The sequence below is a fragment of the Impatiens glandulifera genome, chromosome 3, assembly GCF_907164915.1.
Source record: "Impatiens glandulifera chromosome 3, dImpGla2.1, whole genome shotgun sequence".
Taxonomy (NCBI): Eukaryota; Viridiplantae; Streptophyta; class Magnoliopsida; order Ericales; family Balsaminaceae; genus Impatiens; species Impatiens glandulifera.
This window is the reverse complement of record NC_061864.1, coordinates 51,382,601-51,526,779: the sequence shown is the minus strand read 5'-3', so window position 1 is coordinate 51,526,779 and position 144,179 is coordinate 51,382,601. Positions and strand designations below refer to the sequence as shown.

The following is a 144,179-nucleotide window of genomic DNA, read 5'->3' as shown; positions in this document are numbered from 1 at the left end:
GGATTGCCGGGTCGATAGCTGTGGTTAATTTGGATATTTATGTGAGAGTAAATGGATACTTGGGTTAGATTGTGGGTTGACCCGCCCATAAATTTAAAATGGTTAAAAATAAATTTAAAAATGTTATTTGTAGGTTTTGAACTTGCAACCCAACAAAACAAGTACAACCTTTTAACCAACTAGACTAACAACACTTTTATTTAAGATTCAACACCAAATTTGATGAACGCGAGACATTTTAACAATAAAAGTTCAAATTTTTAACTAACTAATCTATATATATATAATGATGCTTAATTTTTAAAGTGTCCGGATTGTCGGATCGAGAGCTGTGGTTAATTTGGATATTTATGTGAGAGTAAATGGATACTTGGGTCGAATTGTGGGTTGACCCGCCCATAAACTTAAAACGGTTAAAAATAAATTTAAAATTGTTATTTGTAGGTTTCGAACTTGCAACATAACAAAACAAGTACAACCCCTTAACCAATTAGACTAACAACACTTTTTATTTAAGATTCAACACCAAATTTGATGAACGCGAGACATTTTAACAATAAAAGTTCAAATTTTTAACTAACTAATATATATATATAATGATGCTTAATTTTTAAAGTGTCCGGATTGTCGGGTCGAGAGCTGTGGTTAATTTGGATATTTATGTGAGAGTAAATGGATACCTGTGTTGGATTGTGGGTTGACCCGCCCATAAACTTAAAACGGTTAAAAATAAATTTAAAAAATGTTATTTGTAGGTTTCGAACTTGCAACCTAACAAAACAAGTACAACCTTTAAACAAATGTGATTGATATGTGATTTGTCGAGGGATAATAGACCATAGTGTGAGGTCACGGTGCTAATTATTAAAAATATGAATCAAATATTTGATTGACAAAGTGAAAGTGTAAAGTCACGAAATGAGAGATTCATTGGGAAAAAATATGTGATGAAAATTGTGAAAAAATAAGTTGATTTATCAAAGTGAATAAAATGTAAAATGAGAGCGTTATATTTTTTATTTTAATACTTTTAAACATTGAATAAATATTATTATAATTTTTTAAATTTATTTTATTTTTATCTTTATCCGTGTGCATCGCACGGAAATTTTCCTAGTTCTTATAATGAATCTATATTTACTGTGAGTTTTCAATGTGGGACATCACAATCGCTCAAACTTATTCACGCAATGTTCTTGTCACGATTAATTCGTAGTCCCAATCTCTCATAATAAAAACTTTATAAGTGATTCACATTACACTTTATTACCCATGATTTAAGAGGCGCTCTTTCGTGATAATTTATTCATATCACCGAGTTGATTCTAATATCAACTGTAACGCTCCAAATCTATGAGAAATATCCTATAATTACATCGAACAAACTATTGAGTCACTATAATATAATCTCAAAAACATTCATGAAGATATTTATAATTTATTCTCACTTTGAATTTATATTTATTTTGAATTCCTATGTGGGACTAGGGGTGTAAACGAGCCGAAACGAGCCGAACCGAACTCGAACTAGCCCTGACTCGAGTTCGGCTCGACTCGTTTTTTATTGGCTCGGCTTGAGCTCAAGCTCGATCGAGCTTTTAATATTAAGCTCGAACTCGGCTCGATCATATAACCATATGCTCGAGTTCGGCTCGATAAGCTCGATAGCTCGAATTTAAATATATTTATATATTAATTTCTTATATTAAAAAAATACAAATTAATATATTTATTTCCTTATAAGTATTATATAATATATATTTTTTAATTTATAATATTATTCTAGTATATCTTAATATACCAAAATATTGAAAATCTCATACCTTTTATGTACTAATAATTTTGGTATCGGTGTCATAAACAATAAGCCTATAAATAGTCTTATGGGTGTTTCAAATTTTGATTAAAAATTAAAATATAATTAAAAAAAAATATATGATTAGGCTCGAAAAAGCTCGACGAGCCATCAAACGAGTCTTATTTAAGCTCGAATTCGGCTCGAATCTTAAACGAGCTGGCTCGAGCTCGGCTCGAATTCGATTTTGACCGAACTCGAATCGAGATTTAACCGAGCTGCTCAAGAGTAGCTCACGAGCGGCTCGACTCATTTACACCCTTAGGTGGGAGATCACAAAAATTAGTATTATAATTTTATTATTATGAATTTTTAATGCATTAATCCAAGAAGGGAATATATATGTAATTGGTTTAAGAACAAAATTAATAATGAGAATTCAAGAAGGCTAATTAAGATGAGACTGATTCGACTAACAAACTATATTCTTATTACTCAATGACTAAAATGAAAAATATATATACTTTGTAACAACTGTAAAATAAAGGAGTAAATTGCAATACTAATAAAACTTTAAGGGCTGATTAGTATTTTTGATAGAAACTAAACAGGCCATGACAAATCATCATAGGGCCAATGTCATGGGAAATAATTTTAATTATAATTTACAATTATTATTTTTACTATCATCTTTGTAATTATGTAAGTTTCGAGATTCCTTAAAACTAATATAATTAAAATAATTTATAGTATAAATAGTTATAAATATACATATATATATTTAGTTGTACATAAGAGATTTTTAAACTTTTCTTTTTGGAATAGTGTAGTATTGGGTATAAATGCATGACATATCTATATAATGTAAATATCACATGTTTTTCAATTACAACCATAGATAAAACAGGTAAAAACTGTATAGTTCAGTTTTTAATTTGGCTAGAATTTACTTGGTTTAGATCAAAATTGACATCTACTTATTAATCATTATTCCTATAATTATTTTATATCCAATTTAGTCCATATGAATATTGGATAAACTATGAGATAGATGCCAAGATTGTGACCTAATTTTCCAACTGATTTGTTGAGTGATTCTTTGATACTTGTTCCTCTCATGACCTAATTAAGATTTTTAATTTAATATTTTGAAATTTTGATTGTTAAATAAAATAAATTTATAGAATAATACTATTTTCGTCCTTACAAAAAAAGAATAATATGATTTTGTTAAATTAAATAAATCTTAATTATTTATTTATTTCACATTTTAATATTTTTATTTTAATAACATAATTTTCAATCTATCTTTATATGTCCTTTTTAAAAACAGTTATAGTGAATTATATAGGTAAAATGGTTAATTAATTTTAAAAATTAAATAAAGAGTATATAGTAAATTAATATTTATTTAATAAAAAAATAATTGGGTAAAAAGCAACATAAATAATAAAATCAATTGCCATTTATTCTATTAAATTTGTCACTTATGTTATAAAGATATATAATTATCAATTAAAATATCAATATATATATATATATATATATATATATTATTATTTAGAATATTTTTTTATGTAAGGAGACATTTAAGCAAAACAAAAAAAAATTATAATAAAATAAATAAACTATTTTAATTAGTTAATAAAAATAAAAACTTCTTCTCATCAAATAATATTAGCAAAATTTCCAAGAAAAAAATAATAATATTTTAATAGCATCATATGAACTCTTAAACCTTATGTGATGTGAAATTTGGGATGAGTGTTCAAAATTATTTTCAATCTCATCATTCAATTCATAAATGAAAATGCTTATTTATTTTTAAATATGAAGAATAATTTAGTTATCTTATTTCTTTTCCTACAATTATACTATCCAAATATTTTAAATAAATCAATTTTACATAAAATAAATATTTTTTTTCAATAATTCAGAAAAGAACAAAAGTATATCCTATAAAAACAAACTCTAGTTGTTAAAAACTAGACAAAAACATGTGGCTAAGATTTATAAATTTTCAACCACTCAACTTTCAAAAATTAATTTTATCCACAAAAATAAATAAGGGATTGTGCTAGTTTAATAATTATTTATTTTTCTCTTTTTCTTCTCTCAAGCTATTTTGATGATTTTTTTGGTATAAAAATATATTTAGATAAATTGAATAGAAGATTCTTATTATTTAATATTTTGAAATTTTATAAAATAAAATACATTTTAATTGATGATTAAAGTAATTAATAATATTTTAAAAATGATGATAGGTGAAACCTTAGATTCCAAATAATCCACAATCAAACAAGCCCTAATAAAATTCTGACCTTTATATTTATATTTATATTTATATTTATATTTATATTTATATTTATATTTATATTTACATTTACATTTACATTTATATTTATATTTATATTTATATTTATATTTATATTTATATTTATATTTATATTTATATTTATATTTATATTTATATTTATATTTATATTTATATTTATACTTATATTTATATGTGATGTTGTCATTACCAAGAAGATGAGCTATAATTTTTCAACTATTAAGATCGTGAACCGATTTTGTATAACCAATAAGGAGGAAGAATGACATCATTCATGCATATTTTTTAATCAATCTAACCTAATATTATAACAAATGTGTTATTTTGTCAATAAATTTGAAAAACTTATAATAGAATGCTCTTGATAACAAATACCAAATTGCAATTAAATGCGATTCAGTTTAACAATTTTTTAACTTTATTACATCACAAATGTCGTTACAATCACAATTACTTTTAAAAATGACCAGAACAAAAAATACAAATATCATAATCTTTTATAATTTTTTTGATAAATTTTCAGATTATTCTATATTGAATTTTCTTGATAATATTTTTCATTATCTCATAACACTTTTGATTAAAAAAAGTAAAAATTAGATTCCAAAATAGTGCAATGTGCACCCTATATTCAACATTAAGTACAAAAGGTTTTATCCTCAACCTAAATAGCAAATATAATTAGCATACTAATTTCATTCTTGACCTATATATAAAAATATTGTGAATAGTAAGAGACAACTAAGTATTCAAACATTCAAAAGGTTAAATAGATTACAAAACATTGAAGTCATTATCGACTTTCACATTCACCGATTTATGAGTTTCTCGGGGGCTAGAAATGATTTATGTGGTTGAGTTTTTTTTTATCTATTTATTATAAATATTTATGTTGATTGAGTAGATTTCTTATAATTTATGTTATAACTTAAATTATTATTGATTAATTTTTAAGGTTATGTTGGGATTTCATAATTTAATTAATAGATTAATAAAAATATGTTTTAAAATTTTAAAATATTATCTAAACAAAGTGAACCAAGTTCCAAATAAAATAAGTTTTATATTTAAAATTGTTTTATCCAATTTATTTGAACTTTTTCAAATAATGGACCCACTATAAGCAAAGACCTAATTTCCACTTTGTCATCAATCATAACTGATTCCCAAAAAATATATAATGCAATGTATATTCTTTTGATGCAATTCCACTCACTCATATGCCTCTTCATTTTTTTTAAATAAATATTTTAAATCTTATCATAATAGTCTTTCCATTTCTTTTAATTATCTTTTACGTCATCTTCACCTTTTTAACAAAAAGAAATCAAATTTAAAATAATATAATTGTTTATTTATAACATATAACCCAACAAAGGGGGCATCTAGATGTTTGAAATTTTCCACACCCATAGAATGTGCCATCGAAGATCCCGTCAATTTGATGTTTTTTTCTCAGTCAATTTGTTTTTTTAAATGATATTTATACACTAGGTTTAATTAAAATGGAAAAAATAGATAAAAGAAATTAGAATATGACTATTTATATAGGATTCCTAAGCTTTTTGGGTGATTACACAAATATGAGATTGCAAATATTTAATGATATATTTAATTATAATTTTGGTTTAATATTATACTGTTACATGTTTGTTTTTTTTTCCGTATAAGTTGTTTTGAGAAAATGATAAATGTCATACAAAAAATTGATAAAAACAAAGAAATGAACAAAAACACTAAAACATTATAGATAATTTTTTTTAATGTACGAGTCCAGATTATTACCTTCACTCTAAGGTATTCGAGGTGAAAATACTCTTATCATTTGAGCTACTTTAGTGTATTATTTAAAGTTCAAGGTAAATGAAGTATCAAATCCTCGTAGATCTCTAATGATGCTTGGTAAAATGAAAAAGGATAAATGTTCTATGATTCTTTTTGAGTAGATTCATTTTTTTTTAAATATAAGATACTAGTAAACATAATATATATACAATTAAATTTAAGGCGTTTTAATTGTGAATCGAACTAATAAACTTTGGTCTTTTAAAAACCATTATTGTCATACAAGTTATTTTAGTGAAATTTCTTTTTGAGTAGATTCATGATAAAACTAATTTGTTGATTTAAACCTTAAGTTGTCATAAAATATATCTTATGTACACTAAAATCTCAATAATTCTTATTGTTTCTCCTATCATTATTATAATTATAATATATATATATATATATATATATATATATATATATATATATATATATATATATATATATTTAAATAGGGAAAGTATTGTCTAAATGTTGAAATTTGAAGCCAATATAAATTCAATAATTTTTTCAAACATAGTTATATATATTTTTATATCAAAAGTATTTTTTCATGTTGGTCAATACATAAAATATGATAGTTATGATTAGTCTTAACTTATAAGATATACTATTGATTAAAAATTCAATTTTTATAATTTTTATTTTTTTTTAAACGAGCCACTCCAACTTTCAAGACAGTCAACCCGCAAACCAATAACCTAACCTGTTTACACTCAAATAACGGATGTGCCATGTGCTGCGAAGACTCAGTGATGCGTAGTTAATTGTTATTATATATATATATATATATATATATATATATATATATATATATATATATATATGTGATTCAAATGAATTTTCTTTGAATCAAGATATAAGGTCAAACTGGTACCAAAAAGAATTTAGAAATAAAGGGAGTTAAAAATCTCCTTGTTTTTTAGCCAACAATGCTTAATTTTGAACTTGAAACCTTTTTTTTATGCTTAGCCTACTCGTTCCAAGCCATTCAATGTATATGTTTAGAATTATTGTGATTTCATAAATAAAATTACACACATTTGAGTTTACAGGAATCACACTTTTAATTAATATTTCTTTCATTTTTAACTTCCAACCCAATTTTTGTACCCATTCCTTAAAAAAAAAATTCTCATTCCAAATAAGTGGGAGCCCAAGATACCTCCCATCCCTAATAAGAAAGTATGTTTGTCAATAGAATTTTGGTATCAAGAGGGGCATTGGCCAAAAAGAAAATAGAAGGTTTATTGAAATTCATTTATTGACAAAATATATAATATTATTAATTTGTTTAACTTATCAAAGATTTCTTAAGGTATAAAAATGTTATATTTAATTTGTCTTCATCTATATTGAATATTTGAACATTTTAAGCAAATGTTAAGCCCTTTGATGGTTATTTTAGAAAAGAAAATTTGAAACACCGTTCATATTGAATATTGGGCTTGAATGTTTGGACCACTTTTAAGCTTAAGTCCAATATTAGGGTGGGCATAAACCCTTTATTTTAATAGACCAAGGCAGAAATGCACAGCAGGCCCCAAAACAATAAAAAAAACATTTTCGTTTATATATAATAATAATAAAATATAATTTCTCTTTTATTAGATTTAAATCTATTTACGTGTTGTTATTACATGATTCCTGACACAATTCATTACAACAATTCTCACTCTATGTTATTATTCTAATATTTAAACTAACTTTTAACCTAAATAACACCAATCTTATATTATATTTTGGTTATTAATACAAATATTAGTTTTCAACTAAGCAAAATAACATGAGTAACCGTGATCTTATTAAAAATTTAAAGATTTCAAATTTGATTGTTAGTATGACCGATTTAATTTTAAACAAGACCGTGTTAACAATTCCTACATATATTTGAGTTAATATATTGGGTAGTTAATTACTCTACCTTGTAAAATACTATTAAAAATATTTACCCCTCAATATGGAGGGGATCTAGTTAAGATGGTCTAACTCAGAATTTTTCTTACACTTAAAAGATATGACCTAATTTATTTTTATTTTTTCAATTCTAAAAAATAAGTAAAACCCTACCCTAATCTACAAATTTATTCATAATTTTTTCAAAACAATTTCATACCCACCCAATTTTTTTTTATAAGCCCACACTCAAACTTGTAGTGTTTATTCGTAAAGGTTGATTGGTCCTTCATTTTTTGAAAGTATTTATTTTATACCCTTTTTTATTGAAACATTACCGTTTACCTTGGGTGAGATGGACAACATCTGGGAATTTCTCCATTTAATTATTCTGACCAGATTAGGGCAAGACACGTCCAAAATAATCTTATGATCGATCAAATTCTCTTCTTTTGTGTTTCAGCTTAATCATGTTGAAAATGGATGAATGATTAGAAATGTTAGTGGACAATCGACGTATTCATTTACAAACTCAATACAAACTCAAGATAGGATTAAAAAGAAAGGGAAAAAAATGTTATTTTAGTTCATATATTTTTTTCTACAAACATAGATACTCTATAAACATAGATACTCTATTTATACTAAGACAAAAAAACTCTTAAACGTTCATAATTAATACTTATTAAGACCCCTATTAAACAAAAGATAATAACGTATAATATTAACTTATTTTTAATTCTAATTAAGACACATATTAAACAAAAAGATAAAAACGTCTAATTTTCAATTAATTAATTTTATTTTCAACACTACCTGTAAAATTAAATCTTCTTCGTGATTCTAAGCATACTCCTCATTCTGCTAAAAATTTCCACTTCAAGAGATTTTATAAAAATATCTGCAATTTGATCAACAAATTTCACATATTCAAGTCTGATATCTTTTTTCGTAATACTCTCTCGAATGAAGTGATATCGCATATCGATGTGAGATGTGTTTACTTCGATCATGAAAAACATGATTCCTTGCTAGAGCTTAAGTAACTTGTTGTCGATAAAAATTGTGGTCGCTTCATTCTCTAACAAACCTATATATCTCTTTGTCGTAGTGCATACCCATTGACGACTAATCTCGCTTTATATTTTTCGATAACACCTTTGGTATTCTTTTTCGAATAACCACTTGACACCAATGGACTTCTGACCCACTGAAAGAGAAGTGATTTCTCATGTATCATTTCTTTCAATGGATCGAATCTCCTATTCAATGGTTTGTCTCCATTTCTTCTTCTTGTTAGCCTCTTCAAACTCAAAGGCGTTGTTTCGGCTAAAAGACAGAACATAGAGACATCATTCATTACCTTTATATTCTCATAAAGTTCTTAGATAGTTCTCATCCTTCGTGATCCTTCATTAGGGATTCCCCTTGATGAAGATGCACTAGAAGATGTGTTCGCTATCATCGTAGGAACTACAGGCTGCCATGTTTTTTCTCTTGTTTGTCCTCAATAAAGAATGGGAAGAATTCGTTGATGAATCTTCATTAACTTCCCAATTCCAAGAAGCATCTTCATCAAACTTCACATCACGACTCACAACTCACAACCATCTTTCCGTTGACAGTATTGTAGATCTTGTACCCTTTTGATTTTTCGTCATAGTCGATGAACACAATCTTCTCGCTTCTATCATCAAGTTTGGTTCTCTCTTGCTCTGTCACATGTTTATAGACAATACTCCTAAAAATCCTTAGTTGAGATACATTTGGCTTCTTTCCGCTCCAAGCTTCAGTTGGTGTTACATATTTCACACTTTTGGTCGGATAACGATTTAGGAGATACACTTCACAAGCCACTACTTCCGCCCAAAATTCTTTTGGCATTTTCTTATGTTTCATAATGCTCTGAGCCATGTTGAGGATAAACTGATTCTTCCTTTCAACCACTCCATTTTGTTGTGGGGATCTTGGAATTCTGAGAAAATGTCTAATGCTATTTTTTCTCACAAAAAAGGTTAAAAACATTAGAAGTAAATTCTCCACCTCTATCAGTTCTCAACGTCCAAATCATATAGCTAGAGTCTTTCTCCACCAAAGTTTTGAAAGTATCAAAACTCTTAGATTTTTATTTCAAGAAATAATTACTTTTACCATAAGACGATGATTTGATTGGTCCACACACATCGGCATGAATTAATTCGAGCGACTTCGTTGTTCTTGACATTGCTTCCTTCGGAAAAATTTCTCTAGCATGTTTGCCTAGAAGACACGCTTCACAAAGTTGATTTGAATGTTTGATTAAAGGCATCCCCTTCCCCATTTTCTTTTCGGACATCATTTTTAGGCCACCGAAATTTAGATGTCCCATCCTCATGTGCCAACACCACGCTGGATCCGTCACGAATAATTGCAAGCAGTTTGGCCATTCGATTTGAATAGGGAGTGAAAGTATATTATTCTTCGACATCGTCACCTTTGCAATTAGGTTAACATTTTCTTCTCATAACCAAAGATTACGATCCTTCATTAAAATCTGGTAGCCTCTTTCCTTGAGTTTCCCCAAACTCAAAATATTACTTTTTAATTTAGGGACATAATACACATCGAAAATAAATTTGTGTGTACCATCCTTCAACCGAATCAAAATGGTACCTTTGCCTTCAATTTGGTTCGAAGCATCTTTGAATGTGATATTTCCGGTTTCCTTTTCTCAATCTCATCGAATTTCGACTTGTCGCCACACATGTGGTTACTCGCACCGTTATCAAGATATTATTGACTTTCTCCTCCAAATTATTGATTTAGCGCCAACAACAATGTCGAGTTCTCTATTTATTTCTCTTATGTTAGATTGTCTTCTAATTTTCCATCTTCGGCATACCAGCATTCACGAGCATAATAATCCAATTTGTGACAATTATAACACTCAACACGTGACTTTTTGTATCCTTTCTCGTATCTGTCACTTCCTTGTTCTCGTTCACGTTCTCTTTCTCTTCCTCTACCTCTTGGATTTCTTCGAGGCTTTTCATCATTTTCTCTCTCGACATTTACATTTCTACCACATCCTCGACTGCCACCACGAGAATAACCTCGACATCGAACACATCCTCAATGAACTACTCTTCCATTTTCGCCAAACGAATGCTTGACTAGAAGGGCTTGCTCCAAAGGCTCCTTCTTGTGTTTGTTCATTCGTTCCTCATGCACCTATAACGATCTATTTAATATGTCGATTGAGAATTTCTCCAAATCTCTGTTCTCTTCGATTGCAACCACTACATGATCAAATCTTTAATGTAGAGAACGTAAAATTTTCTCGATTATTCGAACGTCTTCTATGCTTTCGCCATTTTGCTTTATCTAGTTGATGATGGATAAGATCCACATAAAATAGTCTGAAACAGACTCCAATGCTTCCTGATGAAGAGCTTCAAACTCTCCTTGCAAAATCTAAAGCCGCACCTTTTTTTACCTTGACAACTCCTTTGAGGGAATTTTTTAGAATTTCCTATGCCTCTTTCGACATTGAGGCATTTACTTCTTTCTCAAAAGCAGCATCATCCAGACATTGATGGATGATAGAAAGGGCATGTTGATCCTTCTTTTTATTATTCTTGAACGCTTGAATCAAAGTCAACTTCGCATCCTCATCAGGTTTGACAATCCCACTGTTTACGATTTCCCACGCACCTTGGGAACCGAGTAACGTCTTTACTCGGATAAACCAACTTATAGTTGTCCTTCGTAAGACGCTGATATTAGAACATCAAATAAATTCTTTCTCTGATACCACTTTATTGGAAATGTTAGTGGACAATCGACGTATTCACTCACAAACTCAAGATAAGATTAAAAAGAAAGGGGAAGAGATTTTATTTCAATTCATCTTCTTTCTGCAAATACAGATACTCTATTTATACTAGGACAAAAAAATCTTAAACATTCAGAATTAATGCTAATTAAGACCCCTATTAAACAAAAGATAATAACGTCTAATATTAACTAGACCCATAATTCTAATTAAGACACCTATTAAACCAAAGATAATAACGTATAATTTTCAATTAATTAATTTTATTTTCAACATGAACAACTGAAAAATCAAGTGAAGGAGTTTAATCATGGAAAGTCGTATGGATAAAAATCAAGAGAATCATTTAGTTGGTTATGACAAAGGAAAAAAAGGGAGTTCCTTACCATTTCCTTCGCATTTTGTTAGTCACAACTCACAACAGTAACCATAGCAAAATACTCATTTATCGACTCTGATATCTTCAATTCTAGAATCTTGAAATACCTATTTCAAAAGAATTCAAAAGGTATATTTTCACTTTTTCATTACCTCCATATTTTCACTTCAATGAGTCCCAAACAATTTTTGAGGTATTTCTATAAAAAAATATAGAAAATTTGCTCAAATGTTTGTTTGTTTGTCAATTGCCTGATAGAAGTAATTATTTACATTATGGTCCTTCATTTTGAAGATAAGGTGCCCAAATCTTGATACCCCATCTCCATTAGGTGTCATAAACCCTTGGATCTCAACAAACTTTCTATTAATTGACTCCAACGGTCATAATGACAACCATCAACAATGAGGAATTCGTGGAACACTATCGTCACCTATTTCTAACTAAAGCTCACATGTCTCACTTCTCTCGTGTTTCACTCAAACTCACAAACTGATACTCGTATTTGAGTGTCTCTTCTCTTTAAATCTCTTAGATTGTGTCGCTATCAAACACACCGCTTGTTTTCCTTAATACCCTTCACTTAAGTATGGAAGATTTTTTTATAACACCAATTATGAAATCACAATGGTATAAAAACCCACAAAATAATATTATTCATCAACGAGTCCTTAAATAATCTTTCAAACATATATATATTTTAAAATAACTAACTTAACATTATGAAGAAAATAAAAGACTAACTAAATTACACGTGCATCAAATCTATACAAAAACTTGTATTACTTAATTGAACTTGTTATACTGAAATAAGAGGGATGATGTAAACAATAAAAATGACACGGATTTAACGTGATTCACCAAGATAAAATTTTGCTACGTCTATCAGAAAGGGAGAATATTATTGAGGAGATCAAAATAAAGGTTAAATAATGACAAAGTAGGGTTATGACACAAGTTTATATAACACTCAGTCCTCTAAAATCTTAATAGATACATAACTAGGAATGTAAACGATTCTCTCAAGTCAAAGACTTCAATTTTCTAAACTACCCGACTACACCTTTAAATAAGCTTCAACTAGGTCAACACCAATATCTTGGCAAAAAGTCTCCAAAATATGGTCACAATATTTTCTTAGTTATCTAAACATAACAAAAGATCATATATTTTTTTGTGTTAATCTTATTTCCTTATATAAAGATTATAAAGAAAAATATATAATTTTTCTTTTGTTCAATATTCTATTTCCTTATAATAAACAAATCAAGTCTACTCAACAAATCTTCACCTTTATTTGAATTCTCTTAAATACTCCACATGCATTATTCAATGCTCATATGTTTTACCTCCTCTCCTTTTGATCTAGAGTTACCCTAAGACAACTTAACATATATACATGGCTCATATGCATTAATCAATATCAGATGACACATATATATCAGTCAATATCACATGACACATTTACATTAGTCAATGTTAGATGACACACATGCATTAATCAATTTCTAGATGACCTAGATGTATTACTTAATGTCACATGTCCCAAATGCTCATATATCCCAAATGCATTATTCAATGATAGATGATGGAAATACTATTTTGATATAATCGGAAAAATAAACAATTGAATTTAACATCACTTTGTAGCTAGTTTATTGTAATGGAAATACGAGAGATAATGCAAACAATAAAAAATACACAAATTTAATGTGATTTGCCAAGATAAAATTTGGTTACGTCCACCATAAAGAGAGAATATTATTTAGGAGATCAGAATAAAGATTATATCTTGATAGCCTAGAGTTATGACACAAGTTTATAGAACACTCGGTCCCTAAAAACCCTAACAAATATATAACTAGTAATGAAAATGATGCTCTCAAGGAAAAAACTTCAGATTTCTGAAGTGCATTAGTCAATGCTAGGTGACTCAAATGCATTAGTCAATGCTAGATGATCCATATGCATTAGTCAATGCAAAATGGCTCAAATGTTATATTGTCTATTTCTTCTAGATCAAGAGTTGTCTCCACGACAACTTAACTTCTTCTTTATTAATCAAAATATTCAATTCTACTTAACAAATTTCTATTTGACTTGAATACTCTAAGATGTTCAAGATGTATTAGTCTTCACTTTTGAGACCTCGATGATGTCATTATCTACCAGACACAATAGAATTGTTGAATGTGTCTTCTCCTCCAAAATGACCATCTCTGTTATTGTTTCTACATCTACTGACAACTTCAACGACCCCCATACATCATTTTGTTTTAATAGAGCCCGTATCATGATCTCTTATTATATTCCTCTAGAATTACCATCTCAATAGTTATTTATACTCCTACTTACAACTCTAATGACCTTATAAACTGTGTTATTTCATTAGAACACGCATCTTAATTTGTCATGCTCCTTTTAAAAAATGACTATATCAACGGTTATATCTACTTCTATCGACAACTTCAGCGACCCTTTAAGCCTTGTTATTTTAGTAGAGCCCGCATCTTAATCTGTCATACTGCTCCTCGAGAATGATCATCTCAACAATTATTTATTCTCATTCTGACATATTCAACGACCCCATAAGACTTGTTATTTACGTAGAGCCTGCATCTTGATTTTTCATATTATTCCTCAAGAATGATCATCTTAACGACTATTTATGCTCCTATCGACAACTTCAATGACCCCATAAGTCATGTTGTTTCAGTAAAGCCGCATCTTAATCTATAATAAAATGAAATTGTTTATACCCATGAACATGTCAATCTTAATTCTTACTATTATCATCTCAATTTGAAAAACAAACAATCGAATTTAACATTGCTCTAATACCAGTTTGTTATAACAAAAATTCGAGTGATGACCTAAATAATAAAAAATTACGAATTTAACGTGGTTCATAAAGATAAAATTTGACTACATCCACTAGAAAGAGTGAATATTATTGAGGAGATTAGAATAAAGATAATATCATGACATATTAGGGTTATGTCACGAGTTTATATATTATTCGGTCCCTAAAACTCTAACTGATACAAAACTAGGATTGAGAGACTTCAATAAGAATTTAAAACGAATAGAAAGTTGCCATTAGAATTCCCTAGAACAGAATAAAAAGGAAAAAAGCAAGTAGAATATAAAAAAACAATTATCCAAAAATTTAAGTATCTTTAATAAGATTTTCAAACAATATACTCACCTAACTAATTAAAATTTATATTACAATAATACAACATTGATTTGTTATTGAAATATATTAAAGTATATAAATAAATATATTCATATGTATCTACTAAATTATTTAGAGAGCCTCACTTTGGGACATAATTTAGTCATAATTTAGTTGATTATATTTTTACACATATAATATTTGGTTTCAGATGAGTTCAACACCTATATTTAATATTTTTAATCTTATAATTTTATAATTAACTATTTTAAGTTTAAAAGATGAACAACATGCAAACAAACAACCTCATCTCATCTGTTTACTCTCACAAAATGGATCAATGTGTTGTGTTGAAAAATGATTATTATTATATGTATATATAATCAAAAAAAAAAATATTAATTTTGATTTTTTTTAATGATAACAAGGATTCAAACTTATCACTACACTCATTTCTTATTGCAAACACCCACAATTTATTATTAAATTAAATTAAATATACTAATTTCACATTTAATCATAATACAACAAAGAAATCCAATAGTTTCACTATACCGAATACGACAAAAAAAATTTAAGGGTTTCACATTTATTTAGGTTTGACATTTCAAATAAACTTATAAAGAAACAATTGATTTAAAACCCCTTATGTCCCAAACTAAATTATTCTAATTAAATATTTAAGTATAATTAAAATACAAAATGACATTCACCATTTAGATAGGCATTAATGTAATAAAATGATTAAATATATAATCAAATACTAAGAACATTTCATTCCAAAATAAAAAAGATATGTCACTTTTTCATTTATCTTAATTAATTTAGTATGTTTTTATAGTATTAAATATTTTAATTTTACTTAGTATAATATTTTGAAATTTATGTTTATTATATGAAAATATCTTTAAAGAGATATATATGAAAATAAATCAAAAATATTAAATATATTTCTATCTAAACACAAATTTATGTTCTTTTTAATAAATTAAGTATTTGTTTTTTATATTACACACAAATAAAATTTATTTCTAAAATCCAAGTATGATTACAATAAGATATATATGGAAATGAATCAAAATATTAAATATATCTTTATCCAAGCACAAATTTATGTTTTTAATTACTCAAATCTATTTTTATATTACAAATAAAAAATTTTATTTTTAAAATTCAAGTATGATTACAACAAGATTAATATAATTTAATTGTTAATTTATTATTTTATTGTATGTAAATTCAAATATTTTATAGAATACTTCATAGAGATATATAAATAAAGAAGTCATTTTAACATTCTTCTCCACTCACTCAAATCTTCTATAATTCCTTTCTCTATGAATTATTTTCATTTTTTATTATTTTTTTAATCAATATTTTGATGTCCATTAATGTTATATGTAGATGTACATAAAATGAAAGAAATATTGTATATTAATTATTAAAATTGTCTTTTTGCAGTATGAAGTAGAAGTTAATGGAAAATTTTCTCATTTTCTAGAATCAACATTCAGAAGCCAAGATCAATCCCCGACAAATATATTCAAGGAGTCTCTCACTGTTCATCTTGTCAACTTGTTTTTGTCAATTAATTTATCTTCTTTCATTAACATGAAAAGAATACGATAAAGCATATATATATATGTTTCAAAGTTTAGGATATGTTGAAAGTATCAATAATAAGGTACATGTTTATGGTGAATTATATAGACTAATTACAAGTTAGTAAGATTTCTCTATATTTGTGTATGATGTTTGCCAACATCAAACCCTTGTATATCTTAATCACACTAACTTGTGATATCTCTATATAAAAACCATTATAGACATATAACATCATATTACAAACTTTAAAATCTTTTATTTTTTTTATTATATTTCATGTTTGTTTTAAGTGCAAAATTATTACATTTTTATTTCTTAATAATAACATCATTGTCTGAATTTGTATTCTCAGGGTACTTTAAATCTAAATAAGACTCTTAAATATAAGTGAGTGTGTCGTTCACGAAGACACGTTGATTGACCAACCTACTATTACCTACTATTTTCTTGTGATTGAAAGGAGTGTAGACTTGAAAAATGATTTGCAGATTAATTGAAGCTTGATATAAAATAATTGAGGATGAGAAGTTTAGGGAGCCACATGAGGCGAAAAATGCTCGTTCCTAAAGTTTTGGTGTAGTACTTCGAGGCTATTCTTAATTACAAGAATTTTGTTTATTTTTTATATGTATTATATCATTTAGAATATAAAAAAATGTGGGCACAAGAAGGTTAAACACATAGCCCGCAAATACACTTAGGCGCAGAATTTGCCGTCTGACGGGCTCGAAACCAAGACCTCTTAGAGAGGTTGGGATATCCACATCTTTGTTGCTGCTAGGCCAATAAAGGAGATATCATTTAGAATATACATGTTATGTTAGAAAAATGATTCATTTATTAAGATATTTATCAATCCTCTATGTTAATTTGCAAACATGGTTTATAGTTGTAAAATACAGATGAATGACAGTTCTCTTTAAATATTATTAGATTAATACTAATTTTTTTTTAAATATTATTAGATTAATGCTAAATTATTATATGTATGAGTTCAGATAAAATAAATTTTTAATTTTATATAAATGTTAATTTTGAGCTTGTACTTTGAATATGAATGCAAAAATGGTATAATGTTTTGTTACAATTCAAAAATATAAAAATAAATCAAGAAGAGATTCCACGTTTCGTCCATTAAATAAAATTTAAATTAAATCTTACAAAATTTGTAAAAACTAGCTATTGATGACCATGTGAATTAATCACCTAATTTTTTCCAAAAATAATAATTAATTAACTATTAATAATGAGATTGTAATATATAAATGTTAAAAAATAAATGATTATGGGTATAAAGTGGTAAAAATAAGTTTTCTAACTCTTTTCTAAATTTTAATTTTAATTTGTGTTTATAAAATCTTTAGAAATAGTTTATTATTTCAAACTCACAAATAAGGAAAATAATTTGAAAAAAAATTAAAAATGATGTAATAACTTGGTGATAATTAATGCATACATTAAAAAAATTACATCAAATAAAACATTTGAAAAGATTTAAGATGAACAATGTGAAGTTAACCAAACTTAATGTGGTCTCAACTATTTGAGTACATAAATGGAATTCCCAAGTCGAAGGCACGTAAATCAAACATTTCGAATTCTTTTTTCATCTAATTAAAAATTTATAAAATTATTTATTTGGAGATCAGAAGTCTATAAAAAGATCAAATTATTTTAGTTTAAATTAATTTGTACACATAATCTATATATACAATGATGCTTAATTTTTAAAGTGTCTGGATTGTCGGGTCGAGAGTTATGGTTAATTTGGATATATGTGAGAGTAAATGGATACTTTGGTCGGATTGTGGGTTGACCCGCCCATAAACTTAAAACGACTAAAAATAAAATTAAAAATGCTATAGGTAGGTTCAATCTTGCAACTTAACAAAACAAGTACAACATTTTAACCAACTAGGCTAATAACACTTTATATTTTAAATTTAAACCGAAATTTGATAAACGCGTGACATTTTAACAATATAAGTTCAACTTTGTAACTAACTAATCTGTATATATATATAATGATGCTTAATTTTTAAAGTGTCCGGATTGCCGAGTCGAGAGTTGTGGTTAATTTGGATATATGTGAGACTAAATTGATACTTGGGTCGGATTGTGGGTTGACCCGCCCATAAACTTAAAACGGTTAAAAATAAAATTAAAAATGCTATAGGTATGGTTCGAACTTACAACCTAACAAAATAAGTACAACCTTTTAACTAACTAGGCTAATAACACTTTATATTTTAAATTCAACCCAAAATTTGATAAATGCGTGACATTTTAACAATAAAAGTTCAACTTTTTAACTAACTAATCTACATATATATAATGATGCTTAATTTTTAAAGTGTCCGGATTGCCGGGTCGAGAGCTGTGGTTAATTTGGATATATGTGAGAGTAAATGGATATTTGGGTCGGATTGTGGGTTGACCCGCCCATAAACTTAAAACGGTTAAAAATAAAATTAAAAATGCTATAGGTATGGTTCAAACTTGCAACCTAACAAAACAAGTACAACCTTTTAACCAACTAGGCTAATAACACTTTATATTTTAAATTCAACCCAAAATTTGATAAACGCGTTGCATTTTAACAATATAAGTTCAACTTTTTAACTAACTAATATATATATATATATATATATATATAATGATGCTTAATTTTTAAAGTGTCCAGATTGTCAGGTCGAGAGCTGTGGTTAATTTGGATATATGTGAAAGTAAATGGATACTTGAGTCGGATTGTGGGTTGACCCGGCCATAAAAATTTTATGGTAATATTTTTTCACGTTTTTTTATATTACGCTAGTATTTCTAAAGATTTTACGAGTTTTTATTTTTATATTATAAAAATAATCAATCAATCACTTTTTTCATAGTTTTTACATTTTGAGTTATTAAATATAATATTTTTTTTGAGTAATATAAAATTTCAAATTCATGTTAGAATTAAAACCACACAAAATATTTCTCCGTTAATAAGAAATATTGTTGGAGAATAAATAAATGTACCTAACTATCCAAATATTTAAGTATCTTTAATAAGAATTTTAAAAAATATACTCACCTAACTAATTAAAATTTATATTACAATACAATAATAAAACATTGATTTATTATTGAAATATATTAAAATATATAAATAAATATATTTATATGAACAATATCATCTAAAATGTTTAGAGAGCCCTCCTCAGACTTTATATTTATTTATTTTTGCAAATAGTTTAGTTGATTATATTGTTACATATAATATTTGGTTTCAAGTAAGTTGAACATGTTGAAGGACTGATAACCTTGCTTTAAACTTTAATATATATATATATATATATATATATATATATATATATATATATATAATTCAATAAAAATATTAACCTTTTTTAATAATAATAAGGGTTCAAACTTATCACTACACTATTTCTTTATCGCAAAGACTCGTGATTTATTAATAAATTAAATAAAATATATTAATTTCACACTTAAAAATAATACGACAAAAAAATTCAAGAGTTTTACACATACTGAATACGACAAAATATTTAAGGGTTTCACATTTATACAGAATACGACAAAAAATTAAGCGTTTATGGTTTAAGATATTTTGGAAGCCTAATTTTAGGTATATAGTCTAATATATTGTTGATTAAATTTTACTATATTTGTATTTGACGTTTTTAAAAATATTTTTTAACCTTTAACAAGTTTCGCTATTGACCTATATAAATATATATATTAATTTAGCTAAATTTTGATTGTTTTATATAAATTATAATAAAAATATGTCTAACTTTTAAAATTTATAATCTAAAACTTTAATGGTATTTTCTCATTATATTTCAGATTTCTTTTAGTGCAATATTATTCTATTCACATTATTATCTTTTGTTTTAATGAAGGTGAGAAACTACCATTACCTCCATAATTATTACATTCATTTTCATTGGTGTTTTAAGTGAGAATCTAACACATAACTCTTATCTCTTAGAAACCATTCTAGACACTTGAAATACCTTTGTGTGTAAAAAGATAAGCAAATTCAGGTTCTTTCAAACTAGTGACCTAAAAGTCATTGAATTTTAATTATTTTTATAAAATAAAATTCTAATATTCACCAAGTTCACCAAGATTCTATATTACGATAATATTATTGTTAAATATGAATTAAAAAAAATATATTCAATTAAAATTTTAAATATAATTTATAATATTAAGATATGTATTTCGAAGGGTGTATTATTTAGGTTTGACATTTCAAATAAAATTTAAAAAGAAATCATTGATGTAAAACTCTTTATGTCCCTAACTAAATTTATGGACTAAATTTATTGTGATTAAATATTTCAGTATAATTAAAATATAGACATCACAATTTAGATAGCCATTAATATATGTAATAAAAAAGATTAAATATATAATCAAATATTAAGAATATTATATTTCCAAAATGAGAAGATATGTCACTTTTTCATTTATGTTATTAATTTAGTGTATTTTATAGTATTAAATATGTTATTTTTACTTAGTATAATATTTTGAAATTTATGTTTATGGTATAAAAATATCATTAAAGAGATATATATGGAAATGAATAAAAAATATTAAATATATCTCTATCTAATTACAAATTTATGTTTTTTAAATAAATTATGTAAATTCATTTATATATTATTATTTTTATTGTATATAAACTCAAGTAGTATCTAGAATATTCAATGATATATAAATAAAGAAATTGTTTTAACATTCTTCCTCATTGTAACCCTTGGAAATCCCGTAGCTTATTAAGTGTAATATTTGACACATACAATATAATTCGACGATTTTAACATTGATTTGCGTGCCAAACATTATTTTAAAAAATTTTGATAACACCCGACAGCATTGAAATCAATTATATAAAAATAATTAATTTTATTCAAATTTTAATAATTTGGGGATTTTTGGTAAAACAAATGACGATTTGATTGTTATAAAATCTTATTTAAATTAATTAAAAATAATTAATTTAATAAAAGATTAATTATTTAAAAATAGAGTTAGCAATTGATTTTATGAAAATCAATAAAAATGGTGTATGTGTATAAACGTATTTAGGGCTGTGCAAAAAAACTGGAAAATCGGTAACCCAACCGAACCGATAGTTAACCGATTTTATTTTAACGGTTTATTGGCTAACCAGTTCTAACGGTTTCGGTTTACTGGTTTTTTACCAGTTAAACGATTCGGTTTCGGTTTACCTATTTTTCTAACGGTTTAACCGGTAATAATTTAATTATATATTTTTATATTTTATAATTTGTATTAGTTATTTTATAAATAATATTTAATAATTTATAAATAATTTTTATTTTTAAATTTTAAATTATAATTTTTATAGAATTATTTTTTAAAAACACTATAATTTATATAAAATTTTACAAAAATAAATTAAAGACAAACGAAAATAATTTCATTAAAATATGTAAAATTATTTTTATAAAGAATTATAAGTTTACAAAATCAAAATAGTTAAACAAAATAACTATAAAATATATTATATTGTAACAATAAAATAATATATTATAATATATTTTTAAATATATCAATAAATTATATTATAACACTAATATAATATATTATAATATAAATAAGAAAGGATTGAGAATAATATAATAGGAAAGTGCAAACAATAATTTAAAAAAATTATTTCATAATTTATTATTTAATTTAAAAAATTGAATTATCGGTTCTTGGTTAAATTCGGTTAACCGACCGGAACCGATTTATTTCAAATCCAATTCCAATTCGGATATCAATTCTAATCTAACAATTCCGCCTACCAAACATCACCTAAGAGTTTATAAGAGATGGACCTGACCACTTGATGACTATATCAAAGTTAATTGTGATGCATCAATTGATAACACAAAAAGAGAAGTTTTTGATGCTTTTGTGGTTTATGATCATAATGGAAGGTTGATATGAGGTGGTTGTAATAATGTGGATCAATTTCAAACAATTCAAGTTAAAGGGGAGCCATTCTAGAGGTTGTTACCTTCTTTTTTTTAACTTGGGAGTCGAGAACAGTATTATCGAATCGAATTCGAAGGTGTTGATTGATCATTTTTCTTCATAATGTAAGAGATTACCGTGGATTATGAGAAAGATATTAAAGAATGTTAGGTGGTGTATGGCAAACCAAAATCTAAGTTCTCTCTTACAAAGCTTGTGAAGATACCAAATTAGTAAATGGGGTTGCAATCATGCTAAATTTGGGTTATAGTTAAAAATTATAGTATGAATTTAAAAAAATAAATAAAGAAAAATTTATATGATGAGATAAATATGATATTTTTTTATTAGAAAAATAAATAATAAATTAAAAATAATTAAGAAATTGAATAATCATGTTACATGTTACATATTACCTAAAAAAAAAAGTTTTGAATTGTGTAGAAGCTCATTTAATAGCCACATTTGTCTACCTAAAGATTAAATTAAAAAAAAAAAAAGATAATTTATGTGAAAATAGTTATGATAAAACAAGGAGATAAATATAATTTTTTTAATTAAAAAATAAATATTAAATTAAATTAAAATTAATTAGGAAATTGAGGAATCACATTTCATATTAAATTTGTTGGGTTGTGCTAAAACCACTTAAGAGTCACATTTGTGTTCCTATTAAGATTAAATTTTTAAAAAATAGATAATTTATGTGGGCTAAATTTGTATGAGAACAATTTATTAAAATTGGAGTGTCCTAAATAAATATATATATAAAAAAAAAGTATTTTTTATATTAGATTCGTAGGTATAAATATGGACGGCAAAATATATAAAATATCGAATATTTGAAATAAAAATAAAATAAAAAAATAAGAGTAAGATAGAATATTCATTATTTTGTTATAAAAAAATAAAATAAATAACAATCAAGGGCAATTTATAACAGCTGTAAACGATAGAATAGAACTTAAGTTCTCATTCTCTCTCCTCTTTCTTGTTCTTGTTCTTCATCTTCTTCTCTCTCTGCCCATGGCCGCGTTAACCTATAGCCGCTTCATGGATCACTCTCTGTTCTAGTTCACAATCTCTCATCACAAACTACCTAATCGTTCACTTCTGTAAGTCTTCTTAAACTTTTTCATTAAATTTTCCATTTTTCATGTCTCACCTCTTCGATCGCTTTAAAGAACTTGCTGAATATGTTCTTATGCTTATGTTTTCTTTAATGTTCTGTACGAACTTTTCTATTAAACGTGTAATGTTGATAGATCCTCAAATTTTGACTCTTTCAACCAACCCAGTTCGAAACCCTAGCTTGTCTGACATTCAAAGAGATAGCTTATTATTCTAATTAGTACCTTTTGTATGTTTGCGAATCCTTTATGAGTCTATCACGCTGTTCATTTTTATCTGGATCTGTGATTATAATTCTTTATTTGTCACAAGGTTTAGGGGTTTATTTTTCGATACTGAGGTTTGGAAATCTTTTTTTGTAATTGTTTTATCATTGATACTTGAATGGGATTGTTTGAAATTCAGGGATTATTGTTCACTGTATTATGGCCTGCATGTTCATGTAAACAGGAAGGTTTAAGTTTTATAAGTGAGAAGTAATGAGAGTCTAATAGGTGTCTTGTATTGTTGGATATGAATCTGAGGACACTGTTTGTAATATTTTGGAACTACAATCTGGATTCCTAGGATTTTTCTTGCATTTTCTTCATTCTATTATCACTATTGAAGTGCTAAGTTTCAGATTGAACCACTCGAAAGATTGATGCCATTTATTGTTGAGATTTGAAGAATACTCGACATATCGAATTTCACTTTATTACTACTGATGTCCTGAACCATATATAGTCATCTTTTCAAAAACGATTTGTTTGTTGCAACAAAGAAAAGAGAGTTGATTATGGGTTATTTCATTTGTCACTTCTTCATTTATCTCTCCCATATACTCGTGTACTCAATGGCTTGATACATGAGACAGTTAGGTAGGGTTATCAAAATGAAAATTAAGTGTTGAATGCTGGATTTTAAGCGCTGTTAAGTCTCTAAAAAAATTGCTTAATTAAGTTGTTTTTTTGACGCTTTTATTATATTATCCAGTTAAGTTATTCATAGCTTATCAAATTAAGTCAGGTTTTTAACTTAATTTAAGATGTATGTAACTAATTAAGGGCTTTTAAATAACTGTTTTCAAAGGAACTTAATTCCAATAAACACTTGATCATTTAGATTAAGTGATAATAAGATGTGTTATGTATCAAGCCAGTTTTGCATCTAGTGATTGTGTTTTTCTTTGTAACAGGCTTGACAGCATGGAGTAACATTTGTATGGTTTTGTTTTCTGTCTTCAACATATGAGAGTATTTTCTGACTTAAAAGAGTATTCATCGCTGGAAAGGAGGATGTATCATGAATAATAATACTGTAAATGCTTTGAAGCGTTGTTTCTTGTAATTCTTTTGCTTGATTTGAAATCACGTTTCTAAGAAATGGACAACAATGGACAACGTGAGAATGGCATGTATAGAATGGACTACTACAAAGGGATGCACGTTCAGGTAATTTCATTTTTGAGCAATTAATGTTATATAAGTGAGCCCATTTGGAAACACTTTCTAGATCCTGATGAGAAGCTATTAATAAGTTTCTCAATTTGTGTTTGACTAAGTTATGTTTCTAATTTGACAAAAAAAGGTAAACTACCTAAGAACACTTTGTTGCAAGTTGGGGGGGCCATGGTTGTGGGGGTGGTCATGTTTTCCAAAATTTATTAACTGTTTCTCGTCTGGATGCGGATCAGATCCAAATGGTTATATTAATGGCGTAGTTTTTAACTTGTCTTCTGGATTCAATGTAGCAATGGAATATGATGCCTCAGTTTCAGGCGAAGGAGCAAAATGCTCTCGTGATGAACAAAAAGATCATGCAAATCCTTTCCGAGAAGGATTCTGCCATCGAAGAACTAAACCGAGCGATTTCGGAAAAGAACTCAGCCTTAGACGAGCGAAACGAGGCCATCAAGCAGCGCGATTCAGCCGTGGCCACACGCGATTCAGCCATAAGGGAACGCGACAGCGCAATGGCAGCCCTCCGTTTCCACGAAAGCACATTGGGCAATGGAAACCCTAGAGGAACAAAACGCGCACACCCCATGTCAGAAGTCAGTTACAGAAATGCTACGAAACATCCGAAGAAGGAGGAGGAGGATAAGGAAAAGACAATTCTATCCAAGTCAACATCATCGAAGAAGGTGAAGAAAGTTGGGGAGGATTTGAACTCGAAAGCTGAGTTGGACGGTCAGGATCTAGGTTTGATTCATGAGGTCAGTTTTGACGAGTCAACCATGCCTTCTCCTGTTTGCTCTTGTACTGGAATTCCTCGACAGTGTTATAAAGGAGGGAATGGAGGTTGGCAGTCGGCTTGTTGCACGACCCACATGTCAGTTTATCCTTTACCACAAAGACCTAACAGGCGACATGCCCGAGTGGGGGGCAGGAAAATGAGTAGAAGTGTTTTTAACAGATTGCTTAGCCGCTTATCAGCTGAGGGACAAGACTTGTCTTTGGCTGTCGATCTGAAGGATTATTGGGCTAAACACGGTATTAATCTCTAAATTCTTTCAGGGAAACAAAAAAAATTTGTTATTTTTGAACTGTGAATCTAATCTTCGTGCATTTTTCGTTGTAACCAGGACATGCGGTTAACATATATCGGTAGGATTGATGTGGGATTGCTTGAACGAGTTTCTTTGACAACTATTTCGAGTCTAAACACAGTAGAAAGTGATGAAGTTTGTTCTACTTTGGTTCTACTGTTTTTTTTAAAACTATTTTACCAGCTGCCTCTATCGGATTTGTAAGGAATGACTAGTTTGTTGAAATTGGTAAGAATGCTTTTGTTATGATTCTTATTTTCATTTTTATGTGAAGTGTTGTATCAACCTTCATAACAAATTATTGTTCCAACTTTATAGTCTGAAAGCTGTCTTAATGTTTTATGTGAAATTTATATTTTGTGTTTTCTATTTTATGGTATACTTATTAATAGTAATTTTAGTTTATTGGTGAAATTTATTTGGCTTTTATTTATCAAGATTTAGTAGTGGCTTTAGGGAAACTCATATGTAGCCATTTGGAAACATTTTAGAAAATGTCAAAGGTTTTTTTTAAGTAGGGGAGAATGCCATGTTTTCTCCCTTTTATCCAATTTTTAGTACTCAGACATCTAGTTTGTTTCATACCCTCTTTTGATTGTGTTCATGATTTTTTTTTTTATTGTATGTGTCCATCTACTTTTTTATTTTATTTTATTTATTTTTTTCCGTTCATTAACTTTGGATAATTTAACCGTCGCTTAAATTATTTAGTAAGATCTTTTTCATATCGTTTTATTAGTTCGTTATATACTATTTTTCTCGTTATATTTTGTTTTTTTAGTTTTGCTAAACTATTAGGTTATGTTTGAATATTTTATTTAGAATTTTACTTTTTTAATTTTACATACAATTTGACATTTAATCATTAATTATTTATTTTATTTTTATAAATATTACTTTGTATTACTTACTCATTAATTGTGCATAGATAATTCCTCAATTAAATTTAATGAGAATTATATTTTTTATAAAAAATATAATGATTATTTTTATTTATGAAAAAAAAATATTTTTTAAATCTTGTATTAGCTTGATTAAAGAATAAACCAATGATTTTATTTATTTCTTAGATAATATATTAAATGTTACTAGCATTTATCCCGTGTTTGCACGAATAATAATATAAAAAACCGTGAAAAAATATTATGAAAATGCGATAGAATTTTTAACTTTATTTTTAACCGTTTTAAGTTTATGGGTGGGTCAACCAACAATCCAACTCAAGTATCCATTTACTCTCACATTGCAGAACGATCTCTAAAACAATTGATACAGTTTGATTCTTCAACTCAATTAGTTTTACATTTAGAGTCCTCTTCTTCCTCATATTACGAATGAAAAGAAAAATGTAAATGTACTTGTTATGTTATGTTGAAAGTTTGAATCATACTTATAGCATTTTTAATTTTATTTTTAACCGTTTGAAGTTTATGGGCGGGTCAACCCACTAGGTTGCAAATTCGAACCATACCTATAGCATTTTTAATTTTATTTTTAACCGTTTTAAATTTATGGGTGGGTCAACCCACAATCCGATCCAAGTATCCATTTACTCTCACATGTATATCCAAATTAACCACAGTTCTCAACTCGGCATATTAATTAGTTAAAAAGTTGAACTTATATTATTAAAATGTTCCGCGTTCATTAAATTTAGTGTTGAATTTAAAATATAAAGCGTTATTAGGTTAGTTGGTTAACGGGTTGAACTTGTTTTCTTATGTTGCAAGTTTAAACCATACCTACAACATTTTTAACCGTTTTAAGTTTATGGGTGGATCAACCCACAATCCGACCCAAGTATTCATTTACTCTCACATATATATTCAAATTAACCACAACTCTCGACTTATATATATATATATATATATTAGTTAGTTAAAAAGTTAAACTTATATTATTAAAATGTCTTGCGTTCATCAAATTTGGTGTTGAATTTAAAATATAAAGTGTTATTAGTCTAGTTGGTTAAAGAGTTATACTTATTTTGTTAGATTGCAAGTTTGAACCATACTTGTAGCATTTTTAATTTTATTTTTAACCGTTTTAAATTTATGGGCGGGTCAACCTACGATCCGACCCAAATATTCATTTATTTTCACATATATATTCAAATTAACCACAGCTCTCGTCTTGACAATCCGGACACTTTAAAAATTAAGCATCATTATATATATTTTTTAAACATTTTAAGTTTAAAGGCGGGTCAACCCACTATGTTGCAAGTTTGAACCATACCTATAACATTTTTAATTTTATTTTTAACCGTTTTAAGTTTATGGGCGGGTCAACCCACAATTTGTCCAAAGTATCCATTTATTCTCACATATATATCCAAATTAACCACAATTCTCAACCTAACAATCCGAACACTTTAAAAATTAAGTATCAATGTATTTATATATATATATATATCTAGATTAGTGATGAAAATTTAAATGGCTAATTTGAATCTAAAAATAACTTGAAAGCACTTTGAGTTCTCCTTTAATTCAAAATAAAAATATGAATTATTTTATTTATTTTTTGAATAAACTAGTCTGAGTAATGTTTTTTCCAATCTTGATTTGATTTTGTTTACAAGTTCTAGGTATAATTTGATATTATTTAGAAGTTCAATGCCTATTTGTTATTATATCCTCTCTCTTTCTATCTCTCTATACATTTCAATCCTTGTCTAGCGCTTAAAAACCCTAGGTCCATGTCGGCGGTTAAGTAGTGTGTATCAGCTGATAAACGAATCTTAAGCTCCGATGGACGATTCTCATAAGGAAGTCGTCGTCGTCGTTGAGACCGAAACTGTTTCACAAGCGATGCCTGAACGGACACCAGAAGAGCTTGTAGCAAAAGCCATTGCTCCAGTTAAGAAAGACTTCATTCGCCCTCCGCCTATTCGAAACAAGGATACCGATACCGATAACGTCAATGATCTTGATACTAAGCCTTCCGCCCCTTCAAAAATTATCATCGAGAAAAAATCCAAAAGGCAACTTAAGAGAGAACGCAACCAGGTCCTTATTTCTCTATATATTCCGTCTCATTATCATGATAAACACTAATTATATCTCATTTAGCTCGAATTGGTTATGTATAGTTAGTTTATACTAGTTAAGTGTAATTTCTTTTGTTTAATCTCAACTATGCTGTACTATGATTATCAGGAAAAGGCATCTACAAAAAAGCTTTGTCCTGAGGTGGCAAGAACTGGAGATGTTAATTTGTGCCCTTATAAGGATAATTGTCGCCACAGCCATGATATTGAAGCATTTAAGTCTCAGAAACTAGCTGATATAGATGGAGATTGTCCTTTCCTGGCTGATGAAAAGGCATGTCCTTATGGATTGGGTTGTAGGTTTTCGGGTACTCATAAATATGTTTTTTCGGCTGATGAGGTCAGGCAAAAGGAGAGGTCTGAAACGAATACATTGAGTAAAGAGGTTCAAAGGCTTCTATGGAAAAACAAGATGGAGTTCCCTAAGGCTGATGCTCAACTTACAATGCTTGGTCTTATGGTATGTGCAGGAGCAAAAGTTACTTTATTGACATTTACTGTTTTCTAACTAGACGATTGAATGCAATTCTATGCCAGATGAATGTGAATATTCAGAAAAAGAAAAGATTAACTGAAGTGTTATTCTTAGAATTTGAATGGGTGGTGATTGCAGGGAAACAAAAATTCAATAAGCAAATTGCTTCCACATGCGGAAGAAGATAGTAAAGGGAAACCTAATGGTTCTGCAGCTGATATACCTCTCGAAGAGAATGATGAATCAGTTGAAGGAGAACTCAGACCCGTGAAGAAAGTTAAAGCTTCAGATGAAAATGGTTCGGATATTTTTGTAACATATATATTACTGATATCTGTTGATATTTTATGAATCCTAATTCAAATAATATAGGCATTGATTTAATGTGGGTTATTTGGATTATCTAATCAACAATTTATTCATCAATCACATCATTCAAATCATCAAACAAATTACCTTCTACTAAAAAAGTATATTTATTCATTTTATAGTTATACCGATGTAACTCCAAATAACCTGTTTTTCTTTAACCTACATCAAACAAGGCCTCAGTTTCATTCTATTTCCTTTTTTGTTGGCAATCTAAAGAGCTTTATTCTATAGATGAAAATGTCACAATGAATGACGTTGAGAAGTGCCAACCACAAAGTGATGAGGGGACTACTGCTGAAAGAGACAGTTGCTTAAAACTGCATCCACGTGAGAAGAAACTCATCGACTTTAGAGACAAGCTGTACCTTGCGCCTCTAACAACTGTTGGAAATCTTCCTTTCAGAAGGATTTGCAAGGTGTTAGGTGCCGATGTAACATGTGGAGAGATGGCGATGTGCACTAATCTATTGCAGGTTTGTATGTCTTGCTAATACTATTTCTTTGCACTTTAGGCTCTAGTCAATGAATATCAAAAGAAAATTATGTGAGGGAGTTCTTATGGAGTACCAATGGAAAGCCATATAGACAATCAAGTAGGCTTACTTGATAAAACTTGTGTTATCTTCTCCAACAGTAAGCTTAGTGTGCATTTCATAAAACTGAAAATTAAGTGTTGAATATTAAATTTGAAGTAACGAATGATAAATACTAAATAATTCAAATGAAAATATATAGGTTTTAAGTATTGGGTATGTAAGTTGATTTGATAAAATGTGGAACTAATGTTGTGAAAACACATAAAGACTATTTTACCCTTACAATGAAATTTGATTAACTTTTAAGGGTTAAAGATGTCTTTTAGACAACTCTTATTAAATTACCAAGTAAAGTCATTTATAGCTTACTGAAATAAGCCATGTTTTTAGCTTAGTTTGAGTTGAATCTACATAATTTGATGATTTTAAATAATAGTTATAAAATCCTGCACCCTTGTCAAATGAACACAACCTTAAATCTCTTGTACACGTTGTTGGGATTCAGTTTCTTTGATTTGCTTGGCTGCTTCTCCTCCATGATATGTTTGTTTTGTGCATATTCCTCATGATGTTTCCTTTCTAAATGCTATGGTAATTCTACTGTTTGATGATGATAATATGTGATTAAATAATGAGCAGGGCCAGGCTTCAGAATGGGCTCTATTGAGACGTCATTCTTCTGAAGATTTATTTGGAGTTCAGATATGTGGTTCACATCCTGACACAGTTGCTAGAACAGTTGAACTTATAGATCAAGAATGTGAAGTGGACTTTATTGACATCAATATGGGTTGCCCTATTGATATTGTTGTCGATAAGGGTGCAGGTTCATCTCTGCTTACAAAACCAATGAGGATGAAGAACATTATACAAACAACTTCTTCAATAGTGGATAAACCCATAGTTGTTAAGGTAATAATTGACCAGTTTCTTAAATATTTTATGATTCAATAACCAGACTATTTGAATATTTCCATCTCTAATATCCAAAATAATCCAACATCTCAATTAACCCTTCACTTTTTTTTCTATTTGGATTAAACTATGGATATTTTGGTCACTTGACTTAAATAATCAACTTGTTTGATATTATTCCTCAAATAAAACAAGCCCTTCATTTGTTTCAGCAAAGGATCCACTTATGTCCAGATTCAATTATACTATATTATTTTCACTTATATTACATTTTGATGTCTTATCTATCCTATCCTATTGTGTAGGTGAGAACAGGTTATCTGGAGGGAAGAAATCGAATTGACTCACTAATTGCAGATATCGGACAGTGGGGTGCTAGTGCATTAACAATTCATGGAAGATCAAGACAGCAACGTTATAGCAAACTAGCTGATTGGGAATATATCTATACGTGCACAAGGAAGGCACCCGATTCTTTGCAAGTACTTGGTAATGGTGATATTTTTTCATATGTTGACTACAATATTCACAAGTCAGATTGCCCTGAGCTTTCTACATGCATGATTGCTCGAGGAGCTTTGATTAAGGTAGTATTTGAATTTGTCACTAGTTATTATTATTATTACCCAAATATTGAAAACCGTTTGTAACATGGTTATCGATGTTCTGCACTTTTTTTCCCACAGCCTTGGATATTCACTGAAATCAAGGAACAAAGACACTGGGATATAAGTTCTTCAGAACGGCTCGATATTTTTAAAAGTTATGTTCGTTTCGGGCTTCAACATTGGGGGTCCGACACTAAAGGTATTATGTTCTACAGATTTATAGACACGTGTGTTAATTTTCTGAAATTATGTTGCTTGAAATTTCGATTACTCCTTTAAATCATTCAAATCATCAACTAAAATATTAAAATAATAACTCAAATAATCCACTCTTTTATCAAACATGTTTTCTCCTAAAAAATCTAATTTATTTATTTAAAAAAAGATCAATCAAGTCCTTGTACATTTTAGGAAAGTTTTATTCATATTGTCCCACCATATATTATCTTAGTCGTTTGGTAATTAGTATTTTATACCAACATAATTTATACTATATAAGCTAGTACATGCCCCTTTACATACCCTTTTACCATCATTTTCTCTTTTCAAATTTTACCATTTTCTGTTATATTATTTTCTAACTTAACTCTTCATCTATTTAATTTACACATTTCTCAAAATTTATTCACTTAAAATCAACTATAAATATTGTTACATTGTTTTTCCAATTTATTATGTAAAGAAATGTTGATGAATAAATCAAAAATATTATTAAAAATGTCACTAATTTTAATACAAACATAGTTTCAAAGTAAAAAAGAAGTATTAGTAAACATTATAATTGTAAAGTGTACCCTAATAGAACTAATGAAGTCTTTCGTGTTTAACAATATTAAAAACATAATGAAACTCAGTATATAGAGCGCCTGTTTTCTAAACAGAAAGTCATAGGTTGTGGAAATGGTCTTACCTAATAAATTAAAGGTTCCCACTAAGAATGTCCTCAATTAAGTGTTGGGTTATATACTAGCCTCTTTCAGGGAACAAACTCTTTTCGCAAAAAAAAAATAAAAAATACTTTATAATTCTATATAGTTAATGAAGCCACCTTGGTTTTGATGGTGAATGTATGTGTTATTTTCAGGAGTGGAGACAACAAGACACTTTTTACTGGAGTGGCTTAGTTATACTCACAGATATATACCTGTTGGACTTTTGGATGTCATACCACAAAAACTTAACTGGAGGCCACCATCATACTTTGGTCGTGATGATCTTGAGACTCTCATGGCCTCTGATTCCGCCGCTGACTGGGTAAGTGTTCTTTCATATTTCGATTTGGGTATTTAAGAAGGGGGGTGGTGTTTGGTTTTGAAGCTTTTATGGAAATTTAGTTTTGAAACGAATCCGTTTTTGTAATGTGCAGGTGAGGATCTCGGAGATGTTACTTGGTAAGGTTCCTGATGGTTTTACATTTGCTCCCAAACATAAATCTAATGCTTATGATCGCGCAGAAAATGGCTAATAATATTATTATTGAAGTAAGTACTACTTATATTTGATTTTTTCCAGCAAAGAACTAAATTAGAATAATGAACTAATTTACTGCTTATCATTATTAAGTTTTACTATTTTTCACCCTCTCAGCTGTACTGTTATAACATGAACACAACCAGTTTTTGGACAAGATCTTTTTATCTTTTTTAATGGAAATCAAGTTGACTTATTTCAAGTAATCTTAAAGTTTTACAATTGTCTTACTAATTTATGCGTTACAATCTGTTCACAAGCACACTGTTATTTTATTTAGACATAGCAATTCGAATCTTTGATACCACCGCTTAAACTTAAGATATTTTTAATGTGAATTAAAGCTCACAATCCTGGTCATGATCCTTATGACTTTTTTTTTTGTGAACATCTATTGTTTGAATGTTTTTTTTATATATATATATGAATTTTGGGTTGAGGCTATTTCTGATCAGAACCTATTCATTTGGGAAATTTGACGAAAAAACCCTCCTAATAGGACTATTTCCACATTTAACATAGGCCAAATAATTTTTTTAAATATAACCTTTTGCCCATGGGAAAATACTCTTTTGCCCCTCAATTAAAAAATAACTTTTTCTTTCTCTTTCTGTTTTCCCTCTCTCTCCTCTTTAACCATCTTCTTCTTCTCCTCTCCCCGACAACGAAGCTGAAGCCACCATCCATCATCTTCTTCTTCTCCTCTCCCCCGACGACGAAGCCGAAAGAACCAACGAACCAACTCAGAACAAAGCCACCATCATCTTCTTCTTCTTCTCCTCTCCCCCGACGACGAAGCCGAAAGAATCAACGAAACAACTCAGAACGAAGCCACCATCATCATCTTCTTCTTCTCCTCTCCCCCGACGACTATCCGGCCCCCGACGACGGAAAAAAGTAGAACGAACGGAGGTTGATGATGAGTTTTCTCTGAAGCAACGAACTCCGAGGTTGAGCCCCCGATCCTGTCGCAGACGAATGCGCATTTGTCGCCTGTCTGCGACAACCTGCAACAGCCTTCGACAGATGCATTTTAAACCCAAAACGATTTCGTCAGCCAATAAACCTAAACCTAAACATAAACAATAAACACTAATCATTCGTCCATTTCAGCATGCATGAAATATAAACGATACAAAAAGGGAAAAACATGGAAGATAAACTCACATTCGTCGTTCTGGAGTTCTGCTTCTCGTCGGGGACTCTTATTTGTCGTCGGGGGCTCGTCGGGGTTCAGGGGAGAGGAAGGGTTTGAATCGTCGTCGATGTTTCGGGGTTCGGGGGAGAGGATGGCTGATCGGTCATCTTCGGTGTAGAGAGAGGGAGGGAAAACGGGGGAGAAGGGAAAAGAAGGAAAAGAAAATGATTTTTTTTAAAAAAAATTAAAGGGCAAAAGAGACATTTTGCCCTGACAAAAGGTTATATATGAAAAAATTAGTAAGGCTATGTTAAATATGGTAATAACCCTCCTACAAGGGTTATTTCATCAAATTTCCCCTTCATTTGGTATCCATTAAAATAAATTGTTTAAAACAACCTTTTTGTTTTAAGTAACATTATATAAATTTATATTTGAACCTAATAGCTTGAAAATAAAATTTTACTAATTAAAATTATATTTTACCACTAAATAATATCTCAATCATAATATAATATATATTTTATAAACTATATATAAAATAACAAAACTAATTTTTTAAATAATCTTTACAAATATTACAATTTTGATAATATAATGCACTGGTCATAGTCAAATTCTATAAGATTCGAAATATGAAATAATTAAGGTAATAGAAAAGTTACTTTAAATTCTATAAGATTCGAAATATGAAATAATTAAGGTAATAAAAAAGTTACTTCGTTCAAAAAAATAGATGATTCAAGGTCTTTTGATAGAGAAAGAATACAAGAATGAAAAGAGAAGAGAGAAAAAAAGTAATTAGTTTGACTGTATGAGAATGAAAAGAGAAGAGAGAAAAAAAGTAATTAGTTTGACTGTATGAGAATGGAAAGAGAGAAAAAAAGTGATTAGTTTGACTGTATGAGAATGGAAGGAATAGAAAACTGGAATGGAAGAAAGAGATATACTTTAGCTATTTGGTATTTGGAAATGGAAGGATGAGATAGATAGTGGGTTTGAAAATAGAAGTAGTGGGCGCCGAAAAAAAGAAATTATGTTTTTTTTGTTATATATAACGAGTTACTCGGACAACAAATATAAAATTTGAGTTCGCTCAAGCTCGATTTTATAATCGAACTACTCGACTCGAGTTTGGTCAAGCTGAGTTTGAGCTGAGCTTTGACCGTACTCGAGAACAGCTTGACTCGTTTATATTCCTAATCTAGGATCTCAAAATAGACCTAATTATGTATCTAATTCTTTTAATTGGTTCTAATATTCTAATTATATAATTAAGAAATTGGTTTATTCTAATTATATAAAAATTAAAGATTGATTTGAAAAGATTAGTTATGAAATTGATTCAACTTTTATAACAATAGAAAAAATTGTAAATTCTTTTGCCAAACGTGTAAATAATAAAATTTAAGACATTTTTGATAATTTATTATTTAAGATCTTGACTAAATGTATACTTTTTTTTTTATTGAAACACCTATGATTAATGTGGAATTATAACAATCAAAATTGTGTTAACCTAATATAAGAATAATGGAAGTATAATTTCTGTTAGATATGAAGTAAATTATGTAAATAGAGAAATAGTCTATAAAATATGGTGAGTATTTATGATGAATGTAAAATTGATTTTTTTTTCATTAGGTCCATAAATCAACCTTATTAATAAAGATTTCGTTAAGATTTCGTGTGATACACAAAAATAAAAATATATATATAATAAATTTATTAAAAAATAATAATATGTATTTAATGTTTAAAATTCTTAATAAATTACGAATAATATATTAAAATAAAAAATAGAACGTTCATTTCACATTTTATTCATAAAATAACTTATCTTCTCACATATTTTAACACATATTTTTTCCAAATCAATCAAATATTTGATTCATATTATTTTAACCACTTCAATTGATAGCAACATATTTTCCCTCGACAAACTACATCCCAATCACACTTGATTAAAGAGTTGTACTTGTTTTGTTATGTTGCAAGTTCGAAACATACATATAACATTTTTTATTTTATTTTTAACTGTTTTAAATTTATAGGCGGGTTAACTCACAATCAAATTTAAGTATCCATTTACTCTCACATATATATCCAAATTAACCACAACTCTCGACCCGACAATCCGGACACTTTAAAAATTAAGCATCATTATATATAAATAGATTAGTTAGTTAAAAAGTTGAGCCTATATTATTAAAATGTCTCGTGTTCATCAAATTTGGTGTTGAATTTAAAATATAAAGTGTTATTAGTCTAGTTGGTTAAAGAGTTATACTTGTTTTTATTAGGTTGCAAGTTTGAAATACATATAACATTTTTAATTTTATTTTTAACCGTTTTAAGTTTATGGACGGGTCAACTCACAATCCAACCCAAGTATCCATTTACTCTCACATATATATTCAAATTAACCACAACTCTCGACCCGGCAATCCGGACACTTTAAAAATTAAGCATCATTATATATATATATATATATATATATATATATATATATATATATATAATTAGATTTATTTTGAATGAAGGGTAATCTTTAAGACTTAATTTGTTGAGAAAAGAGAATACTGTATTATTGTAGCAAAAGATGTTCATATTGTATTTACACATAAGAGAATATTAGTAGGCAATTAAGAGTTAACCGTTAGACACAAACATTTGAGCTTCCTAACTGTTGAACTTATCTATGAGCTCCTTAACTTGAACTTATTTATAATACAAAGACTAATAAATATAAACTCTTAGGTTAATTTCATATATTAAATATTTTTAACACTCCCCCTCAAGTCAGGAGTAAAGAGATTGATTACTCTAACTTTTCGATGATGCTATCAAAGTTTCTTTTATCTAGAGCCTTCATGAAGATATCAAAAAGTTGATCTTTGCTAGGTACAAAGGTGGTTACAATCTCACCAGATTGAACCTTCTCACGAACAAAGTGACAATCAACTTCAATGTGTTTGGTGCGCTAATGAAATACTGGATTTGATGCAATATATCTAGCAACATTGTTGTCACAATACATTTTATGGTTTTGTGCTCAATTCACAAGTCTTTAAGAATATATTTAATCCAAATGAGTTCTCCGGTAGTGGCTGCCATAACACAATATTCAACTTCGGCGCTTGAACGGGCAACAATATTTTGCTTCTTACTTCTTCATGTCACTAGATTTTCTCCAACGAATGTATCAAAACCGGTAGTCGACTTTCTATCAAAGTTGCCCGCCCAATCAACATCAGTATAGTCAATGACGTCCATGCGGTTGTTTCGCTTCATCCATATGCCTATTCTAGTAGTAGTTTTAAGATAATGTAGAATCCTGTAAACATCATAAAGGTGTGAAGTTCTTGGAGCATGCATGAATTGCCTTACATTGCTAACTACAAAGGTTATATCAAGACGAGTAACTGTTAGGTAGATAAGTTTACCTACAAGTCTTTGATACATACCAATATCATGAAATGTGTACATTCTTCAGTGTTTAATTTAACAGTTGTTTTAATGGGAGTCTATGCTGATTTTGCAGCAAGCTTACCAGTTTCTTTTAATAAGTCCAAGACATATTTTCTTTGAGAAAGAAACTAACTTTTTTTAGAATTAGAAATTTCTATCTCAAGGAAATACTTGAGAGTGTCAAAGTCTTTAATGTCAAACTGCTACTGCAGATACTTTTTAACCTTAAGGATATCACTTGAGCTATTACTTGTTACTATAATATCATCCACATACATAAGTACAATAGTAATAGTATTGATCCACATACACAAGTATAATAGTAGTAGTGTTTCCAGTAGTTTTAATAAAAAGAGAAGAATCAGTAGAGCTTTTTCAAAAGTTGAGATGAACAAGGGCGCTACTAAGTTTAGCATGACATTCCCTTAGAGATTGTTTGAGTCTGTAAATAGCTTTATTCATCCTACAAACCGATTTTGAGTTAAGATTTTCCTTATAGCCTTGTGGGATAGACATATATACTTCTTGCAGATCACCTTGAAGAAAATTATTTTTTACATCTATTTGATGTAAATCCCAATTTTAATTTGCAGAAATAGATAATAATATCTTTATAGTACTCATTTTTCCTACGGGTGCAAAGGTTTCTTCATAGTCTAATCCATAAGTTTGGGTGTTTCCTTTAACAACAAGTCGGGCTTTATATCTTTCAATTTTTCTTATGCTATCATACTTAATTTTGTATATTCATTTACAACCAACCACTTTTTTACCTTTAGGAAGAGGGACAAGTGTCCATGTATTATTCTTTTCTAGAGCCTCTAATTCGTTGTTCATGGCAACACACCAAGTAGGACTGGACTTGGCTTCTTGAAATGTTTTCGACTCTATTTGATAAAAGATGTGATAAAAACATGATATTTATTAGAGACATTTTCATAAGATAAATATTTTTGAATATAATACTTTACCGAATAAAGATGATCATCTTTAAGCTTATTCAATGGTTGAACAATCCTTGAGGACCTTCGAACATTATCATCCCTTGTAGTTGTTTCTGAAATGTCTTTGGAGATAGATCCATTGTTACCTTCTCCCCTTGAAGGTGTACTTAGTGTCTCAAGAATAGTTCTTGGATTGTCACTTTGAGTTTCATAGTCATTATGTGTGACTGAATCATTGTGACTTTCTTCTTGTGGGGTATCACATGGTGTCCATTTTTCTACTTCTTTATCGGGAGCAGTATTTGAATCGCTATCAGAAGGAATATTCCTGCAAGAACAATTCATATCCATGGGCAATATATGAACTTGCCAACCAAACTCATTGAGATCATCACTATTATCCTCCTTATTTTTGTAGTAAAATTCATCTTCATTAAAGATGACATTATGAGAAATATAGAGTTTTTTAGAAATAAAATCATAAAATTTATATCCCTTTTGGTTAGTAGAATAACCAAGAAAAATAGCTTTAAATGATTGAGGAATTAATTTATCAGTATGGTTTATATGCACATAACATACACAACCAAAGACACAAAGATGATTAAGGTCACTTCTTTTGTTTTTTAATTTTTCTACAGGACTCAATTTATTAAGAACGCTACTAAGAATATGATTAATGAGATGAGTAGTAGTAAGTAAAAGCATCAGACCAAAATCCTTTTGGGACGTCAGATTGAAATAATAGAGAGCAAGTAACCTCAAGAAGATGAAGATTTTTTCTTTATGTCGTACCATTTTGGGCCAGGCATGAACACAAGAGGTTTGATGCATTATACCTTTTGTTTTGAGAAAAGAGGAAAAAAATTTATTGACATATTCAGCCTCGTTGTCAATTCTAAATAATTTTATTGAAGCTTGAAATTGATTTTCAATAAAGGAAACGAACTCTAAAAAATTTGAAAATACTTCTGATTTATCGTGGAGTAAAAAAAATTTAGGTGGTTCTTGAAAAATTATCGATAAATGAAACATAATATTTAAATTTATTATATGTAGTAGGTGCTGGACCCCAAACATCATAATGAATTAATTCAAAAGGAGCTTTAGATAAACTATTTGAATTGTGAAACGGAAGTCTTACTTGTTTAGCAAAATGACATACATCACAATCTAAAAATTCAAACTTCGATTGAAATAATTTTCTGAGCACATGCTTTGATGGATGTCCTAAACAACGATGCCATAAAAAATGAGAATAATTCTTGGAATGTAAAGCATAACTAGAAAGTTTAATAATGTAAAGGTTATTTTTAAGTCTTCCTTTACAAATCGTGATCACGGTCGACTTTCCTGAAACACAACATCAACATCAGAAAAAAATAAATAAACAATTAAGGTCCTCTGTGATTTTACTAACCAGATGCTTAGGAGTTTCAGTCAAACCTTCGTCAATTGTCGTTCGCGGAAGAACGAATTGAAGAAGAGTGTAATGATACAAGGGAAAAATATATTAGGGTTACATATAGTGGCAAGAATAAAATGACAATTATAATGCGGTAGTATAAATAGAACAGTTAGTTATAAAGAGTGGGATATTAAATGATTTAGTTGAATTTTTTTGTTAGAGTTCTCTATCGTCCCATTGTATCCACCCTAACAGTTAGGGTTCTATCTCATTCCTTTGATTTTTCACTTCTCATCTCAATATAATTTTTTGTCCTTTTATGTTCAAGATTTAAACTAATTCTACTACAAGGTATAACAATAATTTCAAAACTCGTTCTTGGCAAAATATTGTATACTATGAGATTATTGCTGAATCAAATTTGAATTTGAGTCATCTACAACTTTTGGAAAGTCAAATTCGCGATATTCACATGATTATGATCACTTCTGTGATTGTGACCAGCCTTTGTTAAACCTAGCGACCGTCAACGTCGTTCTTGTATTTCGATTGTTACAGAGATTAAAGTCGACACTCGTTTGAGGATAGGGAAGAAGGTAGTTTGGAACCTTAGATTATGGGCATTGTCGTAACAATGCAGATGCAACTAAAACCCTAAGTTTATAGTCACGAACCACTTTCAGATAAACGACAACATTCTGACTTTTGTTTTTCAACCGGGAAGAAGACTTTGTAAATTAGGTTTGATTCCTGATTTAATTTTTGAGAGGCCGATAGGGTTGCTTTCAGGTTATTTGCAGGGTTGATTTTTGTATTATGTTCCAATTGTGCTTCCCAAATGACTGAGTAATTAAAGAAATAAAATATAACTGAACAATTAAAAAGGGAACAGAAGGTATCATAAGGACCTACTCATTACCGACTTCATACCATCTTACTGTTATAGGTGCTCATTACTTTCTCCTTACCATTGTTGTTGTAGCTTTAATCAATATTTTATTAATTTCAGAAAAAGGTCACATTGAAATTATGGTGTGCTTGATTTGAAAATGCATTTTCTCAAATTTTTTGAGAAAATGTTGAAAATGTCGAAGACTAGATTTATGAGACAGAAAGATGTTTTCCGGTTAACGGTACGTTTAAAGAAGATGAGGTGCATCTTGCAATGACTCACATTAGGAAAAGGCATTACGATGACTTAGGGAACATGTGGTCATAAAAACTCTCAGCAAATGATTGACGTGGAGAGAGTTGAAACAACTATTGCAATGTGAGTTTGGGTCATGTGCAAGGTACGATCCCTAGCATATACAAAAGAAAGTGCAATCAGAGCCGTGGGAATTAATCGCGGAATAGTGTCAATAAATAACCAAATTGTTAAAATCATGGAGGATCACTCACAAAACAAAAAAGGTAGAAACAAAAGGCTGATGAAGAAATAACAAAGTATATGTGGAAAAATGATCGTCAAAAATTAATTTTCGAATCCGATGAGTTATTGGAAGATTACCATCAACACGTAGAAGATGTGGGACAATCGACGCCTTCTTCATTGATACATTCGGCTTCAAACAAAGATGAAACTCCTTTTGACGATGATTGTGCTAAAGTGGAAGACGCACCTCCTCTCGAAGACCTTTGTTATGAAAAATAAATTGATACTCCACATACTAATGATACAAAACATGACAATCTCAATCTTGATGAAGAAATTTACGATAATTCATGTTTTTCATTTATTAATTTGCATGTCTCCCTAGTGTACGATGACCGAGAGAATACGAAAGCAATCTACGTTGAAAAGAATGATCATTATCGGGGTGACTTTGGAGAAGCTGAAATTGAAAGAATGTTTGAAGATGTTTTGGGTCTTGAAGATAGGATGTTAGCGTTTGATCCCATTTTTCAAGTATACTTAACACCAAATCCAAATTTCGTCCAGTTTTTGTGGTTCGAGAAATTACAAGACGTTGGATCTTATTTTCAGAAACTTTTATGCCTTAATAGATGGATGAGATGCAAATACTTATTATGGTTTGAAGAACCACTTGGTGTAGAGTTTTGTAATTGTTTTTATGGGCTACAATTGACTTTTGGGACAGTTTGTATGGTTTGAAGACCATCCGATAGTCTATGGAAACAATTTGGGCAATTTATATGGTTCGAAGAGCCACCATATGCTTAGGAGTTTCAGCTGAACCTTCGTTTATTGTCGTTCGCGGACAAATGGACGAACAAATTGAAGAAGAGGGTAATGGTACAAGGGAGAAATGATATTAGGGTTAAATATAGTGGCGGTAATAAAATGACAGTTATAATGTAGTAGTATAAATAGAATAATTAGCTGTGAAAAGTGGGATATGAAATGATTTAATTGAAAATTCTTGTTAGAGTTCTCTCTCATCCCATTGTATTCACCTTATTAGTTAGGATTCTATCTCCTTCCTTTGATTCTCCACTCCTCATTTCAATATAATTCTTTTATCCTTTTATGTTCAAGATTTATACATAATTTACTGATATCTCCAAATGTTGTTACCAAGAACCTTCATCGATTGATAAAACGTCTTGCTACTTACACTTGAAAAAAGCTTATTTCAAGGTCTCATCGCTTCGGTGAATCACTTGAGTTCTGATTTATCGGTGCCATGGAGTTAGACTAGTGAACTATTAAGTTTTCTTCAAGGAATGTCTGCTTCCAAACCCACCTCTTGGTTGTCATCATTCAATCACTTCATTTTCCACTAAGTGATTTCTTAGAGACCTTAGCATGTTTCCCTCTCGACTTTGGATCTTAGCACCCAAAAAGTCTATGTACAAACGATGATGACATGTATTCGAAGTTTCCCTAGGTTAGTAAGGCAAAATGGCGTCACCCTAGCCATTGAGTGCTCTACCTTGGAAAATCGACATCATACTCTCTACTGAAATAGATTTCGTTGAAAACCAGTTATATCTAATCTTGGTTGGCCTTTCACCTCTAGCCACAAGTCATCCTCGTATTTTGTCACATATGTGAGTTCAGTCCTCCAAGACCTATTAAAGCTCTCTAAAACATGGTCATGCATAGATCTATTGTTTTCAGGTCAATTAGGAAGAACTAGAAAATGAAACCTCTTCTATGCGCCTACACCTAATGGCTTAAGCCGTTATTTCCTTTTTCTAAGGGCCTACACCTAATGGTTTAAGTTGTTCCCATTTTCTCGCTGACCCATCATGCAAAACATATACCCCATTTTCTCGTTGACCCGTCATGCAAAAATACATCGTTAACATAAATGCGATTTACTAATATACAAGTAAAGCTAACAGCTTTGCTCCGCCCCTTCGACTGATTGTTTGCATCGGATTTCAGGTTCTTTATTGCACTCCCTAAATAGGTTTCTTTTCATATTTCCTTCATGGTACTTGTACGATGTCAATCATTACAGAATACTTAGGCTTAGAGGGTTGTCTCCCTTTCTCACTTAAGAACGATCATAATTATGTATTTCACTCTTAGTGTTCATTTGGCTCTTCAAGTGAAGATTAAAATAAGTTTCTTTGATGCCTCAATTCCACAACCAAATGAGTGTGATAAAGATGAACAGTGGGCTATTATGGATGTCATGGTCCTAGCCTGAATCATGAACATCATTGAAGCAAGGATTGGAAGGAGAATTGTGGTTTGAAATTAAGTCTTGTTATAAAAGAAACAAAACAATGAAATAAGGGGATACAACCTACATAAAGAAGACACCATGCAGATGCAGCCTTTGTTCTAACTCAGTTCCAACTAATTGCCCTACTCCAGACTCTTTCATTTGGAGTTCAGTATCTTATAACCAAAAATCCAATTAAGATTTGAAGTATAAAATTATAAATAATTTATTTACTAGTTTATCCATTAAAAAATCCAAAATTTGAAGGGATAAAAATGGTGATGATCCATTAAAATTCAAACATTATTATAATATTTTCAAATAAGCCAAAACCCAAACAAACAAACCAACCAACCAGGGTCCCTCTAACTCTGTTTAACCTCCTCCTTCTCCACGTGAGTCATTGTTGTCCCCTGAACAAAACCGCCATCAATATGACCGTTAGGATCAACAGGATACTTCCCAGAGAAACAAGCATAACAGTAATTTGAATTTTCAGTCCCTAAAAGCTTCTTCAAACTCTCCAATGACAGAAACGCAAGAGAATCGCAACCAATGTAATTTCTTATCTCTTCAACACTCATCCTATTCGAAATCAATTCCTCCTTACTAGCTGTATCAACTCCATAATAACAAGAAGCTATAATCGGAGGACTCGCAATCCTCATATGGACTTCCTTTGCACCCGCCTCCTTCAAAAGCCTAACAATCTTACTCGAAGTAGTTCCCCTAACAATAGAATCATCAACAACCACAACTCGTTTTCCTTCAAGAACTGCCCTAACCGGAGACAACTTAAGTTTCACGCCAAAATCACGAATCCTTTGAGAAGGTTCAATGAAAGTTCGACCTACATAATGAGACCGGATCAACCCCTGCTGAAAACCCACACCAGCTTTCGCAGCGTATCCGATGGCAGCGACCACACCTGAATCAGGAACTGCAATGACTACGTCGCAGTCGACGGGCGATTCAGTGGCGAGGATCTCACCAAATTTGTGACGGGATTCGTAAACAGATTTTCCGAATACAATTGAGTTTGGTAATGAGAAGTAAATGTGTTCAAATATGCAGGATTTTGGCTGTGGGTGTTGCATTAAGCAAAGGGATTGAATTCCTTCTTTATCGATTATCAAAACTTCGCCTGGATTTACTTCTCTGATGTAGGTTGCTTCGATTAGGTCAAGCGCACATGTTTCTGAAGCGAAAACGATTGCCCCATTGCTTCTTTTCCCCATTACTAAAGGTCGAAAACCATATGGATCACGAACTGCAACTAATTTATCTTCTGTTAAAAACACCATTGAATATGCTCCTTGAAGCTTCTCACAAGCTTCAACTATTCTCAAAAAGAAAGGTCTAGCTTTCGAAATTGCAATTAAATGAAGAACAACTTCTGTATCTGACCCAGTATTAAAGATCGAACCATTCTCTTCTAACATTGCTCTTAGGGTTTTATAATTAACTAAATTACCATTATGAGCGACGCCGACTGATCCAAATCTGTAACCAGCAACGAACGGTTGAACGTTTTTCAACATTGATTCACCGGCTGTTGAATAACGGACGTGTCCGATTGCTATATCGCCGGGAAGTTGATCTAGTTTCGATTCGTTGAATACTTCGGAAACGAGGCCGACACCGGTGATTGATTTTAGGATGTTTTCGTTAACAGCGACGATTCCTGCTCCTTCTTGGCCGCGATGTTGGAGTGCGTGGAGAGCGAGGTAACAGAGACGTGAGGCTTCTGGATCGCCGTAGATACCGACGACGCCGCATTCTTCACGTGGCTTGTCGGAGTAATCATCATCGGAGTCTGTGAAGATCTCGGCGATTGGATATTTTGTGACGGCGACGGTTGTTAGGAGTTTATGAGTTCGGAATAGGAAGGGTTTGGTTTTTAGGAGGAGAGATGATGATGATGATGATAGGGTTTTGAGGGGAGAGGAAGGCTGATCGGAGAGACGATGGAGATTATGGACGGCGCCGGCGGTGGCGGCGGCGGCGGCCATGGATATTATGAAGAAGATGAAGAAATGAGGTCTTCTAAAATTCAATGGACTACGAATAGTCGAATAAGGTTTGACTAGGTTTCATGTTTTTATAAGAATAAAGTGAATGTTTGCCCTCAAAGTTTTATTGTTTTTGCGTTATTATCATAAACCTTTAATATTTAACAACTTTTTTTTCATGTCAAATTTTATTGTACTAAAAAAAATTGTTTTATTTTGTTAAATTATTCAGAATATAAATAATTTATATATATATATAATGATGCTTAATTTGGAAAATGTTCGAATTGTCGGGTCGAGAGTTGTGGTTAATTTGGATATATATGTGAGAGTAAATAAATATTTGTGTCAGATTCGAGGTTGACCCGCCCATAAACTTAAAACGGTTAAAAATAAAATTAAAAATACTATAAGTATGTTTCGATCTCGCAACCTAACAAAATAAGTACAATTCTTTAATCAACTAAGTTAATAACATTTTATATTTTAAATTCAACACCAAATGTTATATTTTGTTTATCCATTGTAACAATATATTTTTATCCATATGCATCGCACGAGATCTTACTAGTGAGTAGTAATAAGGAAAAGAATGAGAAAAAAAAATTAACAGTGATAAGAGAATTTTTTTTCTTTCGGGTAATCAATTCTCTTATAAAAGTTAATGGTCTAACATATATAATTTAATTAGGTATATATTAATCAATTTAATGGCATATTTATAGTTTTTTTATTTAAAGTTTGATGTTTTGAGTATGAATGGAATTTAAGATATTTAATATTTTAATAAAAAAATATTACTTTAACAAAATAAGTTGTATTAAATATTATAAAAATAAAGTTGGAGTTGATCAAATAAAATAAAAATTGATAGGAGAAGGCAAGTTGTGAGAGAAGAATAGAGGAGAAATGTCATCATATTATTGACGGAAAATAAAAGGAAGAGACACGAGAAAATTTATTATTTTATCAATAAATTAATTATGCTACACAGTTATTTAATTTAAATTCTTTCTAAAATTCTCTACGTCAATCTTTTCTCTAAAATAAAATAAAATAAAATAAAAGTGGGGGCTAAAAATGACTTTTATAAGAATGGTCTTTTATTCGGTTTTTAAGGGTCAAAGTTACTTTACTTTATTCTATGCCAAATCTAAAGATAAAAGAAAGGGAAATTCAGCCAAAAAAAACATAAAATGGGCCTTTGAAAGGCCGCCTTTCGGCAGTATTGTTTAATTTTGAATTCCAAAAGCTTGTTTGATGTAGGTTTTGTAAGATTTATTTTGGGATTTTATCTATTTTTTAAAAATATTATTTTAGTTATTAAATTAATCATTTCATTCACTAAAATAAAATTATTTATCCATCTTTATAAAAGTTAAATTTTAAATAAATTTTTTAATAATTTAATAAATTAAGATAAATTATGTATTTCCAAAATTTTAAGTGAGTAATTTTAATTTAATTTTTGATTTTGACTTTCTAAAATTATATTCTTAAGTTGTACTTAATATATATATATATATATATAATTATATATATATATATAATTATATTGAAAGCAACTCAAAGTTTTTATTTACTTTTCACTTGTCATCACACATACATTTAAAAATAATTATTTATGAGTTTTATTTTGTATTGAAACTTTTAATGGGTGATAGCTTGTTTTAATGTTTTCTTTTATCATTTTATTATATTTGTTTTTGGAAGGTAAGAAATTAGTTAACCTCATTATAATATTTTTCACTTTAAATAAGTCCAACCTATCATCTTGTTATTTTAGACAAGACTTTTAATCTATATCAATGGGTTATCATTTTATTATATTAGATATTGGAGTTGGTTTTATTGTATTCATTAATAATATAGAAGAATCTATGTGATTTTGCATCTATCAAAGTTTTGATTAAAAAAAAAAGAATATATTAAGATATATATATATATATATATATATATATATATATATATTTAAATCATATTTTATTTTTAGACTATAATAATATTATTTACATTATTCAAAGTGTTATTAATAAAAATAAAATTTAAAATATTTACTCTTTTTATGTAAAATTCTCTCCAATTTGAGGTATACTAACACATAATTTAATATTTTAAAAGGTAATGATAACCACTTAAGATTAAATTTATAATCAACCTAGGCAATGTGTTTGTTTTAAAATAAACATTCTTTTTTGATAAAAAAAAAATTTATTTGAGTTTTATATCTATTAAGAAAGGTTTATTGAGTCAAAAATAAAATATTATTAGTATTTAATAATTTAAAATATTATAAAAATAAAATAATAATATTTATAAATTTAGTGGATAATTTATAAAATAATTGATAGATGATAATGATCCATTCGTTATTTTGGATTAAGGTGTATGGCTGAAAATTTGACAGGCCTTTAAAGTAATGTTCACTCTTTAATAAAATAATCAAATTTATGGGCTCAATGAAACAATCCAATTAAAAATCAAACCTTAAGAAGAGAATAATCAATATTTTTATAAGAAAAGTATAATTTTTTTTTTAAAGAAATAGTTTCAAAGTAGATTTAAAGATGTACAAAGTGTAATATGAAACAATGTTTATAATCTTACTCATGATTTGTAAATTCATAAGCAATAAAATCTAGACATTGCAAAATGTTGCTTAACTAATTTGATTGCCCTTAGTGTAATTTTAAGTATTTTTTTTGAGTTATGAGAAATATAATTAGTACGATTCTCAATAAAAAAAAAAAATCATTTTAATGGTAAGTTATTGTCGTCCAATTTATTAAAACATTATTATTTGTAACTCGAAAACAAGAAAGTTTGTGTCTATTATGACATATCTGAATCTCACTTAAAATGTCTTGACTTTATGTAATGACATGACTTAACTTACCGGATCATTCTAACTATATTTTTAATATATATATTATAAAAACCATAGAATTAGAAAATACAAATTGAATAAATTATTTAAGATAATAAATTAAAAGGGAAAAATAAAGATAATAATAAGGTGGAGAATCTTATCAATTGGAGGATATTTGAAAAGGATTAGTTAACAAGTGTAAGCCAAGTGGAGTGGCTAACAAACGTAAGGACAATGTCAAATATTCTTTCTCCTTTTGTTCAACTAAAAACTCCAAAATTAGATTCAGTTTATTTCAATAAATATCTAGAGTAATTATAATTATAGTAAATTATTCTAAATGATTACTTAATTAGAGAATAAGTTGAATAGACTAAATTGATCGGGCTTTCAAGAACATTTGATTAGATCGGTTAATTTTCGTTCAATTCGATTGGTTTTTCTTATATCCTTAACTATTGTAACTTTGGACAATTAATTTGTCGCAAAAAAAAAGTGATTCACTAAGGAATCTGAGTCGGGATTTCATCTAATAGATTCTATTAGGAAATTGTGGTCAAATGATCAATGTATCAGGTTTCTCCACATATGTGAGATCATTTTTTTTAGTGTCATCCACAAATTCTATTTTGTCCCATGGATTCATTCACTCTCCAAAATATCAGACCAAATTTCAATAGACTTGTCCTTTCCCTTCACAAAAGGTTGTTCCAAGAATTTGAGCCATTTAAATTGCAATGCCAAAAGACATCGTGAAAATAAAGCCTCTTACAAGAACCATGCATATCAATGAATAGGGAGCCCGCGAATTGGTCTGCCGATTAGCATCGAAGTTTGGGAGCCTATGCGAAAAAAAAAATTGTTCTTGTTTTTTGATTAACTTGTTATTTTTTTCATGTCATATTATAAAAATTAATAATTTTGTATTATATTTAACATAAATAATTTAATTTTGTTGTTTAAAATGATATAATACATTTTAAGAGGTTCTACATTCAAATTTTGCTAAAGCATTTTGTTTTTTATAAATATTTTTAGGACCCAAACGGCTGCATTAGTTGTTTTACCCTAAGATTAACCATACTTAAAACCAAGGCCCACAAACTAGTCGGGCTCAGGAACCAAAAGTTATTATTTCACCAAAAACTAATAATGTTTTAGTTAAGCTTTTGACAAAAATATTTGGGAAGTTTAAAATTTATATGATATTATAGATGGATTTGCTTGAATCACACTTTTTTTATTAAATCTCTTTATACAGCTTGATTAATATTTTTTTTATTTTCATCCAAGTAATGTTTTATCCACCCTGTCCAAATTCAAATTAAAATCTTGTTTTTTCTCATTCAAATGAACTCCGAGATAGATACCTAAAAATTCGACCAATCTAACTTGAATATCCAAAGAGGTATTAATTGAAAAATAATACCAATGATTTGTTGAAATTAACTTGTTGAGTAGAAGATAACAAAATCGATTAATACAGTCATTCGAGAAAAAAAAAAGATTTGTAATAAAAAAGACAATGACTACTCAACTTATTACCAAGAGAACTGGATTGTCATGCTTAGAAAAATGATTTAAAAAATAGTTTAAATATAGATAGAGTGTACAAATAGGTAAACCAACTCATCTTACTTAATCAATAATCAACTCAAATTAAATTTGTTCAATACATTATTCAACCCATATTAACAAATAATATGAGTTGGGTAACCTAAATTAAATGTTAGTTTGTAACATATTTATTACGTTTTTGACTCATTTAATATTTAATACGTTATTGGCCCGTTTAATACATTTTGATATGTTTAACAATTATTTGATTCATTTTATCTCATTTAATACGTTTTGACTTATTCTAACATGTTTTTAATATGTTTAACTAATATTTGATTCGTTTTAGATCGTTTAACTTATTTTAACTCGTTTAATACGTTTTTTAGTTTTAACAAGTATGTAACTCGTTTTAATCTGTTTCACACGTCTTTGACACGTTTAAAACATTTTGACACGTTTAACGTGTTTTTGGCACGTTTAGCGTTTTGTCCTATTTAAGACACTTATGACACATTTAACATTTCCGGTATGTGTAATTTGTTTTTTGCTCCGTCTAATACGTTTTTGACATTAACATACGTTTTTTTTATCCATTTAACATAATTTTGATTTATTTGAAATGATTTTGATATTTTAATTACTAAATTAGTTGAAGAAATAATAAGTGAGATTAATATAACTTATATGAATAATATTTAAATAATACATACTAAACAAAATATTAAATATAATAAATTCTATTTATTTTCATAAACAAACGAAGTCATTAAAGAGTTTTTAGAATAACTAGGAAGATTCCTGTGCGATGCACACGGATTATAAATAAAATAAATTTAATAAAAAATAATAATGATATGTATTCAATGTTTAAAATTCTTAATAAATCACGAATAATATATTAAAATAAAAAATAGAACGCTCTTATTTCATATTTTATTCACTTCACTAAAACAACTTATCTTCTCACATATCTTATCACATATTTTTTTCCGAATGAACATCCCATCTCGTGACCTTACACTTTCATTTTGGTCAATCAAATATTTGATTCATATTTTTTAATATTTAACATCATGACCTCACACTTTGATCAATCAAATATTTGATTCATACTTTTTTAACCACTTTCAATTAATATCGGCCTATTATCCCTCGATAAAGTGTTGTACTTATTTTCTTAGGTTGCAACTTCGAAACATACATATAAAATTTTTAATTTTATTTTTAACCGTTTTAAGTTTATAGGCGGGTCAACCCACAATCCGATCCAAGTATCAATTTACTCTCATATATATATATCCAAATTAACTACAACTTTCGACCCGATAATCCGAAAACTTTAAAAATTAAACATCATTATATATATATATATGTAAATTAGTTAGTTAAAAATGACGCGCGTTCATCAAATTTGGTGTTGAATTTAAAATATTAAGTGTTATTAGCCTAGTTGGTCAAATGATTGTACTTGTTTTGTTAGGTTGTAAGTTCGAAACATACATATAACATTTTTAATTTTATTTTAAACCGTTTTAAGTTTATGGGCGGGTCAACCCACAATTCGACACAAGTATCCATTTACTCTCACATACATATTCAAATTAACCACAACTCTCGACCCGACAATCCGAATACTTTAAAAATTAAGCATCATTATATATATATATATATATATTAGTTAGTTAAAAATATTCTGCATTCATCAAATTTGGTGTTGAATTTTAAATATAAATTGTTATTAGTCTAGTTGGTTAAGGATTGTATTTGTTTTGTTAGGTTGTAACTTCGAAACACACCTATAACATTTTTAATTTTATTTTTAACCGTTTTAAGTTTATGGACGGGTCAACCCACAATCCGACCCAAATATTCATTTACTCTCATATATATATTCAAATTAACCACAACTCTCGACCCGGCAATCTGGACACTTTAAAATTTAAGCATCATTATATATATATAGATTAGTTAGTTAAAAATGTCTTGCAAATTCGGTGTTGAATTTAAAATATAAAGTGTTATTAGCCTAGTTGGTTAAAGGGTTATACTTATTTTGTTACGTTGCAAGTTCGAAACATACATATAACATTTTTAATTTTATTTTTAACCGTTTTAAGTTTATGGGTGGGTCAACCCACAATCCAACCCAAATATTCATTTACTCTCACATATATATTCAAATTAACCACAATTCTCGACCCGACAATCCCGACACTTTAAAAATTAAGCATCATTATATATATAGATAATGAAGGGATATATTATAATTAATAAATACATTATTAATGAGTTTTAAAAAATTTAATTATTTTTCGTTTAATTGTAATGAAGATCAACATATTAAAATCACGAGAATATATTGGAATTAGAGAATTATTAGTTTATATTTGATTGATAAAATTAATTAAATTAAATTAATTTAATTTTGGTAACTCTGATCCAATATGAAATAAACTCAAATTAATATTTTGAGTTTTAGGAGGAAAAAAATCATCTTGTCTAAGTCAACGAGTGAGACCTCCAGTGTGTTACAAATTATTTTAATAAAATTAAAAATTATTTAAAATATAATATTTTCACAATAACTGTATTGATTTTTTTTTTATAATTTAATTATTCAAATAATTATCTAATTTATTTAAATTTATAAAATAAATAATTTAAAATACAATCTTTATAATATGTTATTTTTAAACTTTTTAATAAATTTATATACATTAATTTAAAAAATTAGAATTTTTGGAAGTTAATATGAGTATTTTAAAACTTAATGAAATTAAAAGATTTTTTTTTATCAAGTTCTACTTTTAAATTGAGGAAATTTAAAATATTATTGAATTTTAATCTTATTATATAATATAATTTTATAATTATAATTGATTAATACCTCACACAACTTTTTTTTTGTTTATTTTTTTCTTAAAATGTAAGATACTAAAATTTGACTAACTTAATTCATATAAAATTTTCAAATAATTTAAATTCTTTAAAATATTTTTCTAAAAATTATAAACTCATTAATGAATTTAAATAAATTAAATAATTATTTATAAAAGATGTGGTATAATTTATCCCAAAATAAAAAATAAAGGCTAAAAATAAATTAAATAATTATTTATTGAAAATGTTGTATCTATTTATCTTAAAATAATTAAAATAAAGAAAAAAAATAAGTTAAAAAATTATTTAAAAAATGTTATATCTTTTTATCCTAAACTAAAAAAAATTAAATTAAATTATTATTTAAGAAAATTATTATATTAATTTATCCTATAATAATGAAAAAAAACTCTGAAGTACCAAAGAATAAATAAAATAGGCAAAAATAAATTTAATGTTTATATATATATATATATATATATATATTTGTATTTTGTCGGAAAAAAGAGAAGGTCAAACCGGCCAAAGCTATTTGATCCAAATCAAACAAGGTCTAACATGCTTGGGCTAATCAGAATGTACTAGGAAGGCTAACGCCAAGCTAACTTCAAGCACGCAGATCACTCAACGCCAACGGAAAACGGACAGAGCGTCATAGACCGCGCCCAACGCAGTTTATGATCGACTTTTGTCTTCTTCCTTGCGACAAGAATAAGCACGACCGGTTTCTTTCGGTTAATACTTATCTCCATTCATACTCAACCAAAAGCAAAACTTCACGATCCCAAATTATAACACTAGTATCATTTCGCATACAATCCTAGGTAGAATCATTGCCTAAATGGATAAATTTTGGCGAAAAAAAGTTAAAATCGTTAATGATTTTTGTTCGAAAATCAACTTACTCAAGTTATCAACCAACATTTGCTTGCTATATAAAAAAGAGAACCTCATATCATCAATAAACCTCCATTATAATTTAACATTAAAATTTTCAATTTTTTAAAAGTTTCAATTTTTTTGTGTAGATCTTTTAAGCTCAATTCTAGTCTAAATTTTCAACAAGAGTATATGAGTGTTTTTTAACTCATTATACCATTATGCACAATTTTCGACCTCAATCACAATTATCAACGTTTGTTTAATATTTAAAAAATTAAAATGTCAAAATTTGAAACAATTATTAGATAAATAAAATGTAAAAATCCAATTTTCTAAAATAGCTTAAATTTTGTGAAGTAAAGACGGTTCTTTAACGGGCACGAAAAACACGTAAGCCTTTTCTCGGGTACCACTAAATATCGAACTCAAAAATAATCTTTCAAATTACGTTTGAACACATAAAATATTTTTTTCATTTTTAAAAATCAAGTGGCGAAAAATCCTAGAAAGAGAGAAAACTATGGATATTTTTAATGAAGCACGATAGGCAAAGACGACACAACACATCACAATCGGCACGACGACACGATAGGCACATCCACGACATGATCGACATAGGCGACATGATATTGTCTTGATTCATAAGTCATTAAAACGGAACCGAAATTAGTATTGATCAAAGGACGCGCGATCGAAACAGGTGGCACGACACGATCGACATGTGAGGCACAGGCGACAAGGCCCGATCTGCACAGACGACATGATATTGTCTAACGTCGTTCTGTTGTGCAGTTGGATTTGCCTGTTGTTTCTGGTTTCTTAAGACTGCTTTTTGGGGATCTATTGGTTGCAGTCTACTGTGCAGTTTGCTCCTCAATCAGGCTGGTCAGGGTTGGATGGTTTTTGCTAGCTCCTCTTTGATTTCTGCTGCAGGTCAGAATTTGCGCCCATCTCCAACTCATCTCCCAACCGGCCATGACGCCCCTCCCCTGACCAGTCATGTAGCTTCCACCCCGACCGACTTGACTATTGTCAACCAATCTAGTAACGCTACTCCTTCGACAGGTCACGTGGTTGCCACCCTGACCGGTCATGATGCTGTTTTTCCAACCGAGCTCACCTCAATTATTACGGCATGCCACAACATCCCCATCCGACCGCTTAAATCCCCGATAAGTCGTGGACCATGAGACGAAATGAAATCGCAAATCTGGCAGGTATTCAGAACCAAATTCTCAAGTCCCTCACATAGTTCCAAAAGTATGAACTTGTCATGACCAATAAAGGACCGAGCAAATCATTTGCCAATTCAAAATCTGCTTTGAGTAAGATTGGAACTCATTTGATAAAGCCGAATACGAGGAAATCGTTTTGTGGTCGGTTAGTGTCATGAGGGAGTTCTACAAGTACCCCAAAACAAACACAAACAAACACAAACCGAACATGGCAAACTAATAAGGTTTGGGGCAAAAACGGGACAGCTAATGGAGACAAACTCAATGTGGATCCTAGCCTAAAAATTAAAACGCTCGAACATCCGCCTCAAATCGAACTCCCTCGGGAAATTGAATAGGGATGCGTCAACGATTGGAAGCGAGTTATCATCGGTCACTTCATGGGCACCAACAAGGCCCCATTTCGGGCAATCAAGGCCGCCCTCGACAATTAGGTGAAAAAGGACTCAAAAAAGTCAAAGTCAACGACTTTGGCTATTTCTTCCTCACTTTTGGCACGGAGCCCGAAGCCCAAACCATTGTCGACTCATATTTTACCTTCATGTTCAGCTTATGTTTCAAGCTCGTCAAATAAAATGAAGAAATGGACATCAATAATAAATCGCCATAATCTGAACAAGTGTGAGTGAGACTGAGAAACATCCCATCGCACTTTTGTAATGCCAAAGCACTTGCCTACCTCACCAAACTAATTGAAAAGCCGCTTAAGCTCGATCTTGACTTTGACTCATTTGAACGGGTCACGTTTGCCCGCATTTGCATTGAGATCGACTCAACGAGTACAAAACCAGAAAAATTTGAGCTAAGATGCTAGAATGGAAACATGGCCACCATTGAGGTCATGTAAGAGAAACCGGAAAAAGAGGATGGTGAAAAACAAAAAAAAACCTCGTGGCCACTCCCGAACAAGAGATTGTTAAGGTATAAAAAAATCATATATCGAAATATTCAAAGCAAATGAAAGCCACAACGAACACGTGAACGAGAACCAAACCGATCATGATCCCTCCGAGCCTGAACCGATGCCCTTTTCCCACTAATTAGGTTCGAAAAGCCCAGTGTCTACGTGGATGATAGCAAAAACCAAAGCATCTCGAAAACCATGAGCTCCAACACCAAAGAAATTCGCAACGTTTTCAAAAAAACCACCTTAAGGGAAACAACTCATACGCTCAACTCCAAACTCAAGTCTAAAAGGAAAAAAGTGACAAGAGAAGATAGCAAAGAAGAAGAATCTGGAACTCTATCCGAAAATATATCCCAAAAAACGTAAGGGTGACAAGAAAGAACAAGGGCAGAGACAAGAGAGACGAGTCCGAGGAAATCAACCACTATCGTCTTGCTTTAGTTGATTGATTGCTAATTTCATTCCTTATTCACTTTTGTACTTTGATTTCATGTTCGTGTGCGTTTCTTAGGCCAATTGTGGATTCCTCATGGTTATCGCGTGTTGACTTTGAGCAAATTGTTGTAAACTCAATTTCAGCTATTGTACTCCTTTTATCCTTTTCGGGTTTTTTTAATTAATGGCGTATCCCTATAGCATATCTTGATCTCCCCATTTCTCAAGGTCTCTCTCCTTCTTAAACTCGGTGATGCGTTCCTTTAGGTCCCCAAAGTTATCTTGTTTGTAAGCTACAATGAGTTCTACCTTCTCCAACATGGAGATAATGTCCATAATAACATATCTTGATCTCCCAATTTCTTTGTTAGTTTTGGATCCTCTCGTTTGAACCTGGTGAGGGTTCTTAAGATCGTCTCTGATCTCTTGGTGAAGTTTTTCCACTTCATCCACGTTATTAATAGTTGCATTTTCATTCGATCTTTTCATCATTCTACTCTAATACCATTTGTCACGGGCTCGGTCTTTCCACCAACGATCCATGCGACACTAGTTATGATCTGTACGAGAATGAGTAACTAGTCAACCTTATTTAAATAACACTCGATGTTTGTTTCAATAGACACAAAAACTTAGAGAAAAAAACGAACTCTCACGAAGAATAATATTATATTACTTGAATATTTGATAATTTACAAAGTAATACATTTGAAGTATTTATAAGATTTATCCAACTACTATATTAATGACATACTAGTCAACTATCTCATTAATGATATACTAGCGAACTATCTTATTAATGATATACTAACTAACTACTTCATTAATGACCTACTATCCAACTAACACATTAATGGGTACATTAATCTAGTGAATATCTTCTCTTAATTCTTCTAGAATATTCCGTGAGTTGGGATTAATTAGACGACTGAGCCTCCCCTCGGACTAAGAAAATAAGGGCACAATGACATTATATATATATATATATTCAATAATATTATTAATACTAGAGTTTGGTAACTATGTCGAGTCTCGACACGACATCACAACAAAATATGTTAAATATATAAACATGCCTATGTCTAAACATCCATGCAAGTGTACAAGAACATTGTCATATACTTCAATTTTTTTATCAACTTGTAATGACTTGTCACATCGATATTTTTATGACGTGTCGTCGATACAAAAGTAGATATTAAAACACAAATGTGTTTGTACAATGTTAATAATGAATTTTTATTCAATGATAACACCTTTATTTCATATTTATTAGATTTATTTTCGTTTTTAAGTAATTTTATTTTATATAAAATTCAACTAATTCACAAATCTAACTTTTGTATCTATGTCCATATACATTCGTATGGTGTCTGTCCAAAAGATTATATATGTAGTTAAAGGATGGGAATGTCAATTTTTCTAACATTGGATTGACTACTATTATAGCAGTAATGATACCATTCTTAATTATATTAAAATATATATACACTAATCTAGGTTAAGAGATTTAAGCCTAACCATTTTTATTAAGCCTATTAATCTGTATATATCCAATTAATAGTATATTATGCCCTGAGTTCAATTCTCCCATACTAGAAGGACGACCTAGGTAGATCAACCAAAGCATCTGCCTCCAAAAATTTTATAAAAAAAATCTTAAAAAGATTTTAACGTAAGACCATTTAAAAAGTATTATACCATTTACTAGACACGACATGATTAAACAATTTTATAGGTAGACAATTGTGTTAGCTCGGCACGACATGACAAATGTCTGAACAAGTTATAATGTCTGAATTAGTATTACTTAGGGCAACCCATCAACACGGACCGTGCATTGCTGTGTCAATCTACTATGCTTTCTAGATGAATTATGTTTAAAAAATGATATAGGTGGACAATTGTGTTAGCGCGACACGACATGTCGACGTGCTATAATGTCTAAACTAGTATTGCATAGGATAACCATACGCTCGTCAAGAACGGTCCATCGGCACGGACTGTGCATTGCTGTGTCAATCTATCATGATTTGTCGACACTATAAAAGTATCTAGATGAATTATGTTTATTAAAAAAATTATGTTAGTCTAAAAGCGTAAACTGTATCGGCACAGACATAATTGTCTAACTGTTAAATCATGTTGTGTCGTATCTACTCAAAAAAGAGAATTAAATTATTTTTATCAGTCATTTCAATATTTCTTAGATGTGATGATGATTTTTTGGATTTTTTTTATGTCTTAATTGGTCATGAATCTCTTTAACAATTTTTTTAAATTTTGGTTGATAAAGTTTGTTGCGGCTTGGTCGATAAAGTTTACAGTTGTAACAAGTACAACACACATGTTAATGGGTTAATAAGCGAGGAAGGTCGAGCCATTGATGAGATCTTTGGATTCGGTCAAAGAGATTTACTGTCATATACACATGTTGATGGGAAGATCGAAAATGTGTCGCACCATATAAGAATTCTGATACATCTTAATTATTGACGACAAAAACGTTATACATCTCAAACCATGGATGGAATCGATGTTATTAAAAAAGACAATACAAGAAGAATTTGGATACACCAAAACTACATCCAAAAGCATCTTAAGAAAGACCACCGTTGACTTGTAATATTAAAGCAAATCGATGATTCAATATGGTGTGGTCCCCATGTCTCGTAATTCCTCACTAATGATGATGACATACTATGTGATCATTTCTTCTGGACATCCGCCAACACTAAGTTGTCATCCAAAATCTTAGAAGTGACCTATCACTTACATAGAGGAGAAAAAGGCTTGTCCGATCTCATCTTAACAAAAATCCTCATGGGACTGAACAAATCCTATCAAGCCTCCTCAATGAATAAGAGAGGCTCACCCTTAGCACTATATATTTGTCTCTTTGATAAATTCGTGTGCATCCTACCGATGGTCCAGACAACCACATTAGTACCATCAACCAATATCGAAGGGTAAAGAAAGTCATCTTGAAACCTCTCATATAAAACGACGATCCCGTTAGAGAACTATTCCAGTGGTACCCCATCCGAAAAAGAACTTACTTGATGAACGATAAGCCAATAATTGTACTCATGGGCCTAATGGGTCACCTCCTACTATACCACTGACATATTCAAACATTTTGGTTGGGATAACATGCCACCCTACATGGAAATTGTACCAGCATCGACATACCAATCGACCATAAGACCTACATTAGATATCTCGAGTACAATCACTGTCTCAAAGGAACGAAAGAACTGCCTAACAAACATGATTGAAGAAGATGAGAAAAATAAGAAAAGGAAGTAAGAAGATGATGCATGAGAAGGGACAAGCGTCGTAAAAATTAGTCCAAGACATCCCATATTTTCCTACTTTACTTACCTACCCTCTTTGTAAATATCAATAATAGAGCACGTTTATAATCTAACCTTTATCATGTAATATTCGGGTATTTTATCAAAACGGAATTAAAAAAGAAACGTTCATTATCTAGGATTCATATACATACTTATGCATTGAATTATACGCGAACCATAATTTCTCGAAAGTTACCTCATTCTCCTCAATCGTAGTACTCGATCACAATTAGTCTTTATGACCCGAGAAGATAAATCCAACAAATGGAAATTTCACGAGCCTCAAAATGGTTGAAGAAACTCCAACACTTGACATGGTCTTGATGACCGAGTTTAAAGAGATGAAGACGACTCTCCAATACGTGACGAAACAACTCACGCTAATCACGAGTTCTGTAGCCAATCAAGTTATGCTATCCACATCTAAAAACATACCTACCTCCTCACGCTTCCCTAACCAACATATCATAGTCCTATCCACTCCCGTCAATTTCCACCCCCTCTTGGCCCCTAAACCCAAAAGGAGGTTTCGTTATATGAAGATTTCGATGACGACTACAATAATCGGAACCCATCAAGACAAATTAAACCCGATGGAAATCCATGGAGGACCAGGTAGCCAATCAATCACCTTCATCTAAATACAAATGGAAAATAGCCCAAGTACAATCCATACAAGTCGAGATGAAGTCTTAGTTGGACAAAATAGCCAAAGGAGAAGGCATCGACAAACACCATAATTGGAAAGCTACCATGAAGATGGTCGAAAGAGTAGTCATCCCAATATGAATTAAACTACCGTCATAATCCAAATACATTGGTAAAAGCGATTTATCCATCTTTTTCAAGATGTACATGTTGACAAAAATCATTCTGTTATTTTCCTAGTACCCTAACTGCACTGCTTTACGATGGTACCTATAATCCCCAAAAAAACTCTTGTCTTGAAAAAAGCTCGAGATTCAAGAAATTTCAACATCGATTTGTGTGTCTTGGATATTTTTTTAATAAAACATTATTTTTAAAAGATTTATAGAAATATGTCCTAACCTTTTGAAGTTAATTATAACAATAATTAAGTTTGATCAAATTACAAATAATTTTTTTAATTTAAAATAATCAAATCAAAATTTGATTAAGAAAACCTGTATTTAAATTAATTAAAGATAGTTAATTTAAAAGATTATTTATTTGATAAGAGTCGCCAATTGATTTTTAAAATCAATAAAATTTGACAAGAGTCTCTTTTAGGTTCGGTGTTTGGTGATACTCAGGAAAAGCTTTCGTGTTATATCTTTCGTACCCATTTAAAACGGTCTCTACTTTATAAAGTTTTGGCTTTTGAAAAATTTGTCTTATTATGTTTTATTTAACCAATTATTTTCGATGTCTTAGATATGCAAAGGTTTTCTTTACATTTAAAATTGTAAAAACAATATTCAAATGCTGGTACCTTAGGCTGATGTTGACGATTAGTGAAGAATGTACCTGAAAAATATCAGTTGAAGGATTTAAAAATACATCACAAATATGCCTTTATCAAAAATATTTTTTATGAAAATATTCTAAAAAATATTTTGAAATCATTTTTTTATTTTTCTTAGATTTTTAGAAAATGGCTTGGGGTTCCAAAATTATAAAAGTAATTTTAAAATTATAAAATCTAAACCAAATAGACCTTAAGATCGGCCTTCTTGGTCTTGGGTGTGATCTTTCTCGTTCTTGGGCAAAAACCCTCGGTCCTAGGTCGGGATCCCTCGGTCTAGGTGCCGGAGACTCTTGGTCGAGGTGCAGAGCTATCGGTCCTGTATCAGATTCCTCGGTCTTGAGTGCATGGGGTTCTCCGTTTTGGGTTAGCCTTGGGCTAAATTTCCTCGGTCCTAAGTTTGAATAATTCTCGACCTTGAACTAGCAATGAGCTAACTTTCCTCGGTCCTAGGTGCGAGGTGCTCTCGGTCCGGGGTTAGCCTTGTGCTAACTTTTCTCGGTCTTCAAGAACAACAAACTACTTGCTTGCTATTTTTTATTGGGGCTTTGATCATTTAATCCAAAGGCATGGGAAGCTTTTCTGGTCCTATAGATCACTTACAACATCATCCTGATAAATCATTCGATCGGGATGATGATCCATTTAACTCAAACCGTTTTGAGGTAAACAAAATGTTTTTGGTTTAAGCTTTAATGAAGCGTAAGGAGATTGTCAATAGCTTCTTTATACTTCACATGGTTAAATGAAACCAAAAATGAACATTGGTGGTTCGTTTTAATCAATTCAAGAATTGAATTTTTTTTAGTTTTTGATTAATTATGATCGGGATGACCTGTAATTTATTTGAATATGTTCCTAATAACATTAAAAATATGTTGGGAAGCTTTCTAGGTTGTTGTTCTCGAGTGAACAGAAACCCAATTTTCAAAATTTTCAAAATCAAATTTTTGTATTTCTAGTTTAGGTAGATTGATGCTATTTTGTTTCACTAGAAAGTTTACAAATGATCCTAGGATCTTTTTTCAATAAAAAAATCAGACAATAATACAATATATAAAATGGTCGAACTAAAATGTAAAAATTTCAATCTAACCATATAAATCGAATTATAGTATGATTGGAATCTTACTGTGAGTTCGAGAACACTCTTTAACTCTTTTAGAAGTTTCTTGAATTCCTGGATCAGAGCCTTACAATCTTACACGAAATTTTCAAAATTCTAAAAAAGCTTGAAGATCTTCAATAACGAAATTTCTTTCGGGCTTAATTTAGAGGTTGAAAGTGAATCTTTTGCCTTCGGTTTGCCCAAATTATAGCCTCCCAAGGTCGGTTCATCGACCAAGTGAATCGAATTTCAGTCAAAATCCATTAATGATGTTTTGTTGGTTCTTTTTCAACTTGCTTGATCATGCCATGATGAGGCCTATGATCGTAGGAGAAATGATCATCGTGGTAGGGTGATCATTTATTCTTTTGAATCATCCATTTTGGTGGACTAACGACGGAGTTCCATCTTTGAAAAATTAAAGATGGGATTTGTTCTTATCTTGTTCGTCGTTGTGAGGAAGAACAATGTCTTTTCGGGCCAAAATCGAACGTGGGACGCTCCGTCCGCATTTTTTCCGTGTTCCGTTGATGTTTGGGCGTTCCGTTGCATTTGGGCTAATGGCGTTGAGGCGCGCATTAGTTGATCTAGTGTTGCACGGAAATGATTTTCTTCCGTTGCAGCGGGCTACGCGGTTGGCTGTTGGGCATTGGATGATAATGCAATGCTCATCCGAGGGCTGTGAGGTCTACTACACTGATCTCTTCGAATTTCGATTGTAGCAGATTCTGACCCTTTTCTAGCCTTAAGTTTGGTTTGAAGCTGATTTTTTTCAATCCCTTTTTACTCCATTTTCAACCTACAAAATAAAAAAAAAATATTTTTAATAAATATGACATTTATTTTTCCAATTTATTTTATTTATTTATTATATTTTTGGGGTTTAATAAATAATTTATTTGGATAAGATGGATACAATATTTATCCTAAATTATTTATTTTAATTTCTCTTTGATTTTCTTAAAATTAATTTGAGATATATAATGAGTACAACATTTATCTCAAATTATTTTATTTATTTTTTCTTGGCTGTTATCTTAATTAATTGGGATTTAGTTATCACCATAATTATTCTAATTAATTAATTAATGATGTTTTGACATTAATTTTAATTATTTTAATTTTATTTATACAAAATAATTCATAAATTGGGTAAGTGAAATTTTAGTGTTAACAATACCACCAACAAAATATGGTATAGTTGGAAACCGTAGAAGAAATAACAGCAACTTTTATCGAGTGTTTCAACATGCAAATAATCATCGAAAGACCCGAGAAAAGGCTAAAGAACATCAAGCAAAGGGAAAACAAAAATTTTGCGGTTATTATTATAGGTGGAAAGTCATAGCAAAAGAAACCGATTTGCTACCTAGTAAAAAACGACAAATTGACATGATTTTGAAAAGCGTAAATGATCGATATATTATAGGATTTTCCAAACATGAAGAAGCTCTTAAAAATCGGAATAACGTTGATGATGTAATCGAGAAGTAAAGAAAAGAAGGTAAAACAAACAAAGTTTACTAACCTGCAAACCGATTACAACTTCTGGGTTGCGCTTACATCAACTCTTTAATAAATTTTTTACAACTCTTTTACATAACAAAAATTATATTAAAGATTTACAAATAATTAAAATAAATAAAAAAGATGATTAATGATATAAATAGGGAATTTGGTGTCATGAAAGATGTTGGGATATATGTGACAATACGTGAGTGAATTTGTAAAATAAAATTTTTTTCCTATTAAAATTTAAATCCATTAATATATTGTCACATCATTCTCGATAACATTCATGATATTAAATTTCTGCTCTTTCATTCATCTAATTAAATTATTAGTTATAATTATAAAATTATATTATTATACAACAATAATACAAAATTTAAACATTATTTTAAATTTTGCTCAATATAAAATTTGGAGTAAGAATTTTTTAATTTCATAAATTTTCTTAAATCTCTATATGAATTTTCAAACATTCTAAAATATATATATATAAATTTATTAAAAAGTTTAAAATTAAAATTTAAAATTATTTATTTATGAATTTAAATTAATTAACTAATTATTTAAAATTTAAAATTATAAATAATTAGCATAAAAAATTATATTTAAATAATTATTAATTTAATTAAAATTTGTAGCACAGTGAGTTGAAAGTCTCACTGATCTTGGAAAATCTATATCTAAATACAACAAAGGAATTCAATTACCCATTAAATATAAAAAAAAAATATCTAAAATTATAATAAACAAATATTATTAAATTTATTAATATATAAATATAAAAAATATATAGAATATTATTTCATCTAAATCAATACTTAATAAAATATTTAAAAAAATAAGATATTACTAAAATATAAACTCAGCTCAAGAACAAAATCATTATAATACAACCAAACACAACCTACTCTTTTATTTATTTGAAAATATACAAATCATACTTTAAATTTTAATTTTTTATTTTTATAAGAATAATATAAATATTTAATTTATTAAACTAAACATATTATAAATTACTATAAATAAATAGTAAAATTAATATTTATAATGTCAATAATAATTATTATTATTAATTTATAAAAGTTATAAATACATTTTTACTATAAAAAAACAAAGAACATAACTTTAATGCAAAGAAGTCTAAAATTAGAAACTATTCTAATACATGCTTGACCAAATAATAATATCAATCTTCAAGCACATTATAATAAGCAGTTTTGATAATCATATATCAAAAAGTGTATAATTCATTGCTTTATAATGTTATTAGTTCGGATTCATTCAAATTTATTTGACATTTTTCTTCGTCTCATCATCATCATGCTGTTCTCATTATAATGTGGACACCACTATCGGTGTCCACAATGTCGCTCATTTCACCGACCTCCAAACCATATGTCGCTTCTTCAAAAGGTTTCTGCATTTGCCCCCTACCAAAACTACCTGCACATGTATATATTTTCGTATGTTTTCTAAGTATTCTATAGTATTATCAAACATGTCTAAAATTATTGAAATACCCAATATAAATTCACCAAATCCACATGAATAAAAAAAACTTAGAATTAATACCGATAATGTAATATAAAAACTAAATTATCTTTATAAGTAATGTGAATCCCGGTTTTTACTATATTACCTAGTGAAATAATTCCTAACCTACCGAGCATATTCTTAGTGATAGAGTGTAAGAACTTATGTGATCATGAGTTCGAGTTTTCAGACCCGCATAATCATATATACATAAAATGACTGATTGACCGGGATTAATTTATCGCCTGTGTTTTAACTGTACTAATCTATATACAGAATTCCTATTATGTGGATTGAAAACAATAGATTAATCCAATTGGCATTGTGTTACGGGCTGCTCATCAAAAACCTCGGTCCTAAAATATTTTATGCATCCGTCTCTCGGCCCAAGTGTGCATATGGGCCAGTTTATGTTTTTATGGACTAATTCTGTTTTGTTTACTTTCTCTCTTATTTCTTTTGAAACCGAATTCTGTTATCTTGGAAGTTTGTTGTAACCGAATACTTTTGGGTAAACCAGCCTCTTTAAATGGTGATGCCCACCCCACTTTTTGGGGCTATGAATTGAATATTTTGGAACTTGGTGTTTAAGTTATCTCTCGGCCCTCCTCCCCCTTCTTGGACCGCTAGGTGTGATCTAGTGGTATTTCTCTCCTCCCTTTGGCTCTTCTCTCCCTAACCTCGAATTCTCCTCTAATTCTATGTCCGCTGCGCTAGAGTGTTGAATTCCATCATCAAGAACCCGTTTCTTGAATTAAAGAACTTGAAAGGCTCGGTCATAATTTAAAACTCCTAACATCTTGGTATTAGAGCTGTCCGATTCTCAACATGGTAGAAACTCGCCAGTAATCGGAAATGGATGCGCTCAAGGCCCTGATTAAAAACTTGTCCCAGCAAACAACAGCAATGCAAGCTGCCATAGACCGTAGATTTGATGTGGCTGAAGAAAGAATGACGGCCCTTGAGAGCGGGGCATCTGGAAACGTGCAAGAACCCCGCCACAGACCCTATGATGATAATTCTTGTCACGGTCCTTCACCATTTAGGCCCCCGCACCCTGGCCAGAACCGCGATCAACACTATGCTCCTCCTACTCGGCTAACCAAGGTCGATTTTCCTCGGTTTGATGGGTCCGATGTCGAGGGCTGGCTAATATCTGCCGAGCAATTTTTCAGGGTGGACAAAACTAAGGATGCCACTAAATTAGAAATTGCCCCCATTCATTTTTCTAGCGAAGCAAGAATGTGGTACGAGTCATATCTTCAAAACCGAAATCATATGGAAGCCTTATCTTAGGATGTGTTCAAAAGAGACCTTATGACTCAATTCGGGCCATCTATACATGATACACCAATGAGACAGCTAATGAATTTAAAACAGGTTGGGTCGGTTCAAGAATATAACCTCCGGTACATGTCGATCTCTCAAAAGTTATTATATATGTCAAGGGACTACGTCATTGATTGTTATTTGTCCGGTCTAAGGGAAGAGATTGCGAACTGCATCAGGTTGCGATTTCCAGATTCTTTAAACGAAGCAATGGCCATGGCTAAAGTCCAAGAAGCAACATATCGGTCCTTAATGAGCAGTGGTAACTTGTACAGCGCTGAAGCATCATTGCTGCCCACGCCATCCAATATCAACACAGCCGGGCCGAGCACCAATACTGACTTCAAGAATTCATCATATGGGTCCTCTTCAAATGCAAACCAGGGCCATGTTAAGCAATTAGACTCAGCCTCAATGGATGAAAAGCGAAAGAAGGGTCTATGCTATTCTTGCAATGAAAAATGGCAACCAAACCATAGGTGTAAATCAAAGTTATTCATGGTTTCGGCCAATCAAGAAGATCAAGAACCTGACCAAGAACCTGTTTTGGATGATTTACCTTCATTGCTCGACTCAAGGGATGAACCAGCCATATCCTTACATGCCCTGACCGGGTCTAAAGTCTTCCAAACGCTCAAGATTCTTGGCAAAGTTGGGAACCTGCCGGTGGTGATCTTGATCGATACAGGCAGCACCCACAATTTTATCAATAGCAGGATTTTGGAGAAAATAGACCACAAAAGCATAGCAACCCAGGTACAATCGGTTAGAGTGGTTGATGGATCTAATGTTTTATGTTCTAGTGTTTGCAAGGACTTGAAGTGGTCGATGGAAGGCAATGAATACCAAACAGAAATGAAGGTAATTTCCATGGACGGTTATGATATTGTGTTGGGAATTGAATGGTTGATTACTCTATGCCCGTCTTCTTGGGACTTTGAAAAGCTGACCCTATCCTATGATAAGCAAGACAGAACCACGGTCCTAAAAGGGATTCCTCGGTCGCAGGCCAGTTTGATGCATGGAAACCAGTTGGAAAAGACCTTAGATGATATATTGTTGCTGCCAAAATGCAAGTAAAGAGTAAGCCCGAAGGCCAAACTGTTTCACTCGCTGCAATGACCTTGGAAGATATTCTTAATGATCTAATTAGAAGCTACGGCTCATTCGATGCTGCTGTTATGCTGGTTCGGGAAAAAGACTTGGCCTGGATTTTTGAGCCAAGTATGGAGTTTAATCGAAGTTGGAAAAAATTATTTTTGCACCAGGCGCTGGGGACATTGCAGCAACCAAGGCCAGCTATAAACACTGAAAAACTCGACCTTGGGTGCACAGAAATTCCAGAAAGGGGCGGAGTGGCAAGCGACCCGGCAGCGCAAAGGACCGCAAGGACCCGGCCAGTTCCACTACTGAAGCGATTCTGCCGAAAGGTTTTTGTGAAAATACGGTCTTATGCTGCGACCTTTGCTGAATGTGCCGAAGCCCGACCGAAGCAATAGTTTTGAAGTTGAAGATGCATATTAGAGGCTGACCAGTCCGCGTTCTTTTCGTCGAGGGCGACGAACTTCGAAGGGGGGGATTATGTTACGGGCTGCTCATCAAAAACCTCGGTCCTAAAATATTTTATGCATCCGTCTCTCGGCCCAAGTGTGCATATGGGCCAGTTTATGTTTTTATGGACTAATTCTGTTTTGTTTACTTTCTCTCTTATTTCTTTTGAAACCGAATTCTGTTATCTTGGAAGTTTGTTGTAACGAATACTTTTGGGTAAACCAGCCTCTTTAAATGGTGATGCCCACCCCACTTTTTGGGGCTATGAATTGAATATTTTGGAATTTGGTGTTTAAGTTATCTCTCGGCCCTCCTCCCCCTTCTTGGACCGCTAGGTGTGATCTAGTGGTATTTCTCTCCTCCCCTTTGACTCTTCTCTCCCTAACTTCGAATTCTCCTCTAATTCTATGTCCGCTGCGCTAGAGTGTTGAATTCCATCATCAAGAACCCGTTTCTTGAATTAAAGAACTTGAAAGGCTCGGTCATAATTTAAAACTCCTAACACATTGCTTCCTTCCTCAATGTGAGAAACAGATCGAATCAAAGATCATTCAGGTAGCCAAAACTTGTTGATTGATCCAATGAAACCTCATTTGGTGTTTCGAGTTTCAATCATGAAATTGAAGTCATTCACATTTCAGAATTAATTCCTAGTTTAGATTAACAATAGATCAATGACTAACGGAAGCTAGCACGACCCCATACATGTATGATCCATGCTTCAACATAACACGTTCTTAGCGAGAAACAACCCAACACTTTTAGTCTTTTTGGCAAGATCCTTGTCATGTCACATAAGCTATGATTACTAATAGTATAATTAAAGGTATTGTAACTACATATCTGTATCTGAACATCTTAGAAATGTCAAAACTAAGAGATAATCATGGACCTAATGGAGGATTTATCACATAGATGACTACATTTATCAAATAGGCTAAGCAGCCATTCATAAAAACACATCTCAAAGAGGAAAATCAAGATCTATTTGGACAGAATCAGTTTCTTGAATCCAAATCAAAGCTCTCACGTATATCAACATCAACTTTACCTATTTGAATTTTCTGAACATATATAGAATTAGAAACACTTTCACTTTCAAATGTGGCTATGATGTATTCAGATCTACTTAACGTTCCAGATTAAGAAAACTAAATCGTTATCTTCCTGAAATTAACATCCTCAATGAAACGGTTTCTTAATTATCTAATTAGCGGTGGAATGAATCAAAGCACAAATCTCACGACAAGGAGAGATCAAATGATCTGAAAGTCTAGAAATAGAGAAGTAAACTAACCGAGATCGCCACCGCTCTTGGCGGAGCTGCAATCGGAGACGCGAGATGCAATGTCCTGGAAATTTGCTTTTCCGGAGATGATATCTTCGCGGATGGACTTGAGCTGATCGACGGCAGCATCTCTAGTGGTAATGGAGATGATACGGCCTTCTGGATCTTTCCAAGACGCCTTGCGTCGTGAACCTTGATGCTTGATTAGTATATGTGATGCGCTCACTTTCATCGTCGCCATTCTCAATTGATTTCTCCTTTCTGTAATTTGTTCTCTGTTGCTTAATGCCACTTGTAATGTAGACGGTTACACCATTTATATAAGGAGAAATTTGACAAAATGACCCTTAAAAATATCATTAGATGCGTTGATGACCGGGTCATAAATTAATTGCGCAAAATTATCGCTTCAAAATACCAGATTACTCCGTCTCACGCAAATGACAGGATTGTCACGCGAAGGGCATAATCGTAACGCGAAAGAACAAGATCGTCACGCGAAAGGGCAGGATCATCACGCGAAGGACAGGATCATCACGCAAATGGGCAGAATCGTCACGCGAATGCATGATAGTCACACGAAGGGACATGATCGTCACGCAAAGGGGCGGGATCGTCACGCGAAGGACAGGATCGTCACGCGAAAGACACGATTATTCTGAATTTTTTACATGCCTCCTCTTCGCGTGACGATCCTCCCATTCGCGTCACGTGAATTAGATATTTTCGTCAAAAAATTTTCAAGTGGTCACAAACCCAATTTAATTTATGTGTTGTTCACTAACGGATTTAATCCATTTCTTAGGGTCATTTCGTTAAATTCCCTATATAAGAGAGTTGTAAATTGAAGAAGTCATATTAAAATTAAAAAAAAAAAAAATATTTAACCTCATTATTCCTTAAATATTCAATATTTAGGGCAACTCTACGTTATCAATAACTAGTTAAACTTTGAAAATTTTCGTACGATGCACACTAATAAGAATAAAAATAAAATAAATTAAAATAATATTTATTCAATGTTTAAAATTATTAAAATAAAAAATATAACGCTCTCATTCCACATTTTATTCAATTCGATAAAGTAACTTATTTTCTCACATGTTTCATCACATATTTTTTCCAAATAAATCTCTCATTTCGTGACTTTACACTTTCACTTTGTCAATCAAATATTTGATTCATATTTTTTAATAATTAGCATCGTGACCTCACACTTTAGTCAATTAAATATTTGATTCATATTTCTTTAACCACTTTAAAATGATACTGGTCTATTATCCCTCGACAAACCACATATCAATCACATTTGGTTAAAGGTTGTACTTGTTTTGTTATGTTGCAAGTTCGAAACCTACAAATAACATTTTTAAATTTATTTTTAACCGTTTTAAGTTTATGGGCGGGTCAACCCACAACCCGACTCAAGTATCCATTTACTCTCACAGAAATATCCAAATTAACCACAACTCTCGACCTGACAATCCGGTCACTTTAAAAATTAAGCATCATTATATATATATAGATTAGTTAGTTAAAAATTTGAACTTTTATTGTTAAAATATCTCGCGTTCATCAAATTTATTGTTGAATCTTAAATATAAAGTGTTGTTTGCCTAGTTGGTTAAAGAGTTATACTTATTTTGTTAGGTTGCAAGTTCAAAACCTACAAATAACATTTTTAAATTTATTTTTAACCGTTTTAAGTTTATGACCGGGTCAACCCACAATCCGACCCAAGTATCCATTTACTCTCACATAAATTTTCAAATTAACCATAGCTCTCGACATGGAAATCCGGACACTTTAAAAATTAAGCATCATTATATATATTTAGATTAGTTAGTTAAAAATTTGAACTTTTATTGTTAAAATGTTTCGCGTTCATCAAATTTGTTGTTGAATCTTAAATATAAAGTGTTGTTAGCTTAGTTAGTTAAAGAGTTGTACTTGTTTTGTTAGGTTGCAAGTTCAAAACCTACAAATAACATTTTTAAATTTATTTTTAACCGTTTTAAGTTTATGGGCGGGTCAACCCACAATCCGACCCAAGTATCCATTACTATCACATAAATATCTAAATTAACCACAACTCTCGACCTGGCAATCCGGACACTTTAAAAATTAAGCATCATTATATATATATATATATATATATATATATATATATATATATATATATATATATATATATATATATATATATATATATATATATATATATTAGTTAGTAACTTTTCTTGTTAAAATTTATCGCGTTCATCAAATTTGGTGTTGAATCTTAAATATAAAGTGTTGTTAGTCTAGTTGGTTAAAGGGTAGTATTTGTTTTGTTAGGTTACAAGTTCGAAACCTATAAATAACATTTTTAAATTTATTTTTAACCGTTTTAAGTTTATGGGCGGGTCAACCCACAATCCGACCCAGGTATCCATTTACTCTCACATAATATCCAAATTAACTACAACTCTCGACCCGGCGATCCGAACACTTTAAAAATTAAGCATCATTATATATATATTATATATATATAGATACTCTTTAATATAAATGCAATATTTGATTGTCTAATGAAATTTTTTATCTTTTAAAATCTTTACTACTGTGCTAGGAGGACTTAGGCACGACACCGTTTCTACAATGGAACAATTGTGTTTGTGCCTTTGCGCCTTTAGACTGACTTATAAATTTAAACTCTCTTCTATGCGCGAATCATTAAATTTGTGAATTAGCTAAACTTAATATAAAGTTGTATATTATAAAAAATAAATCAATTTAATTAATTTGAATTGGATGTTTTTTTCTAAATAAAAATATTTGATCAAGTTATTTTAACAGTGTAGACACGACAAAATTGTCACACCTAGGCAATGACCGTGTTTGACGGACGCACAACACGACACGGCTCGACAAGTTCAGACATTCGTTATGTCCATATTGCACTAACACAATTATTCACCTATAACTTTGTTTGAACCTGACGTGAGTCAGGTGACTAGTATAGCAATACTTCTTTCAAAAAATTAAATATTAATGACAACCCTATATTTGCAATCATTTACTGGATTAGTTAAAATAAGATAATTAAATACTTTTAATAAAAAAAAATGTATACTCTTTAGGACATTTTTATCATATATTACTGGGTTATTAGATTTTAACCATACTTATGATTATGACTACATAATGTCTGCAATGATATTTATATATAGTAATTAATGTAGTTAGGAATTGTATCATCACTATTAAGTCAATCCAATGCTAGAGAAATTGTCAGTTCCATCCTTTGCTACAAATATAATCTTTTGGACTTGCACCACACAACAACCAACTAATATTGGAAAGCATATAGAAATGTTATATAAAAATTGCATTACTAAGTTATTAGATTTGTTAATTAGTTAAGTTTTATAAATGCTTTCTTACTTAAAAAAGAAAAAAAATCTAATAAATTTGTAAATAAATTTGTTTTAATTGAATATAAATATTTTATTAACATTGTGTGAACATATTTTTCTTTTTAATATCTCCTTTTGTAACGCGACACACTTTTGTAACAATGTCACGACACGACACATCACATAAAACATATCAAATTGACAATTAATGACAAGGCACGTCACGACACGTAGGACATATCAAATTGATAATACATGACGACTATTTAGACAAACACACAATATATAATTATAACATTTAATAAAAACACTTAATTAATTTAAGAATGTTTTAATTGATCGATAATAGTTGACCATCATCAATGATTTGAAGATTGATAATGTAATGATCCCTACTAAAATATAGTTCAAATCAAATATTTAAGTTCTCTATAAAAAAAAATATATATTGAAATATAGTAGGTGTTGAACCAAAATATTTTATTAAATGCAAATAAGGGCTACATACATTGATGAGACTAGTGGACTATACATTATATCTGAATCCATAATATCTCCAATAATAAGTAACACACCACCATCTCCTCACAAACAATGGGAGAATACTTTAGGAGTAATCCGATGTGATGACAACTACGATATGACAGTAAATCTCTTTGACCGAATCCAAAGATTCCATCAATGGCTCGACCTTTCCTCGCTTATTAACCCATCAACATGTGTGTTGCACCTGTTAAAACCGTAAACATTATAGACCAAGCCGCAACAAACTTTATCAACCAAAATTAAAAAAAAATGTTAGAGAGATACATGACCAATTAAGACATAAAAAAATCCAAAATTAAAAATCATCATCATATCTAAGGAGTATTGAAATGACCAATAAAAATAATTTGATTCTTTTGTTTGAGTAATTAAATTGACAAATCGGGTTGGAAAGACGTAAATACGACACGACACGATTTAATAGTCGGACAATTGTGTCAGTGTCGACACTGTTTACGCCTTTAGACTAACATATATTTTTTTAATAAACATAATTCATCTAACTACTTTTGTAGTGTCAAAAAATTATGATAGATTGACGGACCATGCACGGTCCGTGCCAATGAACCGTTCTTGACGGGTGTATGGTTATCCTATGCAATACTAGTTCTGACATTATAACACGTTCAGACATTCGACATGTCGTGTCGCGCTAACACAATTATCCACCTATATCATTGTTTAAACATAATTTATCTTAGTTACTTTTATAGTGTCGACACGACAAAACATGATAGATTGACACAGCAATGCACAGTATGTGCCGATGGGTTACCCTAAGCAATACTAGTTCAGACATTATAACACGTTCAAACATTTTTCACGTCGTGTCGCGCTAACACAATTGTCTACATATAACATTGTTTAAACATGTATTGCCTAATAAATGGTATAAACCGTATAATACTTTAAAATGTCTAAATTAAAACTTTGTTAAAGTATTTTTTATAAATCTTTTTGGGGCAGCTGCGTTGGGCGACCTAGACGTTCTACTAGCATGATATTGTATTGCATAATATACTATATATGTTTACTTGAAAATAATTTGATATATATACATATTAATAGGCTTAATAAAAATAATTAAGCTTAAATCTCTTAACCTAGATCAGTGTATATATTTTTTAATGTAATTAAGAATTGTATCATTACTTCTATAATAGTTGTCAATCCAATGTAAGAGAAATTGACGATCTCATCCTTTAGCTACATATATAATCTTTTGGACGGACACCACACAACAACTAACGAATATGGACACATATATATACAAAAGTTGCAGTAATATTTAGTCTTTAATTATTGAAAAGAATGTTATATAAAAATGCATTATTAAGTTATTAGATTAGTTGAATTTTATATAAAATAAAATTACTTAAAATAAATAAATCTAATAAATATGAAATAAAGGTGTTGTCATTAAATAAAAATTCATTATTAACATTGTGCAAACACATTTGTTTTCCAATATTTACTTATGTATTGAGACACAGAATGCACAACATATCGACATGACAAATTGTTAGAATCTAAACCACAATAAACGAGGATAAAAGCGATAAAGAAGAACAAACACCAAGATTACGTGGAAAACCATTTACGGGTGAAAAACCACGGGCAGAAGAGAAGATTTCCACTGATGAAAAAGTGGTCAAAACCGAGAGTTAAAACTCTCGGTTTTGACCATATAACCCTCGGTAAAGAGACCTTACCGAAGGTTTTAGTAACTCTCGCCATCCCTCGGTATTGACTCTCTCGGGATTTCCACAAAGAGAAAAACCGAGAGTTATATGAAAACTTTCGGATTTTTCTCTTTTGGAAAAACCGAGGGTTTTACATAGAACTTTCGGTTTTTCTCTTTTTGAAAAACCCGAGGGTTGTACAAATAACTTTCGGTTTTTCTCTGTGTGGAAAAACCGAGGGTTTTGCAAACAACTTTCGGTTTTTCTCATTGTGGAAAAATCGAGAGTTTTCATATAACTTTCGGTTTTTCTCTGTGTGGAAAAACCGAGGGTTTTACAAAGAACTTTCAGTTTTTCTCTTTGTGGAAAAACCGAGGGTTTTACAAATAACTTTCGGTTTTTCTCTGTGTGGAAAAACCGAGGGTTTTGCAAACAACTTTCGGTTTTTCTCATTGTGGAAAAACCGAGAGTTTTCATATAACTTTCGGTTTTTCTCTGTGTGGAAAAAACGAGGGTTTTACAAAGAACTTTCGGTTTTTCTCTTTGTGGAAAAACCGAGGGTTTTACAAATAACTTTCGGTTTTTCTCTGTGTGGAAAAACCGAGGGTTTTGCAAACAACTTTCGGGTTTTCTCTTTGTGGAAAAACCGAGAGATATTACAAAACTTTCGGTTTTCCCCAAAACTAGAAAACCGAGAGTTATATGAAAAAAGAGGAAAAACCGAGGGTTTTTCATATAACTCTCGGTTTTCTCTTCGGCTAAAAACCGAGAGTTTTCTAATATCTCTCGGTTTTTCCACAAAGAGAAAACCCGAGAGATTTCATTTTTACTTTTGGTTTTTTCATGTAAATTTTTAAAAATGTGCCGATTGTTTTGTTCGCAACCAAAACCTGTTCAGCCACCAAACCAATATATCAATGATAAAAGAAATGCAACACATACATTAAACGATCACATTAATTGATCATGAACATTACAAAATCCGACACCAAACTAATATTCCGAACAATCTGTTCTAAATTCAACCACTAATGAAAAAATGTTTTGAATCGAAACAACCTTAGCTTGTGGGGGGAGGAGGTGGTCCTTGCCTCATATACAATTCTATTCTCTCCATTCTTGCGTTCATCTCTGACTTCTCCCTCTCCATTCTTTCCACAATTTCTTCATTTTCCGCTTTCATTTCATCCATTCTGCGCCTTCTTTCTTCATCCCTCTTCTCTAGTTCCTCTAGCTTGAGCTTCATCATTTGATTCTCTTCTAACAATCGCTCATTATTTCGCTGTGAACTGTTTCCACTACGACGATCCTCACGAAAGTGTGTGGGCCGGACGCCTGATCCCATTCCGAAGACGACCCCGTGTTTTTGTTGTCCGAACACCCTCTCCGTCAATTCAAAATCAGATATTCCCGGTTCGTTACTAACAACCTCCTCCATCTCAGCCTGCACAATTCAAATAAAATATCATTTCTATAATAAAAAAACTAGGCATATTCCATTCACTTACAATTTTCTCTTGCACGTGTTCGTCCGGGACGTGTGTTGGGTTTTCTTGTGTCGGTTTTGGTGTACGGGTCCTCTTGAATACTTCAATTACAGACGGTGGCCGTCCCATTTCAATCGCCTGTTGAAATAAATGATTTATATAATTAATAACAATCTTTATATTAAGTTATTACAAATAATGTACTTACCAACTCGTCTTCAATTTGTGCAAACGATCTACTTCCCGTTCGATGCGGGAATTTCAGATTCTTCCGATTCTTCATATTTGTAGTACTGTGTCTCTGTATTTGAAATAACAAATTAAGTTAGATTAATTAATATCAACTCTTATTTGAATTATGAAACCGTACCTTAAACGTTTTTGTGAAGTAATGGTTGCGACACACAAACTCCCAATCATCTCGATCGTAGTCCGGTGGAGGATTAGCCAGTACCGCCGCCTCGTCTCCTTTGTGGACGCGGATATAATTCTTGTTCAAATCCGACCGCCATCTATCCCATATCTGATTGGCATGTCCCAACCCCGTCGTTCGAAAAGACTCAATGTCACCATTAGTCGCTTCGAACGGATCCTGAAAAAAATAACATCCAAATGTGAAAAATAATTATTTAATGACGTAATGTATAATGAAGTAATAATTATTAACCTTGATAGCAGTCCACAGTGAATCCAATTGGTCTGCACTTAAAGCCTTCCACTTGAGAAGACGGTGTGAGACGGCTGTGGGGTCCCGGATAATCGACCCCACATGTCTAGACCACCGTGTCCTTCCCACGTCTGTACCGCCTGGCCTCCCATCCTTCTCTCTAAACGTTAGAGGGATCCTCGTCCCCGCTAGCCTCTTAGACAACGCAATATTCTTGTTCTTCCCCCGTCTCTTGCGGGCAGAAGATTCTTCAAAATTATCAAAATCTTAATTAAATATGTCAATCAATTGAAACACTAACTAATTTGTAAACGAAATACCTGTCGATGATGGGTCCGAAGTGGTCCCGTGCTCCTCCTCGTCATCCTGCTCCTCGATAGGCTCCTCAAGACCCTCGTCTTCAGCCTCATCGCTAGGCACATCAGCGAATGTGCTCTCTATAAACTCTGCGAGGTCCTCATCGTCTTCAGTCTCGTATGTTCGGGGAGGCGCAGTAGCTATCGGGACCACAGGAATCGGTGGTTGGTCTCTAGAAGACGATCCTCGTCGCTTTAACGACTCGGATTGGGCAAGTAGGTTTTGGTAACTCTTATCCAATTTCTTGGGTGTCTTCCTCATACTCTTCCAAGTTGTTTTAGGACCTTCAGACATTCTTAATTCACACCATTAATAAAAATGAGTGAATAATTGAAATAAAGTAGTAATAAAAATGAATAAAAAGTTAAAAACATAATTAAATCTACCTAATTAATTAATCTCAACTATATGTTTGTAAACCGCGGTTTTATTTTTGTCACAATCTTCCAACCGGGTCGGGCTGACATATCAGGGGCGTAGAATACTTGTTTTGCTTGACTCGCCAATATATACGGGTCTTGACTTTGGGTTTTCAAAATTCGGTTTACATTTACACTTACGAAGCCATATTTATCCACTTTCACTCCTAGTTCCCCCGAGTGTGTATCAAACCACTTACACTTGAATAAAACAACTCGTTTTTCAGTAGTGCCGATGATTTCGTTATTCGAGCACCTTCATACAATGGCCGTTTGGAATCATCAAGTAATTTATAAAATCTTTGCGCATCTTCGACTGGTTCATCGTTGCTCGGGACGTCATTAACGTTGGGGAACATATCGTTTATAAATTCGTGCATATAACGTTCTTCGTTGACCTATTCATTAACTGTATTATTCATCTCCTGTCTCGGATCGTTGAATTCCGGCACGGCATCCTCCGACTGATCATCGTCGTCATCATCATCGTAGTCATCGGCATCTTCATCGACATCTTCATTAACCACTTGAGTAGTGCGTCTCTTTTCTCCATGAAAATAACAATACTCATAATGAATATTTATTCCATAAACGATGAGGTGAGTCTTCACTTCGTCTATTTCCATAAACGGCGTGTTCAAGCATTTCACGCAGGGACATTTCACGGTTTGTCGGGATGTATTCCTAACAGCATACTCGAGGAATTTGTCAACACCTTCCTCGTAATCTGGATGATCTCGACGTAAGGTCATCCAGCTTTTATCGGGTACTTCCATATTTCTAATAAAATGGAAAACAACCCGCCTTATTAATTACTTAAATTTGTCTAAATGAATTAGGCTTACATAATGTTAGCATAATTTCTAACTAATCTATCATTATCCAACCAAAATTCAACATACATATCATCTAGAATTATATCATTCATACACCTTTTGAAGGAATCAATTATAATCCAACATAATTTTATTCATACATAATTCATTGCATTTAACAATTCTAACCTACAATCAATTCTAATTCAATCCCAATCTAATCCAACATAATCTAACAAACTTAATACCTAATCTAACATAAATCAAATCAAAAAAAAATATCACTTAAATCTAACATGAAAAGCTAACATAATCAAACATAAATCAGATATGATACCTAATCGAACATAAATCAAACTTAAATCTAACATGAAGAACTAACCTTGCACAAAAAGAGCAACGAAGAAGAGCAGCGGATGTAGATTGACGGGCGTGCAGGGGGCGGCTGAAATTCGTAATCCAAACCTAAAAAAAATAAATTACACCCAAATCACAATCAAACCAATCACAATCAAAACAAAATCAAACCAAAACCTAAATGAAACAACATCTAACACAAATCAAACCAATCACAACCTAAATCAAAATGAAACCCAAATCATACCAACCACAATCAAACCTAAATCAAAATTAAACCCAAATCATACCAACCACAATCAAACCTAAATCAAAATTAAACCCAAATCATACCAACCACAATCAAACCTAAATCAAAATTAAACCCAAATCATACCAACCACAATCAAACCTAAATCAAAATTAAACCCAAATCATACCAGCCACAATCAAACCTAAATCAAAATTAAACCCAAATCATACCAACCACAATCAAACCTAAATCAAAATTAAACCCAAATCATACCAACCACAATCAAAATTAAACCCAAATCATACTAACAATAACCTAATCTTAAACTTATAACCTAATTTAACAATAATATATACATAATCTAACAATAATCTAACCTAATTTCAAAAATCTAACAATAATCTAACATAATCTGAAAAATCTAACAAGAATCTAAAATTAATCTAACCTAATTGCAACAATCTAACAATAATCTAACCTAATTGCAAAATAAATAATAAACTAACCTTGCAGGGCGGCGGCGGCGGCGGCGGCAGAGATTCTTCACGTTTCGGCGGCGGCAGAGGGCGATTCTTCAAAAGAATCGGTGGTCTTCGGCAGGGTGGCGGCGCAAGGTCTTCGGCAGGGTGGCGGCGCAAGGTCTTCGGCAGGGCGGCGGCGCAAGGTATTCAGCAGGGAGTACGCGCGGCGGCTTGTTCGTCAGGGAGAGAGTTGAGTGCGGCGGAGATGAGAGGAGAAGAGAGAAATGAAATCGGGAAAAAGAAGAGAAAAAGGCGCCCGTTTTTAATTTTATGATGTAATTTCCGAGAGTTATATATAAAACTCTCAGTTTTACCCTTATTAAAACACGAGAGTTGTATATATAACTCTCGGTTTTACCCTTATTAAAACCCGAGAGTTGTATATACAACTCTCGGTTTTACCCTTATTAAAACCCGAGAGTTGTATATACAATTCTCGGTTTTGACCCTTATTAAAACCCGAGAGTTTTATATACAACTCTCGGTTTTTACTTAAAACCCGAGAGTTTTATATACAACTCTCGGTTTTGACTTAAAACCCGAGAGTTTTATATACAACTCTCGGTTTTCACCCTTATTAAAAACCAAGAGATTTATATACAACTCTCGGTTTAGAGGGGTATTTCCGAAGGTTAAATATATAACTTTCGGGATTATCACTTCCAAATTTGTTGAATTCTTTTGTTTCTCACCTACTAATGACCTTTAACAACATTGATTAAACACATTTGTTATCCTTACAATATTGCACAATCCATATGATCAAACATTACACATATTCTTTACATAATCATACATAAACATTCAAATACACTTCTCTATAATAATAAAACACAATCATAAACATTTCAACATAAAACACAATATAAATTTTTAAAATATAACTCACACTTGATTATATTAGTTAGGAGTCTATATTGGAAAGAAAAAATACTCTAATTTAAAAAATTGAAAATGTAAAAACCGAAAGTTATATAATTAACCTTCGCAAATACACATAAAAAACGAAAGTTGTATATATAACTTTCGGTCTTGAGAAGTATAAAACCCGAAAGTTTTATATAGAACTTTCGGTTTAGATGGATATTTCTGAAGGTTAAATATTTAACTTTCGGTTTTATCACTTCCAAATTTGTTAAATTTTTTTGTTTCTCACCTTCTAATTACCTTAAACAACATCGATTTAACACATTTGTTATCCTTGCAATATTGCACAATCCATATGATCAAACATTAAACACATTCTTAACATAATCAAACATAAACATTCAAACATAAATACACTTCTCTATAATAATCAAACACAATCATAAACATTTCAACATAAAACACAATATTCATTTTTAAAATATAACTCACACTTGATTATATTAGTTAGGAGTTAAGATTAGTGGCTTAAAAACAAAATAATTTAACAAATTAGGAATTGTCAAAACCGAAAGTTATAACATTAACTTTCGTTTTTTATGTGTATTTGCGAAGGATTTACGTATAACTCTCGGTCCTGACCATAAAAAGAATGTTTTTGGGAAGGGTTAAAACCGAAGGTTTATTTGAAAACCTTCGGTTTTTACACTTCCCCATACTTAGAAAAAAATCTGATTTTTTTAATGCTAGGTCAAAACCGAAGGTTTATTTGAAAACCTTCGGTTTTTACCCTTCTGATTTATTTAATGCTAGGTCAAAACCGAAGGTTTACTTGAAAACCTTCGGTTTTTACCATTCCCCATACTTAGAAAAAAATCTGATTTTTTTAATGCTAGGTCAAAACCGAAGGTTTATTTGAAAACCTTCGGTTTTTACCCTTCCCCATACTTAGAAAAAAATCTGATTTTTTTAATGCTAGGTCAAAACCGAAGGTTTATTTGAAAACCTTCGGTTTTTACCCTTCTGATTTTTTTAATGCTAGGTCAAAACCGAAGGTTTACTTGAAAACCTTCGGTTTTTACCCTTCCCCATACTTAGAAAAAAATCTGATTTTTTTAATGCTAGGTCAAAACCGAAGGTTTATTTGAAAACCTTCGGTTTTTACCCTTCCCCATACTTAGAAAAAAATCTGATTTTTTAAATGTAAGGTCAAAACCGAAGGTTTACTTGAAAACCTTCGGTTTTTACCCTTCCCCATACTTAGAAAAAAATCTGATTTTTTAAATGTAAGGTCAAAACCGAGGGTTTATTTGAAAACCTTCGGTTTTTACCCTTCTGATTTTTTTAATGCTAGGTCAAAACCGAAGGTTTACTTGAAAACCTTCGGTTTTTACCATTCCCCATACTTAAAAAAAAATCTGATTTTTTTAATGCTAGGTCAAAACCGAGGGTTTATTTGAAAACCTTCGGTTTTTACCCTTCCCCATACTTAGAAAAAAATCTGATTTTTTTAATGCTAGGTCCAAACCGAAGGTTTATTTGAAAACCTTCGGTTTTTACCCTTCTGATTTTTTTAATGCTAGGTCAAAACCGAAGGTTTACTTGAAAACCTTCGGTTTTTACCCTTCCCCATACTTAGAAAAAAATCTGATTTTTTTAATGCTAGGTCAAAACTGAAGGTTTATTTGAAAACCTTCGGTTTTTACCCTTCCCCATACTTAGAAAAAAATCTGATTTTTTAAATGTAAGGTCAAAACCGAAGGTTTACTTGAAAACCTTCGGTTTTTACCCTTCCCCATACATAGAAAAAAATCTGATTTTTTAAATGTAAGGTCAAAACCGAGGGTTTAATTGAAAACCTTCGGTTTTTACCCTTCCCCATACTTAGAAAAAAATCTGATTTTTTTTATGTAAGGTCAAAACCGAGGGTTTATTTGAAAACCTTCGGTTTTTACCTCAATATTTTAAAAAAAATTGGTCAAAACCGAAGGTTTTCAAATAAACCCTTGGTTTTGGCGATGCGGTTTTTTTTTTTAAAAAAAAGGTGAAAAGTCAACAAAACATAATTATTTAAAACATATTAAACCAAACCAAACAAACATAATAACAATAATTCATAAATATTAAAATATAACGCATAAAATTAAATATTAATTGTCATAAACCCATAATAAATCCATAATAAATTTAGAAATTAATTATTAGATGGGGTGGAAGGAGGGGGTGGTTGATTCAGTCGACTCCTCAACAAGACAAGTTCCTGTTCGAGATTCTCTAATATCTGAGACATTTCGGCCCGGTCCGCTTTAATGTCACTGAGCAAACGACCTCTTTCGGCATCCCTTAATCGAATTTGTTCCATTTCCAGCGTCATCTTTCTGACATCTTCCTCACGTGCCGCAATTTCTGATTGTGTTATCAGATTCTGGTAACACAGATGCAGTTTCTCCGGTGTACCCCGAAGTCTCTTCCATGTCGTCGAATCACCCATATCCTAAATGCATTTCAGATATATGTATATATATATATATTAATCAAACAAAAAAACGTAAACTAACATAAATCTAGATCTATAATATATACAATATAAACTTAAGAAATCTAAATCTTACAATAAACAAAACAAAAAAAACCAAATCAAACAAATAATTACCTGAAGAGAGGAAAAGAACCCGCGGCTTGGAGGAGGCAGGAGGCGGCGGCGGAAGAGAGAGAAAGGAGAGATGAGTGGAATAAAAAAAGAAGGGTTAGGGTTTGTATTTATAGAGGTTGAGGCCGAAGGTTTTCATAAAACTTTCGGTTTTGATATTAGTCAAAACCGAGGGTTTATTAAAAAACCTTCGGAAAAAACAATTTCAAAAATTAGAATTTTTTTTTCATGAGCAAAACCGAAGGTTCTTTTTAAAACTTTCGGAAATTAAATTTTCAAAAAAGGCAAAACCGAAGGTTCTTTGAATAACCTTCGTAATTAAAAAACCAAGGGATTTCAAAACCGAAGGTTTTGACAAAAACCTTCGCAATTAACCCACATCCAACACTTAGAATTTTTTGGGTTTTTTGGGAAGGTAAAAACCGAAAGTTCTTTGTTGAACTTTCGGTAATAATGAATAAACCCGAAGGTTTTAAACCCCACTCGGAATCTATTTTTAATCCCGAAGGATTTGTTCCTCTCGGGAGTATTTAGGAGAGGTTTACAAAACCTTCGGGAAAAACCGTCGCTAAAGGTCCTTTTTTTACTAGTGTTCACTATAACGAAGATTGTACAGATTTTTGGTGGACAACGTAAAACTGTTCAAAAAAGAAAAGACGGCCGCAATATCTATATATTGTCTAACCCTAGAATATGATGTAAATTAAAAGGGGCAAACCCATTAAGACTACAGGTCCATATAGTGCGGGCAAAGCCCGCTGACCCAACAAGAATTCGGGCCACAAACTCTAACAATCTCCACCTTGAAACGAATTCCAATCTTTGATAGCATAACCACAAAATCAAACCTCTTCCACCAAAGCCCCTAAGGGCATAACTCAGCAATGAAGACCAACCAGGTTCAAGCAATACTCAAACTTAGTAATAGGAAGTGACTTGGTCATCATATCTGCAGGATTATTGTGTGTACTCACCTTGCTCACAACAATATCACCACGAGCAATCACATCACGCACAAAATGATATCGTACATCAATGTGCTTAGTCCTCTCGTGAAACATCTGATCCTTTGTCAGAAAAATAGCACTTTGGCTATCACAAAAGATTGTAGAAATCTGCAAATCATCACTAAGTTCGCCAAACAAGCCTTTCATCCAAATTGCTTCTTTGCAAGCTTCTGTAATCGCCATGTACTCTTCCTCTGTAGTAGACAAAGCAACTGTAGCTTGCAACATAGCCTTCCAACTAATAGCGCAACCACCAACACAAAAAATATAACCAGACAATGATCTTCTCTTATCAAGATCTCCAGCGTAATCTGAATCAACGTAACCGACAACTCCATCTCTACTTTTCCCAAACTGTAAACAAACATCAGTAGAACCACATAAGTATCTGAGAATCCACTGAACTGCTTTCCAATGTTCCTTACCAGGGTTTGCCATATATCTACTAACAACACTAACTGCATATGCTAAGTCAGGTCGTGAACAAACCATAGCATATATAAGGGAGCCAACAGCACTAGAGTATGGCACTCGCGACATATAATCATCATCAATATCTGACTGTGGTGACAAAGAAGACGAAAGTCTAAAATGAGCAGCTAATGGAGTACTTACCGGCTTGGCACTTTGCATGTTAAACCTACTAAGGACTTTCTCGATGTACCTCTTTTGACTTATGTACAATTTACCAGCCGGTCGATCTCTAAGAATCTTCATTCCAAGCATCTTCTTTGCTGCACCTAAATCTTTCATCTCAAACTCGTTACTCAACTGTGCTTTCACCTTTCTGACCTCTCTCTGATCTTTAGCAGCAATTAGCATATCGTCAACATACAACAATAGGTAAACGAACGACCCATCATCACATACTTTAAAGTAGACACAACTATCGTAATTGCTCCTCCTGAAATCATGAGTGGTCATAAATGTATCAAATCTCTTGTACCACTGTCTTGGTGACTGTTTCAAACCATAAAGAGACTTTTTCAGTTGACATACGTAGTCCTCCTTTCCTAAGGCTACGAATCCCTCTGGTTGCTGCATGTAGATGTCTTCCTCAAGTTCTCCGTGTAAGAATGCAGTTTTTACATCTAAATGCTCAAGCTCAAGATCGTGGAATGCCACAATACCTAGTAAAGCCCGAATAAAACTATGTTTCACAACTGGAGAAAATACATCAGTAAAATCAACACCTGGAGTTTGACTATATCCTTTTGCAACAAGCCTGGCTTTATACCTGGCTTCTTCAACTCCCATCGTACCTTCCTTTCTCTTATGCACCCATTTGCAGCGAACAGCCTTCTTGCTCTTTGGTAACTTCACTAGATCCCATGTAGCGTTCTTGTGAAGCGATTCTATCTCTTCCTGCATAGCGATCATCCACATACCAGAGTTTTCGCAGGTAATCGCCTCTAAATATGTCGCAGGTTCTTCTTCTGAATCAATCTCTTCAGCCACATTTAATGCATACGCAACTAAATCAGCCTCTGCATATCTCTGAGGGCGTCTAATTTCTCTACGAGGCCTATTTTTAGCAATTGAATGTTGCGGAGGTGCTTCTGAGGAGCTAGCACCATCCATAGAAACTGGAATAGACTCTGGAGTTTGCTCTGGTGTAGGTTTCAACCCAATCTCAAGTTCCACCTCAATACTTGACTTATGTTGATTTCCCTCGGAGGGAGTTGAAGACGGAGACCCCTGAAGCATGTTAGTCTCATCAAAAACAACATCTCTACTGATGACGACTTTACTAGTCTCAGGACACCACAACTTGTATCCCTTCACACCTTGCTTAAACCCTATGAACACACACTTCACCGAACGAGGCTCTAACTTCCCATTATCCACATGAGCATACGCAGGACATCCGAAATTTTTTAAATCAGAATAACTAGCAGGAGAACCAGTCCATACCTCTTGTGGAGTTTTCTTATCAATAGCAGTCGAAGGAGAGCGATTAACGAGATGACATGCATACGCAGCGGTCTCAGCCCAAAACGACATCGGTAGCCCAGCATTAAGGCGCATACAACGCACCTTCTCCATCAAAGTCCTATTCATCCTCTCTGCAACTCCATTCTGTTGAGGATTATGTCGAACTGTATGATGCCTCACAATACCTTCAGTTCTACATAAAGTATTAAACTCATTAGAACAAAACTCCAAACCATTATCAGTTCGGAGATGCTTCACTTGCCTCCCTGTCTGCTTCTCAATCATTAACTTCCACTCTTTAAAGGTAGAAAACACGTCACTCTTTTGTTTCAAAAAGAATGCCCAAATCTTCCTGGAGAAATCATCTATAATAGTCAACATATAGAACGCACCACCTTTAGATGGTACTCTAGAAGGCCCCCACAAATCAGAATGAATGTAGTCTAGAGTCCCCCTCGTATTATGAATACCAGCCGAGAACCTAACTCTTTTCTGCTTACCAAAAACGCAGTGTTCACAAAACTTCAGCTTCGTAATACCCTGCACATCAAGAAGCCCTCTCTTGTTCAATTCGACCATGCCATTCTCACTCATGTGACCTAGACGCATGTGCCATAATCTTGTAACATCGGAATCAGACAAAGACGAACTAGCAACAACAACATCACCTGTAATCGTAGAGCCTTGCAGAACATATAAATTGACAGTTTTCTTGAGTCCCTTCATTACAACAAGAGACCCCTTGCTGACCTTCACAACTCCACCTTCAACAGTGTATTTGTACCCTTTAGAATCAAGAATACTCAATGAGATCAGATTTCTCTTCATGTCAGGAACGTGCCTTACATCACCAAGTGTTCGAATAGTGCCATCAAACATTTTAACTCTAACTGTACCAATACCAGCAATTCTGCAAGATGCATTATTACCCATCACAACGGTACCTCTAGAGATCACTTCATATGTAGAGAACCAGTCCCGATTAGGACACATATGAAACGTGCATCCAGAATCAAGAATCCATTCGTCGCTCTGTTTCGAATCAATATCAGACGTAACGAGGAGTTCTCCATCATTGTACTTTTCAGCAACATCAGCTTCGCCATATTTCTCTGGTTGATTGCTCTTATGATCCTCACCAGCCCTCTTATTTTTATTCTGTAACTTATAACACTCAACAACGATATGACCTTTCTTCTTGCAGTACCTACACGTCTTATCTCTGTTCTTGGATTTTGACCTGCCACGGTTATTGCTGCTAGAATACCTCTCCTGATGTCTGCCTCGTGCAACAAGGCCTTCAGCCATATTATCTGAACCAACAAGTTTATGCATCTTCTCTTTCGAGAAGAGTGCATCATAAACCTCATCCAGAGTCAAAGTCTCACGACTATAGAGAATGGTATCTCTAAAATTAGCATACGAAGGAGGTAGTGAACACAATAATATGAGCCCTAAATCTTCTTCATCGTACTTAACCTCCATAGATTCCAAATCAGAGACTATTTTTTTAAAAACAGTTAAGTGATTTTCTAAAGACGTACCGTCAGACATACGTTGGGAATACAAGCGTTGCTTCAAGTGTAGCTTGTTAGTCAGCGTTTTCGTCATGCATAATTGCTCCAATCTTAGCTAGAGTGCAGCAGCTGTTTTTTCCTTCAAACAGTCTTGAAGAATCTGATTCGACAGATGCAGATAAATCTGCGATATAGCCTTACGATCTGCTCGTTGCTTCTCTTCATCAGTCCACGAAGACGACATCTTGTCAGCGCCATATAGCGCATCTTCCAGATCCATCTGTTCCAAAATAGCTCGCATCTTCATTTGCCATAACGCAAATCTGGTGTTACGATCCAGCAGCGGAATGTCGTATTTCATCGTGGTCATGACCAAAAAATAAAACAAACAAATTTGTTCTGATACCAATTTGTTAGAATCTAAACCACAATAAACGAGGATAAAAGCGATAAAGAAGAACGAACACCAAGATTACGTGGAAAACCCTTTACGGGTGAAAAACCACGGGCAGAAGAGAAGATTTCACTATAACGAAGATTGTACAGATTTTTGGTGGACAACGTAAAACTGTTCGAAAAAGAAAAGACGGCCGCAATCTCTATATATTGTCTAACCCTAGAATATGATGTAAATTAAAAGGGGCAAACCCATCAAGACTACAGGTCCATATAGTGCAGGCAAAGCTCGCTGACCCAACAAGAATTCGGGCCACAAACTCTAACACAAATTGATAAAAAAAAAAAAGTATATGACAATGTTCAAAACATAAATATAGTTGTAGTACATATCCATAACACTTGCATGGATGTTTAGACATATGAATGTTTATATATTTAACTTATCGTGTCGTGGTATGATATCGTGCAATGTCGAGACACGACAAAGTTGTCTAACTCCAATATTAATAATATTATTGAATATATATATATACATATATAATTACGAAAGAAAAACTATTTTACATATTTCACAAGCAAAAAAACACGAACAAAAACATCTAATAAATCACTAAGAAAAAAAATTAAAATTAATTGGATTTCATGAAACATATATGACTCTTTCTTTTTTATCACATTTTTTCATAAACTTATCACATGCATATTGTCACGGGCTCAGTCTTTCCACTGACGATCCGTGCGGCACTAGTTATGATCTTCGCAAGAACGAGTAACTAGTCAGCCTTTCTCGACGCAACACTCGACGTTTAATAGAATTGACACAAGAATTCTAGAGAGAGAGTAAACTCTTACAAAGAATATTAATATTATCTCACTTGAATACTTGGTACTTTACAAAGGAATACCTCAAAGGTATTTATAGGGTTATCCCCACCTACTGCATTAATTACATAACATTCAACTACCCCATTAATTGTGTACTATCCAACTACTACATTGATGACTTACTACCCAACTACCACCTTCATAGTTTACCAACCAACCACTACATTAAATGACCCATTAATGTAGAACATGACATTCTTTCTTACAAGGCTTCTAGAAGGTTCCTTGTGTTGGGCCTTCATGAAAGATTAAGCCTCTTGGGTTAGGAAGACAAGTGGGCCGTGACATTCTCCCCCACTCATTCCGGCGACGTCCTCGTCGCATCCTCTTTGTAGGTCTAAATGATGTCTCCAAATGCGACAAAAGTTTTGAGCGATATGTTAGCTTTCTAACCCGTTTCTTCTTTAAGAAAGGGCCTTCGTATCGCCTCACAGACCCCTTGTGAATTTCGGAAAATCGTCTCTCTTGATGGAGGAGAAGTTTTACTACCACTCGGTTTCCTCCGAACTCCAAGTGTCTTCTCTTCTTGTCCTCCCATTTCTTCATTCTCTTGGCGGTCTTGTCAATTTCGCACTTCCCTTTCTTGAAGAGCAACTCCTCCGGTTGTTTCTTCAATCCCTCCAATTTGGGAGATTCAATGCGATAAAATATTGTCGCCGATAGTTTAGTATCATTGACTAACTCTTCTCTATGGTCCACCTCTCTCTCATGGTGGAGTTTCTTTGGAAATTCGGCGGGCATTACATCCTGAACTTTCTCTAGGACAGTTGTAACTTCCGGAGGTGTCTTCTCTTGGACCACAGTTTTCTCATCTTCTTTCAAAGTAACAAAAGATGATGAATAGTCCTCCTTTACACCTTTTGAGAGGTGCATGGCAGAGAGGTGCCTAGTTTCTCTCTTGCCTTCTCGTGTTAAATGTATTGTGCAAGTATTGCCTTGCTCTAGAATGTACATAGCATTAGCAGAAGGGAGTATAAATGCATTTACCTTGTCTAGGAACTCTATTCCAAGAACCATTTTGTAGTCGTCCATGTCAATAATGGAGAAATCCAGAAGGCCAGTCCACTCCCCCAAGTTGACTTTTACATTACGAGCAACTCCATAAGTTGCACTTGGTGCCGAGTTGACTGCTTTAAGCCACCCCTTTTCTTTGGTGTACCTAATCCCTAGTCTTTCCGCCTCTTTTACCTCTAGAAAGTTATTGTTGGCTCCAGTATCCAACAAAGCTTTAACCATATGGCTTTTTACTTTTGTTTCCACGAATAATCGTCCTTTCTTCGCGGTCTTTGGCCCTTCAAACTTTGCTTTAACGGCACTAAGGAGATTTAACGACCCCAATCGAGCTTCATCGTGAAGACCTTCTTGCTCCTCCATTAAAGCGCATAGTTTGTTCTTCATAGGGCACTCTCTTGCTTTATGCGGCCCTTCACAAAAGAAACATTTTATCCGGGGTCTCTCTCCACGTTTCTCGTCCCGATCTCCTCTACCATTGGGCTTCGTCCTCTTAGTTGGGTCTTCATTGCTGTAAAAATGGTCTCCACCATTTTCCCCCTCGTCATTCCTCTCATAAGTCGACTTTGGTTTCTCTTGTCTTCTCATTTCGACAAGAGATTCAGCAACAGCGATCGCGGTGTTTAGATCTTGGACACCACGCCGTTCCAACTCAAGCTTTGCCCACATTTGTAGACCATCTGTGAAAGCAAACAAGGCTTCGTCGTCTGAGTAGTTAGGGATCTCAAGGAGAGTAGCGATGAACTCCTTGACATACTCCTTGATACTCCCCCTTTGTGAGAGTCGCCGCAACTTGGCTCTTGCCTCTCGAATAGCATTTTCAGGATAAAACTGCTTCTTGAGTTCTTCCTTGAATTCCGTCCAAGTGTTAATAGAACACGTACCTCTTTCTATGTCGCTACTCCTTCGCCTCCACCACAACATTGCGGTGTCTTCTAAGTATGTCGTGGCAGTATCTATCTTCCTCGCCTCTTCTACCAGGCCGAGAGCTTTGAAGTACTGATCCAGACCCCATAAAAAGTTATCAATCTCCTTCGCATTCCTCTCGCCTAAATACGCTTTAGGCCTTGGAACATCTATCCTTGACGGATTTGGGATTCCTACAGGCGCATGTCCGCACTCTTGCGCAACCGCCTTCTTGAGTAACGCCACATTCTCTTCAGTGGCTTGTAATTTAGATGACATGACCTCGAGTTTCTCGGTCAAGGTACTGATTTCGCCAAGTAGGGTTTGCTCCATGATCTGAGTTTGCTCTTGACATTTGGACAAGACCTCGTTCAAGGCACCTTGCATTCCTTCTCGGAGCTCGTCTCTCTCTTTCTCGAGCTCGGCAATGCGTTCCTCTAGGTCCCCGGCATTATCTTGTCCGTACGCCATAGTGAGTTCTACCTTCTCCAGCCTGGCGATAATGTCAACAATAGCATCCCTTGATCTCTCTCTTTCTTTGGTAGCTTTGGATCCTCCCGTTTGAACTTTGCGGGAGATCCTACCATCTTCTCCGGTCCTGTGGGGAAGATTCTCTACTTCATCCACGACCTTTGAACTTTCATCCGATCTCTTCGTCATTTTGGCTCTGATACCAATTGTCACGGGCTCAGTCTTTCCACTGACGATCCGTGCGGCACTAGTTATGATCTTCGCAAGAACGAGTAACTAGTCAGCCTTTCTCGACGCAACACTCGACGTTTAATAGAATTGACACAAGAATTCTAGAGAGAGAGTAAACTCTTACAAAGAATATTAATATTATCTCACTTGAATACTTGGTACTTTACAAAGGAATACCTCAAAGGTATTTATAGGGTTATCCCCACCTACTGCATTAATTACATAACATTCAACTACCCCATTAATTGTGTACTATCCAACTACTACATTGATGACTTACTACCCAACTACCACCTTCATAGTTTACCAACCAACCACTACATTAAATGACCCATTAATGTAGAACATGACATTCTTTCTTACAAGGCTTCTAGAAGGTTCCTTGTGTTGGGCCTTCATGAAAGATTAAGCCTCTTGGGTTAGGAAGACAAGTGGGCCGTGACAATATGTACACAATTTTTTTTTTAATTATTATCAATATTAACAAATTTATTAATAATTATTAATATTATTTTAAAAAAAGTAATTATATTATTTAAATATATATTATTAAATAGAAATTTAAAATGAAAAAAATAAAATATCTAATTAATATAATTAAAAAAACTTAAAATTAAAATAAATAATATATTTAACGATGGTGTTAACCTTTAAAGTTATGAAAAATGTATTCCATATTTTTATTTTTTTTCTGAGAGGTCGTCTGTCTTATGACCTCTTTTTAAAAATTTTTAATTTTTTTACAAATTGTAAAATGAGATAATTTATATTTTAAGAAACAATCTAATATTTAATACAAAGTTTAAGGAAAAAATATTGATTACCCATCAAAATACATATTATAAACCCTATCCTATATAAACACAAGTATATATTTTTTTTATTAGCATCACACTATTAAAAATTATCAAAAAAATAATAATAATTGTTTTTTTTTAAGTGTTTAGAATTTTCAAACATAATTAAACAATATAATCATAATATTAAGAATAATACATAAAGTACATATAACAATCTCGCGTTATGATCGATGATTTTTGTGACTTCGACATAAATATCAATACATAGACATTGACATGTTTTCTAGTTCATTTGGATGATCGAGACTCTTCTCCATGTGCAAGTGATGTCGTGCAAATTAGTTTAGATATCTCGTCAAATTATTTATTTTTCCGTCTAACCCTGTGAGAAAATTATTGCATTTCTTTCTAACCATATTTTGTATATTATAGATCTAAAAGTACTCATGAGGACGTTAGTTACATACATATTGTTTCTAAATTTCTAGTTATTTATTCTTGAATCTTGTGTCAATCTTATGGTTCAAACTCAAACTCATAGTTGTTACAAACTTCCTCCTTATATTATTTGTGAATGGGCAGCTTTAAAGGAGATATGCATTGTCTCTATCTCTGTTGTGCAAAAGACATAATGTGCATATAGTGTAGTAATGAACTTGTTGATTTTGTCTTTTGTCATTAACCTTTGACCGTAAGCAAGCCAAAGGATAAAGCGCATTATACCAATTGACAATCTATCCGCAAGCTCGGTCTCAAGCTTTGTGGGAACAAAATTTCTCATTTGAGTATCGCGTCTCCATCTCGAAAGACAAAATTTGCACACGTGAGAGGATGTTTCTTCCTTTTTCCACTTTTCGTAAGACCTCGGATCATTGTAGTCATATATGTCTCTTATACTCGAACATTTACAGTTTTTTCTGATTCTTACTAAAACTCTATTTTGTAGCATAATGATTCCAAAATATGGTATTTCGTCCATCTCCCAATTTGTATTAAATCATCTTTTCCGTGCACTCTCTCGTATTCATGATATTTTTCAAGGAACATGACATTTCATTCAAGATAGGATTTGTCCAAACGTTGGACTCCCCTTGACCCATTTAACCTAAAAGAGAGAGTATTGCTACTTGGTAATGACCCAAAAAGGCTTGACATTAAGAACTTGTTACATTCACTAAAGTTTTTTAGGTCAATTTCACTATTTCTTTTGGCTTACAAATATATAGCCATTTTACATTTTTACCACCACAACCAAACTTGCTAATTTGCATAACATATTAGTAATGCTTTCTTTTGCATTTAAGATGGTGGGTGCATGTATTGGAATTTCCAATTAACATATCTTTTGCATTTAAGATGGTGGGTGCATGTATTGGAATTTCCAATTAACATAATAAATTTTGTATGGTACCAAATTTAGAAACAGTACCATTAAAAGCACTTATTGAAGTTGTATATAAGTTAATATATGTCTAAATCAACAATCAGATTAAATATAAAAAAAATTATCACGTTTTATAGTTGAAAATCAACTCTAGTTCTAATTTTAACTCTAAGTCCTTGTACGGTTTGAGTTATTTAAATAACTCAAATCAAAAAACATTATTTCACTATTTCACATTTACGTCACATTACTTGATTCATTAAACAAAATATTAAAATATTTTTATTTTAAATTATTATTTTTTATTTTATCCTTATATATTAACAACATTTTAAATTTTTTTATCAAAAAATATTAGATGCTTCCTCAAAATTAATGTAGATCATTATTTTCAATCAATCATACTATAATTTTAAACCTCTTAAAAGTGATAAGAGTAGACTTAAAAGACCAAAAAGTCACGGGTTTGATTTCATATGTAAGCGCTTTAAGTTTAAACAGGGGCCATAAATGGTAGGATATCATGCTAGTTCTTCTTTAATTCCTAAAAAAAATCATTTTGATGTCTGTCTCACCCGACCGTGGTTGTGAAAGCCAATACATAAAGATTCACTTTTGATATCTAAAAGAAGTTGGATCGAGCAATATGAATAAGGTGTTTAACAAAAAAAAATGGCATGAACAAAGATTGTAACAAGTTAAATAATTGTAGATTAAATTGGATATTCAATTTTGATGATAATTATTTGAGGGTTGGACCAATGGACTTGAACCCATAGAAAATATGATAAAAAAATAATATTTTTAAATAAATTTATGTTCATTTGGAAAATTTTGTGTAAGTACCAATTGGGCTTTCTTTCTTAGTTGTAGTTGAACCCAAATTTATTTTGTAAGTCCTATGTTTGAAAAGTTTAAATATATATTTATATATATATATATATATATATATATATTATTCTTTGTGACAGATAAATCCAATTAATCTCAATAATATAATTTTATACATCACACGATGAACATAATTGGAGGAAAAAACCTTGGTTTTGCCAAACAATGCACAAACTTCACTTTATTGGGGTGGGGCTCATTTGTCATCTTTCTTTGTGCTAATTGCTAAAGTTAAGCCTTTGATTGTGGATCTTAGGACTTGTTTGATTGGCACAATATAGTAGAATAATATTTTTTTTAGAATTATAAAACATCGATCATTATTGTATTAATTTACATTTTTCTTATTCTATCATTGTTTTAAAAAAAATGACACATAAGAGACCATTTGTATACTAAATAGGATGAACAATATGTGAAAAATATCAAATCTAGACGATTACATTTTTTTTAAATATTCATACAATATAATATAAATATAATTTTTAAGTAGTAAAAAAACTCACTTAAACGTATATACTTGTATAACTAGCTTCACTTAGACGTATGTACTAATAAAAGGTCATTTAAACCTATGTACTATCAAAAATTGGCTCATTTAGCCTTTTTTTAATAACCAGTTAACTTTTATTTTTAAATTTATATATTTATTAATTAAATATTAATAAATTTTCTCTCTTCTTCTTTTTCATTAATTAAACTAGGTAATTTATTTTATTCTTAATTTTTTTATTATTTTAATATTAATTTCTTTTTTATATTTTATCTTTTTTTTATTAGTTTTTATTTCTTATATTTCTTAAATTCTCATTTTTTTAAAAAAAATTTAACAACTTATTTATGAATTTTATGTTTTACTGTAATATTTTTTTTTGAAGGGTTTTATCTTATTTAATTTAATATAATAAAAATGAAAAAGGGTTTTTTCTTATTTAGTTTAATATAAATAAAAATGAAATTAATAATTTGTTATTTAATTTTTATTCACGGACTTATATTAGTAGTAAAAGAATTGTTTTGTCTAATATTTGATTATTACTCTTTTAGTATTTGATGAATGAGTTTTTATTATTATTCAATTCTTAATTCTTAATTAATTTATTTTTGTGTTGAAGGATTTTTATTATTGAAAGAATTTTCATTGTTATATTCAATTATTGGAATCAAAACAATTTTAAAATAATTAATAATTAATGTGAATATAAAAAATATATATAAAAAAGAAGAAATATAAAGTTAAAATAATTAATTATGAATGTTCATATATAAAATAAAATTAAAACAATCAATCATAAATACTCATATAAAAATAATAAAAAATTATAAAAAAGAAAAAAATAGAGGATTCATTTATTAATAATAAATGAAATAATAAATGAAAAGGGAAGAGAGAGAAAATATATTAATATTTAATTAATAAATATATAAATTTAAAAATAAAAGTTAACCATAGTTATTAAAAGAGGCTAAATGAACCAATTTTTGATAATACGTACGTTTAAATAATCTTTTATTAGTACATACGATTAAATGAGCTAGTTGTTCAAGTACGTACGTCTAAGTGAGCTTTTTTCCTTTAAAATATAACAATAAAAACATGAGTGTTTACTTTGTCATCAAACACAACAAAATCAACTACTGGAAACAACAATGAAAATAAAATAAAAAAATGTTCACCATCAAATAAACATAACATAAAACCAAGTTTTAACGAGCTCGAAAATTTTCAAAAAGATCAATAGTTCACCAACCGTCCCCACCAATTTTTCAGAATGGATCTCTCTATTCGTCATAATGTTGTGGAATAAACGCATCACTAAACATTCTACGATTTATTTAAAGTCAAATAATACACTAGAATATAATCGGAATGTGAACTCATCAACTCAATCATATCGAGCTCGCTATTTTTATCCAGACATTCCAACAACAATTGACGATTAACTCAAACAACACCCTAAATTTAGTTGACTACTCATTATCGAAGTTAAAGTCAAATAACATTGATATTAACAACAAAATGAAAAAAAAAAAAGTTGTACTCTTAGGTGAAATATCAATTTCAATCAACTCCATATCAAGTATAGATATTAACAAAATTTAAAATTAAAAAAGTACCTAACTTTTCAGATGAAATATAGATACACTATTTACAAATGATTCATAAGGTTATTTGTAATGAAAATTTTATATTAACAAGACTTAAATTTTCAATATAAAGATTGATTTCAACCAACTAATTAAAAGGAAAAAAAATCCAATTCCCATTTTTTAAACCAAATCCATTAATAGTGATTAGTTTCAAACAAGGCTTAACTAGATTAATGAAAAAGGCTGAGGATTGTTGTCGTGATGATGATCATGATTCATGCGGGGGACAAGAATATATTCTGTTTATAAAAAAAATAATAAATCTTAATGTCTTTTCTGTTTGTTATGATTTATGAATTGAGATAATTATTACTTTCTAAAGACAAATTCAGATCATGCCCACGCGTGGAAAAATGCTACCATTTCATGTCTTTATTATTAACCCTTTAATAATTATGTTTTCTTGTTAACTTAATTTATTATTTAAATCTTTAATAAATAGATTCAATTAAAAAATATTCAAATATCATAATAGAAAAGTACGGTTGACACGCAATAATTTTAAATTCTTGTAGTTGTATTGTTTCTTGCTTAGGCCAGCTGCCATAACAATGAAAAGTTGAAATAAATCAGTAATAAAATTTTGGTCCAATACAATAATATTTGAATCAAATTAAAATTTGTTTAACTAATATTTGGCTATAACTGAGATGATAATTCTTACAAGGGTTATAAATAGTTCGATTATGTCGGATTTTCATTAAATTGTACCTATAAACGGTTGAAATCGATTTTTAAGAGTTTCAAACTATCGGTATGGTTTATTGATATATTAAAAACTTAGTAATTAAATAGAAACATATGAAATTACAATCCAATGATGATTCATTGTTTCTAACTCTCTTAAATATGGATTTATAAGTGTTCTTCATTCATTCTTTTTATTTACTTTCTAATTTGTCATAATATTTGGGTAAAGATTTTTCGACATTGCTTAATTGATTTATTTAATTTTCTCAACTTTATTACTTTCGTTACAAAAATTCAAACGTGTCTGTCTTTAAAGTTGCATTAAAAAAATTGCAAGATTGTTAAATTTTCTATTATTATACAATTTTAATTTGTGTAATTTTGGTCAAGTATTTAATATCTATCTTCTGATTTAGTTGTTTTATTTTTTAGATTTTATTTTATATTATTTATAAATTAATTTAATTTTATGTAAGTAGTTATTTGTATAAATCATAATCAGGGCTGGCCCTAGTAAGGCAACCAATGCACTTGCATAGGGTCCCCACTTTTATAGGACCCCCATTTTTTTATATTTAATAATATTATATTATTAATATTATTTTATCCTCTTTTTTCTCCTTTAATATTAAATATATATTATAAAAATAATTTTTATATCTCATTTTTAGTCTCGTATTATAATATATTAATTATTTATATTTTATTTTATTAATTAAAATTTTTAAATTTTTTTTTTTTACTATTTTAGGGGCCCCAAAATTTAAATTTGCATAGGTCCCCAAAATCCCGCTCTAATCATAATTAACTTTCTAAGAAAATATTAAGAATTTAGTTTATCATATATTTTTTGTAAGGAGAAAGTTCATTAATAAAAAAATATAACAAATAGTATTAAGAAAAAGTGTATGGAAATTTGTGGATAAAAATCATTATGTCTGGATAAATAACAAATATAGAATAATAATAATAAAAATAACAAGCTCTCCACACCTTTTAAGTATATCTTTTATTTCTGAAACAAAATAAAAAAAAAAAAAACAAAATTTAGATGCATAGGCCTTATCAAAATAAATAATTAATAAAAAAATCCAATTAAAATGTAATACTACCATAACAACTAGCATTTAGGCCGTGCATTTGCACGAGTAATAATATAAAAAACCGTAAAAAAATTACGGATAACATTTTTAATTTTATTTTTAACCATTTTAAGTTTATGAGTGGGTCAACCCACAATCCGACCCAAGTATCAATTTACTCAACATCATTATATATTAGTTAGTTAAAAAGTTGAACTTATATTAATATTAAAACGTCCCGCGTTTATCAAATTTGGTGTTAAATTTAAAGTATAAAGTTTTGTAGCCTAGTTGGTTAAGAGTTGTACTTGTTTTGTTAGGTTGCAAGTTCGAAACATACCTTTAGCATTTTTAATTTTATTTTTAACCGTTTTAAATTTAAAAACGGGTCAACCCACAATCCTACCCAAGTATCCAAATTAACCACAGCTCTCGACCCGGCAATCCGGACACTTTAAAAATTAAGCATCATTATATATATATATATTAGTTAGTTAAAAAGTTGAACTTATACTAATATTAAAACGTCCCGCGTTTATCAATTTATGTGTTGAATTTAAAATATAAAGTCTTTGTAGCCTAGTTGGTTAAAGAGTTGTACTTATTTTGTTAGGTTGCAAGTTCGAAACATACCTCTAGTATTTTTAATTTTATTTTTAACCGTTTTAAATTTAAATACGGGTCAACCCACAATCCGACCCAAGTATCCAAATTAACCACAGGTCTCGACCCGGCAATCCGGACACTTTAAAAATTAAGCATCATTATATAAATATAGATTAGTTAGTTAAAAAGTTGAACTTATATTAATATTAAAACGTCTCGCGTTTATCAAATTTGGTGTTGAATCTAAAATATAAAGTCATTGTAGCCTAGTTGGTTAAAGAGTTGTACTTGTTTTGTTAGGTTGCAAGTTCGAAACATACCTCTAGCATTTTTAATTTTATTTTTAACCGTTTTAAATTTAAAAACGGGTCAACCCACAATCCGACCCCAAGTATCCAAATTAACCACAACTCTCGACCCGGCAATCCGGACACTTTAAAAATTAAGCATCATTATATATATATAGATTAGTTAGTTAAAAAGTTGAACTTATATTAATATTAAAACGTCCCGCGTTTATCAAATTTGGTATTGAATCTAAAATATAAAGTCTTTGTAGCCTAGTTGGTTAAAGAGTTGTACTTGTTTTGTTAGGTTGCAAGTTCGAAACATACCTCTAGCATTTTTAATTTTATTTTTAACCGTTTTAAATTTAAAAACGGGTCAACCCACAATCCGACCCAAATATCCAAATTAACCACAGCTCTCGACTCGGCAATCCGGACACTTTAAAAATTAAGCTTCATTAAATATATAGAAAGAGATTAGTTAGTTAAAAAATTGAACTTATATTAATATTAAAACGTCCCGCGTTTATCAAATTTGGTGTTGAATTTAAAATATAAAGTCTTTGTAGCCTAGTTGGTTAAAAAGTTGTACTTATTTTGTTAGGTTGCAAGTTCGAAACATACCTCTAGCATTTTTAATTTTATTTTTAACCGTTTTAAATTTAAAAACGGGTCAACCCACAATCCGACCCAAGTATCCAAATTAACCACAGCTCTCGACCCGGCAATCCGGACACTTTAAAAATTAAGCATCATTATATATATATAGATTAGTTAGTTAAAAAGTTGAACTTGTATTAATATTAAAACGTCCTGCGTTTATCAAATTTGGTGTTGAATCTAAAATATAAAGTCATTGTAGCCTAGTTGGTTAAAGAGTTGTACTTGTTTTGTTAGGTTGCAAGTTCGAAACATACCTCTAGCATTTTTAATTTTATTTTTAACCGTTTTAAATTTAAAAACGGGTCAACCCACAATCCGACCCAAATATCCAAATTAACCACAGCTCTCGACTCGGCAATCCGGACACTTTAAAAATTAAGCTTCATTATATATATAGAGAGAGATTAGTTAGTTAAAAAGTTGAACTTATATTAATATTAAAACGTCCCGCGTTTATCAAATTTGGTATTGAATCTAAAATATAAAGTCATTGTAGCCTAGTTGGTTAAAGAGTTGTACTTGCTTTGTTAGGTTGCAAGTTCGAAACATACCTCTAACATTTTTAACTTTATTTTTAACCGTTTTAAATTTAAAAACGGGTCAACCCACAATCCGACCCAAATATCCAAATTAACCACAGCTCTCGACTCGGCAATCCGGACACTTTAAAAATTAAGCTTCATTATATATATAGAGAGAGATTAGTTAGTTAAAAAGTTGAACTTATATTAATATTAAAACGTCCCGCGTTTATCAAATTTGGTATTGAATCTAAAATATAAAGTCTTTGTAGCCTAGTTGGTTAAAGAGTTGTACTTGCTTTGTTAGGTTGCAAGTTCGAAACATACCTCTAACATTTTTAATTTTATTTTTAACCGTTTTAAATTTAAAAACGGGTCAACCCACAATCCGACCCAAGTATCCAAATTAACCACAACTCTCGACCCGGCAATCCGGACACTTTAAAAATTAAGCATCATTATATATATATAGATTAGTTAGTTAAAAAGTTGAACTTATATTAATATTAAAACGTCCCGCGTTTATCAAATTTGGTATTGAATCTAAAATATAAAGTCTTTGTAGCCTAGTTGGTTAAAGAGTTGTACTTGTTTTGTTAGGTTGCAAGTTCGAAACATACCTCTAGCATTTTTAATTTTATTTTTAACCGTTTTAAATTTAAAAACGGGTCAACCCACAATCCGACCCAAATATCCAAATTAACCACAGCTCTCGACTCGGCAATCCGGACACTTTAAAATTTAAGCTTCATTATATATATATAGAGAGAGATTAGTTAGTTAAAAAATTGAACTTATATTAATATTAAAACGTCCCGCGTTTATCAAATTTGGTGTTGAATTTAAAATATAAAGTCTTTGTAGCCTAGTTGGTTAAAAAGTTGTACTTGTTTTGTTAGGTTGCAAGTTCGAAACATACCTCTAGCATTTTTAATTTTATTTTTAACCGTTTTAAATTTAAAAACGGGTCAACCCACAATCCGACCCAAGTATCCAAATTAACCACAGCTCTCGACCCGGCAATCCGGACACTTTAAAAATTAAGCATCATTATATATATATAGATTAGTTAGTTAAAAAGTTGAACTTGTATTAATATTAAAACGTTCCGTGTTTATCAAATTTGGTGTTGAATTTAAAATATAAAGTCTTTGTAGCCTATTTGGTTAAAGAGTTGTACTTTTTTGTTAGGTTGCAAGTTCGAAACATACCTTTAGCATTTTTAATTTTATTTTTAACCGTCTTAAATTTAAAAACGGGTCAACCCACAATCCTACCCAAGTATACAAATTAACCACAGCTCTCGACCCGGCAATCCGGACACTTTAAAAATTAAGTATCATTATATATATATATAGATTAATGAAACGCAATAACCAAAATGGCCATTGTTGGATTCATTTGAAAATGTTTTTTTTTTATAATCTATTTGCATGTAATACATGGTAGTTATTACTCAATTTCTTATTATTATAATAATAATATGACTCGATCAAATATAAAATAATTGATCATAGGAATCATATTTTAATAAAATACTTTAAATACCTTTAATATTTTATAATATATAGAGAATAAAGTAAGAAAAATAATATTATAGTTTAATGAAAGAAATGATTGATACTATATCTTAAAACTTTAAATAAATCATATAAAAAGTAAAGTTACTATTCTATATTCTTCTTATTTGTTGTGATTAGACAGCAATTATATATTTGAATAAGTTGAACTAATAATTTAAATGAGTATTTATATAAAATTTAGATGAATTTTTAGTATGAATAATATGACTCAAATACAACTAAAATTTATGTTTATCAAATTAAAAGAAATAATTAACAAACCGAATAAGCTAAATTAAGTATGTAAGTACTTTGTTTCAATTGGTTTATAATGAAATAGTTGGTTTAGTCAATTAAAATAATATGTCGATTTTATTTGTTTGGTACAAAAATATTATTATAATGATTTGCAACGTATGTTGAAGCACACCCAAAAAAATTATTACAAATTTTTAATATAATTCACCGTATATTATTTAATTATTAAAAAATAATAATAAACTTATATTTATCAACTTGTTTTATTTTTAAAATTTTTTTTTTTTTTAAGTCAAACCCGCCCAAATCTGAATCATGAATCTCCCCCTGCTCACAGTACAATTCGTGTTCGTTCAAATAAAAAAATAGTTAATATATTAAGGTGATATGCCTCCTTATTACCTAATTTTTTCAATCTGAGTCTTCTCAAATAAAAAAAAAAATTAATTTAGTAGGGTGATATGACTCTCTTATTACCTAATTTTTTCAATCTAAATATTCACTTAATTTTTCATTTTTATTTTCTTTCATTAATTATTAATTTGATCGATTAGTTTTGGTTCTCTTTGATTGATGAATGTGATAAAATAACCTTAAAATGCCCTTATTTGTATATGTGGTCACCTCATAATTTTTATTACTTTGGCGATCACTTTACTTTTTTTTATGAAAATACTTTCATCACGTAACGTGAAGTGGAAAAATTCTTTATATAAATAGTCAAATTTTTTCATTTCGTTATTTTACTTTCTCTCTTCTCTCTCTACTCCTCGTTCTCTCTTAGACGGCGACGGCGGAATCATAAACGAACACATCATACAGATTGATAACAAAACCCCCGTTCTAATATCATGTGTTCATCATACGGTTCGATTTATGTTCTTATTTTCATTATCTTCATCTTCAAACCCTAAACTATGAGATTGTTCTTATTGTTCATATTGATTCATATTTTGTTCATCTTATTGTTCATATTGGTTGTTCATATTGTCGATGATGATATTTACAGATAATCTTGTCGATGATCATATGAGTTCCGTTTCAGGGAAGATTCACTTTTCGTTTTACGTTTCGCTAAGGACTTCACGTTTCGCGAAGTACTCTGCGTTTCGCTAAGGGTCAAGATTTTTTATTATTTAAAGTTAATCATGACTTCATTTGGGAATTTTTAATTTTTGTCAACATTTTCTTTAACATATTTTTGTCAAGATTCACAGTAAACATTTCTCTTTAACATATTTTTGTCAAAAAAATGTATTTTAATTTTTTGTTCATTCCCCATTTAGGTGTTCTGAAGGAAGCAATTGAAGCACTAAGAAGGAACAACATTGATTCTTTTGTCTTGAACCTTCGAGAAAATAGGTGATGCTTCTTTTCCACTAGCTTCCAATTAGAATTTCCTTGGGTGCTTAACGCTAAAAGAAAGACTTGTGTTGATGCTGCAGTGGTGGTCTTTTTCTAGAAGGAATCGAGATTGCAAAATTTTGGCAAGCTTCAAGGGAAGTTTTTATTTTAATTTTTAATCTTACAGTCTGATGTTTCTGATGGGTAAGTTGAATTTGATCTAGGTTGGATAAAGGTGTTATTGTACATATTTGTGATAACAAAGGTGTTTGTGACATTTACGACACTAATGGAAGCAATGCATTTACAGCCACTGAGCCACTTGTTGTGTTGGTTATAAACAGATGTAACTAGTCCCGGGAACCAAGGAAGAAAGAGGAGTAGTGCTGCTGATTATGAACATGATGATGATCATCATCATGATCATCATCATCATGATCAAGAATAAAACTCATCAAGAAGAAGAAGATGAACTTGAACTTTATTTTGGATTGCTAGGAAGAATAGCTCCATGGTTCTGTTGGGTAAAGTGTCTATGCTGATTGATTCATTGATTGATATATGTAACTATGTATTTATGATCAGATTCATCCATTACACATAAAAGTTGCAGATTTATATATACAAATATATGTTCTTCTATTTGATTAATTTCAGTTGTTAGACAAAAATGTGTTATTGTATTAGTAATATACCTTATCAAAAGATGAACAACTTTGGGATATTATAAGTTGGGATATTATTATAATACATGCTTTAATTAATTATTACATAGTAAGTTGTCTTGTCCTACCTAAAAGTTGAACAAATCTAAACTACCAACAACACACATAATAAGAACATACATAAACAACATACATAATTAGAACACATCAACATACACATTTATTAACTAATTTCCCATCATCCTTAAATCAATGAAGAACAATTAGGACTTGTTTTTCAGAGTGTTAGCGATATCAATTACAAAACGGTATCTCACATCCACCTTCACCAATCGTTCCATTGCAATGTTCACATCATCGATCGAAACAACATCAATATATGCAGGTATACCATGTTTCGCAGCAAAATCAATCATCTCTTAAGTCCCCTTTATTCCCCCAATATTACTCTCAGCAACTATATATTTTCCTTCATGCACAACAATCATCCAAATTCAACAATAACCAAACCAAATAATCAAATTTATCTTACCAACTTACCCATGATTAACGAGAACGAATGTAAATCAAGAGGCTTTTCAGGCGCCCCAACAATAACAATCTTTTCATGACTCTTCATCTGATCAGGAATCCAGGATCACTACTAATCAAGAACGAATCAGCACTGAGCCTCTCAATCGTCTCATTCTTCTTGCTAATCGAAGTACCAATAACAGTCACATTAGCACCAAAAGCCTTGGCAAACTTAACAGCACAATGACCTAACCCACCAAGACCCACCACACCTAAATTGGTTCCTAGCTTATCCAAACCAAAGCACCTTAAAGGACTATAAATTGTAATTCCAGCGTAGAGAAGAGGAACAGCCGCATCAAGAGGAAGATTGTCATGTATTTTGACAATGAAATGTTCATTTGATACCATGATGTCTAAATATCGTCCAGAATACTTCAGCTGCAATAGAAAACATGAATGGATAAATAATATTATTGAAGTCATTCAATTATTCATTATATATGCGAAAAGGGAAGGCCCTTCGCGTAACGAGAAGGCCTTCGCGAAACAAGAAGACCCTTCGCGAAATAGAACTGAATTAGAGCATCATGGTGGTGGTGATTCAGAATCGAATCAAAATCAGAACCAGATGTCCCATTCATTTAAATAAACAATAAAAAACAAATGTATCAGTTGTCACAGTGCTCGTGCTCGTTGTGCTCATTGTGGTGTCCGTCGTTGAAGATCGTCGTCGCCGTTTAGGGTTAGAGAGAAAGAGGAGAAGAGCGGGAAGAGAAAGAAGGAGAATAAGAGAAATGAACAAAGATGTCGAAGTTATATTAAATAGTAAGGGTATTTTGGACTTTTTAGACTTTTCCATTTCGTGTAACGCGAAGAGGCTTCGCGTTACACGATGAGGGTATTTTCGTCAAAAAAATAAATAGAGTGATTATCAGATCAATAAAAATTATGGGATAACCACGAATGCAAATAAAGACATATTTAAGGTTATTTCGTCAAATTTCCCTTTTGATTTTGACGAATCTATAAAAGAATAATCCGATAAATATCTCTTAAATAAAAGGGTATTTTAGTCTCTTTTTTATTTATTTTTTTTTTTTAACTTCTCATCACCAAACAATACAATCCATATTCAAAACTTAAGGATTCCCACTTAGCAAATAATCACCTCTCTCATTCTCTCTCCATCTCTCCGGCACTGATCGGAGATGTCTCCGGTCATCGGAAAATCCAATAAAATCCGTCACGTCGTCAGAATCAAACAGATGCTACAACGTTGGCGCATAAAGTCATCATCTCCGTCGCCGGCATCAATCATATTACCGCCGGACGTTCCAGCCGGACACGTGGCGATCTACGTGGGGAGAAGTTGTAGGAGATTTGTGGTGCGCGCGACGTACCTGAACCACCCCGTATTTCACGGCGTTCTTGCTCAGGCGGCAGAAGAATACGGGTTTCTTAATCAAGGCCCATTAGCTCTTCCATGTGATGAATCAATATTTGAAGAGATTATCCGTTTTATATCCCGACCCGAATCCGGTAACTTGACCCGTTTCCTTAATCTTCAGGAACTTCAGAGATGCTGCCACGTAGCAGAACTTGGGTTGAGTCTTGATCCGTTGGTTGAATCTCAGCCGTTGATTCATTTGCTTGATAATAAACCTATTTGTTAACTAAGCTAGCTTTAATTTGTTTTTATAATTAATCAGTAAATTAAACATGTATAAGATCTGATGTGATGTGATTTTCTGTTGTGTTTAGTTTTAATGATTAAAATAGTTTTATCTAGTGATGTTTTATATTTTTTATATTGATTTTCATGGAATATAGAATTTATTGATTATTTATTCTTGTAGAAAAATTGAAATTGATCGAATAGAATTAAACATAACTAGCATATTTAGCTCGTGCATTTGCACAAGTAATAAATAAAAAATCGTGAAAAAAAATTACGGATAACATTTTAAATTTTATTTTTAACCGTTTTAAGTTTATGGGTGGATCAATCCACAATCCGATCCAAGTATCCATTTACTCAACATCATTATATATTAGTTAGTTAAAAAATTGAATTTATATTAATGTTAAAACGTCGTGCGTTCATCAAATTTGGTGTTAAATTTAAAATATAAAATCTTAATAGCCTAGTTGGTAAAAGGTTGTACTTATTTTTGTTAAGTTGCAAGTTCGAAACATACATCTAACATTTTTAATTTTATTTTTAACCGTTTTAAATTTAAAAACGGGTCAACCCACAATCCGACCCAAGTATCCAAATTAACTACAACTCTCGATCCGGCAATCCGGGCACTTTAAAAATTAAGCATCATTATATATATATATATATAAAAATTAGAATTTATAAAAACTAATGTAATGCAGATTTGAATATTGTTTTATGGTGGTCAATTTTTTTTTATTAATTAATTAGTAATTTTGTTTAAAAAGTAAAATAAATTATTTGGTATATATCATGGGTTAGTAACAATATGCTGAACCAAAAAGAAATACAAATTATTTTATCTTTTTTTAAAAGAAAATTCTTTTTTATTATCAAACCAAATATTAATATTTCCAGAAAAATATTAATAATATTGTTATTTATTTTCTATCCATCTCTTAAATTTATTTAATTAGATCACTTCATCAAATTAATTTTAAAAATACTATGACAAAATATAGTAAAAATTAATTATGTTTATAGAATCAAAACATGTAATAATTTAGCTTATCATTTATCCAAATATTTTTAAAAAATGAAACCAGGTCATTAATCCATTTATTTTGGAAAGATGGTAAAATTAAGATGATTACTTTTATATCAAATAAAATATAACATTTTAAAATATCAATTTACTAATAATGTTATTTTAGTAAATAGACTCATTAATTTAATAGGGTAGGTAAAAGTTAATTTTTTATGTAAGAGAACACATCTATTAAATTTAATTCCCATGAAAAACACAAAAATAAAGTTATACTAATTGAATAATATTGATTTATCAAATTAAACAAATAAAAAAATTATATACCAAACCAAAATATACCTAAATAACTTTGTACAAAATTTGAAAGGTTATGACAATTGAAAGACAAGTCACTTTTATAATTTTATTTATCCTACATTTAATTAAGGGAAATTGGATGAAATGATCCAAAAAAAAATAGTCAGAATTTCACAAATGATCTCTGCCTAATAATTTTTATAAAAATGACTATTTGGGCATGTGAAATGACCTCTTTACCCTTATTCATTTTTTCTTTTATTCATTTCTTCTTCTCTCTCCTTCATTTCCTTCTCGTGATTATCCCCGACTCCCCAAGCAACGCGATTTCTCCCCAGTCAGGGATTTGAATAGATATTGGAATTGGGTCTGCAAAGCCCTATTCAAAAGATCAAGGTGAGTAAACATCTCATTTATCCTTGCCAAGCTAGTGCGGGTGAATTTTAATAAAAACACGGCCAGAAAACTTCTCATTAATAATTTTGGTTGGCGTCATTTGCAAATAAAATAGTTTATTAATTTAATAAAAACATAATGCAGTTTGTGTCGAAAAATGTAGTTTGCGTAACGAAATATACAGAATATACTTATTTCACATCCTATAAATCATTCACACCCTATAAACTATTCACATAATATACCTAGAACACCCTAGAATTAGTTTGCGTCAACGTAATATACAAAATATACCTATTTCAAATCAATCACACCCTAAAATCATTCATACAAACTATTTTTCACCCTAAGACCATTTATACAAACTATTCTTCACCCTAAAATCCTAAATTATTCATACTCAACAATGAGAACGAGGAAAACGAAGAAAAAACACAAACTCACCCGAATAATGCTGAATAATGGATGCGTTGAAGACATTCGGAATGTTGAAGATATCGTCGAGATGAGAGAGAGTTCGCGGCTCCATATAAATCTGCAATTTACATTGACGAATAAGGGAATAATCCGCAGTTTGCGGTGACATATAAGGTAAGAAGAGAGAAGAAAGAGAAATTAATTTGCGTAACGAAGTGAAATCAGTTTGCGTAAAAAAGAGAAGAAAAAAAAGGACAAATAGGTCATTTCACATGCAAAAAAAGTTATTTTAAAGTTTTAAGTTATTTTAAAGTTTTGGTTATTTTTAAAGTTATTTCTTCAAATTTCCCTTAATTAAAATAATAATAAATAAATAAAAAGTATATGGAATTTGCTTATTGGCACTTTATGCGCAATCACACCCAAAGCTATCACGCAATCCTTTAATTATTAGTACTTTATATAGCAATTTTCAATCAAACCGGGTTCATTATTGACTCATTAATTAAGATATTTTGAAATGACATTTAGATTTTATAGAGCCGAAAATCAAGACCATGATCAACGGAAACTTGGGCCTGGTTCTTTTGGATTGTTTTTTTTTTAATGAATTTGACTCAATCTTCTATTCTTTTATTTATCATATTATTCAAAATATTATATATAAACCTTAAAGTTATATTTTTTTCAAATAATTCACTCTCTAAAAATAATAAAACGAACTAAATTAATAATCACATAGATATTCAACCAAATAGGTTACACATATATCTCTATTTATCACTTACTATATATATATGGACTTAATTAAAGGATTGGAGACTTGTTTTTTTTTTCTTTTCTTTTTTTTAAAGTATATTAAACAACCATTTTTAAATAATTGTTTGATCTATTTGTATATATTAGAGAAACCAAAACACCACAAAATAGCACTCCAAATTACAAATCTATATTATTAAATCATACAATTATTTATAATATATATATATATATATATATATATATATATATATATATATATATATATATATATATATATATATATATATATATATATATATATATATATATATATATATATAATTATCCTTTACTCTACATTAATCTTAAAAACTTTTCAATCAAAAACAAACTTCATTTTCTTGTTATAATGACAAGTCATAAATTGTCCTTAGATATTTATAGGTATTTGTTGACCAAAAGTTATTATTCATTTAATTTTCTTTACCTGCACCTAAGATATTTTCGAGCATAAACATTATTTTTTTTCAGTATATTTTATTATTTGTAATAAGTTAGTATGATCTTCTAATAATGATAAATTTAATCTTTTTCGATGTTATCCGATCTAAATTGTTTTATTTAAACAATTTTTTTCCTATTTGACTGCTAGTCGACTGAGATTGAGATATGAATTATATTTGGATTCATCGTCCCTACATCCGCCACGATTAATAAATCTATTCGAAACGGGTTTGATAAATTTAACTTGAATTTAAGGTGTTCTAATAAAAAAATATTTCTTTTATTAAACCTTGTATACTTGAGTTTAAAAAAAAGAATTAGTGTTTAATAAACTAAATGTCACGAATTTGATTCTCACTTAAAACACTTTAAATTGAAATAAAATTTATATTATAACTTACAAAAATTCAAATAATATTAATAATAATCCATTTATTAAATTTGGGTGTACTCCAACTATATATAATAGTTTTTCACTTAAAACTTATATGTTAGTTTTATTCCAGTAATAAATATTACTATAATAATTATCATATGTTTATATGTTTTTGTTACCATTCAATTTTTCATTTTAATTTCTTTTATATATCATGAAAAGGTAATGAAAAGTGCATTACGAAAAGGCCCAAAGTGGGCCCAATAGCTTAATCACGCGTATTGGAGGCCCACAAATTAATTTTCATACAAGTACTGTACCTGTCTTACCTAAATAAATTGGGCCTATCTGACATATTGCACTTTTGGTTTCTTATCTATATTTGCCCTATACCATAAAAAAAACAAATATATATATATTTATTACATATAATTATTTTTTAATCGAAATCTCACAACGATAAGGTAGATGCATATGTGTGGATCCAAACTGAAGACATCGGGTCCATGAACAACATGTGGGTGTGATATTAAAATAAATTCAACAAGCGAATTCTCGATAGAAATAATAAACTCAATTGTATAATTTGATGGAGAAATTCTAATTCGAAAACATGAAAATTTGTCGATAAACAAGCAATCAGCTCAAGGAAGGATTTATTTGAAAAATATTGAAATAAGTTGATAATCAAGTTTTATTATTGAATAATCTTATGTAGACAAAAATGACCTACTAAGAAACATAAATATCTTTAAAAAGCTAACAAGAAATTCTCCCATCTTATATAAGATAATTTAATTAATTAAAAACTGTTGAAAACGAGTGAAATGATTTATATATGTTTTAGATAAAATAATAAAATAAATCTTATCCTTATAATAGAGTTAAGGGGACCTACAAGTTGTAAGTTTGAGGCTATATATTCCTCAATATTAAAACTTGACATTAAGTTATTATTTTCATATATAAGTACTTAACTATTATTTTATTTTAATATTATCCTACTTGAATTGACAATCTTAATTAAAATTTTCCCTAAATTTCTACTCATTTGAAAACATTTATTGGGTTGAATATGAGTTTGGAGAAAAAAATCTTGATAATTTTTAAAAATATATTATTTTTAAATATTTAATTTAAATATAAATCTAAAGAGGTAATATTTTAAGATAAATTAATGAATTTATTAATATTTTTCATCCAAACTCATATCCATAATAAAAGGAAAAAGGTGTTTCTAAATGACTTTTTACTCACTATACTTTTATTTTTATTTTTGTAGTGTAAACTCTTATTTATTATTATTTTTTATAAATTAGATATTTTAGGATAACTTGAATGTATTTTGATAAAATTTTGAAAAAAGTTAACATAATAAATTTAATGTGTTTTTAATAAATTTTGAATTATTTAAAAAAGAATGTCAGTTAATAATTTTGAGGAGTTTTTTTTATTGAAATTTAAAAGATATTAATATATAATGATAAATTATTGATTTTTTTTTTTAAAATATAGGATATTTTATTATTTTATTTAATGAATTACTTAATCGAATAAATATAATTAAGATACTAATAATGTTTGTTTATAATTAATTGTTTTTTTGAAAAAGTCTGACCCAAAAGACTTAATAGTTTAAGAACAAATTTTAAAATTGGTGATTACTTTGAGGGTTTATTTATAGTTTTTTCAGTTCTGATATGAATGAGAAGTTACATCATGTCTCATGCACATGTATAACCAAACATAAGAGGTTGTTTGATTTTATATTTTTGAGAGGAATTATTTAATATTTATTAAATAATAAATATAATATTTAAGTCATATTTAATAATAATATATTTTTGTATGAATATTTATTTTGTACAATCTATTATATTTAAAATATATTTATTTACTTAACTAATTAAAAAACACTTATATTTTCTAGAAGAACAAATATTACGGATTCAATTCTTAGTAAAGACAATAAATTTATTAAATTAGAGGGAATTGAATGGATTTTTAGTTCATATTAATTTTCAAATATTATAAAAATGTAATTGATGTAAGTAGCCAAGTAACCTTATTTTGAGAATTAGAAAATTACTTCTTCTTCTTTTTTTTTTTTTTGGTATTAGTGAATTTATTATAATTTAAAATTAATTATTAATTTATTAATTAATTTTAAAAGTGTTAAGTTATCATTCAATTTGAATAAGATCTTCATGTTCATCATTTTCAATTATTTTTAATAGAAATTGAATGTATTTTTATATGTATTGTTATGTAATGCAACCCACCAAGATAGTTTAATTGTAAGAATCGTCTTAAGAGATAAAAATGTCACGGGTTTAATTATATCTGAATTAGCTTTGAGTTTAAGCGGGAACCAGTGTTATGCTAATTTTTTAAATGTAATGCATACTTTTTTTTGTTTTTTTTTAAATATAAACTGGATTGATATTGATATTAAAACAGTATAATTAATGTAATATTTTTTTATGTTTAAAGGTTGTGCTCCATCATTAAATACATGTATTTCTTTATTTAAAGCTTAGTAGAATTTGAAGCTTCTCAGGAATCTTCCTATTTCCTTTCTCTTCATTGCTGCTGCAATATTAATGTTGAATTATGTTAGGTGTTGAACTTAATTTATTTGAACAAAAAAATATTTTTATTATTTTATTTTTTTCAATATTTAGTTAAGAAGTTAATAATGTTTCCACACTAACTTTAGGCATTGTTTGGTAGGATTTTTTTATAAAAAAAAACTCACCATATTTTTATCAATGATTTCATCAATCAACATATTTAAAATATATATGTATTTTTTTTTAAATGTATCATTTTGATTTTTGATAATTTTAAATTCTTTAATTATTAATTATTACTAAAATGTGTATTTTGAAAAGGAAAAAAAAAAGTGATATATGTAAATGTACAGTACCCGAAAGGACTGAAGAAGAATGAGACAAAGTAGTCAGAGAGTAACATGAAAGCCAACTGTGCATGTATAATTATAATAATATTAATAAATATTAGATATCCATTCAATAAAAAGGCCAGTTGTAAATATATATTATATTATTTGACATGTTGTTCTTTTTCTTCCTTAATTCATCCCCCCTATATGACTGATCGAATTCGAACAGAAACCATAACAGATGTCAAAAAGAGATCTTGTCACTTGTCCATGAATTTGCTAGCAAATTTGCTGGTTGGTGGTTGAAGGAAGATGATAGCTAGCTAAGCATAATTGATGGGCAAGATATTTCTTTACTGTTCTTCAAGTTTTATAGACAAAAATCATTTATATCGAGTTGAATTTGAGTTTGTGTTTGAGTTTGGACAAGAAAATAAGGATGTAAAACGTTTTTATTCACTCAATCTTTTCACTGAAATGTATATCACAACAGTTGATGTCTATTTGTTTAAATCTCAAATTGTTAAATTGATTTTGTACATTTATGTGGTATAACTAGTTAATAACAATTTTGTAGTTAATCTAGTATGATAACTTAAATAAAAATAATTTATCTAACAAATAAAAAAATTAAAATTATTTGAAATTGGGTCATATTATTTGTTTTGAATATTTGATTTCACTCCAACTTAATAGGTTTATTTTAACAATTTAACAAATAACACTCACTAGTGAAAATGTGATATTTACCCGAAAGATTATACCGACAAATATATATATTTGTCGGTAAAGGCTCCGACAGGAAAAAACCTTTCGTTAATAAGAATTTTTTCGACATGTTTCTAAACCTTTTGTTAATAAGAATTTTTACCAAGAGATTTATATAAATCTCTCTCTATTGACCTCATCTCAAAAACACGAAAAGAATTCTAAGTGTAAGATGAGGTCAATAGAGAAAGTATTGACACCATCCCAAAACACGAAAATAATTTCAAGTGTTGAATCTCAATAGGGAGAGATTTATATAAATTTCTCCATATTGACCTCATCCCAAAAACACGAAAATAATTCTAAGTGTTGGATGAGGTCAATAGGAAAAAATTTATATATCTCTTGGTAACAATTAAGGTCAATAGCGAGAGATTTGTATATCTCTCTTCAACAAACATTTATAAATTAGATTGAAACCCTTTCTTCCCCGATTATCCGATTGCGCTTCCCTCCCTTCTCCCTTCTCCCGATCTCTCTACAAGTGATTGATGATTGACGCACTGACGCCAATCTCCTCTAACGCTGATGTTGTTCTCCTCTCGCCGTCGACGCCAACCGATCGACGCTGATCTCCTTTCGTCGTCGCCTCTTTGTCCTCGCGTCGCTGCTTTCTACCGTTGTTTCCTCCTCTTCAACGTCGCTGCTTCAAGGTTTGTTTAGTTTAATTTATATTATGGCTAGATTTATGTTATACTTTGTTAGATTTAGGTTATATTTTGTTGGCATTTATGTTAGATTTTCAATCTAATTGATTAATTAGGGTTTGATTTTGATTTTGAAACTGATTGATTCATTTATGATGATTCTAGGGTTTAATTTAATTTAATGAATATGTTTGACTTGTTGAGTATAAAATTTTGATTTTGAATCTGATTGCTTCATTTATGATGATTTAGGGTTTACTTTAATCTGATGAATCTGTTTGATTTGTTGAGTATAATTAGGGTATTAGTGGTATTGTTTGACTTGATTAATTAATGTATTATACTGGATTAATTAGGATATATTAATGGTATGTGTTTGCAAGATGGATCGTGGTCGCGGGGATACTTGGATGAGTTTACAGAAACTCCAAAGAAACTAAAAAAAGTTATTCCAGAACCTACTTGCACAAGCAAATGACCTTACGATCATGGGAAACTCTTCCAGGGACATAGTGTATGTTGTGGACCCGTTAGCTAATGCTGGCTCAACAGGTGGTACAAATGAGGATGAGGCTAGAGATTTTATTGAGAGTACGTTTCCGGGGGCTGAGGGATGCAGAAAAGGAAGCGGAAAAGGATGCACAAATGGAGCAATATAAACAACAAATTGCATACCTAATGACAATGTTTTCACCCTTAGTTAGTATATTGTAGTTCTTTTTTGAAACATTTGCAAACATTTTGGTGGCTCAAAATTTTGGAAATATAATGATATTTTTGTTTATGAATAGTATTGTATATGTTTTGGTTTAACTGATAACAGGATTTGGTTGCGTAAAAAACGGATGGCCTATTTGAGTCATTTTTAGTGACAATACCTAGAGATAATAGATCATCTCTCGGTATTTCACACGAGAGAAATACCGAGAGATAATAGAATAACTTTCGGTATTTTCTCTCAGGGTAATACCGAGAGATTTTCGAATAACCTTCGGTATTTTCTCTTGGGGGAAATACCGAGAGAGAATCCAAAATCCTTCTGTATTTTCTCTTAGAGCAATACCGAGAGATTTTCGAGTAACCTTCGGTATTTTCACTTGGGGAAAAACCGAGAGATTTTCGAATAACCTTCGGCATTTTTTCTTGGGAGCAATACTGAGAGATTTTCGAATAACCTTCGTTATTTTCTCTTGAGGGAAATACCGAGAGATATACGAATCTCTCGAGAAATATCTAAAAAGATTTACTAAAAACTGCTATACCGACGAATGCCGACAGTTTTCTAATATTTTGATATTGAATTATAACGATAAATATAGGGTCAATACCAACAGTTTTATTCTTGGTAATGACCATTTTTTCCAGTAGTTATTTATTATAAAAATTATATGATTTTTAAGAGCACGAGTTCAAATTCCCTTTATAACGTCTTAAATTAGAGTGGAAGTTAGGTAATACTAACTTCTTATATTAAATAATAATAATAATAATAATAAATATTTATATACATATTAATCACATTTATAAGTATTGTATTTTTAATAAGGATTTAACTTGTACTTAAATTAATAGTACTTCAAATGTGTTTTGTTCATTAGGCTAATGGTTTTTCTTAAATCAAGTAATAAGTTTCAATTAATTTTTTTCTCAAATACAATTTCTTACATCATTTTGTACTAGTTTGATTCATCTTATTTTTCATAAATAGCCTATTATAATAACTATGCTAATATAAGTTGAATCAAAGAGATTTAACTATTTTGTTCTCTCTTTATACAATCAAATCATTTAAGGGATGAATAATTTAGATTTTATCCACCATACTTAATCAATAAAAAATAAAAATAAAAATAAAAAGAATCAAACTATATAAGTCTGGTTCGATTTGAAAATACTTTTCATTATAAATTATTATTTGTTATTTTATTATTATATTAATATCTTTTAAACTTGTTTATAATTTTTTTTAATAAAAAAGAACTAGCATGACTTATCGTCGTGACCCTGCTTTAACTTAATCGATGAATTTTATATTTTCTCAAAATTAACATCAATCATTATTTTTCAAAAATACCGAAATGACTAACTTATATCTATAATGAGAGAAAAAGAGAGATAAATGTGAGTTAGTCTAACTGATATGAGAATGTCAGAAAATGTTTTTGTGGCTGAAAAGAAAATGTTATTTGATCATGTAGTTAGTTGGTCCCTCCTATCTTCAAAACAAATGAGTTTAGAAACATACAAAAACAAATACCACTGTTTAATCAATAATGCTTCTATTTTAAAATGTTTCTTTTAAACATATCACACATTAATTTACAATTTTTATTTCAGTCTTATATTCGATTTTTTTTAAAATTATTTTAAGATGAAGTGAACGGTCATAATTGTGATGTCCTTGTTAGTTTTCTTAAGATAATAAAATTGGATTTCAAAAAATTAAAAAATATATATATAACTTTTGAATTGTGCTCAAAATATTTTAAAAACATTGTAATTTGGAGTAACATGACACATGTAAATTTGTACCATCAAGCTAGGCCAAAACTATATAGAGGGCCCTCTATTTTCTGAAAGCATAAAAAGTGTGGACTTTTACTGTAGTTGAAAATGAATGATATTTATTTATTTATTTATGGTCCAAAAACAAATATTTCAAAGATATTCATGGTAAAGAATTATGACATTTCTTGTAATTGAATATATATATATATATACCCAATGATCAAACTTTTAGTTCAATATTCTTTAACTGTTAAAGTCTATTTTAAGATAGATTCTCTTAATAGTTGTGGTATTATTTCTAACTTTTTTATTTATTTATTTTGATATTATTTTTTATTTGTCTTAATAAAGATGAAGTTGGTTTTACTATTTAATTTTTGGATTGTATCTTACTATGATAATAATTCTTTTAAGAAAGGTACACTTAATTTTGTCATTCTTTTAAAACTTTTTTTTTTATTATGTTTTCATATATATTTATTTAAATATTTAAATTATGCGATAATTTATATCTCAACTTAATTTATATTTAATTATTTTTACTTAAAATAAATGTTTGATGAAGAATGAAAAGTTTCCTAATCACTCTTTGAAAACAGTTTATTCACTATTTTTTTTTTTAAATTGATATTTTCTTTATTAATCCTTATTCTATACTTAATTTTAATATATATAAGAAAATTAAACCATTACATTGCAAAACATGACAAGTTAAATGTGTGTGTGAGAGAGAAAGAGAGACATAGAAATATAACATGAAATACACTCATTAATTATATGTACAAAAATCTAACTATAGACCACAATAGATGAATGGGATCCCATATATGGATCAAACCAATATGATTAATTAATTAATTATCATAAATAACTCATTAGAAGAGTATTAAAAAAAAAGTTCAAGAAGATTAATGATCGATGTTTAAAAAAGAAGAGCGATATCACCAAACCGCTCCGTCTTGAACCATCGATCGAATTCTTCTCGAAACAAACAAAAGAACAAAAAAACGCGACACACCTATAGTCCGATCATCATCGTAAGAGCATTGACGATGTTAGAGATCGAAAAACAACTTCTTCACAAGGAATAGTAAGACCCATATCGTGATTAAAACCAAATTCCTCTTCTGCCCTTTGGAGAAGATATTGAAACTCGGGATGAGTCAAAAGAGAGATTGGAACTATGAATCGGCTTCGATTTTCTCCAACATAAACTGCAAAATGTCCTTTTGGAACATCAAGAGGAAGCCCATTATTGTTATCTTCATGATGATGATGATGATGATCGGTAGTAGAATCGTATGATGATCCTTTCTTTCCTAAGCTTGAACATCTTTTAAGGATTTGCTTGATCATGGCTGCTTGTGAAAGCTTGTTTGATTTTCTAATGGCCATCTCTTTCTCTCTTTCTCTCTTTCTCTCTTTGTTTGTTTGGTGTTGATGAGAAGATGGGAATGGAGGGTTGTGTATTTATGGTGTCAGCCGACTTCATGGGGTTATTTTGGTCTTTTCTTATTATTAAGTTTTATTATTTTTTTTTTTCATTTATTTTTTTTTCATGAGAATATGAGAGACTAGTCTAGGATTTGAAGTTACGGTGAGTTCTAAAATAAAGATAAAAATTAAGTAAAAATATTTTATCGATATTAAATTATAGTAAAAAATTAGGTTAAAAAAATGTTTTCTTGTTGGGTAATAAGCCCTAGTGTAGAGGTATATACAATATCCGATTATTTGAATTATTTTGATTTTTTTAGATTTAAATTATTATTTTTAACAATCAAATAACTAAATTTATGAATACATTATTTTTATTAAGTTTAACTTTAAATAAAAAATATATTTTAATCATTATCTTAAACAAATATCAAATTAACAATATTTTTATCAAACAAGATTCTTTTAAATAAAATTAAAAAATCCTTAAAAAAACTTTAACTTATTAATAATAATACTAAAATACTCTTATTTTATTTTATTAAATTTAAATTTTAAATATAAAAATAATTTATTTTAAACAAATTTCAAATAACCTATTTTTTTATTAAATAATATTTGTTTTTAGATAAATATAAAAAACCCATAAAAAACTTAAGATCAAATGAGATCTCTAAACTTTAATTTATTCTTAAAATAACAAAATAGGTGTTCTTACTTAGAGAAAAGATTAAAATTTTGTAAATTTAAGTAAAGTTTATTACCTCCATTAATGATGTTAGTCTTTTTTTTTAGACAACAAACTTTGGTTAAAAAAATTAATTTATAGTGTTGGTAGTTACTACAAAATTATGTGACAACAATGATTAATGAAATTATGTGATTGACTAATAAAGTTGTTAGTTATAATTTGTACGATTATTTATTTAAATAAACAAGAGAAGAACTAAAAAGACATTGTGGGAGCCAAATCCATCAGCTCAACCTCTCCTATTGCTGGTCCTTTAAATGACATAAAGGGCCCTCATTCTTTTTTATTTTATTTTTGTTTGTAGACTAATAAAAGTAACCCGTCAAAGTGGTAAGAGTCGATTAAGGGACGAATAGTTCACGAGCTCGATTCCAACTTAAATCGCTCAAGTGGTAAGAGTCGATTAAAAGATGAATAGTTCACGAGCTCGATTCCAACTTGAATCGCTTTAAGTTGGAACAAAAGGTCATGACTTTAAGTATCATTATGATAAAAAAACGTAAAAAAATAATAATAATTATCATTTTCTCTTTCCAATTCCTCTCCCTTTTTTGCGGGAGTTTTCTATAGACTAAGAGCTTAATTTGTTTAAATTGATGTTAATTAAAACTCATAAATGATATTTTATTTATTTTTAATTATCTAATTAATTACTTAATTTAATGATTAACTCATTTTTTATCAAACAATTTTTCTTCTTCAATAATCCCAATATAAAACTAAACAACCATCATAAAAAATAACTATGTAACTCTATTAGTTTGACTTGAAGCCTTATGAAAGATCTTATAATTGAACAAGAGAAAATTATTGATATTGTTAATGAAATATATGAAATGAAAGAGATGTTAATAAACACTTAAAAAGACGAGAATATATATAAATATTTTTTTTTACTTTTTTGAGATATGATATGATCACATAAATCAAATATCAAACATTTAGAGCTAGTTTGATCTGGGTTATTTGGGGATAAAAACTGAGTATAATTTTTTTTTTTGATATGATTGAGGAAAAAACTGGTTTTATATATATATATATATATATATATATTACATAATTGTCTTTATCTTTAAAAAATAATAAAATTATAAAGTTTTTAAATAAAGAGTAATTTGATATTTTATTTAATAAAATGAATAATTTAATTGATTAAAAGGATGAGATTTGATGGTTGAATTTTTGGATAAATCCTCAAATAATCCATTAGCAGGGGATTTAAATATTTTACTTAAGCTATGTCCGAGAATATTTGATTTAAAAGTTTGAGGATGACTGAATTTCTATTCACTCGATGTTCTTTGATGAGATCAAATCCGATGTTATAATGAAATGGTAAAAAATTATTATAATGGGTTCAACTTATTCGCTTATTTTATTAGTGTATTTGACACAAATAAATTGATTCACGTTTAAGTAACAAAAGTGGTTCATAAAAATATAAAAAATTAGATGTCCGAATTTTACTTAAAATGCCGCAGAAAATAGACGTTATGATCGTGGATTAATTTGTATCGGTATTGTTAATTGCGTTTAACATTTAAATCGTTTTGTGGGGAAAAAATTGATAAAATTACCCTAATAAACTCCTTATTTTGGGAGATGACCAGCACCCAATAAAACTTGCGAAAAAACTACTTTCCCTTTGTTACGACGAAAATACCCTATCGCGTCACGCGACGTGATGACCTGCTAATGTTTGCAAATATTATCGCGCGACGCAAGGTCATTTTTGCAAATATTATCAGGTCATCACGTCGGTCACGCAGCGTCGCGTGACGTAAAGAAATATTTTCGTCTGAAGGGTATTTTTACAAAATTTATGGGGCGCTGATCATTTTCCCAAATAAATGCATTATTACGGTCATTTTATCAAATTTCCCTTTTCAGGTCTGTTTGGGATACAAATTCTAACATGATCATGCAAATGAAAAATTGCTTTTAATTTTGATATTTGTTTTTCATGATTTTTTAGATTCCTTTTGTCGAGACAATTGATATTGTTAATGAAAGATGAAAGAGAGATTAATAGACACCTAAAAAGACAAGAGAATATATATATTTTATTTTTTAGATATGTGATGATTTTGTATTTTGAAACATTTAATCTGTTAGGTAATATTATTTTCATGACTTAAATTATTCATAGTGAATTTAAATATTAACTTATAGAGAATATATGGTTTTAAAGTTTGAGGATCACTAAATTTCAATTACTTTGATGTTCTTTGATGAGATCAAATTCTATGTCATAAGTTATTATATTTTTAAAAAATATCAACTTATTATATATTGGGTCAATTTATTCGCTTATTTTGTTAGTCTATTTGATACTATTAAATAAATTGATCCGTGCTCAAATAATATCAGTATTTCTTAAAAAAAATGTCACGAGTTAAAATTACACTTAAAACACTATAAGTTGAAACGGAACTTATGACGACCGTGGATTAATTTGAATCGGCATTGTAAATTGCGTTTAACATTTAAATTGCTTTGTGGGCCACCATCATTAGAGAAAATTTTCATTTTCTCATCTATTTGGGATACAAACTCTAACATGATCATGCATGCAAATGATATATTGCTTTTTATTTTGATAATTTTGTTTTCATGATTTTTTAGATTCCCTTTGTCGAGGCAATTGAGAAAGTCACCACTTTAACAAAAATGTATGTGACCGGATTCAAATTAAGATATAAAAAGAAAATTCTTTAAAAAGTACTATAAATAAATTATACTTAATTTGATATCCACCTGTAAGAATATTCTGCAAAGTTTGATCTCTTCTTTCCAAGCATATATATATATATATAATAACAAACATTACCTTATACCTTACTACATTAGTTCCTTTATCCTTACTACTGTCTCATTCAAATTCAAATTTCACAAACAAACAAGTATGGTCATCAAATTTAACCTAAATTTATTATTGGGAATCTTGATTTGGTTAAGAAATAATTAAATTCACCTAAAATAGTTCCAACCTTACAATGATTATGAAATTGTTGGTACATTTTATAAATCTCTTCAATTCAACTTTTCTTTTTCTTAGTTCTAATCGAGCCTAATCAGATAAGGTTTTAGTCAATTCTATCTTTGATGGATAATTTAGGCTAGACTAAGTTTAATCGAATACGGTGGTTTACTAAAAAAAATGCACTAAATTAAAGTAAAGTTATGAATGTGAAGATAATGTTAGATACCCACATAAATTAACAGAGGTCACACAAAAAAGATTTTAAAACAACTCATCTGCAATTAATTCAATTGACAAAATCTTACATAAGATATTAATATTCTCAAGTTTCATTCTCACTAATAACTCTCAAATTTAAGATTACGGGGAGTTCGTACCATAATAGAGTTTTTACTTTTGGTATGACACAAACAGTGTCACCGTCTAAATAAGTCGTTATGCGTTGACAAAATATTGATAATTTTCATGTTAAACATTGCTACAATTTGTTCGCTAAGATGATTTCATATAATTTTTGTTGGAGAAAATTTGAGAATCAAATATTCAATCAAAGATCTCGTTCTTTGAATGAAGTGTTATCCGCAATGGATTCTTACGAATAATATATGCATGAAAAAAAATTGTATTATAGTTAGACATTGACCTAATACGTACACGAGAATATTAAATCGACAACTTACTTATTTTTACATTGTCGATGGATGAATAGTATCTAAAGTTTTTTGTGAAGTATTACTGAGATTTATTGGGTGATGTTCGAGTTTTTGAGTAGTCGTTAAAAGTTTGGACTAATACAACTGATATGACCGACCTAGAATAAACAATGTCAATATAAGAAGAATCAAACTAACCCTAAGTAATATAATAGGGTTTGTGGAATCACCACCACCGCCCCAATCCAACTGTAAAGCTAACATAACCTAACCGTACGTACTGAAAAAAAAGTACATATAATATGCTATTAGGTGGTGTTTGGTTTGTTGTGTCTTTTGCTTAGGATTCTTCTGAAAACTGTCTGATGAATGATGCCTAAATGTTTATCTTAAACTATTGATGCCAAACACTACAAACCAAATAATTAATACTCTTCTCTCCCATCTATTGTCCTATTCATTTTCCCATCATAAATATATGTTTTCTTTATTTTTATTTTACCATATAATATTTAGCTTTCAAAGTTCTTGGATTAAGAGATTTACCATTATCATTGATGAATAATGACTTTGAGATCTTAATTGATTATGGCTTTGGATTTTTATTTGAGTTATTTAAATAAAGTTGTTTCATTTAAGTTATGAAAATTTGAAAAAATTAATATTTAATGAATAAAAAATAATATTTTTTTAAAGAACTTGCTATATCATAATAGGCAATTGAATTCTCGAAAAAATAAATGAGAATCTTGTATCTAACCTCAACAAACAAATTCTCCGAAGAATAAATGGGAGCTCGTATCTAACATAAAAAATAATAAGGTAAATGACATTGAGACAATGGATCAACTGAATAATATATTTGAAAGTTCGATAATTTCTCTTAAACTAAAAACAACAATATGTGAATATCCCCAACCTCAAGAGGTCTTGAGTTTGAGCCCGTAGACGACTAATTATGCGTATGATGAAATGTGTTTGCGGGCTAGGTGCATAACTCCCTTGTGGTCCAACTTATAATTTCACGAAACCAATGCTTTCTCGTGACCTCAAGTTATAGTCTCAAGTAAGAGTGTTGATTTGGTTCAATCATGTGTCCTACTCTTAAATTTTTTTTTAAAAAAAATAGGCTTAATTATCAAGGTTAAAACTCTTTAAGACTTTAATTCAATTAGAACCAAAAATCAATCCCTACAATTTTGTTATCAAGTTTGATTTCTCAACCATTAACCAAAATGAATAAATGATATTAATAATTGAAACCACTATTTAAACAATTTTGTATGCTGTTTTTAAAATCATTAGACTATTTTTTTTTATTGATTTATACTTATTATTTAACCATTATTTTTTCAAATGAATAAAACCGATTGTTTTAACCGAACAAAATGAATCGACTTATACCCTTAATTTCAAATCTATGTTTCCCAATATACATTGAATTGGGAAGCTTATATTTGAATTTTAATGTACTCCAAATATACGTATAATTTTATTTTATTCTTTTGACATTTGTAAGGGTATTTTTTACCATACAAACAACAAAATTAAAGAAAGAAAAAAGAGAAATATGAAAAGAAATTGGACAAAAGATGAAAAACATGGAATCATCCAATATAATCAAATTCAAATAAATCAGCAAAATTCATCCCATCTCAAAACTTTTTTCCCTACAAAAAACAAACACAAGCAATACCACTTCATCTACAATTTCTAGTTCTTTTTGGATTATTTGAAATTAATTTCAAATAACTAACCATTTAATCACATACATCCCTATATCAATCAAATTATCCATCAACATAATAAAAATACCCTCTAACTTTTAACAATTTTTATACTTGATATCTTTTAACTAAATAACTCACATTTTGATAACTCAAAAGTTAACTTAACCCAAAACAAACAAGGCTTTAACATATGACAATAATTTTACAATTATGGATTTTTCCAGTCCATAATAAATAGTAACTAATTACTTCAGCTACCCCTAAAGAGAGAAAGAGAGAGTTTGACAATCACATAAACTAGGCCCTCTTTAGAGTGTATTTATGAATAGGGATAATTCTTAGGCCTAATTATTCAAAATAATTCAATCTCCCATTAATTAATATATACCCACATCAAATAATTCAAATTAATTATCAATTAAAAACCAAAACACTTATCCTTAAGTTTTTAAAGTTCATTTAAAAACAAATAAAGGATAGTTTGGTCATTATCATCACCAAACAACATCTATCAATCAAAATAATCTAATACTTCATCACTAAACAAGTAATTAATCATGGAAAATTTGTGCTACACATAGAGTAGACTAGGCTAGACTAAGTATGAAATAAATGTAACATTTGCATCCAAAAATAGTGCACATGGTGGTCCTCATCCTCGAAAGAGAAAACCACTATCACCGCCAATCCAACTTGAGGAGTTGCAATCATAAAGACAAGCAAGAATCCACACTAAAATCAGATAAAAAATCTAGGGTAACTTCGAAGAAAGAACAAATTGAGCTTTATACGATTCGATACCTTTGCAAGGAAAACTAAGACTACAAAATCATTTTTTTAGAAGAGTCTAATACAATTTCCTATCGTTATTATGGATCTCAACCTACCTTACCCACCTTTTTTTTGGGATAAGCACCACTCCCTCCTGTCAAGACCTCACACTTAAATTATCGAATCAAAACCTTTGATAGCTAAGATAAAACTATTTTCACTTGAGTTAGCATGTGAGTAACCTCGTGGTGGGTAACCTCCCTTTATCTACCTAAGTCTGAAATGGCTTAAAAATAACCATAGTTTGAGTTTGTTCTTTTGATACGGCCTCTGTCCGGCCTGCCATCATCAGTGTCTTCATCTCCTTTAAGTTTCCATCACAACATTGAAAACTCCATGCCCCCCACTCTGATCAAACACCACATACATACCCATCAAAGTATTTACAATTCAAAACATAGGCCAAACGCTAACGAATGTCTCAACTAACAGTGTCAATATCATATTTAATTGGACGAGGAAGAAAGAAACTAAAAGGAAAAAGGTTTTACTTAAAGCCGCCCTGTCCTGGTTTTACTATATTAAGGTAGGCCCCAAATGTGTGGGTCTGAATAGATAGCTGTCTATTGTACAAATATGGGATTACTATTTTTTTTTTTAAAGATGAAGATAGTGATGGGTGTGACATTGGCTTCTCATAAGGCACATGAGAACCATGTTACTCTTGCCCCCTTCCCAAATTTCAAATTGGTCAGGACCATTATAATATATAATCCATATCTTTCAAAGAGTTTTACTGAAAATAACTACTCACCAGAAAACTACCCAAGCCTACATGTTTAACCAAATTAGTTTAACCTGTGTCCTCTACTGCAGCTTCTTAATCTCGTGCCACATCGTTATGCCTAACTTTGTACTACTCAAATGTTGTAATTTGAATATACAAGTCTTGAGATTTAAGATGTTGAGGTCTCAGTAAATTCTTGGCATGTCTCAAAAAAGAAGATGAAACTAGTTTTCAAACCTATATTCACCAGCCTTGAGAATCGCAGCAAGGTCATCGAGTGATGCATTTCTTTGATCTTCTGCAAATAGAACAGGATTCATTTTGACCTAATCCTGGGACAGTGGCTACATCAGGATTCATTTTGAGAGTTATCACTAATCTTCTCTGAAACCAAGATAGAGAAAAGCAGTTGATGTATAGAATGGTTTTGAAAAGAGGAAATAATCACTCTGAATGTGTTTGTAATAATATTATTCAAGAGCTATTTTACAGAATGAATCTTTACACATTATATACTCATGTATGACTGACTAACTGCTATCTCTAATAAAATCAAATGATCCAGTCACAACCATGGATTTTTTATTCATTTTTTTGGATAAATGGTCAAGACATGTGCTAATATAAGTAAATGAACTCGAATTAAATGGAATGGAATGGAGTATAAAATACCTAGATTTAAGAAAGATATACAAAGGAGTTGAAGTGAAGAGGTCTTTTAGCCTTTTGGACCCACTATGCCGATGATGATCAAGTGTCCCGACCTGTATTTTGCAAACACAAAAAAAAAAGAGCTTTCAAGAGAGGAAAGTGATTCTGAGATGACTACCAACAGCACATGGAGGGACCGGATCCCTCATGAATACCAAATTTGATGACTTTCCATCCTTATCGCCTGTTCATATCAGGAGCATCAGAGGACTATAATGGGTCCCAACTGACCTGAGAATTGTTTTTTGCTTCATTTCACATGGCTACAGAAAGAAGGATTGATGAAATTTCATATTTCTGTATCCAACAGTAAGAATGATTTGTCATAGTATTTTCTGAAATAAGATTTGAAAATAAATTGAGCATCAAATCAATGTAAAACATGTATGCCCATAGATTCCATAAATCAGTTGCAAACGGCCAAGCTTCTTCTGTTTTAATTAAGAGTCTTTGCAGCTCCATTGAATGCTCGGCTCTTCAGAAGAAGCAATGGGCAACCATCTTATCACCATCCTAGTTTATCAAATATTTTCTGAAGTATCTTATCAAGATACAAATTAGGAAATGCCTCAGAAGGTTCACTTACAGCTGTGTCAAGCCCTCTGCCATAAATTTAGCATCATTGTTAACTCAACTCTTAAGAAAAAATTAAATTTTTTTTTTTTTTTGGGGGGGGGGGGGGGGGGGGGGGGGGGGGGGGGGGGAATTCTTAAGAGATTTTGGTGAAGCAAATGTCTTACTGTTCACTATGGTTTGTTTGGTGGAAGAAGAAGAGACAAATGAGATTCAGTTTCAACCTAAAAAATAATCATGAAATGGCACATATATTAATTAGGGAAACTGGAAAAAAGAAAAAAATCAAGAAGTTTGAGATTCTAGTATAATCTGCAATATATATTTGTTGAAATAAGGCTTGTGAGTCAGAAATTGAGTTGATACAAACAAAATCATTAGAAATTTGAACCACCTAATTATAATCCATAACATTTGGTCCATTGCTTGTAGATAACTCATGTTCAATTCTCAGCTGCTTAGTCTCCTCAAAATGATTCCTAGGCAAGTGGCAATTCTCGTCATAAATATCATTTTGAAATGGGGAAAGCAAGTTGGAAAGAGCATTCATTTACAAGTTCACTATTCTATCCACATTTCCTTATTGATGATATAGTGCGAGAAGATACCCGTTATGAATACTGGTCACAAAAATGGAATTCTCACATCTGGATAAACTGAAACATGATGACTATTTTTTTAACAAGCAAAATAACAGAATAAGTCAAATATTTCCTATAATATATAAATTGATATAAACTACATAGTCAAAAACAGTATATGATAAATTCAGGATCGAAAGCTGTCTTAAGTGTAATTTTGGATTATTTATCTTTGTTGCCTACTGGTTAGTGTGACAAATATTTTATCATTTTTAATATACATGGACCATTTCAAAAAAACAAAACAAAAAAATAATATAATTTTGGACTAGTTTACACATAATTTTCAGTTAATCCAATTCAGTTTCAATGTCATTGGAAGAGAGAATTCATACTAACCTGCTGATGAGCTGCTGCAAATTTCAAAATCTCATTTTTGCCTCCAAGAGATTTTACTGTTCCATCTATTTTTCTTGTCCTTATCTTAAAATTGCACTAGCCAACACTGAATAAAACCATGGAGAAAAACTGAGGAATTGAATTTAGGCCTTGAACATTCATCAGCTATTTCAAATTTATACCAACCGGCAACCACATTATGATAGCTTGAAAGGTGGGGATCCATAATTCTTGCGGGCTTATTGAAAATTCCATGCAATAGGAATCTGCTTGCATTTCATCAAACAGATATAACTTATAAGGCATCACGGGTAAATCAGGTAAAATTCACACAATAATCAAAATGATCAAATAAACAGAATGGAGAGGAAGATACGAAGTGTGGATGCTGTAAGAACAATCTCTCCATTGATAAATAAGGATTCTGTTACAAGGAACTGAAAGCTATTGCTTTACAGAACTGTACATAATATAAGTGTTAAGTAGTATAATTAGCATATCTATATCTATATCTTTTTCAAAAAAAAAAAAAAACTATTCCATCTATATCTCACAAATCACAATCCATTCAACTGAGTAGTGAGATCAAGAAAGATCTCTTCTCTACAAGGAATGGTAAGACCACCCATGGGATGATCAAACCCGAATTCTTCTTCAACTCGATTCAGCAAAATTTGAAACAATGGTTGGTTCAAGTATGATATTGGAACTACAAATCTCTTCTTCTCTGTTTCCCCGACATAGACTGCGAGATGTCCCTTGGGTACATTAGCAGCTTCTTTGCTTGTTGAAGAAAATAGGCGTAGCATTTGAATGTTGCGCATGGAAGGGATGCCCATCAATGATCTCATTTTCTTGTTAACAGTTAAGGGAGCTGAAGAGAAGTTGAATTTCAAGAACGACGAAGAGGAGAAAAAGATTAGTTTAGTTGCTTAGACAGAAAAGGATCTCGATGTCTATATATATATATATTGAATGATGGGTGATGAGAAATTAAAATTGGCTGGCAAGGAAGGTTTGACATGGTGTCATGGACCTACATAAAGAGAGAGACAGATCACTTACTTTTGTGCTAATAAAACTTAAATAGTCAAGATTGGAATGATAGGGACCAAAGGAAACACGGTCATAGAAACCAGGTTTATCCAACTACATAGAACAGGTCAAAGAAAAGGGCTATAAGGGGGATTGAATGGTAAAGGAGGCTTTTAAGTGGGGACTTGTGAAAGGCAGGACACAAAAAGGCCACATGCTCTGTTTTCAGATTATAGAAAATCTATGGAGACATATACTAAATGCAAGATTATATAGTTTCTGTCTAAATAAATCTTGTCCTAAGCACCGAAAAATTGATTTTTCTTCAAAAACAGATGTACTTAATTAAATTTATGAAAAAACTGTAAAAAACAACAAAAAGCTTAAAAAATCATCTTCAACAATACTTATGACTGAAAAACTGCAGGTGAATTTATGAATGGCGACAAATACACCCCATTTTCAAATGTGATCCGGATGAAAAATCTGATACAAATAGATTTATTTTTTAAAAGTCAGTATGTTTGCTCTCATCTTCTGCTATAACTTGTTTCATATTTCCAAAACCAATCAATTCTTTAGAAGTTGAACTTGATTTTCCAGAAAGTTCTGAAGAAAAGAGAACTGTGGAAGTTGAAAATGAGTATCTGTATTATTATTATTAATATTATTATTATTACTAGATGCTGTTAAGATTTGAGATTTGATATAAATATGGTCCATCTGAAGGACAAGTGACTATTAGGAGTCATAATTAGTGTCTGGGATTAAACAAATGAGGTCTACTTGAGATTGTGTCTGATTGTGTTTGAATAAAACAACTGGCATCTTGAATTAAAGAGCCCGTTAGGACTTATGACTGAAGAGACCATCTCACAATATCAATTAGCCTTAGAACAACCCATTTGTTGATTATATGAATACATTTAAAAAATGGTATTTCATTCATGTTGAATGTTGCTTATACATCAAGTGGCATCCACATGATTTAACTAGCTGATTGACCATTTTTAGCCACAAGATTGGTACAAAATCTCAAAGCACAAAATTGAGCTTTCAATTCCAATTCTAATTCTAATATTTACCTTCTATATAGTATACAATATAGTTTTTGACCTTTCCAACATGTTAAACTAGTATAAGTAAAGTCACCTGTTTAACTTTTCTCAACAAAAAAGTCACCTTTTTACACATCACAAAAGAAAAACAAAGGTTACATCCATTTGAGGAAAACCATGAAAAATAAAAAATAAAAATAAGGTCTGCATTTATGTCCCACTTTAAGAAAGTAAATTCTAGAAAAGCTTATATCCTTATCCAAAAATATCATATATCTCACAGGATAATTCAAATCATTTATATCAGTTGACCGAAGCTCTACAGCTTTAATTCAACATATGCTCTAAATCAATTAAACAAATCATTTTATTCCTAAACAATTGATTATCTAATAAACCCTATCTTAAACCTCACTTTTTTCATATAGGAAAGAAGACCAAGAATAGTCCCTTAACTCGTAGCTAAATAAGCTCGTTTGTAAACAATATTTTTAATAAATTTGTACGTGTCTCGGGTCTTACTGAAGAATCGTCAATTTAATGTGAGAAACAATAGATCATTTAGTATAAATATACTAAATGGTTGGTTGAGAATTGAGATCATATTCAAAGATGAGAAGCAAATACAAGATTAGGTAGTTGACATATGATAGGTTCAAACTAAAGGATTCACACTGGCCAACAAATGTTATTTGTGTGAACAATCCGAAGAAACAATTCATTACATATTGCCTTTCTTTTTTTCTTTGCAAGGATATAATTTATGAGGCGTTGAAGGTTAACAAACTTAAAAAGATGATCCTGATTGCCCTTTGGTGAATCATTTGGGGAGAAAGAAAAAACATGAACAATGATAGACGAATAAAATGATTGTTCTTCACATATTTTTCATCAAATTTAAAAGGATGGAGTGTCGGCTGGGAAGTTTTCAATACAGTAGATGAGATGATCCATAGTTAGTAGATGAGATGATCAATGATCGAAACTGCCTAATTCGACAAGTTATCGTTTTCAAACACAAAGACCATCTTTTAAAAAATAAAAGTTTTTGAATACATGAATATTTCTACAGTAATCATGTCTAAATTTCAAAATACAACACTGGCCTAGTCATGTCTAAATTCAATGTTCTTCCAAATAAGGAAAATAAGTTAGAAATAACATGAAAAAAATACACCTACTTGCATGCTTGGTAAGGGACTTAAAATATGTGATGTTCATATGACCAACGAGAAATATAATATAATATAGATATTAAAAATTAAACATCATATGTTTGTAATGTGAATCCAAATAATATTAATATAAAAGAAAATTTTAAGGGTATTAGCTAGGCCATATTGTCTTGCAGCAAATAGGGCAAAACCCATGTGGGAACTAGTCAAAAACTCCCTGTAGCAGCAAGACCAGTGGACTCTATATAAACCAATAACCTTAACAAATAAAAAAAGGATTATAAGCTTCTTATAATTTTCTCTCTAGCAAAAAAAAAAAGAATATGGGTCTAACATCAATAGCTCAAGCTAAACATAGGCTCCAAAGGACTCTCTCACCGAGAACCATTAGAGCTGTTTCAGAAGCCACAAATGGAGATCAAGTACCAAAAGGGTGTTTCCCAGTTTATGTTGGTGAATTCCACAGAAGATTTGTAGTACCAATATCTCTCCTCAAACACCCTGTTTTTCAAGAGTTGTTGCATTTAGCTGAGGAAGAATTCGGGTTCGATTATTCGACTAATTCAGGAGCTCTGATGATTCCTTGCAGTGAAAGTTACTTCCTTAGCCTCACTTCTTCTTTGTAAATGAATTGACTATGCTAATGGTCATTTAACCAGTGATCTACCAATAATCTCATTTCTCCTTAGTCTTTAATTTAGGCTAGAAAATAGGGAGAAATTAAGTGCATGACCTAGTTAGCTATCTCTTCTGATTTGTAGACTTCAAAGTCCAAACGATGTAGCTAGCTATGAGATTCATATCTACTGTATCTATAAATGAATCTGATGTCTGAATTTCATTTTATCAAAGCTTCTCCAATTTCAATACTTGATAAAGTTTATCACTTTAATTCATGTCTTACCTACAAAATCATTGGTTTCAAGTTCGATTCTCACTAAGAACACTCAGATTAAACGAGACCATGATTATGGGGTCATGATAGCCACCCAGATAAAAAAGAAAGAAAAAAATGTTAGATCACTTTATTCAGCTAAAGTCTTACTATAATTCATCCATTCTAAGAAAGCAAGATAGGAAAATTTGAATGTCTTCCTTTGTGCATTGCCACTCAAATGTAATTTTAATAAGATAAAGTTCAAATAGCCCACCCAACTTTTTAATAACTCGAATAACACATCGAACTTAGAAGAAATACTCAAATAGTCCACTCCAAATAATTGTCACTCTTATCTAAAGTCTCCATCCATTAAAATATGGACAGTTATAACTATTTTAGTAGAGGGAGCTAAACTCAATAGGCTATTGGAGTCTATTAATAGTTCATTGAGTTATTTGAGTCCTTTGTATGCGTTTCTTACCACGTTCAATGGCAATTTGATTTTCTTTTCCCATAAGGGCCATAACCCCTAAAGATATGTTAATTATTTTATCCATATAAACTATTTTTACATCAAACAATTTTGTTTCGAGAAGAACCCAAAATCAAACCAGTTCTGTTACAATTTTTATTGACTTATAGTTAACATTTTCAAAAAAATAATAAAGTAGTATAATAACTGTGTTTTTAACCTCCATTATAACACATTTAACCAGATTAACTCAAATATTACACACAGTCATTCCCAAACTTGCAATAATTGAGTACCAAATTGTCATTTACAAAGACAAAAGAGAATACCAAATTGCCAGTCTAATAAAAGCCAAACAAAACAACCAATCATACCCAATTCTTTAACCAACTTGCCTACAGTTATTTTACCTTAATTAAATAACATACACATTACCAGGGTATTAATAAAGTAGCAATTCAATTCAGTAAAACTCAAGTCAATCAAAACTAATGACAAATCAAGAGTTTCTGTGACACAATAAAAAAACTCACTAGATGTGCATTTATTGTTTTAAAGTTAGAATTCTATTGATAAAGTCGTGAAAATTGCAACTTTTGACAATACAAATATTCAAGATAAAATAACAAGAAGGGAAAATATGAGAATAAGGGAATGGAAGAAAAGCCTCAATAACTGGCCCAGATAAATACCCAACTTAAAGTATAAGCATCATCAAATCTAGGATTTGTTAATAGATCTCATTATCCTATCATGAATTATGAACTAAAATATTAAAATAGACTTACTTTATTCTTTATAAAATTTTAAAATATTAACTACTAAAGATATTTTATTTATGTTATATATCTAAATAAACTACTTTTTACATCAAATTTTTCTTTAATTAAACCCTAGATCAAACAAGCTCCTATTTTCCCTTGAACTTCTTTTTCTACCTGATTTAGAACCTCTATACATTAATATCGCATGCATTAAATCATATATGCTCACTAACGAGCTTTGATTTATCATAATTCAACTGAAAAGGACCCACAAATATAGGAAAAAACTACTATATCATCTTCAAAAACCATGGGCAATTTAGAAGAACGTCCATGCATTGAAAGCCTCAAACAACTTGGCATTAGAAAATAATGAATATTACAGCAGGAGAAGCCAACGTGCTTGTCAGAAACTTTTAGACTATTTCCCACCAAAATGAAGATCTCTCAGCTCAAATAAACCATTCATAAATATATAAGATATAGAAATTATCACTTGAATAATCTTCAAAACAAAATTTACATTTACAGTAAAATCTGCTAGTTACACGGTTTCAACAAGAGTGTGGAAATCCTATTTGTTTGCAGATGAAGATCACATTTTAGTTTCTCAATTAAACAAAGAAAAATGCATCACCCTTTTATAAATTCTTTTATAAAACACAACCTTTTCCTTAATTGTTATGTTCCTATCTTTTTGCTTTCTGTAATTTCCCTTTGATTGTTTAATGTGAGCACATTGTTTTCCTATCTTTTTGCCAAGTGAATATATTATTTTTTAGAATATCCTCAAAGTCTGAAAAGTTTAGCACTAATGATTGATCAATAAAAGATAGTGCCTTCTCTTTCTTATCTAGAAAATGACAACACAATTGGGCACATGGATTGACAACAAACTTCTAACATGAATGTGTAGACGAGATTATGTATATTTATAGTCTAAATGATGGAGAAGTAAGGGAAAACCTGAAAAGATATCTCATATTTTTAAGGGTCTAGTGAGAGCATCCAAATCAGAGTGCAGGGAAATCAGTGGGCGGTGGAAATAATGCCTATGTCAATTGTCAAGTACGGTGATATATAATTGGGACTAGAACCATAAATGCAGATAACCAATCTGGAGTGGGAAAAGTACATGAAGATACCATACCGAGTAAGGGATGGAGCCCACGTTTCTTATCAGTGAAGACCTAATTTCTTGGGAAGATACTAGCCCATTTCCCTTGTCACATCAGTTGGAGATTTTTTAAATATTTAAATTAGTTAAAATCTTAAATTGTTACAATTCTATGTGCTTATAACTTATTTTGGTTCAATAGTTTTATATAGAGTAAATTAACTGTAAGAAATAAAAGATAATAATCAATTAGATGAAATTCACAAAATACATATAGTACATTTTTTGATTTTATAGATAACATTAGTTCTTTTTGAAATCTCAACATCATTCTCTTATATATATATATATACAGATAGAAAAGAGAAAAATATTGTATTGCATGATAATATTTAAGATTCTTAATAATAATAAAAAATTGAGTGTAGGGTGTTAGCACGACCCCACTTCAGATATTTTTAATAGGAATAGAATCTATAGTTTAAGATTCTTAATAACATTGTGATAATATTTATAATCACATTCATCCTCAATCTCAAGATGTAAGAGAAATTGACAACTTTAAAGTTGAAGAAGAGATTCTAAAATGTTGATGCTATATATTAATCCAGTCAAATAAATAAACTCGTAAGAGTTGTAATCCATCAAAATAAAATAAAATAAAGCATAATGAAAAAGGTTCGTAACTAATACGTCACAATTGGAAATTGAAAAGTAAATACAACAAAAGAACGTCATCAAATTGACGTGATAAATGGTTAACATCGATTGACCATTATCGATGAAGTTCACAACAACTACAACGTTACCAAAAAATAATATGTATAAGTAGACATATAAAAAGAATGTGATGTTGAAGGTCAAATAACATTGACGAACATCAAACGATGGTATGCCAATTTGTTGACGAACAAGAAAGAAGTCACATGATTAGATCAAGACCAACAACTAAACATAAAACTCTCAGACTATGATAGTTGAAGGATAGAGAAGCATCAACAAGAGTATAAAATGACAAGAAGATTATTGAAAAAATACAGTAATAAATTTATTAGAGCTCTCTACCAATTGTTAGAGTATCCATGGATGGAGGCAACAAATGTTTTTATTTTATGTGCTCAAGAATGAAAATGTGACTTTGATACCATAATATAATTAAAGAAGAGAAAACAATATTGTATTGAATAATATAAGTAGGTCTAATTACAGACATTAAATTATGCGTGAAAGGAAATTAATATAATATGATAATAATATTATCACAATATTTAAGATTATTAATAATATTGTATTTATAATAAAATTGACAATTCTAAAGAGTTTTTTTTTGTTGTTCTTTAGTTGTCTCCAGTAAACTCCAAAAAAAGAAAGAAGAATTTGGGATCTATCTTTATTTGCACTAAGGAAGGATATTCGGTTAGAAAAAATGTTAAGATATTTAGTTAGGAGAAATCAAAGGAGATGGTGAGGCATCACACACATCTCCATGAACAGTAGCTTAAAGTATTTTTCTTTTCTTTCTTTTCTTTAGTTTGGATATTGACAACTAATTAATTATTATTTGTACGATTGTTTGTATCTTTGAAATTGCCATCTTTGTGATAACTCATTGTATACCAGCCTTGTTCTATAAAGAAAAAGTTGAATCTTCAATGTGAATATAGTCAAAGTACTCATAATATCAAGTTTGAATTATAGCTTTAGAACATTAGTTGTAGATGATGAAAACATGTTCAAAAGTAGAAAGAAAACACAAAATGTTTGTTAATTTGGTCCTGAAGTTACTATAAATGTGAGATTTAAGTAAAAATTGACAAATTGGTGGAACTGATATGGAAATATTTTATTTAAATAGTATAATTTAATCTTCTTCTCATCAGAAACATAGGCAACTAAACCTTCTTATAAATCTTATTTGTAAAAATTTAACATAACCCTCTATAATTTTACTTTAAATCTCAAATTTAACAACATTGATCGGTTGTAAGTTAAAAAAAAGATTAGCCAGACAACAAAGGTCCACTTAACAGCTAGCTAATAAAGAAGATAAGAGGGGGAGGGAAAGGTTGGCGGTCATACACTCATACTAGGACTAATCATAAATTGACCTGTTATACAAGAATTTTGTGTTTTAGTCCTTGAAAATAATTGTATTACTCATCCCACTCCCTTTATCTTATAACTATGATTGTGTTGGGTAGGTCTTCTATTCCATCAGATGAGGTCAAGAAAAACAAATTTACAAGAATATATGCTCAAGAAACATAGTATAAATGATGGTCAATTCATTCTTGGAATAAGCTAGCATAACAACTTACCTCACGAATCATAATTTTGATATTTTCAATTAGAATCAAATTGATGTTTAGGTAATAAGTCTCTTAGTCAATTCTCTTGTCACTGATCTATCCAGAATGGGTTGTTAGAACGATTTTCATCTAACAACTCATAAGTAAAGACACATTGAATTGGTAAATATAAAATAGAACAAGTTTATAAATAGTCCTAGATCATGTAATAAACAGTTATCTATTTGGAACCACTCTCTGAAAAATCTGAATCTGCATATTAATATGAATCCAGACAAAATTATAGGAGCTGTTTTCAAACAGAAGGATAAAGAAAGTGTTTATATGGGATTAATCTCTAAGAAATATGGTTTAGTTTATCTAATTACTCACCCTAATTTCTGAATTTCTAAATTGTTTTTATGTAAGTCAATCCAAGCTCATGTGATTTCTACCTTGGGAATATACAAAGATGCATAATATATTGTTTTAGCCCATTGTTTCAGAATATAAAAACAATTGCAGTAACTTAAGATAAAAAAAATATGATTTCATACAGAAGTGGGTCTCAATGCTAGCAGGATTGTGTGACAGCATTGTGACTTGTGACAAAGTAAATTTAATCATGTTATCTAAAACTTATGATAGCCATGTGACTGTTGTTTTGTGTGGCCCCTCCATACATCCTTGACCACAAGAATTAACTTTAGCTAATCCTTATAAATACAGGAGTCAAAATTTCAGTTCACATATCCAATTTCTAAATCAATATAAAGTACAAGTCCTTTGGGTATTCTCTCTAAGTTGTCTAAATCCAAAAACCAATATGGGTATCCGTTTGCCATCAATGATATTTTCTCAAGCAAAGCAAATTCTGAAGCTGCAACCGTCTCAAACTAGGAACCAGTCCGATGTCCCAAAAGGTCATTTGGCAGTTTATGTGGGAGAGATTCAAAAGAAGAGATTCATTGTTCCAATATCATACTTGAATCATCCATCATTTCAAGCCTTGTTAAGAAGGGCAGAAGAAGAGTTTGGATTTAATCATCCTATGGGAGGTCTAACTATCCCTTGCAAAGAAGAAGCTTTTCTTGATCTCACATCTCAGTTACATCACTAAGGACTCTATCCACAATTTTGTAGAAGCATCTTTTGTCTTTGTAATTTATTTGTTTTCCCTCTTTTTTGTTTTTGCAAAATTGTGAGGAAATAACAGTACTTTAGCTTTAAAGAATTCATATCTGGAACAGGGTAATAGATCACGAGGGATTCTGAGCTCATATAAAGTAATAGAAATCGAAGAACCTAACATGATAAACAATTTATTAACCGTAGAATCGAATATCAAAGTCTTAAAAGGAAGAAAAAGGAGGTAAAAATCGAACATAACTTTCTGATGAGCAGAAATGTAGGGTTCATATTAGTGAGCGAATCATTAAGGCTACTGCATGAGGAGATAGAGATGAAATCATTATCTCCAGAGAGTGAAGAGTAAACACTAACCTAAATAAGTTTGTCGTTCGAAGAAGATGATTATTGACTTGTGAGAATCTGCTTCTCTCTCTCTCCATCCGCCATCGGAATTCAGCCACTTGGCGGCAATGTCAGTCCCGCCATTGACATAGAATGGCGAGGTCCGGCTGGAACCACTTTCAAGATTAATAAATTCATAATTTTGATTCCAATAATTTTATTTTTTAAATAATAATTTAATTTTCATAGATTTAAATAAGGAGTTATATATATAAAAAAAATTATTTTTTAATTAATAAAATAAAATTTACAAAATCAAAACAATTAAATTAAATTTTGATATTAAATTTTATAAAAAAAATTAATTGTGAAAATTCAATAATCTTATCATTATTTTAAATATGAACTCGTTTGAATTCCATAATGATAAGTAAAAAAGTAGACTAAGGCTGTGAATGAGTCGAGTCGAGCTCAAACCAGCTTGAGCTCGAGTTTGACTCAACTAAATATTTATTAGCTCGGTTCGAACGAGTTTAAAAATTTGAGCTCTAATTCGACTCGACTATTTACCTACAAGCTCGACTCGGCTCAAAAAGCTTAACTATAATTAAATTTTCAAACTCGAGCTCAAATTCGAGCTCAAACTCAAACCAATATTTATTTTTAAAATGAAAATATCAAACTTCCATAACTATTCAATGAAAGAAATGGTTGAGTAATTAGAATTTATTAGTTTTCGAATGAAATAATATGAAAAATGAAGTGACGGAAGAGGTAAGAATGTTTGTGAATAAGTAAGAGAAATTGTGAAGAATAAAGAGTGCTTGTGAATAAATGATAGAAATAGTGAAAATGGAAGAATACTTGTGAATAAATGAGAGAAATAGTGAAAATGGAAGAATACTTATAAATAAATGAGAAAAATAGTGAAAATGGAAGAATACTTGTGAATAAGTGAGAAAAATTGTAAAAAAATAAAAATATGATAAAAATATATGATATGATTGATAAAATATATATATATTTTTTTTAAATGAATGAGAACTAGCATGACACTCCAAATCATGGCCCTGCTTAAACTCAAAACGCATTGATAAATATATTATTATAATATAATATATTTAGTAGATATATTTAATATATTCTAACGATGACGAATTAGGGAATTAGAGTTTCTAATTTTGAATTTTTGGGGCAATATGATATAATAATGTTGGCACATATGAACTTTGAACATGGAGAGAGTAAATAAAAAAAATTTGTTTTATAATTTATGTTTTAATATTAGAATAAATAAATAAATACATTATTTAGTATTAGACTCAAAAAAGCTTGACAAAGCATCATCAAGTATTATATGAGCTCGAGCACGGCTCGAACTTGGTCAAAGTCAAGCTCAAGTCAAGCTTAGACCGAGCGGCTCATGAGTAGCTTGACTCATTTGCAGCCTTAGAAAGTAGAGTAAACCAAACAAATCATCAAGCGATATTAGTATAATTTCTATAAAATATTATGAGCGTCAATGAAAATTATCATTATTCATGAGTTGATAAGTACCGTCAGAAAATGTTTTGCCAAATGATAACTAATTATCTACATATATCGTCAAAATAATGAGAAACTCATACAAATCAAAAGAAAATACATATAAGAAAGCCTCTAAATGAAAGATTAGTTCCATTAACTCTTTATTGAACAAAAGATAAACAATTTAAGATATGATAACTTAATCTCTTTCGCTGCTAATAAGAATGAGACTCAAAAAAATATCACTAGTACAATCGGCGGATATGAACAGTAAATGACTAAAAAAGTTGAGAGTATTATTTAGATAACAAAAATTTGAGACGATAAATCAAATTGGCTAAACACTGGGACGGATAAAAAAATATGAGTTAGGGAGGGCTTGAAAAAATTTGGGGTGAGCTTACAAAAATAACAAGAAAATTTAGGATAAAACGAGTGAATAAATGTATGTTTTACCATTTTTTTTAATAAATAAATAGTGAATTAAATTGAAAAATTAAGAAATTAGGGTAAAGTCATATTTTTACCGTAATTTATTTTTCTTTTTCTTGGTGGGCTCCTACATAGATCCGCCTTTAGCTAAACATAATGTCAAACTCAATAAAATACAACACTAACTTAAATATGAAGGTTGAAAAAACAACGAAACACTTTCTAACGCTAAAATAATCATTAAATGGATTAGGAAGAAAATGATTTTCACTTTCTTTTCTAATTTTAGTTAGAAAGATAAGAAAGTGAAAAAGTATGAATGGATTTTCAGCCATCTATCCCTTATCCCTTTTCCTTATGTAATAGTGAAGTGACCCATAAGATATAAGGACGAGCTATATGTAAAAATTCCGTTCAACAGCCCAAGTACTTGAAGCACATCTTTTGTTCTTTCCACTACTTGAAGTGATTGTTACGACCCTGAAGAAACGACAAATCCCAACTACGGGCAAAGGTAGTTGTAGAGGAGCGGCTGTGAAACGACGATTCTCCCTTTCCATTGAAGTAGAGAGGGATCCTTCCCCACTGTTACGACATATCAATCGGTCTGAGGTTTGTGCTCTGTAAAATAAAATTCTTTAATGAGATAAATCGGTCCCTGGAATTTGTAGTACTCTTTCCGCCCACAAATGACATTGCCGTTATATCACATTCAAATCAAAAGGTTATTTAAAAATTTATAATTTATCCAAATATATATATATATATATATATATATATATATATATATATATATATATATATATATATATATATATATATATATATATATAAGTTGAGATTTTAATACTAGAAAGAGATGCTTCATTTTCTTTCAAAGAGAACAATCTAGGTTAAAACTTCTCAATTTAAAAAAAAATTTATTGTCTAATAAATTCATAACTTATCAAAAATATATATATTTATTGAGATTTGCAATTTTCTTTCAAAAAGAGAAATAAAATATGTTAGAATTCAATTTTTTTGGGTTGTCCATTGGATGGTCTAGAATTGGAGAATGTTTCTCCTCTTTCTATTACTCAAATTTGAATTTTTAATGTATTTTGTTCAGTCGGTATTTTGTTAGTCGAATTGAATTTGTCGTCTGTAATTTTTTAATCTGAATAATAATTTCGGTTGTTGGTTGATAGTTTGTTATTCATACTTTCTGATTATGTTGGTGATTTTTTTAATTTGTGTACGTTTCTTTTTAGAAATAAAGAAGACAAAATAATTGAATCTTAAGTTATTTTTTATATGTTCAACAAAGAGTTATTAAAAATTATCTTTCGTAAGATTTTTTTTACTGGTATTCTCTTAATATTTGTATAAGTTTCTCACTATTTTGTTCATATGTATAGATGATCAATTATTTTTTGACAGAATATTTTTCAGCGTTATTTACCACCATCGCCTAAGGACAATTTCACTCATAATATTTTGTAGAGATTTTTTTGACAAATTATTAGTTTCTTATTTTATTTCACCACTCTTAAAATTTAAATGAATTTGTTTATAAAGTAAAATTGGATGATCATTGAATATTCTCTCTATTGTGATACTTATTCTTGTAAGGTATATGTAAAGCCAAAAAAAGGTAGTCGTCTTTTTTGGGAGATATTTTTTTTTCAAAAACTCGTTTATTGAAAAAAGTTTTAAAAATTTAGTGTCGATATAATCATAATCTCATAACTTATTATTCTCTCGAATCTAATAAAAAGAGATGATGAACTATGAATAGTAGATTTTGATTAGAGAAAAAATATTTTAAAAAAGAAAATAATTTAGTGTTATAAAATGTTGACTTTTGATTTTTAGAGTCGTCATATAGTTTTTTAAAATAGAAGCCAATAAATAAATGTTACGCATTTAAAACGCATTTTCAGAATATTTTGTTCTAGTTCGATATTTGGTGACACTCGAGAAAATGACAATCTCCATTTAAAATTTTGGTTATTTCTTAGAAAATTTGATTTTTGCGTTTTATTTATCAAATTATTTACCATAGTCTTACTCATGCGTTTAAG

At 30.3% G+C, this 144,179-nt stretch overlaps 8 protein-coding genes and 1 pseudogene across 8 annotated transcripts; 5 read left to right on the top strand and 4 right to left on the bottom strand.

Moving 5' to 3' along the window:
- Positions 1–23,791: 23,791 nt before the first annotated feature.
- LOC124931876 (protein BASIC PENTACYSTEINE4-like) lies at positions 23,792–26,863 on the top strand. The gene is made up of 4 exons (XM_047472453.1): positions 23,792–23,947; positions 25,141–25,396; positions 25,696–26,437; positions 26,530–26,863. The coding sequence occupies exons 2-4, from the start codon at positions 25,328–25,330 to the stop codon at positions 26,553–26,555; spliced, it is 837 nt and encodes a 278-aa protein (XP_047328409.1). The 5' UTR covers positions 23,792–23,947; positions 25,141–25,327; the 3' UTR covers positions 26,556–26,863.
- Positions 26,864–29,179: 2,316 nt separating this feature from the next.
- Positions 29,180–34,116, top strand: LOC124931943 (tRNA-dihydrouridine(47) synthase [NAD(P)(+)]-like). The gene is made up of 9 exons (XM_047472530.1): positions 29,180–29,504; positions 29,655–30,005; positions 30,159–30,318; positions 30,624–30,865; positions 31,568–31,840; positions 32,149–32,430; positions 32,530–32,650; positions 33,536–33,705; positions 33,818–34,116. The coding sequence occupies exons 1-9, from the start codon at positions 29,247–29,249 to the stop codon at positions 33,914–33,916; spliced, it is 1,956 nt and encodes a 651-aa protein (XP_047328486.1). The 5' UTR covers positions 29,180–29,246; the 3' UTR covers positions 33,917–34,116.
- A 10,644-nt stretch (positions 34,117–44,760) lies between these two features.
- Positions 44,761–46,603, bottom strand: LOC124932532 (amidophosphoribosyltransferase, chloroplastic-like). Its single transcript, XM_047473180.1, has one exon. It carries the CDS (start codon positions 46,533–46,535, stop codon positions 44,889–44,891), a length of 1,647 nt encoding a protein of 548 aa, XP_047329136.1. The 5' UTR covers positions 46,536–46,603; the 3' UTR covers positions 44,761–44,888.
- A 19,360-nt stretch (positions 46,604–65,963) lies between these two features.
- Positions 65,964–70,748, bottom strand: LOC124932872 (peptidyl-prolyl cis-trans isomerase Pin1-like). The gene is made up of 2 exons (XM_047473583.1): positions 70,479–70,748; positions 65,964–66,211 (listed from the first exon to the last, which is right to left on the bottom strand). Exons 1-2 carry the CDS (start codon positions 70,708–70,710, stop codon positions 66,087–66,089), a joined length of 357 nt encoding a protein of 118 aa, XP_047329539.1. The 5' UTR covers positions 70,711–70,748; the 3' UTR covers positions 65,964–66,086.
- A 35,224-nt stretch (positions 70,749–105,972) lies between these two features.
- On the bottom strand, positions 105,973–106,657 carry LOC124933013 (annotated as a pseudogene).
- Positions 106,658–107,400: 743 nt separating this feature from the next.
- Positions 107,401–107,975, top strand: LOC124932986 (auxin-responsive protein SAUR50-like). Its single transcript, XM_047473707.1, has one exon. It carries the CDS (start codon positions 107,458–107,460, stop codon positions 107,920–107,922), a length of 465 nt encoding a protein of 154 aa, XP_047329663.1. The 5' UTR covers positions 107,401–107,457; the 3' UTR covers positions 107,923–107,975.
- Positions 107,976–119,187: 11,212 nt separating this feature from the next.
- Positions 119,188–119,959, bottom strand: LOC124932245 (auxin-responsive protein SAUR50-like). The gene has a single exon (XM_047472863.1). The coding sequence runs from the start codon at positions 119,909–119,911 to the stop codon at positions 119,549–119,551; it is 363 nt and encodes a 120-aa protein (XP_047328819.1). The 5' UTR covers positions 119,912–119,959; the 3' UTR covers positions 119,188–119,548.
- A 13,524-nt stretch (positions 119,960–133,483) lies between these two features.
- LOC124930353 (auxin-induced protein 15A-like) lies at positions 133,484–133,786 on the top strand. Its single transcript, XM_047470705.1, has one exon. It carries the CDS (start codon positions 133,484–133,486, stop codon positions 133,784–133,786), a length of 303 nt encoding a protein of 100 aa, XP_047326661.1.
- A 5,628-nt stretch (positions 133,787–139,414) lies between these two features.
- LOC124932973 (auxin-responsive protein SAUR23-like) lies at positions 139,415–139,931 on the top strand. Its single transcript, XM_047473694.1, has one exon. The coding sequence runs from the start codon at positions 139,508–139,510 to the stop codon at positions 139,799–139,801; it is 294 nt and encodes a 97-aa protein (XP_047329650.1). The 5' UTR covers positions 139,415–139,507; the 3' UTR covers positions 139,802–139,931.
- Positions 139,932–144,179: the final 4,248 nt, after the last annotated feature.

What these genes read in the sequence shown, in the direction of transcription:
- LOC124932973 (XM_047473694.1), top strand. Translation starts at nt 139,508, where the DNA reads ATGGGTATCCGTTTGCCATCAATGATATTTTCTCAAGCAAAGCAAATT.
- LOC124932872 (XM_047473583.1), bottom strand. Translation starts at nt 70,710, where the DNA reads ATGGCGACGATGAAAGTGAGCGCATCACATATACTAATCAAGCATCAA. An exon ending in CAAGAGCGGTGGCGATCTCG is followed by an intron (nt 66,212 to 70,478) that starts GTTAGTTTACTT and finishes ATACATGTGCAG; the next exon opens with GTAGTTTTGGTAGGGGGCAA.
- LOC124932245 (XM_047472863.1), bottom strand. Translation starts at nt 119,911, where the DNA reads ATGGCCATTAGAAAATCAAACAAGCTTTCACAAGCAGCCATGATCAAG.
- LOC124932986 (XM_047473707.1), top strand. Translation starts at nt 107,458, where the DNA reads ATGTCTCCGGTCATCGGAAAATCCAATAAAATCCGTCACGTCGTCAGA.
- LOC124930353 (XM_047470705.1), top strand. Translation starts at nt 133,484, where the DNA reads ATGGGTCTAACATCAATAGCTCAAGCTAAACATAGGCTCCAAAGGACT.
- LOC124932532 (XM_047473180.1), bottom strand. Translation starts at nt 46,535, where the DNA reads ATGGCCGCCGCCGCCGCCACCGCCGGCGCCGTCCATAATCTCCATCGT.
- LOC124931876 (XM_047472453.1), top strand. Translation starts at nt 25,328, where the DNA reads ATGGACAACAATGGACAACGTGAGAATGGCATGTATAGAATGGACTAC. An exon ending in ACAAAGGGATGCACGTTCAG is followed by an intron (nt 25,397 to 25,695) that starts GTAATTTCATTT and finishes GATTCAATGTAG; the next exon opens with CAATGGAATATGATGCCTCA. An exon ending in GGATTATTGGGCTAAACACG is followed by an intron (nt 26,438 to 26,529) that starts GTATTAATCTCT and finishes CGTTGTAACCAG; the next exon opens with GACATGCGGTTAACATATAT.
- LOC124931943 (XM_047472530.1), top strand. Translation starts at nt 29,247, where the DNA reads ATGGACGATTCTCATAAGGAAGTCGTCGTCGTCGTTGAGACCGAAACT. An exon ending in TTACAATGCTTGGTCTTATG is followed by an intron (nt 30,006 to 30,158) that starts GTATGTGCAGGA and finishes TGGTGATTGCAG; the next exon opens with GGAAACAAAAATTCAATAAG. An exon ending in TAAAGCTTCAGATGAAAATG is followed by an intron (nt 30,319 to 30,623) that starts GTTCGGATATTT and finishes TTTATTCTATAG; the next exon opens with ATGAAAATGTCACAATGAAT.